Source organism: Jaculus jaculus, chromosome 6, assembly GCF_020740685.1.
Source record: "Jaculus jaculus isolate mJacJac1 chromosome 6, mJacJac1.mat.Y.cur, whole genome shotgun sequence".
NCBI classification, from domain to species: domain Eukaryota; kingdom Metazoa; phylum Chordata; class Mammalia; order Rodentia; family Dipodidae; genus Jaculus; species Jaculus jaculus.
The window spans coordinates 161,597,455-161,735,765 of NC_059107.1; the positions used below are offsets into that span (position 1 = coordinate 161,597,455).

The following is a 138,311-nucleotide window of genomic DNA, read 5'->3' on the forward strand; positions in this document are numbered from 1 at the left end:
CCAGGTGTCCTAGAAAGCCTGTTCTCCAACCAGAGGGCCACTGAGGAGGGCCAGCTGTGCCTGGGTTTCCAGTGTGTGTGTGGGTGATGGGGGGGCAGACGGACTCTGCTTGGGAACCTGAAAGCTGCCTCTGAGGACAGATTCCCGGCAGGCAGCTGCAGCCCTCCTCAACACCCCCCCCCCGCCCTTCTTGGAGGTGGCCCCAGCCCTCCCCACTAATTGCACCCTGGGTCTTAGGATGTGTGAGTTCAGGAAGCTGGCAGCCAGCAAAAGGCCTCAGCCCGGCCCCTTCACTGCCAAATTCTGGTCCCTGAGGCGGAGTGGGGCAGTTGCTAGCCAGAACTGTTCCCAGTGGGGAGGGATGAGTGACAGTCCCCGAGACCAGGGGCTCGGGAAGTAGATCTGGCCCACTCAGGATGACCCCGGGTCTTGCTCGGCTCATCCACCAGGGTTCCGGGACTGTGGCTGTGGAGCTAAGGAGAGGCCCTATGGGCAGACGGCCGACGGCAAGTGAAGACTGGTGAGGGCAGGCCAAAGGCTCTTAGGTGGAGGGCTTGGTGCTGTGGGGTGCCCATGCTCCCAGGAGCCCCAAGCCTGGGGGCTGCTCTTTGAGAAGGCAGCTCTGCCTCCAGCTCCCCACTTCCTGTCCACAGCATCCTATCACAGCATTCATCGGAGCAGGTGGTCCAGTGTGCCTGGGTTCTTTCCCCACCCCGCAATCTGAGCTCCCCTGGGCAGCTCTGACTCCCATTGCATCTGAGCCCCAGACTCTGCCTCACCACAGCCAGTCAGGCTGGGGTCAAAGCTCCTCCAATCACACCAAAACCACAGCCCCTGCGGCCAGTGACCTGTAATCCACACAGTCCTGAAGAAGCTGGGTTTCAGCCCGCGTACCAGCCGGAGCCGCTCAATCAATACGGAAGCGAGGACCAGCGCCTGGTGGGGGGCGGGAGCCGCTAGAAGCTGTCACCTCTCTTCCTGAACCCCCATGGCTCCAGCCAGCCTGGAAAGAACAGTCATTGCTTGTGCTGGGTCACTTCCCCCCTGCCAACTTGGCCCTGTCACTAGGGAACAGTAGCAGAAAGGGCACTGCTCAGCTGGCATTGCCACCAGCCACCAGCCCAAACCCAGGCTTTTGCGCCCCTTCTACTCTCGCCATCTCTGTCTGAGAGTCTGATGGAGAACGAGGCTGTCCAGGGGCTGAGCATAACCAAAGCCCTCCCTCGGGGCCCAGCAGTGACAATGAGAGAATGGGAGGTGATGGATGTCCCAATACCTGGTGGGGAGGGACGCACTGTGGACTTGGTGCAGAGTTGGGGACCTAGGGGAAGGTTTGAGGTCACGGCTCTGCTCTCTGGCAGAGTCTGATGGAGGTGGATGCCCATTTGCAGGACGCAGACAGCTCTGGTGGCCTATGGACCAACCTGTGCATCCAGAGCCAGGGTGAGGACTAGCAAAGTCCCTCCATTAGCCCAGCCAGGGGAAGGACACATTTCAAAGCTTGCTCAGTGTTGATGCCATTGTCTGGGTTCAGATAGGATCGTGGAAGGGCCTTGCTTTGTCCTTACCTGTCACGGTCCCAGAGTGGTCCTTTCTGGGGGCGGGGCTAGTTGACAACACAGATGGACAAGATGGCTGCTTGGAGGGGAGTCCCCAGAGCACAGATTGGTCACGATGGACTCATATGACCCTCCCGCAGCCCTGCAAATACTCCCAAGCCCACCACAGGTTTAGGTGAGAGGCTGTCTGAGGCATGGGCCAAGCTCTTCAAAGCTTCTCCGGTGCTGGAGCTCCTGGGGCTCAAAGCGAGGTGGGAGGTACAGGTAGGCCAGGTGGAACTTTCCAAGGAAAATGCCTCTTGGCACAAGCCTGTTCATTTGGCTGTACGCTAGGGTGGAACCTCCCCAGAGACACAGTCCAGAGCAGATCCCCACCCTGGCTACCCTAGGAACGATTTCAGCTCCCACAGCCGCCCTTGCTCCACTGGCCAACCTGGGCAGGGCACAGAGGTGTGCGTCACAGTCGTGATCCACAGGTGTGGGACACAGGCGATGCATCATAGAGATCTGCAGAGTGTGTCCATCACTCAGCAGGCATTCCCTACGCACTGTGGGAGAGGCCCTGTGTTATCCACAGAGAGGTGGCTGAAAAACAGGCTCTGCTTTTAAGAGCTTTTTTACTCCAGAGGGGGAGAGGCGGCAGGGAGCAGCACCCATTGGCAGCCACTCCTGCTTGCTCTGCTGACAATTAACTTGGGGCTGCTGTGTGACGGGCTGAGGAGGGACTTCCCCCCACCACTGTGGGCATAGCAATTTACACTGAACCAAACAGCTGAGACCAGAGGCTAAGTCTGCAGAAAAGCAGAGCGCAGAGGTGGAGAGCGGTGGAGAAGCCCGTCATCCTCCCTCACAAAGCCTTAAAACTCTTCCCTTCAGGTCAAGGCCTGCTACACAGTGTCTTCCCTTTCATCTCAGATCAGCTCTGCAAGCAACAGGAGGAGGCTCAGCAGCCGAGGAGTGCCAGCAGCGGGGCTGAGAACCGCATCCCTGTTTTGCTTGTCATCAGAGGGCGGCTTGCATCCTCCTCTTCCAGAAAATGCCAAGAGATGGCCCAGAGGCTGGAGGAGCCTGGCACCGGGAGGGACACCAGGAGGCACAGCGGGGCTTCCATGGTCTAGTTTTCCACTGGTGCTGGAACACTGGCAAAGTCAGATGGGCTTTCGCTGTTTCTGGTTCAGTTCTTCAGTGCGGATAACATTTTGATGACATTTAAACATCCCAGGGAAGGAAGGCCCCTGCAGAGCTCACGGGCGGGGAGCCCCAGCATGAGGCCACAGAGCAGGGATCCGGTGGGGCGTCACCCAGCTGTGCGGCAGAACAGCCGGCTTCCAGACCCAGCTGAAGCCCATGCCCCACGTCCCAGGTTCCTGGCTGTTCATACCGATGGCCACGCTTAGGGGCCCAGACTGGCACACATTCATCCTCCTGTGGGTCCGGAGGCTGCTGGCAGAGCTGCATTCCCTTAATGGCTCTAAGATGCCATCTTTCTTGCCTTTCTCAGCTGCTAGAGGCTCCTGTGGTCCTGGCCTTCTGACCCTCTCCCTCGTGGTCATCTTACGCCTACTCTCTTTTCCTAAGGGCCCTTCTGGTTGTCTCAGGCCCACAGGAATATTCCGGGCCTGGGGTTCCATCTCAGTGAGGCAGTTTAGGGGTGACAAGACCCTAAAATGAACAGCTTCCCCCCCCCCGACTAAATGCAGGAATTGTCCTTGGGCCTATAGGGGGAAATCTAGGTCATTACTCTTTACTACAGGTCAGAAATTTTAGAAGCACCTGGCCTTTCCTTACCTTTCCCCACTTAGGGAGTCCTTTCACTCCATTCTGAGAAGGCCTTTCCTAGAGAATTAAGATTTCTTAGAGGATTACCCCTTTCCAGAAACCCTGACCCCAGACACGTAACATCAGGACTAGCCTGCCTAAACTAGCTGTCCATCCATGACACTCATTAAAAACACCCATAAAATCTGGGAGCTGAAGAGATGGCTTAGCCGTTAAAGCCAAAGGACCTAGATTCGATTCTCCGGGACCCACGCAAGCCACACAAGGTGGCTCGTGAGTCTGGAGTTCATTTCCAGTGGCTAGAGGCCCTGGCCTGCCCATTCTCTGTCTCTCTCTCTCAAATAAATATAAATAAATAAATAAATAAATAAATAAATAAATAGCCAACCTGAGTCTTGAGGTGAACTTCTCAGACCCCTCATCCCTCCCAGGGCAAGAGCTCTGCCTTCTTTGCTTCTCTTAAGTTCTGGGCTTCTCAATGTCTTCCTTTCTCCCTCCTTCCCTCCCTCCCTCCCTGTCTTCTTCCTTCCTTCTTCCAACTCCTCTTTTCTTTTCTTTTTCTTTTTTTTGTTTGTTTTTCCTAGGTAGTGTCTCACTCTAGCCCAGGCTGACATGGAATTCACTGTATAGTCTCAGGGTGGCCTTGAACTCATGGTGATCCTCCTACCTCTGCCTCCTGAGTGCTGGGATTACAGGCGTGCGCCACCACGCCAGGCTTCCAACTCCTCTTTTCTTAAAGCTCTCCCTCTTAAAGCTCTGAGTTACAATAAAATCTTTCTGAACCTTATTGTCTGATCTGTGGATTTCATTCGTCAAATTCATAAGACAAGAATCCAGAGTCATCCCCAGACTATTGTATGTCGGTATATATTGCATTGGCAAAAGACAGCCCCAAATCCCTGTGTCATTAAAACCCTGTAAATGAGTACATGGCTTAAGGTCCCTCTTGCCACATGGAATATGTGGATTCCTAGGGGTTGAGCTGAGGAGGAGAGAATATTATTCTAGCTAGCACCCTGTGTAGCCCTAGAGAGTCATGGACACTGCTGGGCTAGTTGCCCTGACTGCATGCACAGAACCACCAGTCCGCAGCTCTCACCTACCCCACAGAGGCACCAAAGGCCCTGTGGTCAAGTGGGTGTTAGTAGACCTCCTGGGGGCGCTGGACCCCAGAGGCTGTAGAAGAAGTAGTGAGATTCAGTTTCCTACAGGAGATATGCAAAGTGCTTCTCCACAATGTAGGCAATAAGCAGACTTGTTATCTTCCTTTCTTAGTTTTTTTTTTTTTTTTGGCAGGGTCTCACTCTGGTGGAGACTGACCTGGAACTCAAACGAAATTTGCAAGAAACTGAAAACCTAACCAAAAGCCTGGAGCTGGGGAGGCCATAAGCCCTCAGGGAAAAACTACTAATATTGTCTAAATGGATATATTATGCCCACCAAACTGCCCTCTAAACGCTTATGTTTATACCCATATATTAATGCTACTCTCACTTTTGGTTAGAGAAGCTTCTCTTTTCAGATGGTAGTGACCACTAGGATGACTCAAAAATCACCAAGGTGCTGAAAAGAAGTGACAGGAGAGTGATCAGCGCTGAGACATCTCTATCACACCCTCCAAGGCTCATTGCCGAAGAGGTGGCAGAAAGAATGTAAGAGCCAAAGAAAAGAGAGGAAAGCTTATAATATTGTCTTCCAGACATAAAGTGGCCTTGATATTCATGACCTCGCAGTGGCTGATGCTACCTACACAAGATCTACATGATAAAAGGAAAAGAATGGCATCAAAGTAGAAGAAAAACTATAAAAAGGGATTCAATGCAGGGGAGATTTGGGAGGGGGGAAATGCCAGCGGTGGGAGGGGATTATCATGGCATATTGTCTGTAGGTATGCAAGTTATCAGTAAAATAATTTTTTAAAGGCGTGCACCACCATGCCCAGCCAGTTTTTGGTATCTTTTTAAAAGTTTATTTATTTGACAGAGGGAGAGAGATAGAGAGAGAATGGGCATGCCAGGGCCTCCAGCCTCTGCAAACGAACTCCAGATGCATGTGCCCCCTTGTGCATCTGGCTAACATGGGTCCTGGGGAATTGAACCTAGGTCCTTTGACTTTGCAGGCAAACGCCTTAACCACTAACCCATCCATCCAGCCCTAAAATAATAATTTTTTTTTCAAGGTAGGGTGTTATTCTAGCTCAGGCTGACCTGGAATTCACTATGTAGTCTCAGGGTGGCCTCGAACTCATGGTGATCCTCTTACCTCTGCCTCTCGAGTGCTGGGATTAAAGGCGTGCGCCACCACGTCCAGCTTCCTAAAATAACTTTTCATAGATGTGAGCCACCACATCTATTCTTTACTTTTTTACTTTTACTTCTTTGCTTTTCTACAATTCTATCCACCAATGACGAGACAAATAAGAAAAGACAAATTTGTCGAGTCAGCAGGTGCAATTGCTCCTATGGCAACAGAAAAGAACATGAGGGTCAGCGTGGATGGGCTCCTCAACCAGATTAAGAGCAAAGTGAGAAACCGGTGGCATAGGCTGGGATGTGTCTCAGATGGTAGAGTGCTTGTCTATCACGCACAAAGTCATAGCTTCCACCACGAGCACTGTATAAAGCAGAGTGTGGTGGCACTCAGCTTGTAATTCCAGAAGAATCAGGAATTGGAGGCCAAAACCAGGTGTGGTGGTACACGACTTTAATCTTAGCACTCAAGAGGCAGAGGTAGGATTGCTGTGAGTTCAAGGCCACCCTGAGACTACATAGTGAATCCCAGGTCAGTCTGGGCTAGAGTGAGACTCTATCTCAAAAAACTTAAACAAGAAAAAAGAAAAGAAATTGGAAGTCAGACTGCACTATATAGTTTGGCCCATCTCAGAAACAAGACTACATTGATGGATGGATGGATGGATGATAGAGAACAGATAGATGATTAGATAGATAGATAGATAGATAGATAGATAGATGTATGGATGGAATAAACATAGAGTTACAACATCAAATGCCATCAAGCATGCAAGGAAATGGAAGGCTCTCACATGGATGGGAGGTAGGACAACCTTTCTAGGATAGGAAACAGGATCTACCAAAAAAAAAAAAAAAAAAAACTAAACATGCAGCATACCATACGACCCAGCAATTACACTCCTGGGCATTTTTCCCGGACAAATGAAAACTTATGTTTGCACAAAATCCTATATGCAAATGTTTATAGCAGCTTTGATTTTTCACATTCCCCGAACTAGAAACAACCCAGATGTCCTTCAACAAGCAAATGGCTAAACAAACCGTGACACGCCCATGCTGTGGCTGAAACTGGCTCTGCAGTTAAGAGGAAAAAAACCAGCTACTGGCACCTGAAACCCAGGGGAATGATCTCCGGGAAGGATGCTGAGAGAAAGGGAGCAACTGCTAAGGCGGCCAGCCTGCCTCCCAGCATGGATGTGCGGGCTCTGAGACGACCAAGTCGTAGAGATAAAGAACCAACCAGTGAGTGCCAGGGAGGGCTGAGGGCATAAAACAATGGGGCAGCAGGCACGTCCTCGTGGTGATGAGTGTTCTTCATCCTGACGGTGTTTTTGTCTGGGCCCTGGTTGGGATATCAAATTATAGTTCTGCTAGATGTTACCACCAGGGAAGACAGTGTCCAGGACAGCTCTCTATATTATATCTTGTGAAACAGGGTCTCCTATATCTTAGGCTGGCCTTGAATTCAATGAGGCCAGGAATGACTTTGTAGTTCTGATCTTCCTGCTTCTTGCTACCACTCCCAGTCTGTGGGGTGCTTGGGATTAAATCCAGGGTTTGGTACATGCCAGGTAAGCACCCTACATCCCCAGCCCTCCTGTATCATTTATTATAACTGCACATGTATCTAAAGTTATCTCAAAATAAGGAAAGTTTAACTTAAAAAAAAAAAAAAAAGCATGGTGGCACCTACCTTTAATTCCAGCACTCGGGAAGCTGATGTAGGAGGATCTCAGTAAGTTCAAGGCTAGCCTGGGCTACTGAGTGAGTCTAGGCCAGCCTGGTCTAGAGTGACACTTGACTCAAAAAAAATTAAAGAAAAGCGCCAGGTGTGGTGGCGCACGCCTTTAATCCCAGCTCTCGGGAGGCAGAGGTAGGAGGATCGCCGAGAGTTTGAGGCCACCCTGAGACTCCATAGTGAATTCCAGGTCAGCCTGGGCTAGAGTGAGGCCCTACCTCGAAAAACAAACAAACAAACAAATTAAAGAAAGGAAGGAAAGAGGGTAGAGAGGGATGGAGGGAGGACATAAAAAAAAAGAGGAATCCTTGTGGCCACACACCTACAAGCCTGTTGGATGACCTCAAAGACCCCTAGGCTAGACTACTCCTCTCCTTGGGAGAGTTCCCATAATCCTGCAGCTCCCTAGGGACCTCAGCATTCCTCAAAGCAGTCTGCAGACCAGACACCTCCCAGACACTTCACCCCTGAGTTTGCCCTGGCAGGCCCTCGGGAGCCTTCCCCTCCTCCTGGGCCCTGCGAACACCTCAGCCCACTCTGTGTCTGGCCAGGTCACCCCTTCCTGTAGTATGGTCACCAGGAAGGCTGGCACCTCAGCTGTCACCTCAAATAAGCAAAGGAGGGGGAGAGGAAATAAGCTTTCAGCCCATCTCTACACACGAAGGCTTAATGACCTGTAACTATCGCCGCTGGCTGGCCTACATGGGCATTCAGGTCCCCAGAGCCACTTCCTGGCTCCCACCCAAATCCCCGCCAGTCAGGCCAGGAAATTCCTCGTGTGCAAGTCACCTCCTCACCTACATCACCAGGAGAAGGGGTCTCAAAGAATGAGGGGCTCACTTAAATGAAGAGTGGGGCGTAAAAACACGGATGTGGGTTCAGGGTGTGGGGTGTTAGTTAGCTATGTGATACAGGGTGATGGACGTGCGGTGTTGGGTGTTCCCAGAAGGACATTTCTTCTCAGACTGCACAGAACCTGGGAATGGCTCCGAGCCTCAAGCAACCTGGAACTGTGTGATGCTGTAGCCCCGGGGCGGCAGGAGAACCCCTAGAGGTAGATGGACCCCATCCTTCCTCCTCCACTGCTGGCCCCGCGACTCAGGACCGGGCTCGAGTCTGAGGTTTCTCCTCCCACCTCAGGCCGGGCTTGGGCAGAGGATGTCGGGGGCTTGAGGACCGCCGGGCGTCCCGGCCCCAGAGCCGATCCCGGTGGCCCGGTGATCCTGGATCGCCCTCTGCTGGACGCATTGCCCGCAGCTTGAGCAGTGCGCGGAGCGGGAGACCCGGGGGTCCGAGCTGCAGGCCGGCACGGTGGGCGGGTCCGCGTCCCGCCGCGGGCCTGTCGCGGTCCCGGTGCGCGCGCGCCGACTGCCGGGGACAGCGATGCTCCCGGCCCGCGCCGGCTGGAAACGGGGCCTCCGCGGGCGGGGCGGGGCCTACCGGTGGGCGGGGCCTGCGCGAGGGGCGGGGCCTGCGCGGGGCGGGGCCTCAGCGGCTCCTCCCCCCGCCACCCGGCGGCTCTGCGCGGTGGTGGCGGCGGCGGCGGCGGCGGCGGCTCGGGGACCGAGGTGAGCGGCGGCTGCGGGGTTCCCCCTCCCCCGAAGCCCGGCGGGAGGAAGAGTGCGGGTCTGGGGGGCGACACGCGCATCCCGTGGAAGGCGAGTCCCCGGGCGGCGCCTGCGGGTGGCGTGCGTGTGTGTGTGCGCGCGCGCGTGTGTGTCACGCCGTTCCGGGCCCTGGTGGGGTAGGGGTCGATGCGATCGGCTGGGCAGGGGCGACCCCCGGAGGGGATTTAGCCACCTCCCCACCACCAGCCTCCTGGGACCTTCCCAGCTTGTCTCTCCCAGGTCCCCGCCCCGCCCCGCCCCGCCTCCCTCTCGGATCTCGGAGTTTCTCTGTCTCTGTGGGTGGGTCTCCCTGCGGTCCGTAAAGCCCCCGGACCTGCAGCCTTGACATCCGTTGGTCCTCCCCAAGCCGCTTCCTCTCTACCGCAGCCTCTCCTCCTTTTCCATTGGCCCCCCCCTTCATAGAGCAAACAAAGATGGTCGAGGGAGGGAGACCCTGGTTTCAGATCCCAGCCTGGCTCAGACTGTGGCTCCCAGCCCCCTGGCCTCTGGCCTGGGCCTCCAGCCACCTCCTGGCAAGGGAGCTGGCCTTACACAGAGGATGGAGGAGGGAGCAGGCCCAAGGGTTGGAGCACTTAGTGGACTGTCTCCCTCTGTCCCCTGACAGGTGGGGATATCAGATCTGCTGGCCAGGGTCTGAGCTTCTGGACAAATGCCTGATTGCTACAGGCATTCCCATGAGCAGGCCTGACGCTTTCTTAGACGTTCCTCGCTGGAGTCAAGGCGAGGGAGAAGCACTGGCCCTGGGGAAGACCCCTAGTCTGCAGGCCACAGAACATGGATTTGGCCATGCCCCTGGGCCTCTTGCTCCCAAGGGCCTCTACTTCCCTGTTGTCTGGGTGAGAGTGGCAAGGTGGGCGCTGAGGACTGGGGAGCATGGCATCACTGTGGAGTGGCTAGAGATGAGCTTGGTGAGAATAGGGTTGTGCCTGCATCTCTGTCCAGAATCCCAAAAGCCAGAAGGGCGGGCATCTCCTTGCCAGGGGCCAGCCCAGAGAATTTCTCCCGAAGTAAGCTAGGAGTTGTCCAAGTTAGGTCCCCAGGCACCCTCTATCTTCAATAAAGATTTGATAAAATGCAGATCGCCAGGCGCATCCTGCACCTGCTACTGGGGGGGGGGGGGTCCCAGGAATCTGCATTTGCTTTGCAGTCTTCCACCTCTATCCTAGTGTGCATTCAAGTGTGACTTCCCCGGGGGCAAGGATCTCTACCTTTTGAGCTGGCAGGCAGTGGGCAGTCCCCAGGACAGGGCCTTGCCAGGCTCTGTTGTGTCTCTGAGCAGCCACTTTCCTCTGTGAGCACAAGTCCCCCATGAGTCAGAGCATATGACCTCCCAAGGGGTCATGCTGCCAATTCTGGAGTTCCCAGGCCTTTGTGGAACTGTGAGGTAGGGGCTGCTGCGGTGCTGGGTCTGTCTGAGTCAGCCCCAGGCCGGGCAGCTGGGTGGCCTTGGACAAGTCACTGTGTTTCTCTGGTCCTCAGTGCCCTCATCTGAAAACTACGGGTCAGTTGTTGTTCCCACATTGGCACAGCTGGGGGTAGGGGGTTCCAAGAGTGCAGAGCCTGGCGCGCTGCGAGGGCACGGGATGTGGCTGGAGAGTCACAAGATGGGCGCGCTGTGTGTGAGAGGCGACTGCTAATAGCTGGAGATGGGAGGGTTTCCTCCCAGCAGAGAGACTGTTTGTGTAGACGCTGGTTGGAAAATGGCTTTTGTTTCTAATGGATGGCTTGAGAGGCCCAGACTGGCTGGGCAAAACTGCCTGGGGAGGCAGAGCGGGGCAGCGCCGTGTGATGTCAGCTTCTACGAGCAAAGCAGGCCTGAGGGAGGACAACAGTGCCACCCAGACAACTCCTAACTCAGCTGGCCCCACCCGGCGCCCCATGTTCTGTGGCCGCGTGTTGTCCCAGAGCATTTGGAGGAGCGCAGAGCTCTCATGAGACCCCACGGAGAGACAGGGAAAGCCTTGATTCAGAGAAACTTCCCCAGGCCTGCAGTGGCCTGTGGGGAAGGAGTCAACCCTGGAGACAGAGCCCTTCCACAGGGAGCCAAGGACATGTGTCCTGGGATACAGACCTGGAGGATCAGGCAGTGGGGACAGTGGTGCCCCACGTTAAATGGCAGAGCTGGGCACCCTGTCCTTGGAGCCCAAGATGGCTGCAGGGCACTGGGTGGGAACAGCCACTTTCAATTCAGAGGCAGGAAATGGGCAGCAGAAGGTTGGGGCGTTAGGAAGACAGAGCCATGGGAACAAGGCCGTGACTTTCTGGTGATAGCAGAATGCTCTTTTTGTCTTTTAGCCACGTTCCTTATTTGTGTCTTCAAATTGGGTCTTATCCGGACTTTTCTTCTTAAGAGACAGAGACTCGCTCCGTTGCCTAGGCAGTGATTCGGCCTCAGCCCTCGAGTGCTGGACTACAAGTGTATGCCACTGTACTGGGCAGGAATGGGGGCCTGGCAGCCATAAGAGCTTGTTTCTTGGGGACCTTGGAAACCCTAAACCTCAGAGCCCAGATAGTGCTGGGGCTGCCCTCATGCCTCAGTTTCCATCCTTAAACCAAGAGAGAGACGGAACAAGTAGGAGGGGAGGCACCTGCCACAGTAGCTGGCCCCTTTGAGCCAAGGTTCTTTCCCTTGCAGAGCCAGGGTTGGAATGAATATAAATAAATAAATATATATATTTATATGTATGTGTATATATATATATATATATTTATATATGTATATATATATGTATGTATGTATGTGTGTGTGTGTGTGCATATATATATATGCCTTTGGGGACTGAGGCAGGGCACTTGGGGCTGGCTGCCTTGGTTGGGCCTGCCCACCCTTGCCAGCTGTGTGGCCTGGGCAAGCTCCCCGGCCTTTGGCTGCCTCCTGTTTTGTCTACAAAATGGAGAGGATTGCCGCCACTGCTTTAGGGTCATCGTGAGGATTAAAATTTTGTTTTAAATATTTTATTTTTGTTGATTTGAGAGAGAGAGAAAGAGATGGGTCTCCTCCAGCCTCTGCAAACAAACTCCAGATGCATGTGCTACCTTGTGCGTCTGGTTTATGTGGGTCCTAGAGACTGGAACCTGGGTCCTTTGGCTTTGCAGGTAAACACTTTGACCACTAAGCCATCTCTCCAGCCCAAGAATTTTTTTTTTTTATTGTGAGTCAAGTTCTCATGAAGCCCAGGCTAGCCTCAAACTCACTATGTAGCTGTAAATGGCCTTGAACATCTGATCCTCCTGCCTCCACCCTCCAGTGCGGAAAGTACAGGTGGGCACCACCATGCCCCGTGTCAGGCGGTACTGGGGGTTGGCCCAGGGCTGTGTGCATCTACACCCCCAGCCCATGGTGAGAATTAAAGGACGTTGTGTGATGGGGCACTGGGATAGCCCCAGACAAGGGCATCTCAGTTGGTGAGGCAGGGTGAGAACATGCTGTGGATGCGGCATCTTGGAATAGCATTGTGACGGTGAGAGCCTCTTCCATGACAGTGGTCTTGCAGAGCTGTGAACTCTCGGAAGGTCATCCTGGCCCCAAGCTGCGGCATCACCACGAATACTGACAACAGTGTTGTGGCGTTTGGGAGGACTCGGGTGAAGGCTGAGGAGGAGACAGATATGCCCGTTTGGTGCAGAGCACAGGGACCCACAGAGGCAGCCCATGCCATCTGTACCTGCCCCACAGGATGGGACAGAGGTGGGTTTGCTACTGTGCCTTGACGATCTCAGAGCTCGGGCACGTGGGGGGGTGGGGTCGGGGAAAGGTCCCTTTTGCCGCCTTTGTGCAGCAGCCGTGCACACCTCTCAGTAGACCTTCTACTTGGTTTTGATGTGAAGCTTGGTGAAGGAAGGAAGAAAGGGAGGGAGGGAGGGAGGGAGGGGTGTCATAGGTCCCGTGCACCAGCTCCATGCCAGGCTCCATGGAGGCTTGCCCAGGCTCCATCTACCCTCTGAACAGTCCAGGTGGTAACCAGAGTTGTGCCCAATGAGCAGGCAGGCAATTGAGGCCTAGGGATCCACTAGAGAAGGGGCCAAAACTCAGACCTGAGTTTCTCTGGCACACGTGTGCCAGCCAGCCACGCACTGTTTGAATGTAAAGACATGCCTCCAAGAATCTTCACCATCAAGAGCCATCATCTGGGCTCCTTAGACCCCTGTGTAAGTTATCATCTTCTGGAAGATTCTCAAAATTTGCTTGCTGGACTGGTTAGAGGTCATCATTAAATTGCAAAGGCAGTTTGTCTAGCAAAACGGATCAACCTGCTGTGGTGCCCAAAAGAGAAACCAGGCCAGAGACATGGGCAGGAGACAATGCCCAGCCTGGAGGATAGTCCCTCTTGGTTCTAGAAGATCCACGTTCTGGTCCCGGTTCCTCCATGGACACCCCTTTGAATTTGAGGGGTTACTCTCCACACCTTGGCTTTCTCATCAATAAAATGAGAATTTTGCTTTCTACCTGTTTGGCTCCTGGGTGGGGAAGGTAGGGCCATGTAGTGTCGATACTCAAACGCCACCACTGGGGTTGAAGAAGCCTGGAGAAGTCAGGTCACAGGCACACCCATCTGACCCCATTTCGTTCTCTGCGGGCCCTGTGAGGTCATTGCACTCTTGTGGCCCCTTGTCCAGATGAAGAAGGTGGGGCAGGGATCAGTGTCTTGTCCAAAGGCACTCAGACAATAAGATCCTGGGGTCTGGCTTAGGCGGACCAGAAGCCATCCATCCTGGCCACTGCTTGGTAGACAGACACATCTCCCCTGCTTGATTACTCAGAGCTGGGGAGCTCGCTGCCGTGGGGTGTGATTGGTAGTGCAGGACTCGGGTAGGTAGAGTTGTTGTCCCTTGTACACAGACTCAGTGTGGACCTGGAAAAGACCAGGGTGGGAGGGGCCAGGAGCCTGCTGCGAGGAGGGAAGGCCCCACTCACATCGCTGAGAGTTGCGTCCATCTTGTCCAAAGCTCCTAATCCCATGCCAGCAGCTGGGTGTGGCCACGCAGGCCTGTCAACCCAATCCTGCAGAGGGGAGAGAGACCAGGGAATTGCCTGGGCCTGGGCAAAAAAACAGCAAGCTCCTGTATTGCTAAGAGACTGGCAGCAGATGGGCTGGAGAGCGATCAGAACTCCACGTTTGACTCCTGCCATTGAAGGGCCGTACTCCCTGCGGCGGGCAAGGGCATGGGGCCCCAGAAGGGCATACAGTTGTGCATACACCACACACACATCACACTACACACACCACACTAAGCGCACACGCACGCACGCAAGCATGCAGAAGAAAGAAAAAGACGGCGAGCAGATAGTGAATGTTTGATAAACCCGCATGTGCACCAGCCTGTGTCAGTGCTGAAGCTGCCAGGGCCAGACTATAAAACCCAAAGAGACCGAAGCCTCGCCGGCGACCACACCTCCGAGCAGCATTGGTTTTGTTGAGTCAGACTGCCCCAGGCTTGGTTGGAGCTCTCTGTTGATCCTCCTGCCTCAGCCCTCTCAGTGCTAGGGTTATACACATCAGCCCCACACCCAGCTGCTTTCCTCTTGTTCTTGATGGTCCCGGGCCCACCGGACCTGATTCCGCATATCCAGTCTCCCAGCTAGAATGACTTCCAGGTGGGTGAGGTGCCACCATCACCTTACCTCTTTTTTTTTTCTTGAGGTAAGGTCTCACTCCAGCCCAGGCTGACCTGGAATTCACTATGGAGTCTCAGGGTGGCCCGGAACTCTCGGCGATCCTCCTACCTCTGCCTCCCGAGTGCTGGGATTAAAGGCGTGCGCTGCCACACCCAGCTCATCTTACATCTTGATGTCTCCATGAGTGAAGATCATGAGTTTCATTGTAGAGCCAGGTTCTGAGAGGGTGATGGGTGTGCCCCAGGGTCACAGAGCAGGAGGGCTTCCTGGAGGTGGTGGCACTGGGGTCAGCAGGATAAAGGGGCAGAGTCCAGCTGGCTTTCTAGGTGGAGTAAAAAAGGGTGGATTTGTGTAAGGGGCGCAGCCGAGTCTAGAACCCAGCAGGGCAGGGAAAAGTTTTGGGGGGGGCTACAGGGTTGTGTGTTAAGCTGAGCCAAGCTGCCTTGAGGTCACCTTGGGACAGGTATGAGAGGAGCTATCAATCTGCTGACCTGGCCCTGCACCAGCCCCCACACTCCTCCCCTCGCAGTCATCTCCTGCCTGGGCAGGAAGGGGTGTGCTGTGGACTCCGAGGCTACACGCACCTGGCCAGGGCCTGCTGTGAGCACCCGATAAAATATTTATCAGGAACCGGGCAGCTGGGCTTCCCTGCACGGGGCGCCGTAGGCAGCTCCCCCAGGCTGGCTGCATGCATCCTCTTGAGTTGCGCTGAGTCACAGCCTGGGGAAGCCCCCTGCCCTGCTTGCTGGGTCTCTGCCCTGTGGCCGCATGGATGGCTTTTAATATGTAAGCCATTGGCCCCCAAGGCCAGGGTGCCCTGCGTGGTGAGGGCTGAGTGGCCTTTAGCCCCTCCTGATGGTGCAGGCCTTGGCCAAGGTCACCGGCAGACAGGCCTTGGTTCCTCCTGCCCTCCTGCTTCTGAGTGCTCTGGGCTCCCGGCAAGGTAGGTCCTGTGTCCGTGTAGAGTGGGTGTGAGGGGTGAGGCTTCACGGAAGCTGCTGGCCATCGGGGCAGGCCCCCCAGTGGGGACTTGGCGCTTGTCTGCTGATGGAAACCCCTGTCCCCGAGAAGCCCGACTCGGAGCGCAGAGCCGGGGCCAGCCTGTCTGTCCACCCTGATGTGACACACCCCTGGGACTTCACGTTTGTGCTTTTGGTTTTCCAAGTCGCAGCGACAACAAAAACAGCGGCAGATGGCACCTTCCTTCTGCTGCGTGGAGAGTGAGAGCGCCCGGGCTGTTGAGTCTTCTGTTCACCCATTCATAAAACAATCTAGATTGTGCCATGGGGGGGGGGGGCAGTGCAAAGGAGAAGGGCATCGGGCCCCCAGGCCTGGGGGGGGGGGCTGTGCTGTGTGGCTTCGGCAGGCTGCTCCCTTTCGCTGAGCCTCATTCTTAGATCTCTGACTGGGGGTGAGCCGCCTTTCTGATCTCCCTCGTGTGTTCACCTCACTGAGGCTGGATGGGCCAAGATGGGCCTTTGGAAGGCCTCCCGCCTGGAGAAAAGCTCTGGCAGAGCCTGGAGTTGGCTTGCCAGGCAGCGGCCTGGAATCCTGGAGGATGGGCGGGTTGGGGCCAACAGAAGTGTTTCTGAGGTGCTTGAGTTCCCAAGCCTTGTTCTGGTCCCTGCGGCTTCTGCCATAGTGGCTGAGGGTGGGAGAGGGAGATGGCCACATGAGCCACTGGTGAGGACCCTGTGGGTGGCCAGGCCTTGCCAAGCCCCAGTTCTGGCTGGGCCATCTCGTCCTTGGCTGCCGGCTGTACCCTAAAGCCTTGTTCTGCCTGCCCAGCCTGGCCCTCCCTCCCCAGCCTCCGCTACTGCTCTGCTGGCTCTTCTGGTCCCCTTCCTGCCCCTCCCCCTGCTGGTTTCTCAAGCCCCAGCAGCAAGCTGCCTTCCAAGAAGCCTTCCTGACTACCCAGCAGGGACCAGGTACCTTCCAACCTGCCTGGGGTCCTGCCCTGGCTTTGAGAGACACTTGCTCTACCTTTCTGTACCTGGGCTGTAGTGTCCAGTGGGTGAAGGCAGAGGAGAGGGTGTCAGGCACCCAGGGGAGGATGAGACCCTGTCTGGCCAGGTCCCTGCAGATGGTCTCACTTGACTGACCTTCAAGGGCAGGAGGCTGATGGGAGCGAAGGACCTCTGGGCTCTCATCCAGCGGGCACGCTTGGAACAGGGCAGGTTGAGCTGGGCTGGTCCCTCGGTGGCTGACACACATGCACAGCCAGGCGTGAGTAAGAGTGACAGAAGATGCCCCAGTAGGCCCAGCAGCTTTCTCTAGTGGATCCTTTCTCTTCTATCTTCTGCATTTTTAGAATTTAATAGAGTTCCTTCAGTGACTTCGGATATGTGTTGAAAGTCTTGAGCTAAACCCTGAGGACGATGGCCATAGGAACACTCAGCCAGATGGCAGAGGCTAGGCAAACACAGCCTGATGGAGGATGCCAACCAGACAGTCTGATGGGGGAGGCCAGCCAGAAAGTGTGATGGGGAAGGCTGGCCAGACAATATGATGAGGGTGGCTAAACCAGTCAGTCTGATGGGAGAGACCAACCAGACAGTCTGATGGGGGAGACTGACTAATGCAGTTTAACAGGATACCTGGCCTTTCAGAGGTAGCCCTGTGGGTAGCTCCATCCACAAAGACCTCCTGTTCCTTTCCTGGACCCACCTGAGGAATGCGTCTGGTACTTCCAGGTTCTATTAGATGCCAGCTGCTCACCTGAGGGTCAGCAGGTTCTTGGGAACTCTGTGCTTGCCAGACACAGGCAGAGGAGATGTGGGAGCCCTCCATCCCTTCTACTTGGAGCGGCTAGTGGACTGGGCACATAGCTGGGGAGGTGTGAACCCCCATTTGGCTTGTCTGTCTCAGTGATAGGGCATCACTGTGTGGAAGAGCCTAGCCCTGGAACCCCAAGATTCCTGTGCTGCACAGCCAGCTAGATGTGGGACCCATGGAAGGGTGAAGACATGATCAGACTACCCTGCTCAGAGATGCCTGTGGTCATAGCAGGAGATCGGCCAGGAGGTGGCAGCCCAGTGCAGGGAGGGCAGTGTGAAAGGGACACTGTGGCCAGTGAGGGATGGGCCAGGGGTGAAGCCCAGAAAGCAGCACAGAGCAGACCTGTCACTTACTGTGGCTGCCAAGCAGCTTTGACCTGCCTCACTGCTGGCTAAGGTCCCTTTGAGGCCAACATGGGGCACTGATGACCAAAATCAAAATCTTTCCCACTGAAAGTGCAAGTGGAGCCAGGCAAGGTTTCCCATCACCTCGCTGGATCAGGAGGGCAGATTTCTCCTGGGCCTGCCATTCACTAGGAGCAGGCCCTGCTCCCCATTTCATACCACGTCTGCCTGCTCAGCGGCCCATCCCATGACGGCCAGTTTGGTTTTTGCCCCATGGTCTCTGCACTTCCTGTCCACCCCAGGGGCTGCTGCTCTTTCACTAAACACCCGGATTTCAGCGGGCATCAGTGCCCTGCTATTTAACCCTCTTGTTAGTCTGAGCACACTAGTGGAGGTTACTGCAAACGAACTCCAGATGCGTGCGCCCCCTTGTGCATCTGGCTAACGTGGGTCCTGGGGAATTCGAGCCTTGAACCAGGATCCTTAGGCTTCACAGGCAAGCGCTTAACTGCTAAGCCATCTCTCCAGCAATAACATCTTTTAAAAAATATTTTCACCCTTTTATTTGCAAGCAGAGAGATAAAGAAGAGAGAGAGAGAGAGGCATGCCATGGCCTCCAGCCACTGCAAATGAACTCCAGATGCACCTTGTGCACCTGGCTTTATGTGGGTACTAGGGAATCTCACCTGGGTTGTTAGGTGTTCCAGGCAAGTGCCTTAACCACCGAACCCTCTCCAGCCTTGTTATAGTCTTAATGCTGTGAGCATCTTGGTGCTGATATTAATCCTGTCTCTCTTGGTGATGGCAGTCGTACACATCCTGATGTTATTATAGTTTTTTGAGACAGGGTCACATGTAGCCCAGACTGGCCTCGGTCTCACTATGAAGCCAAGGATGACCTTGAACTCCTGATTCTCCAACCTCCACCTTCTCCGTGTTGGAATTACAGGTGTGTGCCACCACACCCGCCTGGCTTTCAGTGTCTTACTAATGACAGTTTTATCATACTGGCCTGGTGATGTGCCTTGCTTTCTTAAACTCATTTGTATGCTTAGGAGATGGTATGATTTTCTCCTTGTCACTTCTGGGACCTCACTGACAGTTTTCAGGCTCTCTGGTCCTGTGAATTGTTCATCCCTTATCTTCCTAAGGCCAGCACCACGCATCTAGGAGAGAGAGCCCTGCCCATGGCCACTTCTAACACACACTCTGTTTGGAGCCGACCCTCCAAACCGCAGGTTGCCTTTGGAGCGCTGGGAAGCCTGGATTCCTGTTCGTGGGCTTGGTGATTCATCCCTGTCTGTAGCAGTTCCTCCTGGAGTGTCTGACATGCTTGGGGTCCCTCCTTTGTCCCCTTGGATGGGGAGTAATATTGCATGGTCTGCCATTGGTGCCCTGGACAGAGCTTTTCAGACACTCAGGAGAGCGTCTGCAACAGGACATTTTACCCCAAGTGTGGGGTCAAGACGTCTAAACCACCTCCATGTGGGACTGAATGCCCCGCAGGCTAGATGGCACACTCTGGGTGAGCACATGGAGGTCGGCTGTGGCTTGGGCAGAAGCACGGTGAGGGCTGGGGACAGGAGCTTTGTCCCCGGAGGAGCAAGAGGAGGTGCTCTGGCCAGGGTGGTTGGGTGGAGCAGGGAAAGAGCACATGCCTCGGTGGGGATGAGGGAGAGGAAGCAGGGATGCCAGAGGGCTAGGCTAGCAGGAGAAGGAAGCCCCCTGGTGAATGAAAGGGTTCAGAAAAGAGGCAGCCCAGGCATGAAGTAGCCACTGGGTGTTTACCTCCCTCCACAGAAGCCAGAGTCCCAGTAGCACCCAGTCCAAGATCTAATCACTGCAGAGGGAGGGAGGAGGGGAGGGGAGGAAGGCTGAGCCGGTTCATGGGACACAGGGCTGCTGCCGGCTGGGGAGGCCCAAGGGGAGCCTGACAGCTGGGCAGGTTAGAGTCTGAGGCCACAGGGAGGAGTGGGCAGGTTAGCTGTGACAACAGTGAAGGAGGATGAAGGTTTGAAGATTGTAATCTGCCTTCCTTTGTGATTCTACAATCAGTAACACCTCATTCCATAAAATGGAAGAAAGTTCTGATGAGTCGAGGACAAGACTCACCCGTTCTAGCCCAGGATGGATCCTTTACCCCTCAGAATGGGGGGATTGTTGAGGAGGCCCCACCCCCACTGGGCAGCAAGGGGGTCCCTTTCCCAGGCTGAGCAGGTGGGACTGGAGAAAGGCCACAGCTCGGCTTCTTCATGGCTGGGGTAGAGAAGCCACAGGTAGGGTTAGAGATGCTAGGTGTGATGATCACACTCGTAATTTCAGCACTCAAGAGGATGAGGCAGGAGGATTGCTGAGAGTATAGAGCCAGCCAGTTTGGGCTACATATCCGTACAGAGTTCAGGCCAGCCTGGTCTATAATGTGAGACTGTGTCTCAAAAAGTACACACGGTGAAGTAGGCCTGGGTGATCCTTGTCTCGACTTGTCTCGGCTCCATTTCTGTCGGGTGGTCTGAGGTGCAGTTGTTTTCTCACACCTGGTTCCTCTAAACTGGATCATTCCTGTTCCAGGGAGCAGCCTGTCACCAGATTGTGACTCTCTTGTGGGGCATGGCCTGTCCCAAGGCTCTGAGGTTCACCATTGCTTGGGGCTAGTTTCATAAACATGTTTACCTATCAGACCTGCTGTTGCTGGACTCCAAGGCGACTGTAAATTTAAGACAAATGACTGGAGGCGCTGGGGCACCTTTTGTGGATCTGGAATAGGCCGTGGTAAAAGCCGACAGTAAAGTGCCTCAGTTACTCCTTATGCCTTGAGCCACGATGGGGTGGGGTGGCTTGGGACGGTCACGCCTATGTGCGGGGGGTAAGGAGGTGACCCAGAGCAAAGAGATAGACACAAAAGGAAGGAAGAAATGTTGGGTTTTCATCTCGCTTTTACTTGCTTTGTGAGCCCAAGTGAGGATAAATAAGTAAATACATTTAAAAAAACTGGCCAATGGGGGCAGGAGAGATGGCTTAGCAATGAAGGCACTTGCCTGTGAAGCCTAAGGACCCATATTTGACTCCCCAAATCCCACATTAGCCAGACACACAAGGTGGTGCATGCGTCTAGAGTTCAATAGCAGTGGCTGGAGACCCTGGTGCGCCAATTCTCTTCCCTCCCCCCCCCCATGATAAAAGAAATAGCCAATGGGAAGGGTAGCATGGAGCAGAGGGGGATTCTGGGCCAGGCTAGTGTCAACCACTGTTTTCCCTGGCGCACAGGGCCTGGTCTAGTCTGAAGACCTGTGCAGGTAGGCAGGGACTCACCTGGGTAGCCCAAGGATCCCAGCAGGTGGCAGAAAGGCCAGGTCACAACCCTGCGGAGGTGTCTTGAGCCCACAGGCTACTGGCCCAGGGTAGGCTGTGAAGGATAGCAGGGTGTCAGGGTCCCAGAACCCCAGCCCCGCCTGCCCAGGCTTCAGTGACAAAGGCCCAGCTGTCCCTAGGAGGATTCTAATCTCACTACCTGCGGTTGACAAATGGGACAGGACAGGGACCCCAGGGCCAATCCTGACCCTGCTTCTCACTCACTGGTGACCCTGCAGTGACCTCAGCATTTGGAACCGCAGCATCTGCCTCAGTGGCCTGGGCTGGCATGGCAGGTGCCAAGTAAGAGGCACTGTTTTCCCAGGCCTTGATGTCCAAGGCCCTGGGGGCCCTTCGTCCTCTTCCACCCTCCAGGCTGCCTGTGGCCATTCTCCTTCATGGGTGGGATGGAAGGAACCAAGCTTGGCCGGTGGGGTTTGTCTCCGTCTTTCTCCACAGTGTGTCAGCCCAGGGACACTTAATCTCTTCTTCCTCAGATAATGGCTTCTTAGTTGCTGAAGTTGAGTGTTGCTAGGGACACCCCCGCCCCTCAATGAGGGCCTGGTGGCATCCGGACAACCTGGTGGCCACCCTAGCTGGCTCTTTGAGCTTCATTTGGGTAGCCAAGGGTTGGTTCTGCTGGCTTCCTGCCCTCCAGGTTGGACCTAGCTTCCTGATGGCAAGCAGCCCTTGCTGCCCGGAAGGGTTAAGGGGAAGGTGGGGCACGAAGAGTAGAAAAGAACTCTCCAGACTGATCCCCGTCACGCCTGCGCACAGGTGTCTGAGCGCTGCCTGGGTGGCGGTAGCAGGAGCTGATTCGGTCTTTCCAAGGATTCTTCTAAGAAAAGGCTGCTGTCAAGGAAGCGCCATGCTAAGAGAACAGAGGGGGAGTGACGCTGGCGCCCTGCCTGGCCCTCCGCCTGTCTGCTGCCCCGCCTCGGTCCCCACGTAGGAGTGGAGGCGCAGGCCCGCCCTGGCTCGGCGTGAATCCATGGTCAAGGAGTCACGTGAAAAGGCCACGATGGCAGGCAGAGGCGCCGGCCCACTTCCCACGTCTTCTGTTGCTGGTGGAGAAAGAAGGGCTAGGGCATGAGGGGTCTGCAGCCAGCTGAGCTTTGATGCCCACAGCTCAGCCAGGACTTGGGCATGGGGGGCCCCTTTTAAGGACAGCAGTGTTATGTCCTAGGGCGCCCTAACAAAAGACCCTGGGCTGGAGGCCTGTAGCAGGAACTTGTTCTGCCAAGTTCCGGAAGCCTGAGAGTGAGGCGCTGGCAAAGCTGGGCTCTGCGTGCCTCCGCCGGTGTCTGGCCGCCTCGCGGTCCTTGACGTCTCTTGGCACAGAGCTGTGGCTCTCCAGTGTCTGTCTCCTTGGTCACATGGCCTTCCCCTGTGGGTGTCTGTGTCCCTGTATCTTTCTTACAAGGACATCAGTTACCTTACTCCAGTATGACCTTGTTTCAACCTGATGGCGTCAGGAAGTACCTATATCCCAATCAGGTTACACTCTTGGACACAGAGATAGAACCTCGTGTGTGTGTGTGTGTGTGTGTGTGTGTGTGTGTGTGTGTCCCAGGCTGCCCTGAACTCATGGCAGTCCTCTGCCTCAGCCTCCTGCGTGCTGGGATTACTAGTGAGCGGTCTGAATTCACCGGACTTAGCTGGCAGGCAGCCTGTTCTTTTGGATCCAAACTGGGTGCATGACAATGGATGGGCTGGTGGAACAGGAGGCTGCAAGGAATGAGATTATGGGGTGGCACAGGTGTGGGGCTGGCCCCGTTCTCCCTAAGCAGAGTTCTGCCAGTATCACCTGTGTTGTGATATTGGTTAAAGAAAGTAACGGTAGTATCCTGCAGGGCTGTTCTGGGCTGGGTCCTCAAAGGGGTGGGAGAGAGCTGAGCGCAGCCCACTTAGGTTTGGATCACAGCAGGCTGTGTCTCGCCGGGTGACCTTGGATAAGTCACTTAGCCCCAGCTGGCTCAGCAGTCAACAGTGTAGCAGCAGGTGCCACCTTGTGATCATTTAGAAGTTAAGGGGCTGCTCATGGCCAAGTGCTCCGCCGGCGCTGTGGGCACTGATTTTATCCCTCTATCCTCAGGATGAGGAAACTGAGGCCCAGGGAGGTGAGGGCCAGCCAGGAAGGTTCTCAGCAAGGCAAGTCAAGGCTTCCACTCTGCAGGGCCACGATCCAGCTCCAGTTCAACCTCTTTATTCCCGGGCACTTAATGACAGATCAGAATCAGGGTTCTAAAATGCTCACCTTAAAGAACCTTCAGAAGCTCTCTTCAGAAGTTCAAGCTCTCCTTCACAAGTGGGAAACTGAGGCTTGGAGGGACAGTCTCCTGGGCCACATTGATGAGATTAAGGTGTTGGAGATGAGCGATCTTTGCTATTCAGAACCCCTCAGATACCCGGAGTTGGGAGGGAAACAGTATTAAACATGGAGGATTGGGACCAGGCTGTGGAGGCTCAGAGAGGACAACAGGGAGCTGACAAGAGTCCTCTCCATTCACAGAACACCAGGACATGGCACACGCTGCTTCCCATGTGCCCAGCAGGTTCCTGCCCCGTTCTTAGATGCCAGGCAGCCATCTGGCTTCGGGATACAGGGAAAGGGGCCTCCCCACAATCCCAGCCTCACTTCACCCTGTGTTGACGTGAGCTAACTGAACATCAAACACCCTGGCTCAGGGTCCCTTCTCACTGTCGCAGTGCTGGTGGCTAACACCACTGGTGGGACCCTGTGAGCTCATGATTGTTGTGGCCCACCATGCCCCTGCTTGACCAGTTGTGACTTCGTCCCTGCCCACTCAGAGAAGGGATGAGTCTTACCCAAGGGGCATGAGATGGAGGGGCAGAGCCACAGCGCACCCCTCGCCACCTGCTGGCCCCACTCTGGGTGCCGGAACCTCACACACCCACTCTTAGTTCTGGCTGCTGGAAGGACGGCGCCAGCTTGGCTCAGAGGCAGCACTGAGCTTCGCCACCAGAGGGCAGAAGTGCCCCTCCGGAGCAGGGCGTTGCCTGTGGGGAGAACCCAGTGCTGGTGTGTTTGCTGAGGTCAGTGACCACGCAGAGGGGGGCTGTCCGTTTGCTGCTCATCTGGACGGGCTCCAGCTTCAGCCTTGCACTTGCCAACTCTGACTTTGGGAGGTACCTCAGCCTCCCCGAGCCTCGGTTTCTCTGCCTGTGAGATGTGAGCCCTCATCCAGGGTACTCTGCAGCCTTCCAAGGACCACATACGGCAGTGTATTGAAGTGCCACCTCTGTACCTTTCTATCCTCCCCATCCCGGGCAGGGACCCACCTCCACTGGCTCCTTCAGGGTAAGCCTTCCGCCCCTTTGATGGACACGGGAAAGGAACAGCTAGTACCACACTGGGAGCCCATGCCAGCGGACTAGATGTCAGGGGTCCGAGTTTGGGAGCACTGTGCCCAGATGAACCCCCTGGGCCAGCCCTTTAGTACTGTTCTTCCACGGGGATCAGAGGAATCCAAGCCACCATCCCCTGCCTGTGAGGAGCACGTGGTCCCTAAGCATTTCAGGTTCTCTCTCCCTTACCCCTTAAATTCACTCGTGGAGGAAGTACCCCAACCTTTGACCATGCCCATCTTCCAAACAGGTACATTGAGGCCCTAGAGGTCAGCTGGCCAGATGACAGGGCCATGAGGATCCCAGTGCTGACTGCCTATCCAGGGGCTCACTCCCATCAGAAGGACAAGCCCTGGGGCTCTTGGGGTCTCCCTTAGTGGCCAGAGTCCTACACCAGTTCCCTGTACCCTACTGGCCAGGTGGGGGTTGAAATGAAGTTTGGGTTCTTAGGGAGTGTATAGATAAGCCTCCGTGTCTGTCTCTTATGTCCTTAGCCAAGAGTCTCAGAGCCACGCAGCCCGGGCCAGCTCCTCCAGTACAAGCCCTCGATCTCCTGGCCCCTCCCAAGCCTTCACCCACGCGTGGAGGGTCCAGGGAGCACCTGGGGGCTTTGCATCTGCTTGAAAGAGCTGTCCTGGGACCCTGACCCCACGGGTGTGGCACTGATACCTCCAGAGAAGCCATATGCGGAGTCTGTCTCATCCTCTTTCCCGTCCGAGCTGGTTGCGTGCAGTTCAGGGCTGGAAGGTTCTCTCTCTCTGACACTGCTGGCCATAGGAACGCGTTTAGGGCCCAGGCTTGGCCCGCGACCCTCCGCTTGTGTCTGCTCTGAGGTTTGTGATGGTCTTGCCTCCTCCCAGCTTCTGCCTTGGATTTCCAGGCCTGGGGAGCTGCACCCCCGCTCTGCCTGCGCCCAGCCCCAGCATAGGGCGGCACCTTCACCCCCGCGTCTCCCCTGTATTCCTGGTACTGGCTGTGGGTGTTGACTGCAAATCGGTGCTGGGGCTGGGGTGTCGGGGGGGGGGACAGCTCACTCCTTCATACACTAGGGATTATTTCTTCTCTTCCTCCTCCTTTTCCTCTTCTTTTGGAAACAGGGACTTACACTGTAGCCTAGAGAGCCTGGATCTCACTATATAATAGCCCAAGGTGGCCTCAAACTCAAGACAATTCTCCTGCCTCCACCTGTGTAGTGCTGGATTATGAATGCACTTCATACTTTCGCCCTGGAGCTACCTGCTCTCCCACTTCCCGCCTCTGGCTGCACCCCAGCCTCCTTCCCACAGAGGGCGCAGCAGCCCTGCCTCGGCCATGGGCCTCTCATCTTCCTCCTGTAGCATCCCGAGCAGCTCCCTCCTGCCAGACAGGCCCTGCCCAAGGCCGCCCCAGATCTTGCCCTGCCTGCGTGCATGCCTGAACCAAGGACTTCACTGGACTCTCTCCCCTCTGTGCAATGTGGCCTCCCCCTGTGTGGTGTGAGATGAGGGTGGATCCAGCCATTCAGCCAGATATATATTGAGCACCTACTGTGTGCTAGGCTTGGGGAATGGAACCGTGATCCAATTACAGTCCCTCCTCTCCTGGCTTATGGTGGATGATGGAAAAATCATCACATGACAGGGTGGCTACCCTTGAGCCTAACCACGGGAGTTAGAGAAGGGGAGGATGACCTTCAGAAAGGACATTGTGGGGAATTGGGGGCCTGCAGTTCTGAAGGTACCACGAGGATTGGAGGCCCTGGACTTGCTCCTCAGGGCAGTGGGAGCTTGGTGGCGAGGGCTCATGTGTTGGGCCATCTCCAGCCACCACCAGGGAGACAACAGGAGAGACTTTTTGTTTGTTGTTTTTTTTTTGTTTGGGGTTTTTTTTGGGGGGGGGTTGAGGTAGGGTCTCACTGTAGCCCGGCTGACCTGGAATTCACTATGGAGTCTCAGGGTGGCCTCGAACTCACGGCAGTCCTCCTACCTCTGCCTCCCAAGTGCTGGGATTAAAGGCGTGCGCCACCATGCCTGGCAGTTGTTTTGTTTTTTTTTAAGGTAGGGTCTCCTTCCAGCCCAGGCTGACCTGGAATTCCCTCTGTTGTCTCAGGGTGGCCTTGAACTCACAGTGACCCTCCTACCTCTGCCTCCCGAGTGCTGAGATTAAACGTGTGCATTACCACTCTGGGCTGGGCGGGAGGAACTTTTGAGGCAGCTGATGTGCCCCAGATAGTGGTCAGGAGGGGTCTGTGGTCAAGGGCAGAGATGTCAGCAGGGCCAAAGCAGAGGGTCTGCAGAGGAACCCAAAGGCATTGGCCTGGGCACGGAGGAACAGGGAAGCTGATGCTGTCTTTGAAGTGCCCATGCCCCACATAGGGACTGAGCTCTGGAGAATTAACGTGCCTGAGGCCACAGCTTGTCCAGGGACTGGGGAGCACCCACCTAGGTCCCTCAAGGCCAGTGCTGGGTAACCACAGGCCCCCAAAGCCATGCCAACGGCCACAACCATGCCCTAGCTTGGGCTGCTATTTCCATCATCCCATTCTTTTCAGTGACAATTCAGTAATTGCTTTGGGACATTCATCTAAACTTTGTACAAGGTAAGAAAACCGTGTCTGGATATGGAATGTGGTTTGGGATGTAAAACACAGTGTGCAGTGTCCTGTACGTGTGGGTGTGGCTGGAAAGAGGCCAAGCAGGCTCCTTCCTGTTTGCCTGAGCCAGGCTCCCAGCTGACGTGCCCAGCGCAACACATCAGTCCAGGTGAACGCTCTCACCCCACTTTGCTACAGTGAGTTGAGGCCCTTCCCACGCCCCAACTCCACATGCCTCATCTTTCCAGTCATGGCTTCCTTGTCACCAGATGGGTCAAGCTCATGCCAGCCATTGTCACCTCCACCCAGCGCGGAGACCAGTGGGCACCTTCTTCACTGTTAGCCCCAGCCTGGTCCTCCATGGAATGTTCTGGGCAGCTGGGGACCATTGCCTGCTAGAGAGGAAGGGGAACCGGCTCTTTCAGGCTCTCATTTCACAGTGTCTCAGGCTGGTGGCGAGAGGCTTTGTGGGAATTCTTGGGGACACGGAGTTGTCTGTTGAGGACTCTGCCTCCTAGAATGAGGTAGGGTAATGTCTGGCACACATTGGGTGCCTGGGAGAAGCTGGTTGGTTGGAATTGAATCATGACGTTGCTCAAGGCTCTCCTGCATGTCATCAGAGGCCATGCTCGTCCCCTGCCCTGGGGGCAGCAGGAGAGCTTGGCTGAGGAAGCTGTGCCAGGGGATGTGCACTGTGCGCTTAGGAAGCCTGGGTTAGGCCCAGTGTGCCATGTTTAGATGGCAGAGCACTAGGTGGGTTATTTCACCCTGTGTGCCCAGTGCCTTCAATGAGAAGCATCTAAGGGTGCAGATGCCCCAAGGCTGTGCCTTTCCTTGCTAAGATCATTCCTCCCAGTCACAGGGACTTAGGAGACCCCCACTGGCTTCTGCCATAGGAGAGGGCACCTAGAATGGGGGAGTCACTGTCCTTCATTTCTTCAAGCCCCAATCCAGCAGTTCCTCCAGGCAGTCAAGCGAGGCCCCAGTCTTAGGGGACCCCAGCCTCTTTCCAGGCCCCTGAGGGGGCCGCCAAGAACAGCCAAGTGCGGGGGGGGGGAGGGGAGCCGGTTCACGTGAAGGGGTCTGGAGGCATGTCTGTGGGCACAGTCTTTTCCAAGGAGGAAGGGCTGAAGAGGGGTGACTTTGCAGGAAACAGTGCTGGGGACTTGGAGGTCACCGTGAATGGTGTGTGTGTGTGTGTGACCGCACTATTGCGTGTTGGGTGCTTGGGTGGACACTTAGGACTTAACTGCATGTCCCTTGTGTGATGGCTTCCTGTGGGTACGTGTGGCCCTTGGAGGGGCTAAGCGTGACCCCCAAGAGGGCTGACTGGCGCCCTGGCAGCTGCAGCCTCAGAGATGCCAGCCCCGCCCCCAGGCGAGGCCCCGCCCACGCCCGGAGGCCACGCCCACGCCCGGAGGCCCCGCCCCCTCGCCTTCGTTTGCGCCGGGCGCTCCACGCTGCCGCGCCGCCGCCGCGGGCAATGATTAACCGGGCCGGGCGGCGGGCGCGCGGCCTGGGGCGGAGGCGCGGGGCCGGGGCGGGACCCCGCCAGGCCTCCGGGCTTCCTGCCGTGGGCCGGCGTTCCGGGTAGAGGGCGCCGTGCCGGCGGGGCCGCGGCCGTGGCGCAGGGCGCGCGTGGGCCGGGCCGGGCCGCGCCGGCGTCGCGGGTCAGCATGAGGACTCTCCGCAGGTTGAAGTTCATGAGTTCGCCCAGCCTCAGTGACCTGGGCAAGAGAGAGCCGGCCGCCGCCGACGAGCGGGGCACGCAGCAGCGCCGGGCCTGCGCCAACGCCACCTGGAACAGGTGAGCCGCGCCCTCCTCCCCCTCCGCCCCCGCCCCCGCCCCCGCCCCGGCCGGCGTCCACGCGGCCCGGGACACCGGGACGCCGCGCTCGGCGCTCAGCTTGCCCCGGCCCCGCCGCCGGCGATGCGCGGGCGTGGAGGGAAGTTAGTGCGACGTGTTCCTCCGGCCGGGCCCGCGAACACGCGGGGACACGCGCGCCGCTCCCTGCCCCGGGCGGGGGCACCTCGGGCTCCGCGCCCCGGTGCCCGCACTGCCCCGAGCGCACGGGTCCGAGCAGGAAGTCGTCTTCCCGGGCGGCGGGCGGCGGGCGGGCTCCGGCGGGCGCGCTGACTTCCTGTGTCGGCGCTCCGCGGACCCCGGCCTCCCGGCCAGCTGTCGGCGGCCGCCGCCCGCATTCCTTCGGGACGCTCCCCGGGGATCTGCGGGGCGCGGGAAGCCCCTCCTCCGCCCTGTGGGAAGAGCCCGGCTGGGGTCCCCGCCCCCCGGGTCTGCTCCCGGCTCTTCCACCCAGAGGAAATGAAATGAGGGATCAGGGGGTGCGAGGCTCACTGTGCAGGGGGGTCTGTGCATGCGGGCCTCCCCTCCCCCAAACCTGGCAGTGACATTTTGCCAGGTGCTCCACCGGCTGTTGGCCTCAGCCACCGGGGACCTGGCTGTCACATGGACACATGTCTCTTCGGTTCCTCCGTGAACTTGAAGCCACCAGCTGGAAGCCCGTCTGCACACAGTCACTCATGTTTATGTGCTGTCCTCCGCTAAGTTGTAGACTGCTGGAGACTTAGGGCTGCCTGCCTCAGTTTCCCTCGATTGTGGGTCTTCACAGTTCTCACAGGGCTGGGTGAGGTCTTTGAAGGAAGGGCTCCTGCTACCCCAGAAGTGCCTGTTTTGTGGAACCTCACTCTCTAGCCTTGTTTCTGGTGGGGGTGCAGACCTTTAATTCAAATCCCAGCTCTGCCTCGTCTGCACTGTGTTGCCTTGAATGAGTCATTGAACATCACTAGCCCTCAGTTTCGTTATTTAAGCATGGGTTTACGGATGGTGCCCACCTCAGGAGGCTGTGTGGGGATTAAATATGAAAATGCACAATAAAGCCCTCAGCATGGTGCCTGGCACACAGTAGGTATCCCATGACTCAGAACTCAAGCCCATTAAGAGGACTCCTGTGTGCGGGAACGCTTGTGGGGTGGTGCCTGGGAAGCCCCTAGAGTGAGCCATCACTGACAGCAACTTAACGGTCTCCAGACAGGTGGGAGCCCTGGCTCAGCACCCTGCTCAGAGGGCTTAGACGTCTTCTCTCACACCTACAAGGCCCTGGACCCTTGCTTGCAGGGAAAGGTGACTCCAATCCCCAGGTTTTCCAAAAACCTCGGTGCCCTGATAGAAAGCCTGTGCCCCTCCCGCAGTATCTGCGGGCTCAAGGCTGCTCCTGCCTGGGCTGCTCCGGCCCTGCCAGGGCCCCACATCTGCACTGTGCCAGCCCCGTTCAAGGCCCCTGACTCACTGTGTCCCTGGTCCAGCAAGAGAGGTGCTACGCTTCCACCTGAGAGGTGCGGGGAAGCCCCGAGCACCCAGGTCCCACACCACACGTGATTCCCCAGCTTGAGGCCCGCTCTTCCCCGGGCAGGTGTACACCAAAGCCCTGAGGTGAAGGGACTTGAGACAGTGGGATTTGGGGTCCTTCCCAGTCCCTGCCTATCTGGCCTGCCCCGCTCCCTGACCACTTCCTGCTGAGGCCCCGAGACAGCTGTATCAGCTTGCTGGCCAAGCTGTGGACTCTTCATTCTGAGTCCAAGCACACCCCCTTTATATCTATCTGCCTGACCCCATCAATGTGCCAGGGCACCTGGATCCATGACCTACTGGGCGGGAAGCCACACGAAGGTGTGCGCTGCGTGGCCGTGCCAGCGCTAGGTAGGGTCCTGCTCTGCCTCGCCCTGCTGCCAGTGGCCTTAGGCTTACGGTGGCCTTGCTCCAGGCCTGCCTTGGTCTTGGTGAGTCCCTCTCTGTCCAAGTCTCCCTCACGGAACCAGCAGTCTTTAATGCGTTATGGCTACCAAGACCCTGTCTCCCAGTCAGGCTTCGGGGCGCGCACACGTTGTTCCACCCGCTGCAGTGGCCCTGAGCACATCCCCTGTGTTCCCCCCCCACCTCTGTCTCCTCTGGACTGGGATTAACAATACACTGCTTCCTCTGTCCTGAGAGAACCCACACACACAGTTTGTTCATTCATTTCCACTCACAGGACTGGCTGGGCCCGGCTGAGGCCTAGGCTCAAGCAGAGAGAGTCTGGAGCCTCCAGGTGGAAATAAACACAGACACTGTCAAAGGGGGAGATAATTGCAGGTGGCACTTAACTGGCAGGAAGCAGAGCTAGGGGTGGGGTGGGGAGAGGAGAGCTGAGCTGGGACAGTGGGCCAAGCCACCAGCCCCCCTCCCTACCTGGAGGGCCAATGCGAAGCCACGTGGGGTTTTGAGCTGAGACCCTGTTCCCAGCCATGCCTGGCCTGGAGCCCAAACAGCTGCTACAGGGCACTTTCGGGAGGTGGGTCACATTTGAGGACCCCAGTCTCTTCATGGGTCCCTAGAAGTTGGGTGCGCCTCCCTCCTCAAGGCCTGTCCCTGCCTCCCTCCCTCTTAACCTTCTCGGGGCCATGACCCTGCCTGGCCCTGTGTTCCCCTTGCCTCCCTGGTGGACTCCTCCCTAGGTCTCATCCCCATACCGGGGCCTCCAACTCCCTGAGGGGCCTCTGCTGTCCTAACAACCTCCCTGGTGAGAAAGAGGCAGGCCGGGGCTGAGCTCTGGCTGCTAGGACGGGAAGGCTGTGGGGGCCGGGTGTGTGACAACTGCCCGAGTGTGCCCCTGGATGGACTGTGGCCCCACCCCAACCTTGACCTGGCATCTGCCTCCTTGTGGGGTGGCCCCTCCTCTCCAATCTCCCCCTCCCAGGGGCTCCAGAGAGACTCCTGGAAGCTGCCCAGGATCCATAGTAGTCCCAAGATGCTGAGGGGACCTGTGGGCACATCCAAGCCTTCTGAGCTGACAGTTAGACCCCCAGCTCTTCCCACCATCTCCCCAGCATACGGGGGCCCTGGGCAAACAGTTGTAGGAGAGAGCATACCCCAGTTTCGTGGTACCAGGCAAGGTATACACCGTGTCTTTTCCCACTCCGCTTCCACGCAGGAAATGAGGGACTGATCAGAATCCCCCGCTGTCAGCGGCTGGGATCTAAAACAGTCCAGCCAGGAAGTCACTGTCCAGGGACATCCGTGTTCCTATCTCAGCTGGGGCAGAATGAGGTGGGTGTAGGTGTTATGCTTTGACTGTACTCTAAGGTTGGTGGCCCTGTCTTGGGTGGGAATAAGAGCAGGGGCCTCAAGGACCTTGTCTTTAGTGCCCTGGTCCTGATGGGAGCTGTCTGGGCCCATGAGTGCACCTGTGTACCCCAAAGTCACACATGTGGGCTGTACTGGACCCTGACTAAATTCAAGCCTGAGTGATTCCATCCCACAACCCTCAAGATGGAGCTCAACACAATAGCCCTGGTTTCTAGATATCAGATGGGTCAGAGAGGTAAGGTGACCACCCAGGCCCCCACAGTGTGCGGGGCCAGAGGCTGGCACTCTGCTCAGAGCCAACTCCCCAGTGTGCTTCCTCCTCCAGCTCTGGGGGCTTAAAGGGCCAGACGACAGGTCCAAAGTCTCCAGGCTGCAGTCTTGGGGTCATGTGAGGTCTCCCACCTCCCCGGACTGCTTGCTCGCTCTCTCCTGGGCTCTTCTCCTGTAATGTAGTCTGTGTGGTCAACAGTGACTCCCAAGTGTCCCCTCCCTGGTTCCTGGCCTGTGAATGTGGAGGTTTCATGTGGCAAAGAGACTCCTCGGATGTAAATTATAGTTCCTGAGCAGAGGAGATGACCCCGGCCTGTCTAGGTGGCTCTGTGGTCACAGGAATCTAAGAGGGACAAAGCACAGAAGGTGTGACCAGGGAGCTGAGACTGGCAGACCTGCACTGCTGGCCTTAGGAGCAAGGAAGACCCAGAGTGAAGGGACTAGATGCTTCTAGAAGCCAGGCAAGGCTAGCCATTTGCACCGAGCCTCCAGAGGAGCCTACGCTTTGGTGCTTGGCTTTAGCCCTCCGAGGCTGAGTGAGAACGAGAGGGGGAAGGGAGGTGCTTAGTCCAGTAGTATGGAAGCAGTTTGATTTAGCGCCACAGGACACCCACCTTGCAGGCTCCGTTCCCTTCCCACTTGGGCCTAGGGGCCACCCATCCCCCCTGGCTACTGCGAACTCGCCTGAGGGGGCAACATGGCCCCTGCCCTCCAGCCTGCAAGCACAGCAAGGAAGGCCTCTAGCAGACAACCATGCTCATCTCCTAATCCTCAGAGGCCCAGCCCAGAGCAGGGTCAGAACTGGGAAAGATGGGCCCCTTCCATACAGGGGCCTTAGCCTCAAAGGGTATCTGGCTGCGTCCACCCACTTGCTTTGCCCAGCTTTCTGTATGAGCAGGTGCCACTGTAGAGACCCGCCCCATACAGGCCCTAAGAGTCAAGGTGACCAGAGGCAGGTGTCTCGAGCCCCCATCACTGGTTGGGCCTCATGGACTCTCCTTCCTCTCCAATACCAGCCTGGGCCTGGGCTGCCTATCTCCACCATGGCATCAGGTCTGTGGCAGAGCTGCCGAGAGCCCTGTCTTCTCCCTCTGCCTGTGCCCACCCAATCAGGTGAGGCCACAGGCTGGGCCCTGGCCCGTCCTCCTGCAGTGGAGAACCTGTCCTTTCCATAGAGGCGGAAGCCAGAGGAGGGTGAGCGCTCCACACCCAGGGGTGTCGGGGCCTCACCCAGAAGTCCCCAGATCTCCTGTGGTTTCCACAGGGCCATCTGCGGGTGCCTCGACTGAGCCTGCCAGCTTGCTAGGCTGTGGCTGGTCAGTTGGAGTTTCACTTCTGTATTGGAGGGTGACAAGTCACATGGGGCTTTCTGACCTTCCCCACCCTTCCTTTCTCTCCATGTGGCTCACAAGATTTTGTTGTTTGAACTTTGAGCCTCACAGGGCTGGGAGAATTGGAAGGAGCAGGTCTAACCTGTGTATCTATCCCCAAGCGTGAAGACACAGGGAACTGTGGGCCAGAGTCCAGTTTCATTTCTGGCCATGCTGGGTAGCAAGCTATGTGACTCTGGGCAACTTCCTCGGCCTCTCTAAGCCTCAGTATTTTCTTCTGTAACCTATCACATCACATGAGAAGCTGGTAGTAACTCCTGACAGAGCTGGGGCTCCGGTGTGGCCCACCACGTCAGGCACAGGTAGACCATGGAAGCCAGACATGTTTCTACTCCACTTGGAGACTCCTTGGTTCACCTGGGACAAGAGCAATGCAGGACGAAGTTTCTAGCTGTATCCTCAGGCTGAGGACTCAATCTTTTAACGGACCTCAACAACCTCATCTGCAAAATGGGTATCAGAGGAAGGACGGAATCAGAGCACAGAGGGACGCTAAGAACTGGGTAGTGACGATCTGTTCCATGCTGCAAGTGGCAGCATGTGGTCAGCTGTTCCCTCCAGGCTGGGTGTGCAGCAGCTGGCCTGCATGGTCATCTTCCGAGCCACAGACGTGTCCTGGGCTGAAGGCAGCAGACCTCTCAGCTCTGTGCCCCATCTCACCCTGGAGTTGGCCAGTGGCAGGGACATCAGGGATAGGTAGGGGTCAGGAGAGTGCAGGTCTGCACGGGAAAGGGAGGGCTTCTCCGAGGCAGTGTCCTCTCAGTCAAGGCTCTGGGAGGATCAGACGCGTGTCTGGTTGCCAGAAGAAGGGCTTCCTGGCAGGGCACTGCGCACCACCGTCAGAGCTGCGGCATGATGGGCCCCATACTCCCTCTAGGCTTAGAGCTCAGGATGCCTGGGCCGGCCGGGGGGGGTGGGGGAGGAGGCTCTCGAGGAAGACCTAGGATGCCCCCTGCAGAGGCTGGGGCAGGGAAGGGACTGGGCGCAGAAGTCTGAGGACTGAGAAGGGAGGGCGAGCAGAGACTGGAAGTTAACTTTCAGGGTCGCTTTGCCTGGAGGAGGAGGGCCAGGCAAGCAGAACTCTGCCCCAAGCCATTGTTGGAACCAGAGACCTGGGCCCCAGTCAGTAATGGCCCAGGAGCCCTCGCTCTGCCGTTGGCACACAGCGGTGGTGACGAGGGAACCCAGCAGTCACGGGGGATGTGACATACGTAACCCCTGGAGGCGAGGCTGGGGTGACCTGTGCTGGAGGAAGGAACCGAGGAGACGAAGTGGAGAAGGTGCAGGGGAGAACAGACAAGGAAGACGTGTGTGACCGTCCTGTGGCTGGCAGCAGCTCCCCCAGTAGGTTTGGTTCAGAGACACCACGAAGGGCAGAAGCCCTTCAGTGCCCGGGGCTCCACAGACTGGGACTGGCCTATGGACCAAATTCAGCCTGCCACCCAACTGTATAAAGAAAGTTCTGTTGGATCACAGCACATGTGCCCACCTTTGTGAAGTCCCTGCAGGCGATCAAAGTGCCCTCCGACCCTGTGCAGAAAACCTTCACAGTGTCCTCCTGCCGGAGACAGTTCCAGCCAGCACAGGCCTGAGCAGTGTCAGCAGCACCTTTCATAATGTATAGTCCGTCAGCCTCAGGGTGGGGGCAACAGGGCTTGGGACCCCACTGACTTCCCTGTGGGGACAGTGGCAGGGTTGAATTAGAGTGGTGTGGAGGTGGGAACGGGGACCGAGACATGTAGAGGCAAAGACAGCAAGAAATGAACATGGGAGGAGCCGGGATGTGGAGGGTTCCAGCTTCTGGCCCAATTGGATGGGATCAAGAGTGCAGGAAGGGTGAGAATTTGCCCAGCTTGCATCACAGAATGTGTGGGTACCTGGCAGGCCCCAGTGACCCAGGCTTGGCTCTGGAGACCAAGCCCAGGGTTGCAGTGGGGTGTGGGCGACTGGGCTCTGAGGAGGGGCTCCACAGGAGGGAGGAGGGAGTCCAGGTGCCTCTGAGTGACTGTCTCCTCCCTCCCCGCCCTCCCTCCATCTGCAGCATACACAACGGGGTGATTGCTGTCTTCCAGCGCAAGGGCCTTCCCGACCAGGAGCTCTTCACCCTCAACGAGGGCGTCCGGTGAGTGCTGGCCCACCCTGCCTAGGACTGCCCGCCTGGCCTGCACTGCAGGGAGAGCCTGTCGTGGCTGAGGTGGGATGGGGCAGGCCCCTGGTACAGAGTCCAGAATGGACTGCCTGCTTGAGGCCAGGGCATGCATCTGCTGGACCGCACCATCAGTGCAGGCCTGGGAGGCTGTGCCCCACTCTCTGGTGCTCTTCCTGAGCCAGCAGGGAGGAGCTTGGACAGTGGTGTGAGTTAACACCCACATTCCCCACTTCATTGAGCACTCGCTGTCAAAGAGGAAGGACCCACCTGCTTAATGATCTGGTGTTATTCCGGAAACTCAGTCCCAGCCGCAAACGCCCCTCATTTCCTGTGACGGGCCGGGAAGCAGCTGAGAGGAGAGCTTCTGGCCACCACTGCAAACCGGGCAGCCGAGGCTTCCAGAGTCCGCAGTCACCATTTGTAGCAGACGGGGGCTCAGAGTGGCCAAGTTCCTCTGCCGAGGTTCCGCAGCCGGTCCAAGGAGATGGTTTGACTTGGCTATTTCCTTCCACCCCTGTCCCAGGCCAGGCCGTCCTGTCTCCAGGGCAAAGGTGTATTTGGAAAAGTCAGCAGTTAACCTTCCTTCTGTTGTTTAAAAAAAACTATAAGGGTCAGTGGGACAGGGGTTAGCCACCCCACACCCACCTGAAAGGGCCCTTACTTGGGTAAACTGAGGCCCAGAGCAGGAAAGGGGATGGCCCCACAGAACAGGAGCTCGGTGTCTTTTCCCAGCTGGTGCCTGTCGCCGCTTGGGAGCACTGCTGTTCTTGGCCCATCTGGCCTGCCCAGGGTGCCCCATTTACAAACCCTAGGAAACGAGTTTCTAACAGGCCTGAAGAATGTTGGCAGGGCTGGGCTGGTTCCGTGCGGGGCACTTGCTGAGCATGTGCAAGGCCCTAGGTGTTCCATCCCCAGCACCACATAAAAGGGATGGGGGAGGACTTTTACATTTGCCAAGCAGCTGGAGCCCAGTTCTGCATCCCCACCCTTAGTGTTGGGGTCTGCTGACCCTAGCCAGAGCTCCTCTCCACGGGGCGCTGAGCCCTTGGGGACAGCCTTCCTCCCTCACGTGGGCAGGGATGGAGGATAGAGAAAGCCCACCCTGGGGTCCTGGCTCCTGGCCCTGGAAAACAGGCAAAGTCGGGTGGTGGGCGACTTCAAGCTCCTGGGCAGTAATGTGATCTGGGGGCAGCTTCCAGTCAGACAGTTCAAAATGAAATGCCAGGAATACTTAAATAACTGCCACTGACCTTTCAGTCAAGGCCTGCTCTGTGCCGGCATGTGCCAGGAGCTCTTTGTGACTGGAATTCTTCCAGTGGGCCCCACAGCCTGACGAAGACACAGGTGGTTGAGTGACTGCTGCTGCCCACGACTAGTGAGTAGAGCCTAGAACTCAGACCCCCGACTTCAGGGTCCATGGCCAGTCAGAATCCCGTCCTGCCCTGCTCGGCTCTTCTCATGCAGCCTCATGAGGTTAAGTGGGGGCTGAGAATGTAGCTTAGTGGAAAGAGGGCTTGCCTCACATGCTTGAAGCCCCCGGTTCAGTCCCAGCAGCACATTAAGCCAGATGTGGACACACTCCTTTAAGCCTAGCCCTTGAGAGGTTGAGGTGGAGGCAATTCAAATTCATCCTAGGCTACAGAGTAAGTTTGACAGTAGCTTAGGCTATATGAGACCCTGTCTCCGAAGAAAAATCAACGGGGTCTAATTGCACCTCAAATCCATTATTGGTCCTTAGTTTTGACTCATGAGAGTCCATAGCTAGAGCCACTAATGGCAGTATCCAAGGGTCCCCAGCCATAGTAAGGGATAGTTAGTGACATAGATGGAGGTCCCTTGGCTCTGCCCAGGCCTGAGCAGGTGGACAGGGGCAGGGATGGTGAGTTGTGACTGAGAACTTGGCCATCTGGATCATTCCTTTCCCCTGTTACTTGTATGTGTGTCTACACATATGCATGTGTGCGCACACACACAGCCTGGTGTGGTTTGATGCCAAGAATACATCTTCTGAGGCATAGTGACACACACCTTTAATCCCAGCACTTGGAAGGCCAAGGTAGGAGGATCACCATGAGTTCAAGGCCATCCAAAGACTACATAGTGAATTCCAGGTCAGCCTGGGATAGAGTGAGACCCTACCTCAAAAACTAAAAAAAAATAAAAATAAAAAGGATATATTTTCTGGTCATCAGGCAGCATCACTGTTGTAAGATGATCTCCACACTAATCCAATCCCAGGTGGTACAGCTGTCTGGAGCCCCTAGCCTGCCCAGTGCTCCCTGGCACCACCCTGCAGTGTGGTACTGTACTGAACAGGAGGCCACAGTGACACAATGCTAAACATCAGGAAAGGGCTGTGGAGATGGCTTAGTGGTTAAGGCAGTTGTCTGTGCAACTTGAGAACCCAGGTTCTATTCCCCAGTACCCATGTATGCAAGATGTACAAGGTGGCGCATGTGTCTGGAGTTCATTTGCAATGACTAGAGACCCTGGCGTGCCCATTCTCATTCTCTCTCTCTCTCTCCCTCTTTCTTAAAGTATTTAAACATCAGGAAAGCACAGTAAAGGCTGTCAGTGACAAGAATCTCTAGCCCCATGACAATCTAGAGTGACTACTGTAGCTTACAGAGCAGCCTGCCCTTGGTGGACATGTTACTAGTTTCTCAGTGGTACATGACTATGTAAATGTTAACATAACAGTTCGTATGCCTTAAAATAAACCCACAAACTGGGCATGGTGGCTCACACCTATAATCCCAGCACCCAGGATTGCTTTGAGCTTGAGACCAGCCTAGGCTGCAGAATGAGTCCTAGGTCAGCCTGAGGTAGAGTGAGACCCCCCCTCCCAAAAAAAAAGAATGAAATGAGGGAGGTGGTTCGGTAGGTAAGAACGTTTGCCACACAAATGAGAGCCTGAGCTTGGCCCCAAGCACTCCTGTAAACCGCACGGCCACACCTGCCTTCAACCAGTGCTGTGGGGTCAGAGCATCTCGGTGGTGTGGTGGTCAGCCAGTCTGGCAGAAAGCAGCAGCTCCGGGTGCGGTGAGAAGACTGAAGGAAGCTGCATGTGAGTGACATGGCAGGACCCTTGGCATTCTCTGCTGCCCTCCACATGCTCCTCAGTACACACACACGCACGAAATTCACCTTAGAGTGCATTGATCACTGCTTCTGAGTTATGTGTCTGGCTGCACAGCTGCCACAGTACTTACTTCCAGAACATTCTCATCACTCCACGTCATGTCACTTCCCTTTATACAGCCCAGCCTGGCTGTACCTGTCCCTACTCGGAACTCGGATACAGATGGGGTGACTGAGCAGCCTCGTGTGTCGTGCCACTTTCTGTGACTCTTTCCTGGTCAGGCCGTGCTGGAGCATGCATTCAGGGGAGCTGGGAGTGTAGCTCTGTTGGTGGAGTGCTTGCCTAGCGTACATGACGCCCTGGGTTCCAGCCCCAGCACTGCATAAGTCAGATGTGGTGCATGCGTGTAACCCCAGCGCTTGGGAGGTAGAGGCAGGAGGATCGGAAGTTCAAGGCCAGCCTGGACGTTGTGCTCATCCACTTACGTTCACGTCTTGTGGCTGCAGTGAAGTCATGAATGGATATGAGCATCCACGCTGTGCAGTTTTGGTGTTTGGCGTTTCTTTTTCTTCTCTCTCTCGCCCCTTCTCTTAATCTAATAAAGTAGATAACATATCCGTAAACCTTACCCTCTCCTTGAATTCATAAGAATCCAGACATACCACAGAATTCCCATATATTGGTGCATTGGCAAGAAATACCAATTCCTGTATCAGTTGGGGCTGAAAGAGGGATCCGATTAGAGGATGCTCCTGGGGTTCATGGGGGTCCCTTGAAGGACTGTCGATTATCCATGCTTTTCTCAGATGGGATCTAAGGGTTAGAGAGGTGTACAGATGTGTGTAAAAACTGAGAAGGATAATTGTTAAGTGATTATAAAATGAATGCACCCAAGTGGCAGGCCTGGAAAAACCGTGGAGAGGACAGAAAAGAATGCACAAAGAAGTCCTGCCACGTGCAGGGCAGGAGGGGTAAAAAGCCCATGTGGAAAGTAGGGGTCAGGGCTTCACGAGGAAAGACTGGCCAGATGCCAGAGGTTCAGCAGAGGTCGGGCATCCCAGAGACAGTTTACTTTTTATGACAGGGTCTTTCTATAGCCTAGGCTGTCCTCAAACTCTCTCTTTTTTTTTTAATTATTTTTACTTATTTGAGAATGACAGAGAGAGAAAGGCAGATAGAGAGAATGGTTGTGCCAGGGCCTCCAGCTGCTGCAAACAAATTCCAGGCGTGTGCGCCCCCTTGTGCATCTGGCTAATGTGTGTCCTAGGGAACCAAGCCTCAAACTGGGGTCCTTAGGCTTCACAGGCAAGTGCTTAACCGCACCTGTCCTCAAACTGTTGATCCTCCTGCATGCTAGGATGCCAGGCATGCGCCACTGTGCCCAGCTTCTGTGTAGAGTGTGTGTGGACATGTGATTGCACTTCTAACATGTGATTGGATCTGCTAGCTCCTCTCCTGTTGCAGTCAGGTTCCCATTGCTGGTAGAAATCACCCAATCAAGAGCAGCTTCTGGGAAAAAGAGGTTTATTTTGGCTTACAGACTCGAGGGGAAGCTCTACAATGTCAGGGGAAAACGATGGCATGAGCAGAGGGTGGACATCACCCCCAGGCCCATATAAGGTGGACAATAGCAACAGGAGAGTGTGCCAAACACTGGCAAGAAGAAACTGGCTATGACATAGCACCCATAAGCCCGCCCCCAACAATACACTCCCTCCAGGAGGCGTTAATTCCCAAATCTCCATCAGCTGGGAACCTAGCATTCAGCACACCTAAGTTTATGGGGGACATCTGAAAACCACCACATTGCCCAAACTTGGGTTCAGGTTTGGGGAGTGTTGCAGTCAGGTTCGCATTGCTGGCAGAAAACTCCCGACCAAGAGCAGCTTGTGGAATTAAAAAAAAAAAAGGGTTTATTTTGGCTTATAGACTTGAGGGGAAGCTCCATGGTGGCAGGGGAAAATGATGGCTTGAGCAGAGGGTGGACATCACTCCCTGGCCAACATCAGATGAACACCAGCAACAGGAGAGTGTGCCAAACACTGGCAAGAGGAAGCTGGCTGTAACACCCGTACGCCCGCCCCCAGTAATACACGGCCTCCAGGAAGCTCCAATTCCCAAATCTCCATCAGCTGGGGACATAACATTCAGAACGCCTAAGTTTATGGGGGACACCTGAATCAAACCAGCCCAGGCACCAGCCCTTTTCCCACAGCAGGGGGAATGGCAGATGCAGGTCACCGCCCTCTTTCCACTTCTTATTTCTGCCCGGGCATTCTAACTGCTTGTGGCTGTGGTGGGTTGGCTCCTTGTAGCTTCAGTTGGCATCTCCAGACGACAATGGTGTCAGTGTGTGCTGGGGGCTTGCTGGCTGTCGGGGTCTCTTCTTCAGAGCAGCCTCGGCTCACGTCCCTGGCTGCTTTGTCACTGTTGTACACGTTGTTCCTGGTTTTGGTCTAGATCCTTATCAGATGTGACCTGCAGATGATCTCCACCCACGCCCGCCCCGCGGTGTCCTTTGAAGTACAAAGAGTTTTCATTTTGAGGAAGTCCAATGGTCTCATCTCTCATTGCTGGCAGCAATCCTCCTGCCTCTGGCTCCTGAGTGCTGGGATTACAGGTGTGCACCACCACACTCAGCTAGGTTATCTATTTTTAGGTTATCTGTCTTTTAATCCACAGACCTAGGGATCCAACTTTGGCTGCCCTGGCCTGACTCATTGTGAACCTTCCCAGAGCCTCAGTTTCCCTTCCTGAAGAATGAACACGGTTCCTACTTGGCAGCGTTCTACATGGCTGCATTGGTATATATGGCCTTCCTTCTCTTCCTGGAATTCAGTCGCCCAGGAGGAATCAGAGGGTTCTGTGAACAGCAGGGTGGAAATCCCCATGTGTTCACTAGTCAGGCTATGGTCATCACCTGCTGTGGAAGGGTCAGAGATGACAGGAGAGCCACTGGCCATGTACCTGCCTGAGGTGGTGTAGCCCAAACTGGTTCCTTGCCATCGACAATACAAACCTGAGACCTTGCCTGGCAGCCTTCTATCTTCCAGAGCCATGCCTGTACCCCTTGGCAGCTACGCAAGCCAGCAGATAGCGCTGAAATCCGGGTGCTCACCAGTGGTGGCCCTCTGCCCTTGCCTCAGTTCGTCAGGGTGAACTGCTGATGGTGGACAGGGAATGTGCGGAGGCTGGGCAGACGGTTTCCACAGAGGCTGGCTCCATCAGGAACAGACCTGGGAGGCCAGCGCAGAGAGGTAGAGGGCCCTGTCCTTCACACCCAGGCAACCCGTGTCACTGTTGGCAGCAGGGGACAGGAAGCAAAGCTTCACGAAGGGCACCTGCTCATGCTCAAGGTTCAGTCCTGGGCCTGTTGGCCCTCCCCTCTGCAGCCAGGCCTGCCTTGGGCCACTGGGAAGAACTGAGGCTCCAACAGAGTGGGGCCTGCTCAGCCTCCCAAGTTGTTCCTTGTGAGTTAAACTTGCCCTCTGATGTAGCCCTGATGTTCGCAGGGCTCCTCGAGCTCTCACAGCCTAGGGGAACAGCTCTGGTCTGGCTCCACTCCTCACCTTGCTCAGGTGGCTGTACAGGTGATGCATGTGGCAACCTTGAGACAAGCTCAGCCAGGACATGGGGGGGGGGGGGGCTCACTCCATGAGGTGAAGGTCATGGCTTGGTTCCCCAAGAGCCAAGTGGCTGCTCCCAGGGGACACAGGAGAAGGTGAGGACCTGCCGGGGGAGGGGGGTCCAGGGCTGACCAGGAAGGGTTCTTCGACTCTTACACAGGTTAGCATGCCCTTCTCATCTTTTAGTCTGTCTCATTCTACTTCTGCCGCTGGGCACAGGGCCAGGCCCCAGGTGGGCACCATCAGCAATTCTACCTCAGCTTGCTAATCCCAAAACGGACAGGGAAGGTACCTGACCCGGCCTGGTTTGGTGGTGCCCATCGAGCTCTTCAGGAGACAGCGCTGTCCTTCAAGCCCTGCGATAGCCTCCAGAGTGCCAAGCTGCTTGAGGCCAGGTGGCCAGGAGGTAGGAGCCACCTCCATCCAGTAGCTGAGGTGCTGGCCACCTGACTTAGCTTCACTCGGGTCCACTGTTCTCAAGTGGGCTAGTGGAAGCAGCTGGGCCCAAGCTGGGGTCTAGGGTACAGCTCCCTCAGGAAGATGTCCCAAAGGACCTTTGAGGCCCAGAGCATCCACTTCTTTCACGTAGAGGGAGCTAAGCTTATTGCTACCTGCCCTGTCCCCAAATACAAGGTTGAGGCAGCTGTTTGGAGACAGAGACAGTTGAATTTGTCACCCTCTGGCTCCAGAATGTCAGGGACAAAGCAAGCAGGAGTATAACTTCCACATGTTGCCTTTGCGAAATCCTGCCATCCTCGCTTAATTTTTTGCAAGCAGAGGGAGAGAGACAGAGAGAATGGACCTCCAGGGCCTCCTGCCAGTGCCCGGGATCCAGACACATGTACCGCTTTACGCATCCGGCTCTATGTGGGTGCTGGGGAATCAGACCTAGGCCATAGGGCTTGGCAATCACCTTTAACCACTGAGCCATCCCCCAGCCCCAATCCCTGCTTTTGTTCAACAGGACAAGACCCTAAAAATGACTACAGGTTGAAACCACACTGTTACTTTGGTAATTCAAGGGATAGTTACAATTCTTCTGTGATCTTAAAAAACTTTCATCAGGAAAACCCCCTGATGCTGTTGGTTATAAATAGATAGATAAGTGAACCTGATAATGTTTGTTTAGAACACTAATATAAAACATAAGGAACTCTGGAAGTGTTTCCTATTTCTTTGCAGAGTTAAAAAAAAAAACAACAACCCACCATCATTGCCATGGCCACCACAATAAGAACAAGAAACTTGTGTGATTAGAAATCATAAAATTTATTATTGTTTTTGTTTTTGTTTTTTGAGGTAGGGTCTCACTCTGGCTGAGACTGACCCTGAATTAACTATGTAGTCTCAGGGTGGATTCAAACTCACAATGAACTCTGCCTCCCAAGTGCTGGGGTTAAAGGCATGCACCACCACACCCAGCAATTACTTTATTTTATTAAAACCTCTGGTTTATATTGATTGTCAACTTGATTGACTGTCAACCATTTAGCCCCTGGGCATGCCCATGAGGGATTACCTAGTTTAGGCTAGCCTCTGGGTATGCCTATAGGGATCATCTTGATTGGGTTAATTAAGGTGGGCCGGCCTCAGTTAACCGTGTCAGGTGTCCTGGACGGCGTGAAAAGAAGAGAGCTGACTGAGCAGCGGCACTCCGCTTCCTCCCGGGCTGGAGGTGAGCTCGAGCTCGCCTTCGAGCTCCCGCGCCACGCCGGCCCTGTCCTGATGGACTGTACCTGGAGCTGTGAGCGGACATAGATCCTCCCTGATTGTTCTCAGGTATTTTGTCTTCGTAACAAGACACTGGCTAATGCAGCCTGACATGGTGTCACACACCTGTGGTAAGGGCAGGATTTGCCTGCTGAGGCCGTCGTTGCCCCTCACCTGCAGTGACTCGGTATGTGGATCCTTCACTTGACGGTGGCGTGTGGCACGTCCACACAACCGTTTCTTTTCACGTCAGTTCAGGACTCGGTGGTCTTAAGCCCTGGTGACTGATGCCGACACAGACTTCAGAACCACACAGGGTGAGGACAGCGTGTGATTCAGAGCTACTTACAGACAGGCTTGTGTGAGGTGGTTCAGAGCAAGAGTGCTGACCCAAGAGGGCGAGCTGTTCAGGGTGGGCCCGGCCGAGTTACACTACTCGGGAGGTGTAATGGGTGCTTTTGACTTGGAACATCTCCACTGCTGTGTGAGACGGTGCCCATCGCCAAGTCAAGGAGCTTCCAGGATTTTCTCCCTTTCACCCTTGTTGGCTTTCCAATCAGAGCTTTGTGCCTACAAACAAGTGCCTTGCCAGCGAACAGTGTCTCCAGCTCTGGTTTGTCCACTTTTACAAAGCCTCATGGGGGAGATGATATGGCATGGACTGAAGGACAGGCGATCTGGCCAATCACAGAGAGACTTTGAAAGAAGAGCTATGATTGGTCACTAGTGATGACACGTATTTGTTAACCTCTATTGTGATGGGTGGTCTGCTGGCAAGCAAGAGGGGCTTGTACTTTTAAACTGTTGCTTAGTTAATTCCATGGGAGCTGAAATTGGGAGTATGTTTTTGGGTACTGGTATTATTAAGCCCTGGTGACTGATGCTGACACAGATTTCAGAACCTCGCAGGGTGAGGGCGGTATGTGATTCAGGGCTAGTTGCAGCATTTCTCAAGTGGAAATAGCAACATAAAAATTTTAAGATTTCTGATCATGTTGGCCCAGCACATGAAGGCTTGGTGTGGAGGTCAGTGGCCATATGTTTGCAGCCTGTGGTGGCTTTGGAATTTGACAGCATCCTGCCTGTTCGGGAAGGGTGCAGTGGGCAACGCTACCAGCGAGTTCACAATGATGAAATTCCCATGCTAACGTGGCATGGGCCATGTGGCTCGGGTCTCCTGCCTCACTGTCTGGGGAACCCCAGTCTACCTGTTGCTGGTTCTGAAGACCAAAGGAATAAAGCAGGGAACTTGGGAAACCACCAGCTCTGGGATATGGGTAGGTGAAAGATGGGTGGAGTCTGCTGTGTGGGACCAGACCTGCTGCAGGTGTTTTATTTTTGATTTTCGAGGTAGGGTCTCACTCTGGCCCAGGCTGACCTGGAATTCACTATGTAGTGTAGTCTCAGGGTGGCGTCAAATTCATGGCAATCCTCCTGCCTCTACATCCTGAGTGCTGGGGTTAGGCATGCACCACCACACCTGCCCTTTTTTTGGTTTTTCAAGGTAGGGTCTCTGGCCCAGGCTGACCTGGAATTCACTATGTAGTCTCAGGCTGGCCTTGAACTCACAGTGATCCTCCTACCTCTGCCTCCTGAGAGACTCTCAGGGTTCTCTTCTGTGAGGCAGGTGGTAGTGGGGGCCGGGTACTTGGTGAGTAAGCTGCCCTGTTGACCTCAGAGGGAGAACACACAGGCCCACCCATCTGCGAACATTGGTCTCTGGCTGCTTGGATGGTCCTTGCCCCCTGACAGGTTGCCCTCACTGGGGTACTGCATAGCCTCAGCTCACTCGCATCTCCTCTCTCCCCTAGGCAGCTGCTGAAGACAGAGCTGGGATCCTTCTTCACAGAGTGCCTGCAGGTGAGTGGCTCTTGCTGGCCACAGAGGACATGTCACCACTGTGGGTGTGGAGCACCAGTTCCCCCCTTCGCCTCCTCCGTCTTTGTGGAGATTGTGAGGATACACCCCGTTGTGATGCAGTTTCCCACCCAGCTTCCACATGTGACTGTGAAGGTTAAGTGACAAGCTCCAGGCCAGTGTTTGTGCCTTGCCTGGCTCTAGAGGGGCCTTAACGATTCAGGGGAGAAAGTGTAGGATGCGTGCTGGGGCTGTGGCAAAGCCAGCCCTGAGGTTCTGTGCGGCCTCTGTTGAGGTGGAGCAGCACGTGTATTCGTGATCCCCGTCTGCCCAGCGGGCTTGCACAGTCTCAGCACTGGGGCCTGAAGGCTCAGAAAGGTGAAGTCACCTGTCTGGGATCACACAGGCAGGGCTCAGGACAGCACCTGGCCTGGGTCTCTTTGAGCTTCGTGGAGTAGTGTAGTTGTCCAACACCCTGTGCAGACAGGGGCATCTCTCACAGGCTTACAGCAGTGAACCCACCGTCTCCAGTGGGTGGGACATCTCAGGACTTTAAAGGTTCTTCAAGGGCTGGAGAGAGGGCTTAGCAGTTAAGGCACTTGCCTGTTGTTGCAGTCAGGTTTGCATTACTAGCAGAAAATACCTAACCAAAAGCAGCTTGTGGGGGGAAACAGAGTTTATTTTGGCTTACAGACTTGAGAGGATGCTTGATGATGGCAGGGGAAAATTACGGCACAAGCAGAGGGTGGACATCACCTCCTGGCCAACATCAGATGGACAGCAGCAATAGGAGGATGTTCCAGACACTGGCAAGAGGAAGCTGGCTATAACACCCATAAGCCTACCCCCCAACCAAACATCATTCCAGGAGGCTCCACTTCCAAGATTGCCATCAGCCGGGGACCTAGCATTCAGAACACCAAAGTTTATGGGGGACACCTGAATCAAACCACCACATTTTGTCCCTGGCTCCCATAAACTGATAACTATACATGATGTAAAAAATGTAATGCATTTATATAAGTTTAAAAGTTTCCATAATTTTTATCAATCTAATGATGATCAAACATCCTCATAGTCCAGGGTCTTTTTAACTGAGCCATAATATTAAAAAAAATACATAATGACGCAGAATAAACACTCATACTGCAAAAGATGGTACTGCATATAGCAAAGAAATGACTAATAGATTTAAGACAACCAGAGCAAACGTTAGACTCTGTAGCTCCAAGTCCAACAACTCTAGTCTGTGACAAGTCTCCTGAGTCTGATAAATCTAACCAGTGACAAGTCTCTGGAGTTCCAGTTCTACCCCTCCAGCTAGGCTACTCACACAGTCCCAGAAAACTTCATCTGGTGCCAGCAGCTCTCCTTGGCAGCAATGCCATAGACCTGGCATATCCACTGGGTCCCCCTCTTGGTTCCATTGGGCTTCACACTCCCATGGCCATTTCCAAACACAAGACCACATTGCAAATTTAGCAACCCCCTCTTTTCTGCATTTGTTATATTTCATAATTCCAGGTACATACCAACTTGTCAATCCAGGGGGGAATGAAGCAGACTTTTTTTTTCAAGGTAGGGTCTCTGGTTCAGGCTGACCTTGAATTCATTATGTAGTCTCAGGGTGGCCTCTCAGAGATCCTCCTACCTCTGCCTCCTGAGTGCTGGGATTAAAGGCGTGCGCCACCACGCCCAGCTAAAGCCGACTTTTAAGAACACAATACCCCGTCAGCATTCAGGCCCCTTCAAAAGACTCTTGTGTTCTTCCTGCTGTCCTAGTGCAGGTCAGCTGACCTAAGCTCAAAGGTTGTAATATGTCACACAATTGCAGCTGAACAGGCAGTAGTTTCGGCCCAAAGATTTTTTTTTTTTTGTGCCATATCCATCTGCTCAGACCACTCCATTTCTGGGCAGTGCAACCCTGCACAGGTTTTCAGGACATGGTCATAATAGCATGCCGCTCATACAAACTGCTTCTAGCCCAGTCCAGGTTCACCCTCATAAACCAAACCTCACAGTCTATAGTTCTTACTGTATTCAGATCTTCCAACTCTGACCAGAATAGTCCATCAAGCTGTACTTAGAGCACTGCAAAGCATCTCTTAGGCCAGCGTTTCAAATTTGTCCACATTCCTCCTGCAAAGCAGTTTCAAAAGGCCAAAAGCCACACAAGTTTCTAGCAGCAATGACACCACTTCTTGGTACTAACTTTATGGTTGAAGTCAGGATTGCATTGCTGACAGAAAACACCCAACCAGGGCTGGAGAGATGGCTTAGAGGTTAAGCGCTTGCCTGTGAAGCCTAAGGACCCCGGTTCAAGGCTCGATTCCCCAGGTCCCACGTTAGCCAGATGCACAAGGGGGCGCACGTGTCTGGAGTTCGTTTGCAGAGGCTGGAAGCCCTGGCACGCCCATTCTCTCTCTCTCCCTCTATCTGTCTTTCTGTCTGTGTCTGTCGCTCTCAAATAAATAAATAAATTAAAAAAAAAAAAAAGAAAAAACACCCAACCAAGAGCAGCTTTGTGGGTAGGGGGAGGAGAATTGTTTATTTTTGGCTTACAGACTCAAAGAGAAGCTCCCTGATGGCAGGGGGAAATGATGGCATGAACAGAGGGTGGACATCACCTCCTGGCCAACATCAGATGAATAGCAGCAACAGGAGAGTATGCCAAACACTGGCAAGAGGAAGCTGGTTATAACACCCACAAGCCTGCCCCCAACAATACACTGCCTCCAGGAGGCTTTAATTCTCAAATTGCCGTCAGCTGGTGACCTAGCATTCAGAACGTCTTAAGTTTATGGGGGACACCTGAATTAAACCACTGCATCTACGAAGCCTGAGGACTCATGTTCTACTCTCCAGATCCCATGTAAGCCAGGTGCACAATGTGCTGCAAGGTGGCACGTGCACGCAAAGTTGCACAGGTATCTGGAGTTTGACTGCAGGGGCTGGAAGCTCTGGTGCACCACATAGAAAAAGGCCAGTGTGATGGGCTTGCCCCCCCCCCAAATAAAGGTCATTCACATGATTACTGTTGAGCTGGAGAGACAGCTTGGTAGTTAAGGTGCTTGCTTGTGAAGGCTAAAGACCCATGTTGGATTTCCCAGTACCCATATAAAGCTGGAGGCATGAAGTGATGACATTACTACTGTTACAATTACCGAGGGCTTCTTTCTGTTCAGGGTCTTGCTTTATAAAAGCCCAGGCCATCCTCAAACTCACAGTCCTCGTGCCTCAGCCATCAGAGTGTGGGATGATGGCTGTGCCCCCCCCCCCCAATCTCAGAGCCCTTTTCGCCCTGTGGGTGTGTGCAGCAGCCCATGGGCGCTGGGCTTGGCCTCTGTCTCAGCTTACCTGTCTGTGTAGACCCGAGCAGGGCCCGAGCTTGCCTGCAGGGTGCCCCAGGTTTGGGCTGTGCAGCAGATCTCTCGGCTTGTTGCTGTCCCTCTCTGGGCTGTGGCTGCTTGTTCATGGCAGGCCAGTGATGTTGCCTCCATTTACTTTCAGAACCAGCTGCTGACGAAAGGCATGGTGATCCTTCGAGACAAGATCCGCTTCTATGAGGGTGAGTTGCCCCTGTGGCTGGTCCACATCAGAGTTGAGCCTGGGCTGAGCATCGTGCTGAGTGGAAGGGGTACTCTGGTCTGAAGGGTTTAGCAGGACAAAAACAGACGTAGATAGCAAGGGATACCCAAGAAGGGATTTGGGAGGGAGTCTGTCACTCACAATCAGGAGATCAGGGAGGTGCCCGATTTCAGCACGAGGCCTCTGCTTTACGTCACTGCCTGAGGACTGTCAGTCAGCTTTTCCTCCCTGTGACGATATATCTGACAGAGGACAGTGACAGCTTAAAAGGCAAAAGGGTTACTTTGGCTTGTGGTGTCAGTGCTTGGTCAGTTGACCCAAGGTGAGGCTGAACATCGTGACACAGAAGCTGTGGTAGGAAAGCTCTCTCCTCACGGTGGCAGGGAGGAGAGAGGTGAGCACAGGGACCAGGGTCAAGGTGTGTGTTCAAAGGCCCACCTCCCGAAGCCTGTTTAGCTCACATGCGCTCAGTGGGTCAGTCTGCAGTGAAAGCAGCTCCACCACGCAGGCACCTCAGAGGGGCCACCTGCTTCAAAGCGAGCCTTTTACTTTATTCTCACACCGAAGCACACCTGCCTTAGAATTGGGACCCTCCCTGGTAGGATCTTTGTGGATCCCCAGATGACCAGAACCAGCTCAGGCAAAGGTCACGGGACCTCCAAGTCATCGTTGTTCCTACACGGGGGCCATCCCGCAGCGCAGGGGAGAAGGCGGGATTTAAGCCTGCGTCTGCGATGTTGGGACACACATCCTCGGTCCTTCCTGAGGCCCCGTCATCCCAGCCAACCTCCCTGTGTGGCCCAGCGCCTATCACACAGCAGATGGCCTTGACCTCCTGCAGGTGGTGGCACTTCAAGCCCGAGGTGTCTGAAGGCCTTGGCAGCAGCCCAGATGTGCTTCCTTTGGGAGGGCCTCAGCACTGTGGCAAGGAAGCACTGTGCCAGGAGGACAGGCATGCCGAGTCTGCTGTGCAGATCCCTACTGCGCACCCGGCCCTGAGGTGCCTTCACCCGGGAGTGTTTGTCTGTGGGCCTGACGCTGGCGCATGCTTGCCCTGCTGGCCCGTGTCCTGACCGGTTGGGTGCTCCGGCAGCCCTCTAAAGGAGGCCCGAGTCCTCGGTCCTGCCCAGGCCTTGCTGAGTACTGCAGGTTGAGGGGGAGGCCGAGGCCAGGATTCCAGGCTCACTCTGGGGGTCCTGACGCTAATGTTCCGTTCTCCATCACCCCCTCCCCAATGTGTGCCAGGAGGGCTGTAAGGGCAGGGGATTTCACACCTGGATGGGGCACAGACAGACAGGCTAGGCAGCGCCCTGGAGGAGCCAGCATCTAGCCAGCAGGTGAGCGTTTGGCACCTGAGAGAGAAGCTTCCTTGAAGCCGCCTGATGCAGCACATTCCCGAGGTGCCTGCGCCTCCCACAAGCACAGCCGGGGAGCCAGCCGGGTCCTTAGAAAAGGACAGCTTTGTGTGGCCTGTTGGAGCTGTGTCCACAGCCCCAGGACTCCAGGCCTCCCAGGGAAGGGGGGACAGGACAGCTTTGTGAAGCCTTGTCTGCGCCTGCAGACCTCGGGCCAGGCAGCGAGCTGAGCTCCCTGTGAGAGTGGCGGGCCCCAAGCCCGCCTGCACTTCCCACCACAGACACACCGTCTCACCGCTGTGCTAATGGACACACTCACTCCCTAGGGCCCCCCCCCGGGGGGGGCTCTGCAGGCCTGGAGGTGGAGGAGGCGGGACTCACGCCTGGGCACATGTGTGCACCGGCAGTGACCGGCAGTGTACTGAATGTCAAGGTGAAGGGAAGCCCTGGGGAAGGAAGGGTTAGCGCCGCGTGGGCAGCCAGGGAGCGCTGTGTGAGGGTGAGGGCCCTTGGGCTGGACCTCCAGGTGAGGTCTGTTCAGAAGCCCATCTGCCTCACAGCCCTGTGTGTTAGGAATAACAGCTGGCTACCCTCTAGGCCAGCCTCAAGAGCTGCCCCTCCTGGGGCTCTGCAGCCTTCAGCAAGGTGATTCTTGGAATGGGCAGGCTGCAGGTCTCCCTGCAGGGCCGTGGCCTGGTACCTGACAAGAATTGATCAGCGGGCCCAGTGCCTGCAGTGCCAGCGGGACGACCAGCCCCTGTGTCCGTGCAGGCTGTGGCATGCGCCCGCGGTCCCAGCACTCGGGAGGATTCCCCCAGGCAAGGTAGCTGGCTGGACTGGCCCAATCAGTGGGTTCCGGGCAAACGAGGTGGAGCATGATGGAGGGAGTGGCTGAGTGCTAACCTCTGGCCTCCACACGTAGGTGGAACACGCACTCGTGTGCATGCCACACTCACAGGCCACCACACAGCTGCTCCACTGCAGCTTGACACCCCAGGGGCCACTAAGGTCCACTGTCACCAGGGCCGGGGTCCACCCTTCTCACCTTCCCAGAGCCCGGCCCAGCGCAGCTCACACATGCACACTGCCCATCAGTAGCCTGGGCACACTTGCCCCCCCGCCTGCCAGCGCTGCTCTCCTGCCCCGTCCTACACCCTCGGCTCTCGCTGCGCTGGAGTCACCCCGTGTGCCTGTGGGCTGGAGGTGGGCCCGGCAGGCTCATGCCTGTCACCCTGCAGTCCACTTTTTGCCACTTCTTTACTCAGCCTGAGCCAGTGTGGAGCCTCGGCCTGGCCTTCCTGGGCCAGTGCCCTTCGCCCTAGTTTGCTGTTTAGTCTCTAGCTGGGGCCCTGGCACTCCCCATTGCTGGGCGCTTTGGTGCCAGCTGTTGGCCCATGTCAGTTCCTGGGAATTTATCTTGCCCATTTTAGAGAGTGCTTTCTAGACTGGCTGGATGAATTCTCAGATCCCACAGCAGCCACAGCTCAAGGGTACAGGCCCTGTGTCTGACTGTAGCCCAGCCCACAGCCCCCTGGTGAGAGCTGGCTGTCCTTCCTGGTCTTGGTCAGCATGTGGCTCCAGCCAGGTCCTGGATTGTGTTTTACAACATCTGCTTTCCGCAGCGTGCCTGCCCTGTGGGCTGGAGGACAGCCTGCGCTGGGTGGCATGCTGCCCTGGCTGGCGCCCAGGCCTGCCCCACTGCCAGCTGGGACTGAGCAGCCTTTCTTCCTGTGGGGCGGCAGGAACTGAAGGGGCTTTGTGTGAGGACAGGGCCCTGAGCATCCGCCTGTCCCGGGCATTCCTGTGGCCTCCTCACCCCTGGAGCCAGGTGTGGGCCACCCTGGAGGGCTGGCACTAACTGCCAAGCAGGGAGCCCCAAGAACCAAAGCAGGCCAGCCCTAGAGGTCCCTCATGCCCTCCTCGCTGCCCAGACTGGAGCTTCCTTTGAGCTAGGCGAGTGCGGGGATGCTAGGGGAAGGTCCTTGGGAGGCCTCCTCAGCCCCAGCAACCCAGTTGGCCAAGCCCTCAAAGACCCTCCCTCTCTGCTCAGCAGCCTTACTCTCTGCCTTCGCCGGCAGAAAGTACCTGGGTCTTCAAGCCACATCTCTCACAGAAAGCAGGGCCAGCTTGTGGACCTCAGCTGTCCCATTCCCAAGAGCTTCCCACCCCAGCAGGCAAGGCCACTCTGCTGGGGCCTAGAGGAGTGCCAGATTATTTAAATGGCTGTTTCCCACATTGCTACTTTGTCGGGTACCATGTGCCATCTGGGAAGCTTCCTCAGCACCTCCTCCAGGAAGCCTTCCTGCTGACCATCTGCCTTCTGTCCTGCCTGAGCCCTGAGCTGCTGTTGCCAGCCTGGGCCTTCCCCTGGCAGGCTGGAGTGGAGTGGTCTGGGCCTTGAAGGAAGAAGCCAGAAACTGCGGCCTGGGCCACTCGCCCAAGCGGTCACTTCTCACCTTTCGTTCTCCCCATTGCCGGGCTGGGTCCCCAGTGCCCAGCCTCCAGCCCAGCCCAAAAAGAGGCTCTGAAGATGTTCGCCAGACCTGCGGGCAGGTGGAGGAGCAGGTGGATGAATTCCTCACGTGGTTGGTGGGGCTGTCAGGAGGGCCTGGCGAGAGGCAGAGGGAGCGGGGAGCTAGCTTCGGTGTTTCCCACTCAGTCTCATTAGTCCATCAACCCTGGTGGGCAGGCTGTCACCTCTCCGCTTCACAGATGGGGAAGCTGAGGCACGGGAGGCTGGGCACTGAGCAGAGAGGGGCCCAGTGTGGGAGGCGGGTGCAAACTCGGGACTCGTGGACAGTCTGCCCATGCTTAGCTCCTGTCCCGGGTAGGTGGGAGGGCTGCCCGCTCGCTCAGGACCATGTTGACGGCTCCTCCTGCCCACAGGGCAGAAGCTGCTGGACTCTCTCGCAGAGACCTGGGACTTCTTCTTCGGTGACGTGCTGCCCACCCTGCAGGCCATCTTCTACCCCGTGCAGGTGTGCGTCTGGGTGCCCATGGGGATGCCCAAGTCACACTGTGACTCCCACGGACCGCTCTGGGAAGGCGGCTTCAGACCTGCGGTGCACAGCGCCTTTTTGTCTCGTTCTGCCTTTGTAGTGACAGGGCTCGCATTAGGGCACGTGTGTGCTGGGCAAGCGCTACCACGGAGCGGCGCTTCCAGCCCCTTCCCCTCCCACCCCCCCACCCCCCGCCTTTGCTAAGCCCGCCCTGCCCCCACTGCAGAACCTGGCTCCACCCCTGCAGAGCTACACATAAGGCCATTGAAACAAGCTGTGGACTCCCCCTCCGCAGGGCCCCAGGGTCTGGAGCGGTGAGGCCCAGGCAGAGGAGAGGAGGTGTGTGGCGGGGCCTTGCTTGCTGGGGTGGGCTGCAGGCGGCCCTCTCTGCTGGTCGTGCAGGAGGGAGGGCAGCGCAGGGGCCCAGCGTCAGTGGCTCACTGCTGCGTCCCAGCCCAGAAGCTGGGGTAGAGCGAGGCTGAGTGCGTGACGGCAGTGGGGTCAGTGGGCCGTGTCCTGCGTCCACAGGGCAAGGAGCCATCGGTGCGCCAGCTGGCCCTGCTGCACTTCCGGAACACCATCACCCTCAGTGTGAAGCTGGAGGATGCGCTGGCCCGCGCCCACGCCCGCGTGCCCCCCGCCATTGCTCAGATGCTGCTGGTGCTGCAGGTGGGACGGGCTTGGGGTGGATGGGGAGACCAGGCAGAAGACAGGGCAGTGTGCTCAGGACCGGAGTTGTCCCTCATGCCGGGGCTGGGCCTGACTGTCCTGTCAGTTGGTCACCAGGCCTGGGGACTTGCTCCCCCTCCACACACCTGCTGGTTCCTGACACTCCCAGCTCTGAGCAAAGGACAGCTTATGGGTGGACGGTAGCTGGAGTGAAGGTTCCTCCCCAGAAAGAGAGACCCGTGGACCACCACCAGCATCTGCTGCCCCGCGGTGGGCACGGCACAGACTAGGTCTGGCCTGGCCGGGTAGAATCTGGGGGCTTCAGACCTGCTTTCTGTAGGAGAGCAGACCTCTTACCTGGCAGGTGGCTTTGGAGGTGATGAGACTTGGAAGATAAAGTCCCTGAGGCTCTGGGGACTAGGGTCTGTGTGACCACCTAGGAAAGTGGCCAAGGCCTGAGTAGTGCTGCCCCCTACTGGCTGCTTTGCACACCTTTAATCTTAGGCCTCAGGAGGCAGAGTTAGGAGGGTCACCATGAATTAGAGGCCCAGTTTGAGACTACATGGTGAATTCCAGGTCAGCCTGGGCTAGAGTGAGACCCTACCTCAATAAACCAAAAAAAAAAAAAAAATCAAAGGCTAGGAGTGTAACTCAATAAAATGCTTGCCTATCATGCACAATCCCCAGCACTACAAACATACAAGTTCTAGAACTTTCCCTGGGACAGCGTGAAGTTCTTGAGCTCCTGGTGCTGCTGTGAGCAAGGCATGGGGAAGATGTGGGGGGTCGGAGCAGAGTGGCCCTGTCAAGAATGGCCCAACTCTTCCCCCGTCCGCGGGTGGGCCTGACCCCATGGGCACCCTGTCTTGCCTGCTTCACCTCAGTCGACACGCTGGGTGAAGTCAGCTGTCTTCCAAAGGACCAGCCACACACACACACACACACACACACACACACACACACACACACACAGGTCCAGACCACCAGGGCTTAAGGGAGAGCAGGAGCAGGCTGCCTAGGTGGGGCAAGTGGTTTCTGCTCTCGTGCAGGGTGTGCATGAGTCCAGGGGAGTGACTGAAGACTATCTGCGCCTGGAGACGCTGGTCCAGAAGGTGGTGTCACCGTACCTGGGCACCTACGGCCTCTGCTCCAGTGAGGGCTCCTTCACCCACTCCTGCATCCTTGGTAAGCCTTGCCTGAGGATGGGGCGCTCTGTGACATCATCGGGATCGCAGTGGAGATCAGCCGCAGTCACACAGTGAACATGTTTGAGCCCCTGCCTGGCCCTGCAGTGTGCTGACCTGGATCCACAGGGATCGGGGGGAGGGTGGTGGGGGGGGGACAGCAGGCAGCCCCCATGTGCCGAGCCTCCTGAGTCTCCAGGATGCCCCATCCCTGCTCAGTGTTGAGAAAACCTTGCTCACTTGGAGAGGATGAAGCAGAGGAAGGTCTTGCACACCTGGTGTGTCCAGAACCAGCCACGTTGCTGCCTTTACGCTGTAAATTCAACGTCATTTGGGTGCTGTGTGCCAGCTCAGAGGCCCTGCTGTCATGGACTCCGTTCCTCAGGGAAGATGGGCCAGTGAGTCCTCATGGTGACCACTGGGCTGCAGGCCAGGGGCCTTCTGAGGACAGTACAGACACAAGGGCACTTGGAATGCCCCCCCCCTTTAGACTGTGGGTATAAAACTTGAGCATTGTGCACGTCTGGGCTGGGGAAGGGTGCTGGCAGCTGGAGAGCTATGCACCTTTCAGGCCTCATTTGGCCCAGGACAGTGGAAGGAGACCTTGGGTTCCCCAGCTTCTCACACTAAGCTCTGCCACCATGTGGTCACTGGTGGGAACTGCAGGGTGTTGTATAAACAAGGATGCTACCTCCCCACTTGGAGACCCTCCAGTATCAAACAGATTAAGTAGAACCTGGGAGAGCTTATTAAAGTGGAAATTGATATTTGCTTGTATTTTGTTTTCTCCTTAGGCAAAGCATGGGTGCTTATTGTCAAAAACATCCCACCATTCAGAGGTGGACAACTAGTTATAAGCCCACAAGGCCAAAGGGCCAGCCTAGTGGGGGTGGGAAGGACACAGAACCCTGGCCTTCACCTGCCCTGGCTTGGCCTTCATCACGCTCCCCCATTGTAGCACCTGCATCTAATCTGCAGGCTCGTCCTCTAGACGCCAGCTCCACGAGGACAGAAACCCCCCAGGCTGGGACCTAAGGCGTAGGGGTACAGGTGGAGAAATGGCGTAGAGAAGTTGCGTACCTGACACAGACCGCACTCGGGTCACTGGCAGGGCAGCCAAGTTAGGGTTTCACTGCCTGTCCAGCTGAGGCTGGGAGCACTAGTGTCAGACTGGGCTAGAAGCCCTGTATTCATCCTCGCAGGCAGGGGCTAGCAAGGCTGGGCCAGCGATCCTGCCCCGGGTGACCTGCCCGTGTGTTGGGTGCTCAGTAGGCAGCCTCTGCCCAGATGTGGGGTTGGGGATGCACAGGCCCCCGGATGTGCTGGAGCAAGGAAGCATGGGACCCGTGGCCACCAGCTGGGTGTGTGACCTTGTCTCTCCCCGCAGAAAAGCGCCTCCTGCGCCGCTCTCGCTCTGGGGACGTCCTGGCCAAGAACCCAGTGGTGCGCTCCAAAAGCTACAACACGCCCCTGCTCAACCCTGTGGCCGAGCACGAGGCAGAGGGCTCAGCAGCCGGTGGCGCGAGCATCCGCAGGCACTCCGTCTCCGAGATGACGTCCTGCCCCGATCCCCAGGGCTTCACAGACACACCTGGCCAGGGCCCTGCGGGAGCCTTCAGGTCCTCCCCAACACCGCACTCGGGGCCCTGCCCTGGCAGACTGTATCCCCCTGCCCAGTCCCCGGAACAGGGCCCAGCTCATGGTTCCCCACCCACCTCCAGCCCCGAGACGCTGGTGGACCAGATCCTAGAGTCTGTGGACTCCGACTCCGAAGGCCTCTTCATTGACTTTGGCAGGGGTGGCCGCTCTGGTGTGTCCGATTTTGAGGAGACTGGGGGCCGGCAGAGCGTTGTGTGAGGGCTTGAAGTCAGCCTCATGTTTTTACTGACCCTTCTCCCTCTCCTGTGTGTGTGTGTGTGTGCGTGCGTGTGTGCGTGTGTGACTTTTTTACTCTGTCTTGTCCTTGCCATTCCCTTTGTCACTGCCTTGGTCACTTTACATCACCTAGCCTGGTGGAAGATCCACACCCACCTCCTCAGCCCAGCCCAGGTCTGCCTGAGGGCCCTGCTGGTGCCACCCAAGTATGAAGTCAGCCTCTGAGAGTGGGGAGTGCCATCCCCCTCATGCCTGCCTGGCTCTCAGCGGCCACACCCACCCAGGAATATGTGAAACTGGTGCGTTCTGCCCACACCAGCCCAGCTCGGCGTCCAGTGACATAACTCAAGCCACGGCTAGACCTGGAAGGCCGCCCCTCCTCCCTCCTCCTGGGGGTGGAAAGACAGCAGGAAGGCACAGAATAAAGCTAAGGCTTCCAGGCCGTGTCCGGCCCCTGGTGTCCTTCCTGGGTCCTGAGCCTCAGAGACCCTACCTCATGCGACCTCCCCTCTGGCAGGGGTTTGTACTTCCGGGCTGTGTTCAGACCCCAGGGGATGGGGCCTAGGCGCTGCCTGGGCCAGGGGCTAGGAGGAACCCACTGCCAACTGGGAGGAATAGAGACCTGTAGGACCTGCTGATCCTCCTGAGCTGGGTGTGGGGGCGCTGAAGCCCTGTGACATGGGAGTAGAAACTAGCTGTCCCAAGCGCCTTTGCCTCCCAGCGGGCTTTCCCTGAATCTGTGGGTTACCAGGGCCTCCCAACAGTAGCTGGAAGGTTCTGCTTCCTACCCCCAGTGAGTGCATGACTGAAATCTCCAGAGAGGCGGCAGGGTTGCTTGTGGGCCTGGGCAGCTCAGCAGCCTGGTCTAGCAGAAGCCATGCCCGGGGTAGGAGTCCAGCACCCACTTTCAGAGAGCCAGGAGGTGATGCGGTCTCTGGGGTGGGGGTAGTCTGGCTAGGTAGGAGGTCCTCTGCACCTAGCTCATGTGCTGACCCTGTGCCCCAGCATCCGTGAAAGCACGCTCTCCTTTGAGTGATTTTCGCGGAGTAATCTGAAACATGACAGGCCCAGGTCAGGGTGACCAGAACAAGAGGTGGACGCCTGAGTCACTGGATGTGGCCAGTGGGGGGGGGGGGGGGTCGTTAAGAATCCGAAGGTCTGTCAGGATGGAGGAGTCTTTCCTCCCAGGCTGGAAGATAGTGACTAAGTCCTGTTCTGGCCAAGGCCGGCCTACTTGAGCCTCAAGGGTGCCATCTGTAACGGGCACATGCAAACCTCACGGGGCTCTGGAAAATGTTCAGGCCATCAGAGCTCAGCCAGGCACCTGGGCAAACAAGGCTGCCCCAGCCTCAGAGGACAGATGGGGTGCCAGATGTGAGAAAGCTCAGCCACAGCACTGAAGCCCCCTGGCCCACTGCTCCCCGTGGAACCCGCTTTTCCTAGGACTCAGCCAGGCCCTGCTACCTTGCTGCCCCTAGTCCTAGGAGAGCCTTGTCTTTGCACCCTCACACCCACTTTTATCAAAGTTCCTTTGGGAAGAGCAAATGGAACAGTGGGCAGAGGCGCCTACCACGTGGGAGGTTCCAGTGCACGCCCAAATTGCTTTTCGCCGGGTATACAGAACCTCCGATTTCCCAAGATGTTGCTAGGGTGGGGGATGGTGAAGCCCTCTGACTTGGGAGGGACACACCAGCTGTCCCAAGACACCTGCTTCTGGGAAGGGGTGGGAAGGGTCTCAGGTTCCTACCGCATGAGCACATGGGTCCCTACTGTGGCACAGATATGGTTCGCCTGCCGCCCCAGATGCTGCTGTGTTCTGTCCGTCTCCCACTGAGCCCCCAGCACCTACCCCTGCCTTATGCCCTCCTGACCAGCTACTTCGCCAATGATGGGCCTGCATCTGCGTCAGGGGTCCCAGGGGCAGCCGCAGTGGATGTTGGTCACCCCGGCTTCTGAAGAACCCCAGCCTCTCCGGTGTGGTTTTCGACCCGCTCCCACCTGCAGACCTACTGTGTGCCTCTGTGCTGGCAGACACACGAGGCTACCACTCACCCACTGAGGGCTGCCTCCAGTTTGGGGCCTAGGTGGTACTCCAAAAGGTATCACAAGGGCTGGGAAGATGGGTCCGTGGCTAAAGGCACTTGCTTGCAAATCTTGCCGGCCTGGGTTCAATTCCCAGGCCGCACACATAAGCTAGATGCAAAAAGCGGCACGAGTGTCTGGTGTTCATTTGTTGCAGCAAGAGGCCTGACACACAGACACACACAACTAAGTAAATTTATCCTTTTTTTTTTTTTTTTTTTTTTTTTCCGACCCAGGCTGATCTGGAATTCACTCTAGTCTCGGGCTGGCCTCCAACTCAGAAATCCTCCTACCTCTGCTTCCTGAATGCTGGGATTAAAGGTGTGCCACCACGCCCAACCCACAAATAAGTAAATTTTTAAAAAGTATTATAGGGCTGGAGAGACGGCTTTGTAGTTAAAGGCACTTGCTTGCAAAGCCTGATGGCCTGCGTTCCACTCCCCAGCACCCACATAAAGCCGGCTGCACCAGGTGGAGCATGTGTCTGCAGTGGCAGGAGGCCCTGTCGTGTCCATGCTTGCTCTGCCCGCCTCTTTCTGTTTCTCTCAAGTAATTAAATAACATTTTTTAAAAAGGGATTGCAATGACAAGGCCTACCCAGTGATGAAAGGCTCCAGTACCCAGGGTCAGCAGGCCCACCAACTGCTATCTGACTTCAGGGTGGCCGGGACACTGCCTCGGCCACTATCAAAGAGAAGCTGTGAGCCCAGTTTGCTCTCGTCGGGTGGGAAAAACATTCACAATGAAAGAAACATTCGCTTGGGGAGACCACTGGTGGTCTTGACCCATCCTGTCCATGCCCTCCTCAGCTGTTCCTGACCGCTGCTGTCCAGCCTTCCAGATTCTGTGAGCCACACTGCGTGAAGATGGCCTTGGGCAACATACCCGGGGTGTCCAGTCTGCTGCCTGCAGATTACAAGGACATTAATTTACTTCATGTGATCAGTTGACATAGCAACACAACATCTACAAACGTCACAAACCCTGTACAGTTACAAAAAAACATTTCAGGTGTTGACGGTTGTGTGTTGTACAGTTCGCAGAGCTATTCTGGGCGGCAGGTTGGAGTCCCTTGGTCCTACAGGAAACCTGCCTGTGGCTATAACACAGAGGGAATGTGCTCATCTCCACTAGCCTATTGGTGGCAGGTAATATAAGACATCACCAAGCACTGGGGACACAAGTCCGGTTTCATTCCCAGCAACCCAAGCTGCTGGCTCTGCTTGGGTGGTTGTTTTGCCAGAGCATACAGGGCTACCACCAGGGGGTGGTGCGGAGCTCAATTGGTGGTCCTTGCCTGGCATGCACAAAACCTGGGTTTTGCCCCCAAGACTGAACAGGTCCCCCTGTGGCCAGGGCCACATCCCCCTGTTAACCTCCAGGTGCCTCTGGGCCTTTGTAAACTGGAACCGTGGCAGCCCCACTTGCTCCCTGAAGCCCGGGAGCTCTCGCCAGCCTTGTTGCTGGAAACCACAGCCGTGATCCCTCACATACATTCACGTGCTCGAACCGAATCCGTAGTCATATGCACACATGCACGGTCCTCTCGTTTACCCACTCATGGTACACGTTTGCGCGCGCACAGCCCTGGAAGAGGACCCTCCCGCCCTCCAAGGACAGTGACCCACCCATTAAGAGGCACCCCCGTCTCAGCACAGCCTGGCTACAGACGCAGAACGTACTGCTCGTTGTGTGGCTCATGTGCCACAGCCCAGGGCCTTGGGCAGCTCAGCAGCTGTGACAAGGGACACGCTGGGTGACCAGATCAGGCCGTCGTTCATTCCCACAGGCCTCAGGCAGCTGGTGCACGATGTAGGGCTGAACGCGGTACCAGCATGGCAAGGTTGGCGCCTTAGTGAGCGCCACGTGGTACGGAGAATTGTGTACCACAGGAGGCTCCCACGAGCAGGTGGCCCCTGCCCATAGAATTGTGCCCCACAGAAATCAGCTCCAGTGGGCGCCAGCGCAAATGCATGGCAGCCAGAGCAGCAAGCCGCGTCGTCCCGGGCCCTCAGTTGCGGTGTGCCCCGACCTCCCACGCTGCGCACAGCCGCCCTGCGGAGCATTAGGTGCCCCAGGGCAGCTGCGTCTCGGGTGCACCTCGCTGTGGCGAAGGTGGCTGAATAAGCTGGATGTCTGACCACCTCTTTGAGGCAACGAGGTGTATCAGATGGTCTGTTAGTGACTTTCCAGGTTGCTGGAACAAAATATCTGGCAAGAAGCAACCGGCTGTCCAGGAGAAGAACAGGTCCTGGGGCTGCGTCGTCCTGGCCAGCAGAGGGGTGGGCGGGGCTGGAAGGCTGGCCGGGTCCTTTTTGGCTCAGTCTGGATGTCGCACTGTCCATCGTGGACACAGAAATGCTGGCTTGGGTGGCTTTTAAAAGGCTCAAAGCGATGGTTTAGCGGTTAAGCGCTTGCCTGTGAAGCCTAAGGACCCGGTTCGAGGCTCGATTCTCCAGGACCCACGTTAGCCAGATGCAAAAGGGGGCGCATGCGTCTGGAATTCGTCTGCAGTGGCTGGAGGTCCTGGCGCGCCCATTCTTTCTCTCTCTCCCTCTCTGTCTCTTTCTCTGTCTGTCGCTCTCAAATAAATAAATAAAAATAAACCAAAAAAAAATTTTTAAAGGCTCAAAGCCAGCCGAGGGGTGGCTTTGGCAGTGGCGAGATGAGCTATAGGGAGCCCAGGGTGTGGGTAGACTTTGGGTCTTTCTCCGTCTCAAGTGCTTCATGCCAGCATGCTTATTAGCGTGGTGGAATTTGATGCTTGGTAGAGAACCAACTCTGGCTTCGTAAACATTTGTAAGAGCTTTTTTGTTTGTTTGTTTTTTGCTTTATCAAGGTAGGGTCTCACTCTAGTCCAGGCTGACCTGGAATTCACTATGGAGTCTCAGGGTGGCCTTGAACTCACCGCGATCCTCCTACCTCTGCCTCCTGAGTGCTGGGATTAAAGGCGTGCGCCACCACACCCAGCTTGTAAGAGCAAATTTAATAAAATAACCCTTCCACTGTAGTTCCTTCATTTCATGTTATTTCTGTTCTATTGCAGTGTCTGAAGGGCAAGGCGTTATTGCTGAAGCAACAAAAGGAAGGTGGAAGAAAGAGGGGCAGCCCACGTTTCCACTTGCTTGGTGGGGCGTTTGCTCCTTTGTCATTCACAGCCACCCATCTACGTTCTTGGCCACACTCAGCTGGGTTATTGGTTTACTGTGTGCATTTGAATCTCATGAGGCTATGACTGGAATTTGTATGAGATGCACACAAAACATTCAAGGAGGAGCGCCCCCTCTTCCAGACACACGCCCCACTTTGTGCATCTGGCTTTATGTGGGTCCTAGGGAATCGAACCTAGGCCATCCGCAAGTGCCTTTAGTCACTGACCCATCCCTCCAGCTCTCCTTGTCATGTTTTGAGAGGCGTGGCTTGCCCTAGGACAGGCCCATTCCTGATCTAAGCCAGAAGCTCAGACTGGCTTGGGCGTTAAGAATCCCATGACACCTGGGTTCTCTGCTTCCTTACCACTTCACGTTTCCCACCTCACTGGAGCATCCAGGATGCTCAGAAATGCATGGGCTAGCAGCTGTGTGTGGGTGCCAGGGAATGCAGCCGAGGTCACCCTGCCCGCCTACTCAGCAGACACTGTCCACTAAGTGTGGACACCATGAGCCAACAACCTCACAGTGGCCTGCTAGGGAATGGCAATGTAATGGGGTGTTCAGAGTTCAGGAAAGTCCTTGAACCTTAAACCCTAGGTTTGTTCTTAATTAATTTTTAAAAAACATTTTATATATCTATTTTATTTATTTATTTGAGACAGAAAGAGAGTGAGAATGGGCACGCCAGGGCCTCCAGCCACTGCAAACAAACTCCAGACGCATGCACCACTATGTGCATCTGGCTTACATGGGAGCTGGAGAATTGAACCTGAGTGCTTAGGTTTTGCTGGCATATACCTTAAGAGCTAAGCCATCTCTCCAGCCCTAAAAAATTTATTTAGCCAGGTATGGTGTCGCACACCTTTAATCCCAGCATTCAGGAGGCAGAGGTAGGAGGATCGCCATGAGTTTGAGGCCACCCTGAGACTACATAGTGAATTCCAGGTCAGCCTGGGCTAGAGTGAGACCCTACCAGGGAAAAAAAAAAAAAAATTCAAGGTAGGGTGTCACTGTATCCCAGGCTGACCTGGAATTCACTATGTTGTCTCAGGGTGGCCTCAAACTCCCAGCGATCCTCCTATCTCTGCTGCCCAAGTAAAATTATTTATATTTTGAGAGAGAGAGACAGAATGGGTGCACCAGGGCCTTTAGTCACTGCAAACGAACTCCAGATGCATGTGCCCTCTTGTGCATTTGGCTTACGTGGGTCCTGGGAAATCAAACCTGGGTCCTTTGGCTTTGCAGGAAAGTGCCTTAACTGCTAAGCCATCTCTCCAGCCCATGTTTCTAATTTTAATCAAGGAATTGAATTTAAAAAAGACTGAGAAAGATTATTATTAAGTTGTTGTGTTTATTGAGGGAAGTACAGAGCCAAGGAAAGGCGCCCATGTGGCTACAGATCTCACGTGGAGGGCCTGAGAAAGCCATGAAGGAAAAAGAAGGGAAAGAAAGTTCAAAGAGCTCCTGCCCTGTGGGAGATGACAGAGGGTAAGGAGCCCATGTGGAGAGTAAGGGCCAGCAAGGGGGGCGGTCTTCCCTGGCTCAGCCTGGAAAATGTACTTATAACTTTATGGTGGGGGGCCCTGCCTTTTGGCTCAGATGAACCAGAGGAACAGCTGATTGGTTAGGGCTAGGCGTTGTCTCAAGAAGAGGCTAGCCCTGTTCTGGGGTCTAAGCTTGACCCACCACACTGTCAGGATTAGATTTAAATCCTAGGAGACCTCCCTCCCAAGAGGGGCCCAGGTTGTCAGTGAAAAAGCAGGCCCAGGGAACTAGGCAAGAGACAGGAAGTCAGATCGTCTTCGATTTCTAGCAAATTCAGACTTTCCTATCTTTTCACTTTTAGGGGCTCAGTCTCTCTAACTGCACTTGCTCTCAGTAACACCAAATGTTTAGTTCCAGGCTAGTTCACACTAAGGCTAACTCACTTGTTTCACAGTTAACTTGAGCAAACCCACCAGAGCCAAGGGTCTTAGCTTTGGGAGAGGAAGCGTTGGCGAGTGTGACCCTTCAGCCTCTCTCCACACTCACCACTCACCAGATGTCTCAGGCCCAGCCAATCAGAGGCCTTTCCTGGAATTTTTTTTTTTTTTTTTTTTTTTGGTCTTATGAAAAGGTTTAATAGTCAGGCTAGAGAGATGGCTTAGCAGTTAAGGTGCTTGCCTGTGAAGCCTAAGAACACAGGTTTGAATCTCCAGGTCCCATATAAGTCAGACGCAGCAGTGACGCAGGCATGCAATGTCACACACAAGCGCATGGGGCACACACATCTGGAGTTCGTTCACAGCAGCTGAAAGGCCCTGGCGCACCTATTCTCTCTCTTTCTCTGCCTCTTTCTGTCTTTCTCTCAAAAATAAAATAATAAAAAAGGTTCAATAGTTTATCAGGATGTTTTGAATCCTGAAGAACAGAAAACAAGCTATGTTAAACATTGGGAGTTTGGGCACAAATGGCCAAGGTAGGAGTGGCATCAGGACAGGTTTGACCCAGGGAGTCTGCAGTATCACCCCGGGCCCAGGTCCTTGCCCTCTCTGCCTCAGCATGGCTGTCCAGTGATGGGCTTCAGGGCGCTACTCCGCAAACATGGCCTGTTAGTAAAGAAGCAGTAAGGAGGGGGCGCTCTTATTGTTCCCGTCTCCCCTGACAAGTCACAGAATCTCATGTGACAGGTGCCTCTCTGCACCCCGAGCAAGAGAATGCGCTTGTGAACACGGGTCTTGCTAAGTCCCCTGCCCACTTATTCCCATGAAGTCACAGCATTTGCCCTGCAGTCATATTTCTCTGTGATAGCCGCCCTCCAGCAAACCTGAGCATAAAAACACCACACCCCTGCTATGCGCCTACTTTGCTTGCTTCTTTCTCTCCTTAGGAAGGTTCCCATGTCACATAAACCGTACACAAAGAGGGAATGCTTCCTCTTATTCTTGTCGAATTATTCTTTGTATGTTTTGATTTTTTGAGGCTGGGTCTCATGTAGCCCAGGTTGGCTTTGAACTCATTATGGAGTGGAGGCTGGCCTTGAACCTCTGATTCTCCTGCCTCCGTCTCCCAAGGGCTGGGATTGCAGGCATGTGCCACTACATCCAGCACCCTCTCGTTAATCTGTCTGCTGTTCCAGGAGCCTTAGCCATGAGTGAAGCAAAGGAGAGGAAAGATATTTCAGCCTCCTCCTCCAACTAGCAGAGCAGTGTGCCTTGAGGGCAGGCTGGACTATGGACATGCCCCTCCAGCAAGATGAGAACAGCAAGGAGATGCCAAATGAGAGTCTTCAGGTAGGGCCCAGGCATCCCGTGTACCGGAACAGATGGGTGCAGGGAGGGCAGAAGACTGGAAAGCACCTCGCCGACGCAGCAGGGTCATGGCAGCCTGGACCACAGGGGCCCATAGGTGTGGAAGCAGCAGAGGCCTGGTAAAGAAGCCAGCTGGGTTTAGGATGGAGCAGAGGGAGTGTGAGGACCTGAGGACCCCAAAGGTTCGGATGAGGCCATGAACAAGATGGGAGGGGAGGGGAATCTGTGAACATGTCTCCCCACAGCCCAATGTCCCAAGAACAGATTGAAGCCAAGTCTGGGGTTGGGGTGTCAGAGGCAGGTCTTCAAGGTGCAGGACTGCGCCCAGCAGGAGGGCGGATGAGAGGGAAGAGAGGCTACCTGGTGTGTGGAGGAGGAGGAGGAAGAGGAGGAGGAAGAGGAGGGAGAGGAGGAGGCAGATGGACAGGCCCATCATCAAGCCACCTTAGGATCTCCGCCTCCGAGCAGCTAGGACAGAAGGGCTCCCTTCACCTAGGGACAAGTCACCTCGGAGAAAGTTTCCGCCTGAACTACCGGACTAGACGATGACAATTTTGAGCAGGCGCAGCATTCGTCCCTCAGACAGGGACAGGGACACGCCCACGGACAGAGGCACCACTGGGCAGCCAGGAAACAGAGCCCCCCTCCCCGACCCATGCCCGCAGCCTAGGTCGGGGAGGCCTCTCGGACTGCCTGCCAGCCCGGGTCGCAGTTGGGTTCCGAGCGCCCCAACGTCGCGTGGTCCCGGAATGTCAGCTCCTGGCCCAGAGGGTGCTTGGAGATGTTGGTCAGGTTTCCCCGGGGTTGCGCGCAAATCTCGACGTTGCCGGCCTCACTGGGCGCATCCCGACGCTGGGAAACGCGCGGGCTAGCGGGGTGCGACCTGCCAGGCTGTGGCCCGACACCCCGGAACTGGGTCCTGGGGGCTCCCAGCTCGTGCGCTCCGGCCCCAGCCGCGGCCCCCGGGGAGCACGCGGGAGGGGGAGGGGGCGGGGCCGGGAGGGGGCGGGGCCCGGGCTGGAGACCTGTGGACCCGGCCCGGTCCGGGCGGGGCCAGGTGAGCGGCGGGTCGCGTCGTAGCCAGGTGAGGCGCGCGGTGGCCGGTGAGCCCCTCGGGAGGCCTGGCTCGGGTGGAGACGTCGGGGAGCACGGAGCGCCCCGCGAGGCGGTGGGGAGACCCAGGGCTCTCGGCCTCTGGTTCCCCAGGATCGGCCTCTGGGGTCCCTCCCCTCCTGCGCCCCCTTGCCCTACTCCCTTCCCTCCCTCTGGGGTTCGAGCTGGGCTGCGTCCAGCCGAGCTTTCGCGGCCCCCTTTTCCCTCCCGTCGCGGGGTCTCGGATCGCACGGGTTAGCATCTCGGATGGGCCCCTCGAATCCTTCGCCCCAAACCTGGGGGGCGAGTGACTTTGTTCCCGCTTCGTTTGATGGGAACCCCGAGGCCAGAGCGGTGGTCGCGCTGATGCAGACTCGAGCCCGGGGCTTGGTCTGGATGAAGCCCCCAGGTTAGAGCCGAATCCACCCGCCCAGGAAGTCGCCGCCCGGGCAGAGCTACTTTTGCTTTCCGAGAACCTGGCAGGGGCCTCCGGGGAATTCGAGAAGTCCGGAGGCCGCTGGGCGGGGGAGGGGTGGCATTCCTGCGTCCAGTGTGGCCCCGGTGGGGACAGGGCCTGGGCTGGATGGTGGCTGCAGACTGGCTCTGGCCTGGGTGTGTAGATTCCCGGGCGACCCCGGCGGGGTGCAGGGCGGGTGTGGCCCGGGTGAGAACTCAGCAGTTTGGGAAGCAGACGTCCCCGCACCGGCCTCCGCGGCGTTTGGGGATGTCTGTGAGTGCCCCGTGCAATGTGTTGACAGATTCTCCTGCGGCCAGAGCTATGGTGTCGGGGGAGGTGGGCATGGGGCGTGGGGTCTCTGCTTCTGTCCCCCACTCTCGGGGCCCTTGATAGAGTGGACTCTGATGGAAACCGGGGGACAGCGGGAGACCAGCGAGGGCTTTCCTGGAAGTGTCTGTTGATGGGTGGCAGGTAGCAGAGACAGAGCGTCGCCCTAAGGTGGCTGCACGGAAGTCCCCTGGCAGTGTGCCCTGGTGGATAAGGAGGTAGACTCACTGTGGCTTCAGTGAGCCGTGTCAGGCCTGGGGGCTCTCTCAACTCCCTGGGACGCTTGAGCATCTGCGGGTGCAGGGAGTGGGCACAGGGTCGATGGGGGCATGGAGGTGGTTTCAGTTAAGGAGAACCCTGAGCGATCTCTTTGATGACACTAGACATTCAGCCCAATTCCTCATCTCATTGATGGGGAAACCGAGGCACCAGCGGCACCAGGGTGAGAAAGCTGCCGGAGGAGTCAGAAGAGCTCCACACTTTGTTTCTTTGTTTGGCAACACGTCTCCAAAGTCAAGGCAGTCCTCCTGCCTCAGCCTCCTGAGTGCTGATACAGGCGTGCACCTCCGCGCCCCTGCTCAGAAGTGGGTGTCCTTCTGGGGAAGGGCGTCTGGAGGTCAGAGGCTGTTCTTCCCTGGGGTGCTCTCCTCTGCTTGCCCGTCCTTGATTCCATGCTCACACCAGCCTCCCGAGAAAGGGGCCTTCCCTGCCCACTTTTACAAATGAAGAAACAAAGGCAGGAGATGGTAGGCTCCCTGGCCAGTGAGTGGGCAGCCAGGCTCTGCAGCTGCCCATGCCCTCCTTTCCCCTGGTGGGAGCTGGCCTGTGTAAATTGGAGACTTTGGAAGCTGGTTAGCAACCTCCTTTCAAGATATTAGCACAGGGATGGAAAAGTGATGTTTCCCATTTCTTGATAGATACAGTCTTCTGTTTGCTTTTTGTTTGTTTGTTTGTTTGTTTGTTTTTTTCGTGGTAGAGTCTCACTCTAGCCCAGGCTGGCTTGGAATTCACTACGTAGTCTCAGAGTGGCCTCGAACTCACGGCAATCCCTCCTGGAATTAAAGGTGTGCGCCACCATGCCCAGCTGATACATTCTTTAACTTAACTCTCCCCTCAATGCTTTGCTTAAACCTGATGATTAAGGAAGATGTACCTTGCCTGGGGGAGTAGAGACAGAGAAGCTTCTGAAAGGACAAGGTACATCTTCCTTTCAGAAGCTTCTCGGTCTCTACTCCCCCAGGCGCTGGGGGAGGGGACAGCCTTCACTAAGCTGCTCTGAGCTGGGAACCCATGAGCCCTGAGGTGCTGTGGGTCCGGCCCCAGCATCTCTCTCTATGTGGCCTGTCCTCCAAGCTTCTTTCCAGATTTCTGATTCTCTTGAAGGAGGACGGGGTGAGTGGCTCTCTCCAAGTCATTCTCAGCCCGTCTTCTGACCCCTGTTAGGCACCGCAGGGCAGCAGCTCTGGGGATTCTCAGTGCTCAGCAGAAGGCTGCGCTGTGTTGAGGAGCCACAACTGGCCCTGCCCACCTCCCGCCCCAGCCCCGCTCCCACCACTGGCTGTGAGACCTTGAGGCAGTGCTAGCCACCCTGTCCCTTGTTTTCCTCACCTGCTATCACCTGCTGCAGGGTTACCTGGAGGACAAGGAGAGTTGATTTGTGGGGAGCACCTAAAACAGGTCATACCACTTTGCAAGAGATGGAATTTATTGGCACTCATTTTACTGACTTAGAGAGCAAGTCCTGGGGGCCAGGCGAAGAATGATTTTGTGTATGCCTGTTCCTTCCACACTCAGGACCGAGCAGTTCCGACTTGGGAACCAGAAGTCAGCTTTCAGCTGGAGGGGACAGCGGCCCCTCAGAACTGGTTGGGTGGGTCAGGGTTCCAGAACCTCCTGGGAGCTGGCTGGTCCTGCCCTTTCCCCACCTAGCCATAAAGTGAAACCTCGCAGGGCAAACGCTGTCGGGAGGGCCCTGGGGGCCAGGGCTTTGGGTTTGTTGGGTTTGTGATCTGCAAAGTGTGGGACCCCTGGGGTCTTTGCATGCACTTCCCCAGGCGCCTTCAGTCTCTGTCTGGCTTTGTGCTCTGCAGGGTCTCTCTGAGGTCCCTGCAGCCCGGCCTCCAGTGGGCACCCTGCTCTAATACCTTGTTTTTAAAAAACTAGCTGGCTAGCTTATTCATGCTTTTTAATCTTTAGAGAAGTCTCAAAGGAAAGCAGGATGCTTCATAAAGCACTGTCTGGGCTCACTCCCATGCCCCTCTTGCCCCAGACCACCCAACTCCCCACCACTTACACTCCTTCCGACTCCTACATCCTTTTAAAACAGTTTCCCAATCCCAGACTACATAAATGAGTGCTGAGAGTCCCTTTTGAAAAGGGTTTCTCCAGCTTTTTAAAGGCATAACCGGCAAGTAGAACTCCGTTCGTTCGCAGTGCGCAGTGGGTACTTTGATGAATGTTACGGTCTGCGGAAGTGGCTCAGTCGGGGACTCGAATCCCTTGATTCAGATACGACCACAGGGGTGTTAGCCTGCCTCAAACAAGGAGCGCTGAGGAGATGGCTCAGTCAATAAAGGGCTTCACAAGCATGTGGGGCTGAGTTCAATGCCCGGTACCCACGTCAGTGCCAGGCGTGATGGTGTACAGCTGCAATCCCAGCCCTGGGGAGATGGAGACGGGCAGATCCGTGGGGCTCACTGGCAGCCAGTGTAGCCCAGTTGGTGAGCTCCGGGCCAGTGAGAGACCGCGTCTCAAAGAAAGTGGATGGCATTCCTGAAGAATGACACCTGATCTTGCCCTCTGGTCCGTGCACGCATGTAAATATGCACACTTACAGATATACCACACATACATTAAAAAAATAACCTATGACAGTGCTCAGGCAGAATCCAGTACCCAGATGTCGTGAGTATTACTTATTTCAGATTTTGTTCAGTGGATTAGTCTCTTTTCCTCTTGCTTTTCCTCCATATGTGAGTAGCTTTGTCTCTCTATACATGGTACTTTTTAATTTTATTTTACTTTTGGTTTTAAGAGGTAGGGTCTCACTCTCTAGCCCAGACTGACCTGGAACTCACTATGTAGTCTCAAGGTTGGCCTCGAACTCACAGCAATCCACCTACCCCTGCCTCCTGAGCGCTGGGATTAAAGGCATGCGCCACCACACCCAGCTCTCTATATAGGATTTTAAAATAAATATTATTTATTTATTTATTTGCAAGGAGAAAGAAAATAAATGGTCACGCCAGAGCCTCTTGTGGCTGCAAATGAACGTCTGATGCATGTGCTACTTTGTGCATCTGGCTTTACGTGAGTACTGGGGAACTGAACCTAGGCCAGCAGGCTTGCAAGCAAGTGCCCTTAATCTCAGAGCCATCTCCCAGCCTTTTATATAGGGATTTATTTTTTACTTAATTATTTTGTTTGTTTTTTCGAGGTAGGGTCTCACTTTAGCTCAGGCTGATGTGGAACTCACTCTGTAGCCCCAGGCTGGCCTCAAAGTCACAGCAATTCTCCCAAGTGCTGGGATTAAAGACATATGCCACCACACCAGGCTATTTAGGTTTTTTGAGACAGTGTTTTTTGAGATAACCAAGAATGGCCTTGAACATCACTTCCTCCTGCCTCCACCTCTTGAATGCTGGGATTATAGTGTATGCCACCACCTCTTAAACCCCTCCCAAGCCAGCACGGTCCCCTCAGGAAACGCAGGAGTGCTTTCAACTTAGTGTTCACACCCACTTAACAGTGACCGTGTCGATACCTGTGTCTGGAGTGTGCCGACTCCAGTGTAACGTTTCCCAGTCCTGTGCTCAGTCCCTGTCACGGCCTCTGACCCCTGGGAGGTGCACATGCTGGGGGGACTGTGCCATAGCCCACCTCAGCTAGACTGTACCTCAGAATGGTCCCAGGAGCCCAGGTAGCCTTGGGGGACCTGCTGCTGCATTTTTCTGTCTATAGCTGGCCTAGTTGTAACCAGATCTTCCTGAAAAGTGTCTGAATGTTGCAACAGTGGCATGGCTGTTATGGAGGTAACCAACTGCTTTCTGATTAGATGTGAGGCCTGCTCCAGGAAAGGGAATTCAGACGTGGTACTGAAAGCTTAGTAAAAAACCTGTGGCTGGAGAGGTCCTAGATCCCAGGTGGGAGGCTACTAAAAATCTTTTTAAAAATCAATAATAAGGTGCTTGAAGGTCAAGATGGGTTTATGAGGTTCCTGAGAGTCCCACTTGAGTGTCCAAGGGGGTCAGTGAGGAGGTGGACTTGAATTCAGACTGCATCTGAGTTGGACTTCAGCCAGTGATAGTTGACGGCTGTTGTGCATCACTTACCTTGTCCGAGCTGTTTGTGCCGGGGAGGAGCCCGCGCATGAAAGGCCACAGGGTGGATGCTTGAGTGTCAGGTCCATGCGGCTAGAGCAGGGGGTGGGGTGGAGGTGGCATGACTCGGCAGCATAGTCAGGCCCGAGCTTAGGTGGGCAGAATTATACTCCAAAAGCTACAGGAAGTTCTTGGTGCACAGAGGGTCGTCCCGGGAGCCACTGTGCTGACATCAGCTGGGCCAGTCTGCAGCTGGGGGAGGTCTGGACTTTGGGGGAGACCTGGCTGTGAGAGTGGGTAGCCTGAGTTTCAGTGTCCCTTGGTGAGGAGTGCAGCAGAGGCCCCCAGGCAGCACGGGTGGTGAGGAAGGCAGGAGGACCGGGGGCCGTGGGGTGGGGACAGGCCAGCTGGGACCTTGAACCCGGGCTCTGTGCTGTGCCTTCTTCCCGTCCTTATTCAGCACACAGACCAAGGCTCTGCTCATATGCCTGATCTTGCCTGGCAAAGAGGCACCATAGTCATGAAGCCAGGAGCGTAGTTAAGACATAGGCATTATGCACAGGGACCCTGGCATCCCAGCCCAGCCTGACCTGGGTCTGAACACACCTGCTCCACATCTGGGCTCTAGCCTACAAATCACCTTGGCCATCTGAGACAGATGTGACCAGTGCAAGTCCTTTGTCCGTGGACCTTGGAGGTGGCATCAGCCTCCTGCCCTCCTGTCCCCGAGTGCCCAGTTCTGAGAGAACCAGGGACGTCCACACCTCACATGCTCTTCTCCTTAGTGCTGCTCATGGCCACACACTCAAGGTGAATTCCAGGCTCACTTACTCATTCTTTGTAGCTACAGCACTAAGGCAATTGCTGTGAGGGTTGATTTATGTAAAGTGCAAATACGTTTTTACCGCCACAAACCGTTTTGCTATGAATCATAAATAGAACAGTTGGGTGATTGGGACTCTGTTTTACATAACGTGTGGGGTCTGGTCTGTCACTATAGCCCGCCTTGTTTCTCTGGGCCCAAGTGTCCACCTGGCAGAGTCCTGGGACCGCTGAGCTGGGTGTTGGCAGAAGTAAAGGTGGTGTGGACAGAGGGCGAAGCAGGTTGGGGAACAGGGCTGGGGCTCAAAGTCCACTGTGCAGGGGAAAAGGTCCGTTTGCAATACCTGTTCATTTTCACTTTGGCATTTGTGGGAACCCCTCGTGTGCCACGCCCTGTGCAGGGTGCTGGAGTTCTTTGAGCGAGTCTTGCCATGAGCTCTGTCCCAGTGAAGCTTTGTCGGGAGGAACAGAATTTAGACATTCTCCCTGGTGGGGGGCTGTGAGCGGTGCCTTGCAAAGACCGTGCGCCACTCCTGAGGGGAGAGAATTCTAGAGCGGACAGAGGACAGGCTGGACCTGTAGGGAGTGCTGTGATACAGTTTTTTTTTTTAATTTTTATTTGAGAGCCACAGACAGAGAGAGAAAGAGGCAGATAAATATAGAGAGAGAATAGGCGCGCCAGGGCCTCCAGCCACACTGCAAATGAACTCCAGATGCGTGCGTCCCCTTGTGCATCTGGCTAATGTGGGTCCTGGGGAATCGAGCCTTGAACCGGGGTCTTTAGGCTTCACAGGCAAGCACTTAACCACTAAGCCATTTCTCCAGCCCAAATTTTTTAATGTGTATTTGGGGACTGTGGGGGTGACTTTGTGGCCGAACCCTTGCCTAGCATGTGTATGGCCCTGGGTTCCGTCCCAGCAAAATATATCTATAATTTGCGATGCATCATGAGCCCTTCACACCCAGGTTTGTAGTAATGAGGTGACTCCAAGTGAACCCAAGTTAGCTTCAGGCTGGGGGTTATTCCATAGAAGCCAGCCTGCCCTTGGAGGGTTTGGACACCCTTCAGGCCCTCACTGATTGGACAGGACCTGTTAGTTTCTCCCACAAATACTTCAACACGGAGACTAGTGTTTGACTAAATACCTGGACCCTGGTGGCCCAGCCAGGTGACACGTGAAAGGAAATGTCACCCTTACTTCAAGGTCCACTCCCCAGAGCCCTCTGCCAGTCTGTGGCACCTGGACTCCTGGGCCTAAAGAAAACCAGCCGCGGTAGGGACGGCGTGGTGTGGATTTCTGGGTTGGCCACTGTCCATGCTCTGTGTGATGAGTCCCACTGCCAGGCACACCGGGGGCCAGGGCGGGCTGACAGCAAGCACTCTGTAGCCCACACGAAGTAATGCCAGGAGCCCCTGGCCGCGGGCCTCACAGAATGACTGCCGGAGAAAAGGGCTCGTGGGGCTGCTTGTAAACCTCAAGACGAAGAATTGTCTGTCTGTGGTTTGCTTTGTTTATTTTTATTTATTTGAGAGTGACAGACAGAGAAAGAGGCAGAGAGACAGACAGAACGGGCATACCAGGACCTCCAGCCACTGCAAAGGAACTCCAGATGCATGTGCTACCTTGTGCATCTGGCTTACGTGGGTCCTGGGGAGTCAAGCCTCGAACCAGGGTCCATAGGCTTCACAAGCAAGCGCTTAATCGCTAAGCCATCTCCCCAGCCCTGTCTGTACTTTTTAAGGTAGGCAATTGGGATATCTTTTTTTTAAAAATAGTTTTTTAGCCGGGCGTGGTGGCGCACGCCTTTAATCCCAGCACTTGGGAGGCAGAGGTAGGAGGATCGCTGTGAGTTCAAGGCCACCCTGAGACTCCATAGTGAATTCCAGGTCAGCCTGGGCTAGAGTGAGACCCTACCTCGAAAAACCAAAAAAAAAAAAAAAAAAAAAAAAGTTTTTTATTTATTTGCAAGCAGAGAGAGATAGAAGAGAGACAGACAGAGAGAAAATGGGTGTGCAGGGCCTCTAGCTGCTGGAAACAACTCCAGATGCAGGTATCCCTGTGCATCTGGCTTTATGTGGGTACTGGGGAGTCGAACCCAGGTTCATTAGGCTTTGCACGCCTTAACCACTGAGCAGTCTCTCCAGCCTAGGATATAGGTTTTGAACATGTGAGTGTGAGGGAAAAGGAGTCACATTTCCTTTTTTTTTTTTGGCTTTTCCGAGGTAAGGTTTTGCTCTGGAATTCACTATGTAGTCTCAGTGTCCTCAAATTCAGTGCCCTCCTCCCACCTCTGCTGGGATTAAAGGTGTGCGACACCACGCCTGGCTCACACTTCCTTTTTAAAGCCGAGGTTGGAGGTTCTGCAGATCCTGGCTGTGAGGCTAGGGTGCAGCTCAGCATGGGGCGGGGGGAGGGGCATCAGCCGCCCAGGCAACACCATGGCCTCTTTTGGAGCCTTGAGCATTGGCCACCAGGGTACAGGTATTTAGTCAAACATTAGTCTCTGTGTTGAAGTATTTGTGGGAGAAATTAACAGGTCCTGTCCAATCAGTGAGGGCCTGAAGGGTGTCCAAACCCTCCAGTGGCAGGCTGGCTTCTATGGAATAACCCCCAGCCTGCAAAACACTGCTCTGGGTATGGTGCTGGTCAGGAGCAGGGAGGACTTTTCAAGACGGAGGAGGAAGGAAGCCGGTCCACTGTGGCTGTTCACTCTGGAGGTCAGGATCTGCACTGGCGTCTGCACCAAGAATGTTCCTGGTGCATTCCCCTCTTCTGGGAAGGGATGCTGCACTGGGGGCGGGTGAGGTAGGAACAGGTTCAGGGGAGCCTGGTACTCCCAGAATTTACTTTCTCAGTGTCTGGCTTATGGCAGGTTTTTCACTAAAACACATCCCTGGCAAAACTTAGCTTTCCAGGTTATTCCACAAAAGCCTTCCAAGGGGTTGGAGGATGAGGGAGCTCCTGATGGGCTGGGAGTGGCTATAGGCAGAGTCTCCTGCTTGGAGTATTCTTTCCACCATCAAATAGCTGAGAGTAGATTGGATGGCTTAGTGGTTAAGGCCAACACCTAAGGACCCAGGTTCAATTCCCCAGCACCCATGTAAAGCCAGACGCACAAGGTGGTGCATGTGTCTGGAGTTAAATAAATAAATAAATAAATAAAATATTTAAAATAAATATCTGAGAGTACCTCCTTCCGGCTGTGACATTTAAGGAGATTGACTGGGATACAGTCACCACAGGCTTGGTTACTCCCAAGGACAGGCAAAACATTCACACACACACGCACACGCACACACACACAGCCGGGACCCGGATCCAGGACTTGTGCGTGTGTCCGCGAAGGCATAAGAAGGGTATGCCTACATCGTGAGAGAGCCCCCTGCTTCCCCAGGGTGTCGTACCACCAACTCTGTCCCGGGGCCTCTGCCCCTCTCTGCTCCTCCCCACCCTGGACACCTTCCTGGTCCTCTGCCCAGGATCTCCGGCCAGCGGTGCCCTGGGGACTTGGCAGGAAGTCACTGAGCAGCAGCAGGGTCATCGCTTGTCTCACAGCTCAGACGGGGTGAAGCTCTGGGCCAGGGTCACGCAGCAGTCTGGCAGCAGAGCCCTGCCAGGGGGAACAGATGGCTCGGGGGCATCGGGGAATATGTGTGGTGGGGGCACAGCACAGGGAGGAGGGCTGGAAACTGGACAGGGAGTCCGGGAGTGGTCACTGTTGGCATGGTAGGGGTGTATTCATCCCCCACCATGGCCCGGTCATCCTCTGACCCTTGCAGGGAAGCAGATGTCAAGAGAACCTCACAGGAAATGAGCCGTCCTCAAACCCCAGCTCGGTGAACTGAGCCGAAGCTCAACCAGAAAGTCTAAGCTTCCCACACAGACCTGGGCGGGCGGGGCTGCCTGGCATGGCCTTGAGAATCAGGGCACATAGTGGGTGCTTCCCACACAGACCTGGGTGGGCGGGGACTGCCTGGCGTGGCCTTGAGCATCGGGGCGCATAGTGGGTTTATCACAGAGGTGGGAACACAGTGGGCTTGAAGCAGGGGCAGTCTCATAGTGTGCTTACAACAGGGACGAGCACATAGTGGGCTTACAGTAGGGGACGACACAGTGGATTTTGCAGCAGGGCCATGGCATGCACAGTGTGGGCTGACAGCCAAGATGAACACATAGTGAGAATACAGTAGATGTGTGCACATAGTGGGTGTGCATCCGTGTTACAGGTCCATGGCAATCTTAGGGAAGGGCCCCAAAGAGGAGCCCTCAGTCAGAGGGTTGGGCTCCAAATTTTCTCTCTCTGACCAGAAATTGTGGGTAGGTGAGCAGCTCTTCTAGTCCTGGCAGTCCTGGGATGCTGAGTACCCAGGACCTACAGGCTCAGCTGGCAGACACAGAGGCATGCAGCTCCAGGTCCTGAGAGCTTCAGGCTTTAAAGCCCACAGACTTCTGGCTCTAGGCACTCAAGTTAAAGGCTTATTGCACTGGGCTTTCACTACCCAGTGGTCCCAGCACCCAGCAGCTATTATAAAACTTGGCTTCTAACAACATTGAGTGGCAGCAGGTGGTGTCTTCCAGGGTTAGAGCTCTTGTGAGGCCCTGGGACCCTCAATCCTCCAGCAGTAGGGATTACAGCTCTGGGCCTGGGTATCTGAGGCCCTGGGACCCTCAATCCTCCAGCAGTAGGGATTACAGCTCTGGGCCTGGGTATCTGAGGCCCTGGGACCCTCAACCCTCCAGCAGTAGGGATTACAGCTCTGGGCCTGGGTATCTGAGGCCCTGGGACCCTCAATCCTCCAGCAGTAGGGATTACAGCTCTGGGCCTGGGTATCTGAGGCCCTGGGACCCTCAATCCTCCAGCAGTAGGGATTACAGCTCTGGGCCTGGGTATCTGAGGCCCTGGGACCCTCAATCCCACAGCAGTAGGGATTACAGCTCTGGGCCTGGGTATCTGACACCTGGGCCCTTTGGCTCTAGAATTCTCTTTCTTCAGCTCTTCCCAGCTCTGTGGTCTCCATCACCTCTCCCCATCGTTCCTGCCCCGCCCACTTTCTGGAAGGCTGTAGCTGTCCTCTTACTGCTCTGCCTTGCTTCCTGTTTCCAGCTCAGCCTGCTCTACTAGTGAGGAAGATCTGATGTGGGCAAAAAAAGCACTGGAGAAGTCTTTTGGGGGTCTTAAGTTGCAGCACCCATGGGCAGCACAGGAGAGTGTCTCCCCACTGACTCACAAAGTGAGCCACACAGCCTGCTGATGTGGCCAGAAAGGATGTCTGTACCAATCATGATGATCCTTCAGCCAAATGAAGGACTGTTTTTGTTCGTCTGGTTTTTCCAGGTAGGGTCTCACTCTGGCTCAGGCTGACCTGGAATTCATTATGTTTTCTCAGGGTGGCCTCGAATTCTCAGTGATCCTCCTGCCTCTGCCTCAGGACCAGGCAGGCGCAGTCCCTCCTGTGCTTTCGCACTGACACACCAGTGGGCTCCGGGGAAGGGCTCCCGCTCTGCTCGGGCTGGGAGGAGCTGCAGTCACGTCGAGGTGTTCACTGAGCGGAGAAGTTGAAATGGCTGTGGCGGGGACCGCGCCTTCTGCAGCCGGAGCGGTGGCGTGGCAGCAAGCAGCGGTGGCGCCATGGCGCTTCCTCAAGGCAGGGGTCCTTGAGTGCTAAGTGCAGCCATGGCATGAGGGAAGTCTCGCTGGCTGCTTGGCTCATAGTTGGTGAGGCACCAGGGAAGGGTCTCACAGCTGTCAATTAAGGAGTCAAATTGTCTCTGGCCCCCGACATCTTAGCTTAAAGGAGAAACGTACCTTTAGGGCTGGAGGGATGGCTTAGCGGTTAAGGCGCTTGCCTGCAAAGCCAAAGTACCCAAGATCGACTCCCCAGGACCCATGTAAGCCAGATGCACAAGGTGGTGCATGTATCTGGAGTTAGTTTGCAGCGGCTAGAGGCCCTGGCACACCCATACCCCCCTCTCAAATAAATTAATTCATTTAATTAAATACAAATATTTTTAAAAAAGAAATGCACCTTAAAAGGGGTGTTTACAATAAGGGCTTATCATTAGGAGTGTTAACAGAATTGAACAGTTCCTTACAATGCTTAAATCCTGTCCCAGCACCCCAGGGAGTAGTGAATGCCTATAATTGATCCTTTCTCTCCTTGCCCATGACTACAACTGACTTTCTCTACTCCCTGTGTCCCCACAGAGGCACCAAGTACACTGAGAGCCACAGAAAGGCCCTCGGGAGCATCCATGGCAGGCCAGGACCCCACACTGAGCACAGATCACCCATTCTACGATGTGGCCCGGCATGGCATCCTGCAGGTGGCAGGTAAGTCCGCATCAGGGTGGTGCCCAGACTGGGCAGTACCATCTTCCTCTGTGCCCTGTAGGACGGTGGGGTCTTTCCAGCTGGGCTGTGACCAGGATAAAAGCTGCCTCGGGCACAGGGGACTTGCTAGTCTTCCGAGAAAGCAGTCACAGTGACGTGTGTCCAGGAACTGCCTGAGCACTCTAACTAGGCCCAAGGATCAGAGCCTCTGGGCACACACTTCTCATGTGGACAGTGACCTTGACCTTCTCCTCTTAAGTCCCCAGAACCCAGCTGTCACCATTAGCTCTCACCTCCAAGGACGTGGAATCCTCTGGAGGTGATGGGCAAGGAACTTAGCATGTAACTAACCCATGTCCCTTGCTCACCTGAAAAGAATGCATGGTTTACACTATCAGGTAGAATGTTCTGGACTTTCGTTGGATTAAGTTCAAATCTGCTACATTTGCACTTTAAAAATATTTTTTAAATTTATTTACAAGGAGAGAGAGAGGAGAGAGACATGCAGAGAGAATGGACATGCCAGGGCCTCCAGCCATTGCAAATGAACTCCAAACGCATGTGCCACTCTGTGTATCTGGCTTTACATGGGTACTGGGGAATCAAACCCGGGTCCTTAGGCTTTGCAGGCAGGTGCCTTAACTGCTGAGCTATCTCCCCAGCCCTGCATTTATGCTTTTGTCTGCTTCTTTCAAGTTCCAACAGAAGACTGGTAAATTTCTCCGTTTGGTTCAGTCCAGCCTTGCTTGCTTCACTTTGAGACAGGGTCTCCCTCTGTAGTCAGGCTGGCCTCAAACTGAAGATGTTCCTTCCTCCGCCTCCAAGGGCTGGGTTTCCGGCATGTACCACCACACCTGGCTCGTTCCATGTGTCTTCGTAGTGTATATGCCTGGGATTGCCACATCTGCCTGATGTAACCACCTCACTCTTAGGGAGTGTCCTTTTTTCATCTTCTAGTACTTCTTTAGTCTTTTAGAGACATGGCCTAGACTGGTCTCGAACACGCTGTGTAGCAGAGGATGACCTTGAACTTCTGATCTTCCTGCCTCTACTTCCCAGGTGCTTGGATTACAGACATTCACCACCACTTCCAAGTACTTATTCTGAAGTCTGGTTTTTCTGACGGTCGTCTCAGACTGCTTGTCCTTGGAGCTGGTAGATATCCTTCACTCTTCTCCTTCAACCCGATCTCCACAGATGAAGAGCATCTCTTATAAACAGCTCATGGGTTCTTTAACACTTGCAGAGAGGGGGCCACAGGAGCGGCAACGGATTCTCAAAGCCTTAATGAGTCTGTGCTTGGCCATGATGGCTCTGGGGCACTTTAACCAGAGGCCATACCTGGCACTGACTTACTCTTGCATTCTCTCTGGGGTGGAGAATGCTGATGACAGCTAGCGGGTCAGGGGAGCTGGTAGCAAGAGTGGAGGTTCGTGTTAATGCTACGGCTGGAGGACCGAGCGCACGGCGCGCGTTTGAACAGTTTATTAGAATGTCAGCCTTGGGACTGGAGTCTCGCTCGGCAGTTATTTGTCCTTTCTTCGCAAGTGTGAGGGCCTGAGACTGCCCGTGTTTATTTTTTATTTATTTATTATTTATTTTGAGAGGCACAGAGAGAGAATAAAGGGGGGGCACGCCAGGGCCTTCAGCTGCTGCACAGGAACTCTAGACACATGTGCCCCCTTGTACGCATGTGAGACATTGCGTGCTTGAGTCACTGTGCATCTGGCTTACGTGGGACCTAGAGATTCAAACATGAATCCTTAGGCTTCGCAGACAAGCGCCTTAACCGCTAAGCCAGCTCTCCAGAAATCTCCAGATGGGTGTGGCCATGCACTTCTGAAACCCTGAGGGAACAGAGACTGGAGAATCACTGGGCTCATTAATCAGTTCTGAGACTTCACTGCACGAAAAGAACGGGCGGGTATGTGACAGGAAGGGACACTTAACATCCCCACAGGGGCTGCAAGTGAGTGGGCAGGGTGCCGCACAGCATCTACGCATGTGCGTATACCACACATGTCACACCACCCTGACTATGTCGGGCACTGCTAAACATGGGCTGAGACTGAGAGAAAGCTGGCCTGGGCTGTTGGGCATGGCCGGGACCTTGGGCTGTGGGGGTGGCAGCCGGTCTTCTCGTCGGGAACCCACTCCGGCGCCGGAGCTGGCCCTCCCTTCTCACGAGGTCATAGTGTGCCTCATCTTTGCCCAGAGGAAAGGGGTCCGGTGGGCCCTTCCCCTATCCAAAAGCACCTGAACATTCCATAGTCTAACGTTCTGCCCCCCCCCACAGTTCCTGACCTTGTGGTCAGCTGCCCAAGACCCTTCTGTGGTAGTAACCAGTCTCCCTGCTTTAGCCATCTAATATGTGAATGAAGTCACGTAGCTTTTCTCCCTGCTTCTGTTATCTCCCTCACAACTTCAACTTCTGCCTTCCAACACCAGCCAGTAAGATAGCAACCCAACCCTATGTATCCAATCACCTTATGGACTGTGTGCCTTCTCAACCTTTCCCCAGTGTTTATAAACCCACTCCCTTTTTGAATTAATGAGACAATGCACTACCCATCAGAATGTCTCCTGGGTGGTTCATTACCCGTCACATTCACCCTGCTCCCTCAAGTTCTCCTGCACCCAGGACGTCGGGTCAGTGGCCAACGACCCCCGGGGATAGTGAGGACCCTCAATACTACATGTACGCAAAAAAGAAATTAACTTGGAGGCTTAACTGAGCCCCCAGGTTGGGGAAAGGGCTCTGTGGCATGGGTTGCGTGTTCCGGGGACTAGATGGAAACCTTTCAGAGGAGTAACATGGTGGTGACATGGTGGAGAGGTGGAAATGGGACGTCCCTGGGCCTCACAGGCCTGCCAGTCTAGCATAATTAACGAGCTCTAGGCCAGTGAGAAACCCTGTCTCAAAAAAGGAGGATGGAGCTGGGCGTGGTGGCCCACACCTTTAATCCCAGCACTTGGGAGGCAGAGGTAGGAGGATTGCCATGAGTTCAAGGCCACCCTAAGATGACAGAGTTAATTCCAGGTCAGCCTGGACCAGAGTGAGACCCTACCTCAAAAAAAAAAAGGAGGATGGCACTTCTGAGTTTGACACCCAAAGCTGTCCTTTGACCTCCACATGTGCACGTGTACACAGACACGTACACTGAAAAGTGAGAAGTGACTTAGTTTTATTGGCCACTTTCCACCTGCTCTGCTGGTGGGCACCCCAGGGTCCAGGGCAGTGTTTGTTCCTGGTGTGGCACCAAGTGTGTCCCTACGGCTTGTTGTGGGCCCGTCAGTGCCATGAAGGTGCCAAGAGCTATCTTGGGATCATAGGTCAGGTTCCTTCCAGAGACACTGGTTGTCACTGGGGCCATGTCCTCACTGCTGCACCTACAGACACAGCTCTTCACACAGCAGACAGTCAGCCTGAGCTAGAGTGAGACCCTACCTCAAAAAACCAAACAAACAAAAAAAATCTACTCAAGAGAAGTCAGGATTCTTGTTATTAGTATTATTATTTTTGGCAGACCTGGGGATTGAACCCAAGACCTTGTGCATGCTAGACAAACACTCTACCCCTGAGCTATTCTCCCAGCGTAGGAGTCTTGATTTCACCACAGAATTTCAGGATGAGCCACTCACTATGAAGCAGAGTTGGAATTTGTCAAGAAGCAAGTTTAATATAGATTTCAGCACAGGGATTAATAGAAAGAGAGGCACACAGGGACAGAGTCAGACACACCCCAGCCTGGATGCAGGCTTCTCAAAGTAGAGCCGGGATTAAATGTTTTAGCAGTAGCCACATACATGATTTTGTGGCTCTCAAGTTACATCTCAAAGAGCTGCTAAGAAATGTTTTCTCTTTTCTTTCTTTTTCAATAAATGAAATTATAGGGCATCGTCACAGGTGCCTTGGATGGGATTAGCTATCTCATAAGATAAAATCTTGGGCCACAAGGGTTACACAAGGGAGTTAAGATGTGTTTTATGGTAAATGAGGTTTCTTAGGAGATTCCTAGAAAATTGCAGGTTTGGGCTAGAGAGGGAGCTCCATCTGTAATGCTTCCCTTGAAAACATGAGGACCTGAGTTGAATCCCAAGAACTCTGGGTGTGTTGGCATGAGTTTGTAACCCCAGCACTGGGGCCTCACAGACAGGAGGATCCTTGGGGCTCACTGGCTAGCCAGGCTAATCGATTTGAAACCCTGTCTCAAAATAAATAAATAAATAAGAAGCCATGCCCAAAGAACAATGCCCCAGGTTGCCCTGTAGCCTCCACATGTGGGTACACTTACGTGCACTTGCGCACCCACGGCACATGTGGCTCCTGGGGCTGGGTACAGATGCCCCTACCACGCTCTGACACACGCGGAGGTGGAGTCTGGCGCTGGCTAAGTGACCGCCCTTGAGTCAGGTGCATTTACACTCTCCCCAAGACCTTTGTGCCTAATCTGATTCCATAGAAGCCCCTCAGCTTTCTGACCTTGCCTTGCAAATCTAACTTGCAGCCCTAGAGTTATCTAATTCCTCTCATGTCAGCAGCCATGCTGTGACTCAGAACTCGGACGTGAAGTTGTTCTTTTCCCCTTGACCTCTGGATGCTGCAGTTGGCCACGAAACCTAGTGGCCAGGGCTGGAAAAGCTCATCTAGATAACTAGCTGCTATCCTGCAGCCAGCAAAGGCAGGCAGGGAACCCCTGCTGGGCACCGGAAGCAGAAGACCGTGGGTTCGGGTGCAACCTGTGGGGCAGGAGCTGGAGTGAGAGCGGCATGACCAGAGTTCTTACCACGCCTGGAAATGAACAAACAACATATTTGCAAACCAAGACTGCTTTAGAAGGCTAATAACCATCAGTGTGGCTTCTGGGCTCCCTGGGGAGCCAGACTCATACCTGTCCTGCTGTAAATAACAGACTGCTCTCCCCAGCAGACAGGGTGGGGCGCCAGCATCTCAGGCGCGCGCATACACCCCGCTGGGCATGCGTGTGCTCCTGCAGGTGGGTCACCCTGGCTCATTGTCTCTGCGCTGCAGGCTTGAGAACTCCGCGGTCCCCTCTCCTCATGTGAGGGAACACCCTGAGAACGGGTATAAATACTTCTTGACAACAGATGTGACTTCGAAGTAGATCTCTTTCTAGTAGGGGTCCTGATAAGCGTCTCATAGTCCTTCAGCCAGGCAGCCAGCGGTTATTGGAAACATAGGGAAAGAAATGTGCAGGGGTCCACAAAGGGCTGGATAAGACTTGTTGGGGTGAGCAAGGACTGTGGTGGGAAAACAGCTGACTGAGTAACTATTAACATCCTCCAGACCCAGGAGGACCTTCTTGGTGAGGGAGTCAAGCACGGGGGTGGGGAGAGGAATGGAAGGAATGAGGCTGATGACAGAGAGAGGATGTGTGAGGTGCTTGGGACACCCCAGGCAGGGGGATGCAGGCTGCAGGGGAGGTAAGAAGGGTGGGGCTCCATGTACAAGGCAAGTAGCAGAGAACAGTGGGAGTCGGAGCTGGGAATGGTGGCATTTCTGTGGAACCCAGGCCCTGTGTCTGGGGGCACTTGTTGGCCGATATCTGTCAGGCAGCAAGGAGCCTTTGTCCATGTGTCCTGGTTCCCTGGTGAGAGGATGGACTGGAGCCCTGTGGGGACAGGGGAAATATTCCAAGTGCTACAGAGACACCCCTGCATGCTCCATGCTGAGAGCAGAAGCGAAGCAACCTGAGGTCCGGTAGCCTCCCCCAGGAAAGGGCCTGTGGAACTGTCCCGTGGCTGCATCTGCATAGCTTCTGGCCGCCACTCTGGTGGTTTTCTATACATTGGAAGACTGCCATGGACAGGGGAGAAAAACTGGGTCCTTTTTCTCCCAGTCTGGGCAAGCTGTTAATAAGTGCATTTTCCTGCACCAATTTCTGTGTCCTAAATTCTTCTGGAATGCAGGGAGACTGAGTAACTAATCTTAACGCCAGGGCTACTGGGACAGAGTGCCCCAGACTGAGGGGATTCAAGCAGCATGCACCCTCAAAATTATGGGGGTCAAAAGTGAATTCCAAGGCACAGGTACCTGGATTCTTTTGGAGGCACCGTGAGAGTCTGGCTGCCTCGCCCAGCTCCTGCAGTCCTCAGCGTCCCTCGGCCTGTGGCGTGTCACTGCGATGACCACCTCCATGCCCTGTAGCTAGCCGCACTCTCTCCTGACTCAATATCTCAAATGTCCTCCTGCCTCTTCTGAGGACTTTGGACTTTGGACTTGGAGTTCACCCCAAATCCAGGATATGTCTTCTTGACTCTTAACTGATTAGGTCTGCCATGACCTTATTTCCAAATAAGGTCATATTTGGAGGCTCCAGGTAGACATGACCTTTTTTTTTTTTTTTTGTTAATAGAGAACTTTCATATATAAACATAATGCAATTTGGTCATAGTCTCATGTGGTTTTATGTTCCCTCCTGCCACCCCCATTTCACTGAGATCCTCTTCTGTAATCACAGTAGGGTCATGAATGCACCAGTCAGTCTTTGTTGGGGGCACAATGCCTCAGAGTACACCTTCCCACTGGGTGACTCTTATATTCTTCCTGTTCCCTCTGCAATGTCTCCTGAGCCTTGGAGGGTGTGTTACAAGTTTACTTTAGTGTTGAGCTCTCTGCAGATTCTGATTTTATGCTCTGATGAGTTTGAATCTCCTCAGTGTCTACTGCTGTTTCCCTGGGGAGGTTCTCAGGCGATCAGTGAGAGCAGCCTCATGTTTAATCCACCCCTTCCTCTTTAGTGATGAGCTGGCACAGTCTTCAGCTCATTGCCCAAGGTGGAAGCAGGTAGCGCTGCCTGCAGCTCTTTGCCTTGAGGTTCACCCCCTCATATCCACCCAGGATGGAAACACATGACACAGCTGTACACATGGCAGAAATGCTGTGTCTACATTGCCTAGGATGGTCACTTCTCCCCGTGAGTCAGTCACCATTAAGCCTGAAGTAGCTCATCTCCTGATTTCATGCAGACTGAGAGCCATGAATGGTGTGTTGTTCTAGGCCTAGAGAACCAGGGGTCTCACCACTTGTGCGGGAAAAGGAAGAGGGGCTGAGAGCTGGTGAAGTCCCTGGAGACCAGAACACTATGGTGTGGTGGTTTGATTCAGATCTCCTATAAATTTCTGTGTTCTGAATGCTTAGGTTACCAGCTGGTGGTAATTTGGGAATTGGAGCCTCCTGGAGCCAATGTGTTGTTGGGGGAAGGCTTATGGGTGTTATAGCCAGCTTCCCCTTGACAGTGTTTTGCACACTCTTCCTGTTCCTGTTACCTGATGTTGGCCAGGAGGTGATGTCCACCCTCTGGTTATGCCATCATTTCCCCTGCCATCATGCCATCATGGAGCCTTGAATCTGTTCCTCTTGAGTCTGTAAGCCAAAACACTTTTCTCCCACAAACAGTTCTTGGTCAGGTGTTTTCTGCCAGCAATGTGAAGCTGATTGCCACAATAAAATTGGTACCAGAAGTGGGGTTATTGCTGCTAGAAACCTGATTGTAGCTTTTGGCCTTTTGGGACTGATTTGTGAGAAGAATGTGGAAGGATTTAAAACTTTGGTCTAAGAGATGCCTTGCAGTGCTGTAAGTAGAGCTTGATGGACTATTCTTGTCAGGGTTTGAAAGATCTGAATGCAGTAAGAACTACTGACCCTGAGGTTTGGCTTATGAGGGTGGGAAAGAACTTTGTTGGGACTGGTCTAGAAGAAATTTGTGTCAGAGGCTTTCTGTGTTCTGCCTGCCTGGGTCCTGAGAACCTGTACAGGGTTGCATTGCATAGAAATAGACTGGTGTGAGCAGATGGATATGGCACAGGAAAAAAAAAAAAAAGAAATCTTTGGGCCAAAAGGTTTGAGAGATTACAGCCATTGAGATTAGGCCAGCTGATCTGCATTGGAACAGCAGGAGGAATGCAGATTCTTTTGAAGTAAGGGGTCTTAATGCTGAAGGCATGTCCTGTTCTTCAAAGTCTACTTTATTTCCCTCTGGATTAACAAGTTGGTAGTCCACCTGCTACCATAGAGAATAACATATGCAGGAAAGAGAGGGTCATTGAATTTGCAGTGTGGTTTTATATTTTGGAAATGGCCATGGGTGGTGTGAAGCAGGATTGTTGGATTCCCTGTGTGGAGGACCCATTGGAGCCATGAGGATGAACCATGTGTTGCAGCAGAGATCCAATGGAGATTTCAGGACTATGGGATGACTGCCAAGGAGAGTTTCTGGCACCAGGCAAAGTTTTCCAGGACTGTGAGTAGCCTAGCTGGAGGGGCGAAATTTGAACTCTAGAGACATGTCACTGGTTATAATTTTGGGACTTGAAGACTTGTCACTGACTAGAGTTGTCAGACTTGTAGCTACAGAGTTTGATGTTTTCCCTGTTTGTTTTAAATTTTGCATTGGTTGAATATTTCTTTGCTATGCCCAATGCCATCTCTTGTAATGTGAATGCTTAGCCATTATTACTATTATTTTTGGTATTACAGCTGTTAAAAGACCTTGGACTGTGGGGATATTTGAACATCATTGGGATTGATTAAAAACTGTGGGGACAATTTGGGACTACTCAGAAGGCATCATAGTGCTGGAAAGAAGTGACTGGAGTACTAAGTAACATCTCGATCATACCTTCCAAGGCTCAGGGTCTAATGTGGAGGAGGTGGTGGAAAGAATGTAAGAGCCAAAGGAAGGGTAGGACTCCTTACAACGTGCTCCCTCCAGACATAAAATGGCCTGGATATCCATGACCTCATAGTGCCTGACACTACCTACACAAGACCATCATAAGAGGAGGAAAAGATCATGACATAAAAACAAAAGAAAGACTGATTGAGAGGGGGAAGGGATATAATGGAGAATGGAATTTCAAAGGGGAAAGTGGGGGGGAGAGAGGGTATTACCATGGGATATTTTTTATAATAATGGAAGATGTTAATAAAAATTGAGAGAGAAAAAAAAAGACTATGGGGACGAGCCAGGCATGGTGGCACATACCTTTAATCCCAGTGCTTGGAAGGCAGAGGTAGAAGGATCACCATGAGTTCGAGGCCACTCTGAGACTACATAGTGAATTCCAGATCAGCTTGGGCTAGAGTGAGACCTTACCTCGAAAAAAAAAAAAAAAACAACTATGGGATTTTATAAAGTTGAATGAATGTGTTCTGTTTTACATCACGAATAGTTGTCAGTTTATGGGGCCAGGGGCAGAATGTGGTGGTTTGATTCAGGTGTCTCCCATAAACTTATGTGTTCTGAATGCTAGGTCCCCAGCTGGTGGCAATTTGGGAATTGGAGCTCCCTGCAGCCCATGTATTGGTGGGGGCGGGCGTATGGGTGTTATAATCAGCTTCCCCTTGCCAGTGCTTGGCACACTCTCCTGCTGCTGTTGCTCACCTGATGTTGGCCAGAAAGTGATGTCTACTCTCTGGTCATGCCATCATTCTCCCCTGCCATCATGGCACTTCCCCTTGAGTCTATTAATCAAAATAAGCCTTTTTTCCCCACAAGCTGCTCTTGGCCGGGTGTTTTCTGGCAGCAACAGGAAGCTGACTGCAACACAAGGCAAACAGGATCGCAGCCCCCTGCACACGGCGCGCCCCTCAACACTGGCCAAGCAACTTAGACGCGTGCCGTGCATGTGCCTGCTTGCAGGGAAGGTGCTGTGTCCACAGATGGGGAAGGTGCCACATCCCTGGTGCCCTGTGGGACAGCAGCATGGCACAGAGGTGGTATTGAAGGAGAGCTGAAGTTCAGCAGGCAGGGAAGATCAGGAGGTAGGGCATTCGAGGCTGGCGTAGGCAGGTCCTTCTAAGAAATGAAAGCTGGGCGTGGCGGTGAATGTCCATCATCCCAGCACTCGGAGATGGAAGCAGGAGTGCCAGGGACTCCTCAACATGGCCACAGCAGCCTGAGGAAGGTTCTTCCTTCTTCTGTGAGGCTGCACTCAAGTCAAGCCAGATCCTTGGCAGGACAAGCCAGGGCGAATGCAAGTGAGCGAATTTATTAGGTATTTGACAGAGAGACCACAGGAAGAAGGCTGTGCACACTCACTGTGAGTGTGGGCTTCTGGAGTCCTGCGTAGGCGTCTTTGCAATGCTGGGCAGTTACGGTGGCGTTTGAAGCTGCTTTGTTTGAAGGATGTGATTTATGATAAGGTTAAAAGATTAAGCAAAGTTTTTAAAAATTCAGTAAAAAATTTGAAATTTAGTAACATATATATATACATGTATATATGTATGTATATATATATATATATACATGTATATATGTATGTATATACATACATACACACACACAAGCTGATTTACTTATTTCTCTGAAAGAATTTCCTTTCGTAAATAGAATTGAAATGTGGGCAGAATGGTTCAGATTTAGGGGCGAGAGAGGAATGCTGACCACAGTTCAAATCGAGACCACAAAAATTCTGGCCCTAAGAAAGCCCCGCTCAGCTGTTGGCTGGTGGCGTCCTTGTTGGGGCCGTCTCTAGGAGAGTGTGTCATTGTGTTCTCTCTGCGGGCGATCTTGGACCGTCCGCTGTGTTGAAGATGGCTGGCTTAGCTAATGGAAACACGAGTTAGGTGTCTGGGCGAGGGGCCTCTTTCTCTTTTCATATCTGCTACGAACTGTCTTCTTTTTCTATCCTGCTGCTGGAGGATCTTGAGTTCCAGACCAGCCTGGGCTGCGTAGCAAGGTCCTGTCTCAAAAAACAAACAGAGGGGCTAGAGAGATGGCTCAACAGTTAAAGGCCCTTGATTGCAAAGCCTGATGGTACGGGTTCAATTCCCCAGTACCCACGTGAAGCCAGATGTACAAAGTGATGCATGCATCCGGAGTTCATTGGCAGTGGCAAGAGGCCCTGGCAGGCCCATTCTCTCCCCCGCCCCACCGCAAATAACTGAATTTAAAATACAAGAGCTGGAGAGATGGCTTAGTGGTTAAGGCACTTGCCTGGAAAGCCAAAGGACCCAGGTTCGATTCCCCAGGACCCTCATAAGCCGCATGCACGTGGTGGCGCATGCTTCTGGAATTGGTTTGTGCACCCATTCTCTCTCACACTCTTTCTCTTCCTCTATCTCTCAAATAAATAAATAAATAAAATATTTTACAAAAGAAAAGTATGATTAAACATGAGAGAGGGAAGGAGGAGAAAAATGAAGTCCCCTGCTGCCAGGTTCCTTTGGCTTTTGGGGCCATGTGGATCTGGCCTCTTTCCCATGCTGTGGGTCCTCAGCAAATGTGCAGATCGCTCTGACCTCTGTGCGGGTGTAGGGTGATAAAGTGTGAGGGCTGGAACCAGCTCAGTCTGTCGTTCCCCCCCCCCCCCCCGGTGACCCTGGAATACTCCCTGTGGCTGTACACTGTGGGGTGGACAAAGGTGTGTCAAGAGATGATCACAGTGCAGGGTCACTTGGCTGTGGCAGAGGGCAGGACCGAGCATGGACTTCTGAGGGTGCTCCTGTACTGGACATGGGGTCCTTCCCTGTCCAGGGACAACCCACCCCTGGCCTCCTGGCTTCCTCCAAGCTGTAGGAAAACCCTGAAGGACCTTTAACTCTGTGAGAAGGGTGGCCAAGATCTCTAGGCTGAAAGTCAGATGTGTCCAGATTTAAACCCTGGAGCCATCAGCCAATGGTGTAGCATGGCACTGGTAAGGTAATCCAGTGGCCTCCATTTTCCTACTGTAAAATGGGAGAGGGGCCCAGTTAGGAAGATTTGCTGACATAACCTGTACGTCACCTCAGCTCTGAACCACCTAGCTCCTAGCGCAGGCTGGGATGCTCTGGGAACTACTGGTGACTTGTACCTGGGAGGTCCCAGCACTGTGGCTGGAGGCTTCACTCCTACGTCTGCTCCTGCAGGGGCTGACCAACTGGGGAGACTCATTGTCACGTTCAGCTGCTGCCGGATGCCACCTTCACACCAGCTCAACCACCAGCGGCTGCTAGAGTAAGTCCTCCCCCCACCCCCGCACCACTCCTCCGTCACAGGTTCCTGTGTGGACTCAGCTTCTGCTCTCCTGAGTCCACTCAAGGCCCATTTTGGAAGGCTCCCATCACTACAGCCACTGGGACTGTCCCCAGCTTCAGTGATATGGTGGAGGGTGGGCTGGCTTGGTTCCCTGCCAGCTAGCTAAGCTGTGATCACTGACCCTTTGAAGCTGAGGAGAGTCCCCTGTCCTGGGCACATGGAGGCTGGCCTCTAGATCTCATGTCTATGGGCCCCGGCTCACACCATGCTACACCCCAAGACCTCACTGGCGTCTTTGGGCTCTTTAAGTGTCCTGTGGCCACCATATCTAAGAGCCACAGAATAAAGCAACAGAAATATCTTCTCACAGCTCTGGAGATCAGCAGTCCAAAAGCCAGTTTGGGGCACTCTGAGGCAGGAGCCTTCCAGCTTCTTCTGGCTCCCGCTGGCCCTGTGCATCTGATGCGCCCACCTCTGCCCCAACTTCGTAAGTCCACTCTGACCACATAGGACCTCAGCTTTTGTCTGTCACATTATGTCTCTAAAGACTCAGTTTCCAAAAGAGCCTCTATGCTGAGATTCTGGGCGGAGAGCCAAGGCCAGTGCCAGTCCTGTCAATCACCTCTCAAGATGTCTAAGGCAGTTGGGTTGGGGGAGTGAGGGGACCCACTCCATAGTTTGGGGTGGGAGCTATGGCTGGAACACAGTGTGAGATCCTGGGTGACCTGCTGCTGCCTGCGGTACCCTCTCCTCCGCACCAACCTGTCGCTCTCACCTACCTTGATGCTCCCGTCTCTGCCTCAGCCATGGGCTGCCCCAGGACCTTTGTTCCTGCTCCTCCTCTGGCCTGGCTGCTTTCATTTGCTCCAGGTCTCTCTTGGAATGCCACCCAGCCCCACAGGCCTCCCAACTACTTTCTATAAAGGACCCTCCCACCACGGTCCCAGCCCATCTCTCTTTAGCCCTCTTGACTACTTGCGCTCAGTGTGAAGGGCCAGGATGCATTTGCCCCATTTACTACCTGGGGCTTCAGTAAGCACTGGAGGGGCAGAATAGGGTCTGGATCTGAGAAAGCCTTGAGTATTCAGGAAGGGGTCCCAGGCAGGTTCCTCCAACTCAGCCTTGAAGCTACGGCTCCTCTGCCTTATTATGAACAGTGGTCACCAGCAGACTGTTTGCAGAGATGACCCTGTGACCCTCACAGCCACCCGAGGCTGACTGCTAGGGACCTCTTAGGTTCAATGTGTCCCTTCCTTGGCCTGTGACCCTCCACCTGACCCTGTTGCAGCACCCCTACCCAACTTCCTACCCCTGGGTGGTGCTTCCCAGTGCCCATGCCCAGTTCCCCACAGGCTCCTGGGCCTGTTCCCATCCTGCTCACCCTTTCTTCCCCAAGTGCACATCTCTTTCTGTGCACACACACCTAAGGACCACTCCTGCTTCCCCTTGAACACACCTTGTCTGTGCTCAGCAAACAGTGGGCATTTGGGGGTCTAAAGCTACATGTAGGTAGAAATGTGTCCCTGGCTGGATGTCATAGGACCCTCCCCCTACCTCCCAGGACTGAGCCTATGCAGCCCAGGGGCCCTGGTAGGCAAGCGCTTTCTCTTCTACACACTTCTGCCTTCATGGTGCTGCCCCCAGCAATGGAGCCGACTGCCATGCATCGAGCCCCCGAGACTGTGCAAAACAAACCTTTTTTTTTGGTTTGAGGTAGGGTCTTACTCTAACCCAGGCTGACCTGGAACCCACTATATAGTCTCAGAGTGGCCTCAAACTCATGGTGATTCTCCTCCATCTGTCTCCTGGGTGCTGGGATTAAAGGCATGCACCACCATGCCCAGCTAAAATTTTATTTACTTATTTGCGAACAGAGAGATAGAGAAGAGACAGAGAGAATGGGCATGCCAGGGCCTCTAGTCACTGTAAACGAACTCCAGACATGTGCACCCCTCCTCCACCTGGCTTACGAGGGTCCCGGGGAATCGAGCCTCAGTCCTTCGGCTTCTCAGACAAACGTTTTAACCGCTAAGCCATCGCCCCAGCCCCAGTCCTTCCTCTTTGAAGTTGCTCAAATCTCTACCTGCCGTGGTGGTGACGCAAGTCTAAGGCAGCACTCCAACGTGCGAGACGGAGGCTCACCAGCGACTGTCATCTGTCTGCTGACAGCTTCCTACCTTGACTGGTCCCTGGCATCTCTGTGAGGACCAAGGCTGACTCCCTGTCCAGCTTGGGAGGTAATGGCGTGGGGGCTGTGCCTGCCGCCCCCTTTGTGCCCATATCCAGCTGGTAAAGCAGGCCGATGTCCACCAGCAGCATGGCAGATCACGGGTCTTGGCCAAGAGCCTCCAACTGCAGATGAGCAGTTCGGTCACAGAAGCATTAGGTGACTTGGGCTTCAGGTGGATCTCCTGTGAAGTAGCGACAGAGGTTGGGTGAAGGTCTTTGAGCAGCTCCCGGATTCCCGTGGGGGGTATCACCCAGCACTGTGTTCATCTTGAGAGGTCTGTGGGGCTGTCCATGAAGCCAGCTGGGGACCCTGGACACGTCTCCCAGGTGATGAGGCCATTCACTCCCTCCCCCCGCCCCCAAGCTCAGATGATGGAATGAGGCCTCCAGACCGCCCTTGGTGTTTATGGGGCACGTGGGGAGAGGAAAGACATGAGGAGGGTGGAGGGGTAATGGATGCTTGGCACACGGATTTCTTTTGGGGTGGTGACTGTCTCGAGCTGGGTGGTTACAAACGTTCCATGTGCTTCTGAATGTCCCACGTTAGCGTGGTGACTTGACTATGAGAATGTCACCTCGACTGAAGATAAAGTCCCTCTGACAGCAGCCAGTTGGTACACTGTGCCCTTTTATTTCACCATCCAAGGTGCCACCACTATCCCATGGAAGGGGCATCTTTTGTTTTGTTTTGCTTTTTTGTTTTTCGAGGTAGTCATCTCACTCTAGCTCAAGCTGACCTGGCATTCACTCTGTAGTCTCGGGCTGCCCTCAAACTCACGGCGACCCTCCTACCTCTGCCTCCCCAGTGCTGGGATTAAAGCATGCTCCACCATGCCTGGCTTCTTTTTAAATATTTACTTATTTGTAAGTAGAGAGATACAGACACACACATACACAGAGAAAGAGAGAGACAGAGAATGGGCATGTCAGGGCCTCTTGCCGCTGCAAATGAACTCCAGATGCACACACCCCATTCATGCATCTGGCTTTATGTGGGTAGTGGGGAATTGAACCAGGGTCCTTAGGCTTTACAGGCAAGTGTCTCTGTAGGCCAGGGCACCATTTTCTAATTTGCAGTTACCTGTGTGCTTAGCACTGACAGGGAGCACTCCGAGGCTTATTTACCCTCCTTCGAACTTTGCTTTTTTAAAAAAATATTTTTATTTATTTATTTTCAAGAAGAGAGAGAGGTATGGGCATGTCAGGGCCTCTTGCCACTGCAAATGAACTCCAGATGCACACACCCCAAACTCTAGACACATGCACCATTTTGTGCATCTGGCTTTAGGTGGGTACTGGGGAATTGAACCCAGGCTGTCAGGTTTTGCAAGCAACCATCTTTCACCACTGAGCCATCTCTCCGGGCCCGTCCTTCGAACTTTTAGCACACCCACACCAGCTTCCCTCTTGCTCTAAATGCATGGTTTTCTGGGGTTAGATGTGAGCTCCCATTTTTGGTATCAGTAAAAAAAAAAAAAAAAGTATCTTTGAAACACAGCTGGCAATTAAGTTAATGCTTCCTGTGCGGGGCAGGCTGGCAGATGTGCCCGACCTGGGAGCACCACGCTGAGACTCTTGAGCAGAAAGGGGGCAGAAGTCGAGGCTATTCTTCTTCGCAGATGATGAGTAAACTGTATTTCCTAGTTCTTGTTTTTTTGTTTTTTTTCTTTTTTGGTTTTTCGAGGTAAAGCCTCACTCTAGCCCAGGCTAACCTGGAATTCCCTATGTAGTCTCAGGGTGGCCTCGAACTCATGGCAATCCTTCTACCTCTGCCTCCCGAGTGCTGGGCTTAAAGGCGTGTGCCACCACGCCCAGGTTTGTGGCTCCTTCTTGAAAGAGGTATTTGACAAATGCCCAAGACATCATCCTTGGGAGCTATTGAGCATCGACAGCAGCCCAGGCTCTTCCCTCAGAGGACTTGGTGGTCCACTGCTTACGGCCCCTGAGTTGGGCTCTTGGTGAATCTTGTCTGAGACCTCAAATGGCACCGATGGCTTAGACCAGAAGACACCGAACATGTCTCTAGAAAACGTCCAGCACGGACATTGCTTTCACCTCCGATGGGCTAAAAGCACGGATCATGTGACCTCAGGCTAGCGTTTTATGCAGCGGAGACAATGGGGTGGGCTCAGGCAGATAGCAACAGGCAGCTCTCGGGGCAGGCGCCAGGCCCTGCAGTTCATGCCTAGAGAAGGGGGACAACAGCCAAGCCTCAGGGAACCTTTGTCAACTGACAAATGTTTTGGGGTCTGCTTTTGAGAGGGGCTCTCTGATGCTACTGGGGAGTCAAAAGAGCCTAGAGGAGCTGATGTAGGAGGTAACATTCTCACCAGGGGCCTCCAGGGACCTGGTGGAGCCCCTGTAGACGGGCATCCAGGCTGACTTGGAACTCACTCTGAAGCCCAGGATGGCCTTGAACTCTCCTCGAACACTGAACCCTCCTACCTCAGCCTCTCAGGGCTGGGGTTAAAGGCATTCACCACCATACCTGGTAGCTGCTAGGGTACTTGTCTTGGGGCAGCTCAGAGAGGCCTCTCCCTATGGGTGCCCTGCCCATGGTCTTCAGAAGCCAAACTGCCTTCCTGGAGCCACCTGGGAGGTCACCTAGTGACCACGGCATATCCCTGGGATGGCATTCAGGGAAGCACAGCCCTGTCGGTACGCAGCAGGTGGTTTCCCTAATGGCATCATGTGTCTTGTGCCTAGGTATCTGAAATACACGCTGGACCACTACGTGGAAAACGACTACACCATTGTCTATTTTCACTACGGCCTCAACAGCCAGAACAAGCCGTCCCTGGGCTGGCTCCAGAGTGCCTACAAGGAGTTTGACAGGAAGTACGTGCTTTGGGGCCATAGTAGCGGGGGAGGGCTATGTGGTGGAGGGGTCAGTTGTGAGAGTGGACAGTTGTGGCTAGCCTCCATCTGGGAGAAAGCTGTAAGATCCCCCAACTCTCCTGCCCTGGGGCTGGTCGCATAGACTATCTGAGGAGCTGACATCTGGGTCAGGGGCAGCAGCTTGGGAGTAGTGACATAGGAAAAGGCCACGTTCCTGGGTAGATATTGGAGGCTACCCATGGCCAATGTGGGGCTGCCTGTGCCCACGGTGCAGAGCTCTGAGGAGCAGGGCTGTCCAGCCCGCAGCGTGTCCTTCACTTCTGGCTCAGGCTGCTCCCGGCTCCTCTTCGGTCTTTCTTGCCCCAGTTTTGGAGTCTGCTTCCTTCCAGGGGACCCGATGTCTAGAGGCCAAGACAATAGTGTGCTCGTTGTTTTGGGCCCTGGGTGCTTTCACGAGGAGAGTTAAGTTAGACTTAAGTCAATAGCATGTTACTGACATCTGCCCACACACTGGAGTGATGGGCTCACCTGAGTCCTGCACCTTCTCCCACATTCCCCCTCCCCTAGGACGCCCTTTTAGCCCCCTCAGTACCAGTTACTTGCTCGTTGATGTGAACAAAGTACCCGACCAGAAGCAACTTAAGGGGTATTTGTGGCTTACAGCTTGGAGGGGGAAGTGACATGGCAGGAGGGCATGGTGGCAGGAGCGGGAGCTGGCTTGTCTCACTGGCAGGCAGGAAGCAGAGGAAGGAGCAGCAAGTGGCTGAGCCAGACCACCCTAAGGCCCATCACATGACCCACTTAATCCACTTCCTCCAGCAAAGGGTGTGTCTGAGCCCAGGGTCTGAAGGCACCTCACGGTTCCCTCCTCAGGTACAAGAAGAACCTTAAGGCGCTGTATGTAGTGCACCCCACCAGTCTCATCAAGGTGCTGTGGAGTATATTCAGGCCACTCATCAGGTAAGCGCGTTCCCAGGAGACCCTGCACTGCCATCTCGTGGGATGCTGTTCCAGGAGGTTCCATTGCGGAGCTGCCTGTGGGCCTTTCCAGAGTCGCACAATCTAGCCCATGCACTTGGCCCTCAGAGGGCCATAGACAGGAATGCTGGCCATGATGCTATGAGGTTACAACTGGTGTTTTAAATCCCCTTATGGGTTGAAGAGATGGCTTAGCCAATAAGGCTCTTGCCTGCAAAGCCATCGGACCCAGGACCCACATAAGCCTTATGCACAAGTGTCTGAAGTTCATTTACAGCAACGGAAGGCCCTAGTGGCACCCTCTCTTTTTCTCTATCTGCCTCTTTCTCTCCCTCAGATAAATAAATAAATAAATAATTTTTAAAGAGAATACAGATGGAGAGGTAGCTTAGCAGTTAACGTACTTGCCTGTGAAGCCTAAAGACCCAGGCTCCATTTTCTAGTACCCATGTAAGCCCGATGCACAAGGTGATGCATGTGTCTGGAGTTCATTGGCAACAACTGAAGGCCCTGTCACTCCAAGTCTCTCTTTATGCCACCCCCTATCTAATAAGTGAAATAAATTAAAAAAAAAATTAAATCCCCTTGTGACCTGAGTGCCACGTGATGCAGCTGTATGGAGATGCCCAAGTCACTCTCAAGTTCTCAGAGCGCAAGAAGCAGTTTTCCTGTGGGCGTGTTCACCTAGGGGATGAGCAGCAGCTCACATGGCAGGAATGGAGGCACAGGGGGCTCCCACCCTGTCCTAGGGGCTTTGGAGCAACCTGTCCCCCAATAGCATGAGGAGTTCAGCCAGGCTCTATGCCCAGGTGATTTCTTGGGACTGATCCCGTAGGCATGGAACACCCCGTGGCGGACGTCAGTGACCCGGTCTCTATCCCTCTGGACGCAGACTGCCTCAGACCAGACCTCAGTCACACTGCTCGTGTAAACCACGTGGTGTGGCCTTCAGTCCCAGCTGTACAGCTGGAATGTTCCAGGCTTCCTCCCCAGAGCAGGTCACGGGCCAGATGTTTCTGTGGAAGGTCAGTGTTTAGCTGGCCCAAGCCCAACCACACTCAAGCAAACAGCCCTGAACCCTGGAGGCTTGGGTCAGCTCCCTCCATGTATGGACTTAGGATTTCCCTCTGGAAAGTGATTTGTGACTCATTCTGGGGAACTTTAGGGATCAGAGAAGCCTCAGATCTCTGCCAGGACCCCATGGGCATTGTGTCTTTCCCTTCATTTGGACACAGGCTCCCAGCACAAACTGTGCCCAGCCACATGATGGGTGTGGGGAGGCAAAGATCCTGAGACCCACAGTTGGGGTTCCTGCCCAGCACTTCTGTCTTGCTTCTTGTGGGCTCTAAGAGGGCCCAGGTGTGCACAGGGGAAATGAGAGCCTTCGGGTGAGCAGTGGCATCTCAGAAAGAGAAGGGCGATGTCCTTCGAAGGCCAGGGTAACTGTGGAGGGCTTCCAGGAAGCGTGTTGGAGTGTGAGGCGGGTGCATGCCCGAGGATCAGTCACCCCACCCTGGACATGCCACAAGTGGACCCTGCAGCCTCCTGGTGCCCCATCGCCCACTGTGTCTCCCTCACTGCCGCAGCCAGCTTCATGTTGCTGGGAGAACGTGTAACTCTGACAGACGTTAGGGGAGGAAGGGATTTATTTGAAGCCTACAGATCCAGGGGATATTCCACTGATGGTGGAAGAAAGTGGCCCCCTTTCACAGATCCAAGCAGAGAGACGTGACCACACAGCCAGTACCACAAGCCAGCGAGACGGCAGAGGACTAGCAAGCCCCAGGGACCCGGGCAGAACTCACCAAACACACCTCTCCCAGCCAGGCAGCTGGAAATTCAAGTTTTGATAAAGCACCTGAGTCTATCGGGGGATGTAGCATCCAAACTGCCGCACTCACTCTCTGCCATCTGTGGGCACCCACCGGCAATGGCCAGAGCTCTGGTACTTGCACGCGTCACTCCCTCAAGCCCACAGCCACCAGCAGGGTGGTGCCAATGATCTGTGTAAAGGTGAGAAACCAGGACAGCACTGGGGTGTGCCTAGCATGGCATCTACACTCCCATGGCCAGTTTGCCTTCTAACTGCTTTTCTATAAATTAATTTTATTTATTTGCAAGGAGAGAGAGAGAAGAGAGGAAAAGAGAGAGAGAGAGTGGGTGTACCAGGCCTCTAGCCACTGCAAACGAGCTCCAGATACATGTGCCACTTTGCACATCTGGCTTTACATAGGTACTGGGGGATTGAACCCATGTCATTAGGCTTTGTAGGCAAGTGCTTTAACCACTGAGCAATCTCTCCAGCCCTGCGTTCTAACTCCTGGGAGGCCATCAGCCCACTGTCAGTGTGGAGAGCTGCGGTTCTCCCTGCCTGCATCCCCCACCTGCCAGCTGCCTTCCCATGGCTGAGATGCGCGTCTTGCCCTGCTGTGTCCCTGAGTCTTGTTCTGTAGGCACACGCAGCCCTTGGGAGTGAAGATCCTTCTTCACTGGTGAGGTGGCTGGCCAATGAAAGGTTCTAGAGACATCCACACCCTGATCCCTTGTAAATATGTCAGTTCCCGTAGCATGGGGGCTTTTCAGATAAGAATAAGTTAAGAAGCTTAAGATGGAAGATGACCTGAAATGTCCCACTGGACCCAAGGTGATCATTAGGGTTCTCAGAACAGATAACTGTTCCCACCAAAGTCAGGAGGAGAGGCACAGACACTCCGAGTGGCTGGTTGTAAGATGGAGGTAGGAGCCACATGCCAAGGGATGTGGGCACCTCTAGAAACTGGAAGATGCAAGGCATGGGGCTCCACCTGGAGCTCTTCAGTAAAGCAACCCTGCCTACCTCCAGATTGGCCCACTGAGGCTTTGACCCCAGGGTGTGGGAGACTACTGGTACTGTTGTAAACCATGTTTGTCCCAGGACCCTGACCACTTGTTCTGTGGAACACCCCCTCATTCACATTCTGGTGCCTCAGTGCCCCACCAGTGTGCGCCCCTGCATGCCTATTCATGTGGGCACAGGTGTGTCCACACCCTGCATCTCCACTCCCGTTCATTCATCTGCATCCCTTCACGTGACACGCCCACTCACACAAGCACACATACACACCACCAGTGGCTCATGGTAGTGGGCAGCCCCACTCCGCCTCAAGCTTCACCCCGCGCTTCTAGCCCCAGCTCTGCCCACCTTCCCCATGGCCCTCGCGTTCCGTACAACGTGCCCCAGTCATCCTGGCACGCAGGTATCTCGGTGCCTATGCCTACCTGGCTCTGAGCAGGGCCAGAGACCGGATCCAGGGAGAGACCTTCACAGACCTCAGAGGACCTCTGGTATCTTTGGAGCTGAAGTACCGTCCCTGGGTCTCGTGGAATCTCAAGGGGTAGGTGGCCAAGACACTCCCACACCATCCTCCCCAGCCCTTCCTCTGGACTCAGAGTCTGGCCTCCTATGCAACAACCTCCTTGCAGACTGGGAAAGCCAGGTGCCTGGGGTCTGGGCACCCAGGTCTGCTCCACTGTCATCCGCTAGGGGGAGGCAGTGCACGAGCTCAGGCTGGAGTGACCACTGGCTGAGAGTAGGATCTAGGTCCAGTTCTCCCAGGGGTCCTCCTGTCATGACGTGCATGGTAAGATGGACAATTTTAACTTCATGATGTATACAGCGTGGAGAACATGGTAACGCTTACTTCATCGCGTAGACTGTTACCATCTGATTGGCTTTGAAGGATGTGTGTGTGATTCTCCTTTTCTGGTCACTGCAGCTCTTGGTCTACGTTCATAGCTGCACATCTTTAGTATACACAAAAGGAAATGACAGAGTTCTAATTTAAAAAAATAGTTTACATATTTATTTGAGAAAGAGAGGAATATGTATATGGAGATAGAGAGAATGGGCACCAAGTCTTCCAGCCACTGCAAATGAACGCCACGCGCATACACCACCTTGTGCATCTCACTGGCTCCTTTAGCTTTGCCGGCAAGCACCTTGATCATTAAGCCATTGCTCCAGACCGTAAGAATTTTTTAAAGTAAATTTGTTATTTACTTGTGTGTATGTGCATGCATATGGGCATGTGCATGCCGTGGCATACGCGTGGCAGTCAGAGGACAGCTTCGAGGTGTCCATCCTCTCTCTCCACCTTCTTTGAGACAGGGTCTCTTTCATGGTTGTGTTTTGCCACTGTGCGCCAGACTAGCTGGATCACAAGCCTCCAGATTCTCCTATTTCCACCTCCTGTTGCCATGGGTGCATTGGAATCACAGACTCACATGGCACTTAGCATTTGCCTTTATGTGGGAACTGGGGAGGGCCAGATTCACATCGGCAAGGTTAGCACACAAATGCCTTTAACTTCTGAGCCATCTCTCCAGCTCCTAGTGACTATTTTAAATGATTTATATTTTTAAAAAATATTTTAAGACTTTTAAAATATATTATTTATTTATTTATTTGAGAGAGAAAGAGGTGAGAGAGAATGGGCACGCCAGGGCCTCCAGCCACTGCAAATGAACTCCAGATGCATGCACCTCCTTGTGCATCTGGCTTACGTGGGTCCTTGAGAATTGAACCTAGGTCTTTTGGTTTTGCCTTGGCACCTTAACCGCTAAGCCATCTTCTCCAGCCCTTAAACATTTTATTTTTATTTATTTATTTATTTGAGCGCTACAGACAGAGAGAGAGAGAATGGACGCACCAGGGCTTCCAGGCACTGCAAATGAACTCCAGACACGTGCGCCCCCTTGTGCATCTGGCTAACGTGAGTCCTGGGGAATCGAGCCTCGAACCAGAGTCCTTAGGCTTCACAGGCAAGCACTCAACCACTAAGCCATCTCTCCAGCACCCCTTAAAGTTTTTAATTTTGTTTGAGTGCTAAGAATCCAACTGTGGTCCTCCTGCTTGCACAGAAGGGCTCTTAGCGGCTGGGCCGTGCCCTCGGTCCTACTAAACATCCGCAAGGAGATTCCGCCCTCGAGGAAACCGGGCCTCGGTAACCGCCGCAGGCAGAGTGCCAGGGTCATGATGTGCTGGTTAATGGTTTACGCAGATAGTGTCACCTGATCTAACTACCTAGGAGGGAGAACCCACCTTACCAAGGGTCCCAGGCCCTGGAAGGTTGAGTAACTTGTCCTCTGTTTGAGAGAGACGGTGGAGTTAATGGTGGCGACAGTGCTGGCTCCAGGGTCTTTACTGACACTGCCTGGGACCACAGGTAGGTGTCACTGGATGGGTAGGGCTGATCTGGTCAGGCTCTGAGTGTGGTGCCCCCCGCCCACATCCCAGAATGCCTTCCCTGGCACTGCCACGCTTCTCCTCATCTGTGGATTACAATTGGAGACAGGTCTTCATTCGTCACAGATGGCTTTGCCTCACAGCTCGTCTCCCGGAAGAGCGGCCCCGGTGGTGCATGGCTTTCTACGTGGGCACGCCTCCCGCCGCCTGGCCTCCCTGCCCCACCTGATGGCGTTACTCTGCTTTCTACTTCCTCAGTCACAAGTTCGGGAACAAAGTTACCTACTGCCGCCAGCTGCGCGAGCTCCGAGAGCGCCTGCCCTGCGAGCAGCTCCTCGTGCCCCTGGAGGTGGCGCGGTGAGTCCCCAGGCCTCCCAGGGCTGCAGCTCGGTGACCCCTGCCAGCTCCCCCCACCACGAGGGAGGCTCAACCCCCCCCCCCACCCGTCTGGCAAGATTGTGCCCAGACATGCCCAGCCCCCACAGACATGCGTGAGAATGCTGCGAACCACTGAGATGGGCCCGGGAGGGAGGCGCCGCTCACCTGGCAGCGCTAAGCGATGAGCTGAAACCCGCGCTGGCGGCTGCGGGCTCCGAGCGGGAATGAGCAGAACGTTTCGGGTGTGCAGGTGACACCGTGTGTGGAACGCCACGTTCTCGGGGCCACTGCAGGGAACGTGGGAAACAGCCACCTGGGCGAGTGTCGGCTGCCCTGGGTGTGGCGGGCTCATGCCCACCGTGGTCCTGAGCCTGTGGGGGTGGGCAGTCCTGTGTCCACACTGGTTCCTGGGCCTGGATCCTGTTGCACTTCTCTCCAAGGGAGCAGGGCTCTGTCCCCCCACGTTGCCTCAGAGAGTTGAGGTCTTGCAGGGTACAGAGAGGCCGAGCCTCCTCTGGGTCATGTGTGGGATAGAGAGAAGTGGAGTGTGACCCCTACCCTTAGGACACCTCCAGGCTAGTGGGGACCAGGAGTCAGCGATGAGAGAGGCTGGAAGAGGCACTAAAACATTGGAGGTGGTGTCATCTGGGAAGGTTTCTGGAAGGAAGTGACTCTTGAAGCAGTTTCAGAGAGATAGCTAGGGACTGGAGAGATGCTCAGTGGGTAGGGTGCTTGCTGAGTGCGTATGATGGCCTGAGTTCGGATCACCAGCCCCCACATGTACAAGCTGGACGTGGTGGTGCACGCCTCTAATCCCAGTGCTGAGGAGGCAGAGACGGGAGGATTCTCAGGGCATGCTGGTGAGGTTAGCCAAAATGGTGACCTCTGGTGACTGAGAGACTCTGTCTTTATAAATAAAGTGGAGAGGGGGCTGGAGAGATGGCTTAGCGGTTAAGCGCTCGCCTGTGAAGCCTAAGGACCCTGGTTCGAGGCTCGGTTCCCCAGGTCCCACGTTAGCCAGATGCACAAGGGGGCGCACGTGTCTGGAGTTCGTTTGCAGAGGCTGGAAGCCCTGGCGCGCCCATTTTCTCTCTCTCTCCCTCTATCTGCCTTTCTCTCTGTGTCTGTCGCTCTCAAATAAATAAATAAAAAAAATTAAAAAAAAATAAGGTGGAGAGGGATTGAGAAAGTAGCCAATATTGACCTCTGCTTCTGTACGCATGCACATGCATGTGCACACATGTGTACCCACACACATAGGAACACACATACACATACGTATGCCAGAAAAGGGGGGGACAGTTGTCTGAAGACAGGCTTCCAGCAGAAGGAAACGTTTGAGGCCCTTGTGCAGACCTGTGGGTTGAACTACTGGAGTGTGTCTGTTGGCACGACGGGTCCCGCACACCCAGCAGGGGTTCGGGGCACGGAACTGGGGCTTATCGTGGGCAGAGGAGGAGTGGGGCCTTGAAAAAGTGTGGACTAGGCCCTGAAGATGGCAGTGGACTCTGAGGTCATCTGTGGCTCAGGGAAGTCCCGCCCCAGGCTGGGATGGACCTGGTGAGGGCTCAGGAAACATTCATGGTGGTCACATGGTGAGAATAGTTTGATCTCATGACAAGGGGAGATAATGAGCAAGACCAAGCAGGTGGAGTGTTGGCACCCAAGGCAGCCGGCTCCAGCTTGCCAGCCACCACCAGCTGCAGTTTGGAGTCAGCATGAACGTGCTGCTGGCTGGTGATACCTGGGCTCTGGATCCTGTGAGTCCACAGGGAAGAGGTTCAGGAGAAAGAGGCTTCCTCACCAGGAGCTGCCTAGTTGACCCAGGGGCCTGTGCACAGCCTGAGGCCACTGGCAGGACAGGCCCCGTAGTCTAGATCCAGATTGTGCCCATCTCAAGGACACGTTACCACCTCACTACGTGTCCGTTTCCCGGTCTGTGAAGTGGATGTAATCAACCCTTGCCGTAAGGGACAAAGGTGTCACAAGTAATGACTGACAACAGCTTAATCTTTTTTTTTTTTTTTAATTTTGAGGGTGAGAGAGAGAGATAGGCAGACAATGGGCATGCCAGGGTCTTCAGCCACTGAGAACAACCTCCAGATGTATGCGCCCCCTTGTGGCACGTGTGCAACATTGCACACTTGCATCACCATGTGTCTGGCTACCTGGGACCTGGAGATTCAAACATGAGTTCTTAGGCTTCACAGGCAAGCGCCCTAACCGCTAAGCCATCTCTCTGGCCCGCCAATAGCTTGCTTTTGCACTACCACAGGACCTCTACTGAGCCTCTTTCTCCACAGGCTTTCCTTGGCCTCCAGTCGGCCCTGCCTGACTGTTGTCAGTTCCTACATGAGGCATTCTTTTTTTTTTTTTTAATTTTTTATTTATTAATTTGAGAGCGATAGACACAGAGAGAAAGACAGGTAGAGGGAGAGAGAGAGAATGGGCGCGCCAGGGCTTCCAGCCTCTGCAAACGAACTCCAGACACGTGCGCCCCCTTGTGCATCTGGCTAACGTGGGACCTGGGGAACCGAGCCTCGAACCGGGGTCCTTAGGCTTCACAGGCAAGCGCTTAACCGATAAGCCATCTCTCCAGCCCGAGGCATTCTTGTAGTACGTCCTTGCTTGTGGCCCATATGTGAGCTGGTGACTATGGCCATTGTGTGTCCTGTTTTCCAGCTGGGTCACTGCCAAACCCACTGTGCCCAGCACATAGGTCCTCCATGAACCTTTGCCTGTCTGCAAAAGGGAGGGAGGAAAGGAGAAAGGGAAGGAAGAATGGTGGGAAGAAGGAAGGAAAGGAGGGAGGGGAGAGGAGGATTGAAAGAAGGAAGGGAGTGTGGAAGGAAGGAGGGAAGAAAGTAAGGGGAATAGAAAAGGAAGGGAGGAAGGAAAGAGCGAGCAGATGCTGGGCTCCGAGTGTCTGGGAAGCTGAGGTGCTGCCGGGAGGCCTTTCCACTCGGAGAGGAGTTCTCGGCCTCTCTCCCAGCTTCCATGCTGCTCATCTCCTGCACCCTTTCGCTCATTCTGCCTACGTTTCCGCAGAGTTTCTGCAGTGCTGAGAGGCCTGCTCTAGACGCTGGGAACATGGTGGCAAGCAGAGGGAATAAGGTCCCTTCAGCATCATGAACTGTGAACCAACTCCTGTGTTAAATTCAGAGGCCAGATGGTGGCTGTGCCCACCCCAGAGCTGACCTCATCACAAGGAGAGCTCTTGGCTGGTCATGGCAGAACCACCCTTGTTGGGGGATGGCAGGAGAACTGAACATTTGCTTCAGATTGGACTACCTTCCTGTCTTCTGTGAGATGGTGGAAGGACTGCGGGGTGTGCACACGCGTGTGTGCATGCGTGCGTGTGAGAGAATGAGAGGGAGAGGGAGCACATGGGCCCAGAGGGCCGGGAGACTTGGGTTTTCCACTGATGTCCATAGGCCTGCTATGGCCAAGGGCTGTCCCCAGTGAGGTGACCTCTCCTGTCGTCCGCAGGTACGACGAGAAGCTGCAGAGAGGCCAGCTTCCCCCTCCCACCAAGACACCTCCGCCACGGCCACCTCTGCCCACCCAGCAGTTTGGTGTCAGTCTGCAATAGTAAGTGTGTGTGGCAGCAGGGCCCAGGCTCGCCCTGTTCCCTGGAGCTCTGGCACCTTTCTGTGTCCAGGGAGATTGTTCCCCAGACTTCTGCCTCCGGCGTTGAGCTTAACCCTGCAGGAGGGATGAGGGACCAGGTTCCAGAACGCTGAGGCTGAGTGCTTGCTGTTTCGTGCGCCCCAGCTCACCCCACAGTTCTGTGGCTGGGCACCCCTGTGGTCACCTCCCAAGAGAAACATGTTCATGGGACTTGCTTTGGCCAACAGTAGACATCGGGCATGCCTCGTCAGGAGGCAATGTTGAGCCACTGTGCCACCTTCCGCCTCTGCAGGTGGCACCTGGTTACTCGGTGACAGCCACCCTGCAGGGTGTGGGAGGAGCCTGCGTAACCCCTCCCAAGGGGCCATTAGCAAGGGTGATGACAGGAAAGCTGCTTCACGGGGGGTCCTGTGCAGCTTGCAGACAGATCCACTGGAGTCTCCCCTCCCCCAGCTGTGTAAGCTTATATATTATTATACCTCTGCAGTTCCGTAAGCTTGTATACATAACCTCTGCAGTTCCGAAAGCTTGTATACATAACCTCTGCAGTTCCGTAAGCTTGTATATATAACCTCTGCAGTTCCGTAAGCTTGTATATTATTATACCTCTGCAGTTCCGTAAGCTTGTATATATAACCTCTGCAGTTCTGAAAGCTTGTATATATAACCTCTGCAGTTCCGTCAGCTTGTATATATAACCTCTGCAGTTCCGTAAGCTTGTATATATAACCTCTGCAGTTCCGAAAGCTTGTATATATAACCTCTGCAGTTCTGAAAGCTTGTATACATAACCTCTGCAGTTCCGTCAGCTTGTATATATAACCTCTGCAGTTCCGTAAGCTTGTATATATAACCTCTGCAGTTCCGTAAGCTTGTATATATAACCTCTGCAGTTCCGTAAGCTTGTATACATAACCTCTGCAGTTCTGAAAGCTTGTATACATAACCTCTGCAGTTCCGTAAGCTTGTATATATAACCTCTGCAGTTCCGTAAGCTTGTATATATAACCTCTGCAGTTCCGTAAGCTTGTATACATAACCTCTGCAGTTCCGAAAGCTTGTATACATAACCTCTGCAGTTCCGTAAGCTTGTATACATAACCTCTGCAGTTCCGTAAGCTTGTATACATAACCTCTGCAGTTCCGTAAGCTTGTATACATAACCTCTGCAGTTCCGTAAGCTTGTATACATAACCTCTGCAGTTCCGTAAGCTTGTATACATAACCTCTGCAGTTCCGTAAGCTTGTATACATAACCTCTGCAGTTCCGTAAGCTTGTATACATAACCTCTGCAGTTCCGTAAGCTTGTATACATAACCTCTGCAGTTCCGTAAGCTTGTATATATAACCTCTGCAGTTCCGTAAGCTTGTATACATAACCTCTGCAGTTCCGTAAGCTTGTATATATAACCTCTGCAGTTCCGAAAGCTTGTATACATAACCTCTGCAGTTCTGAAAGCTTGTATACATAACCTCTGCAGTTCCGTAAGCTTGTATATATAACCTCTGCAGTTCCGTAAGCTTGTATATATAACCTCTGCAGTTCCGTAAGCTTGTATACATAACCTCTGCAGTTCCGAAAGCTTGTATACATAACCTCTGCAGTTCCGTAAGCTTGTATACATAACCTCTGCAGTTCCGTAAGCTTGTATACATAACCTCTGCAGCTCCGTAAGCTTGTATACATAACCTCTGCAGCTCCGTAAGCTTGTATACATAACCTCTGCAGTTCCGTAAGCTTGTATACATAACCTCTGCAGTTCCGTAAGCTTGTATACATAACCTCTGCAGTTCCGTAAGCTTGTATACATAACCTCTGCAGTTCCGTAAGCTTGTATACATAACCTCTGCAGTTCCGTAAGCTTGTATACATAACCTCTGCAGTTCCGTAAGCTTGTATATATAACCTCTGCAGTTCCGAAAGCTTGTATACATAACCTCTGCAGTTCCGTAAGCTTGTATACATAACCTCTGCAGTTCCGTAAGCTTGTATATATAACCTCTGCAGTTCCGTAAGCTTGTATACATAACCTCTGCAGTTCCGAAAGCTTGTATACATAACCTCTGCAGTTCCGTAAGCTTGTATACATAACCTCTGCAGTTCCGTAAGCTTGTATACATAACCTCTGCAGTTCCGAAAGCTTGTATACATAACCTCTGCAGTTCCGTAAGCTTGTATACATAACCTCTGCAGTTCCGTAAGCTTGTATACATAACCTCTGCAGTTCCGTAAGCTTGTATACATAACCTCTGCAGTTCCGTAAGCTTGTATACATAACCTCTGCAGTTCCGTAAGCTTGTATACATAACCTCTGCAGTTCCGTAAGCTTGTATACATAACCTCTGCAGTTCCGTAAGCTTGTATACATAACCTCTGCAGTTCCGTAAGCTTGTATACATAACCTCTGCAGTTCCGTAAGCTTGTATACATAACCTCTGCAGTTCCGTAAGCTTGTATACATAACCTCTGCAGTTCCGAAAGCTTGTATACATAACCTCTGCAGTTCCGTAAGCTTGTATACATAACCTCTGCAGTTCCGAAAGCTTGTATATATAACCTCTGCAGTTCCGTAAGCTTGTATATATAACCTCTGCAGTTCCGTCAGCTTGTATACATAACCTCTGCAGTTCCGAAAGCTTGTATATATAACCTCTGCAGTTCCGTAAGCTTGTATATATAACCTCTGCAGTTCCGTCAGCTTGTATATATAACCTCTGCAGTTCCGTCAGCTTGTATATATAACCTCTGCAGTTCCGTCAGCTTGTATATATAACCTCTGCAGTTCCGTAAGCTTGTATACATAACCTCTGCAGTTCCGAAAGCTTGTATATATAACCTCTGCAGTTCCGTAAGCTTGTATATATAACCTCTGCAGTTCCGTCAGCTTGTATATATAACCTCTGCAGTTCCGTCAGCTTGTATATATAACCTCTGCAGTTCCGTCAGCTTGTATATATAACCTCTGCAGTTCCGTCAGCTTGTATATATAACCTCTGCAGTTCCGAAAGCTTGTATATATAACCTCTGCAGTTCCGTAAGCTTGTATATATAACCTCTGCAGTTCCGTCAGCTTGTATATATAACCTCTGCAGTTCCGAAAGCTTGTATATATAACCTCTGCAGTTCTGTCAGCTTGTATATATAACCTCTGCAGTTCCGAAAGCTTGTATATATAACCTCTGCAGTTCCGAAAGCTTGTATATATAACCTCTGCAGTTCTGAAAGCTTGTATATATAACCTCTGCAGTTCCGTAAGCTTTTATATATAACCTCTGGAGTTCTGTCAGCTTGTATATATAACCTCTGCAGTTCTGAAAGCTTATATACATAACCTCTGGAGTTCTGCAAGCTGATATACATAACCTCTGGAGTTCTGTAATCTTCTTGAGCTTTCAGAGCCTCTTTCCGGGGCGGGGTGAGGTTTCAGTCTGTGAGACAATGCTACCTGCGCGCTTTCAGGATGTGTCGATGCCGAGTTGTCACTGGACAGCACGCTGCTGTTGACTGTCCCTTTGCTGGGGTCCAGTTCTAATCAGGGCCGGTTGTAGCTCTTAAGAATCAGCCCATTAAAGAAATAAAGCCAGGCTGTAGCTCAGTTAGTAGAGCACTTACCTAGCATGCACGAGGTCCCAGGTTCCAACCTAGCACCACAAGAAAACAAACAGAGAAAGAGTTCATTATCTCGAGGGCTCTGTGAGCCACAGCCGACAGCCTTTAAACCACACTCTGTGCACACCACTTTGAGAGATAATCCAAGCGATTGCCTCTTCAAATTAATATTTTATGCAGTTTTCATTGCCAATGACTATAATAAAATGGCAATAAATGTATTAAATAAAGTACCAGATATGTAATTTGTTTGGACTGTGAATGAACGAAAGTCATTAAAATTCATAGCCAAGCTTCATTCACAAATGTTAAATTTGCTGATTTAAGTTCAGAAGCGTATTGCGTGCCACAGATCACTTAGAACAAACGCACTGCTTGCGCTCATGCGGGTAACCTGAGTCAAGATTTCTGCTGGGGACTCTGCCAGCTCTCCAGCCCCAGACACGAGCTTCTTATAAGGTGTGTTTGCACATATTTTCTTCCACCTGTGAGCTGTCACACTTCGTAGTGATGTCCCTCCCTGCCTCCATGGGTTGCGAGGCAGTGGGGGAGTGGGCGCACTTAGGCTCTGGTTCTAAGCTGCGTGTGTCGCCTTGACATGCTCCAAGCCCAGTCTGTGGTCTAGGAACCGTCCCCAAAGTCTGTATGTTGGAATAGCCATTCCTAGCGGCGTGGTGTTGGAGGTATGACCTAGTGGGAGACAGGTAGGTCACAAGACTCCACTCTCATGCGTGGATTTGGGCTGCTATCTCTGGTTAGTTCCTCAGTACGGAGCCCAGTGGAGCATGGGACGTGAGAGACAGCCACTCACGTGTTTTCTCTTCCTCTCATGTCAGTGTCTCCTCTGCAGAGTCCTGACCAGGAGCCAAGTGGATGCTGGCACCCTGTGCTTAGACTGGCCACCTCCAGAACTATAAAAAAGAAATTTATTTTCTTTATAAATGGCACCACCTCAGACTTTCTATTAGGCCAACAGAGAATGGGCTGAGTTTCCCATGCTAGCTGTCCCCCGAACAGGCTTCGTGAACACAATGAAGCCATCTTGTATTTCCCACCCTAAAAGAGGAGTGGCTGCTGCACAGATGCGGACCCCAGCCCTCCCAAGCCCTGCTGCCCCTTCATCTCCTAGCACCCCACCTCCTGCAGACTCCCCGCTCAAAATCCAAGTTGTGGTAGTTACCTTTTGAACCCGGGCACAAGGAAGATTTTAGAGTCAGATCTGGTGGTTTGAACCCTGGGTACAGCTCACCTGAGGCTGTGTGATTCAGACAGTCGGCCTCTCTGAGCCTTGGTCTTCTGTGCAGACAGGGTCACAATAACGTGTCTGATGGGCTCCACAGCACATGTGACACACAGTTGACCCTTGGTCACTGCGCAGCTCCCACGGCACCCAGGACCTCCCTGGCTGACCCTATGGACAAGAGCCCTGTTTGTCAGCGATGGGAGCCGCAACCATCCCCACTGTCTTAGGAATTGGAGGCACATGCATTCAGAAGTCAAATGACGATGCTGGAGACTGGAAAAACTGGGTGCCTTGAGCGGGCCTGCTCCACGCTCCCCACAACCAGAACCATCACAATCTTGGTTACCTCCCCCTCCGGGAACCCAGTGTTAGAGAGCCGCTCTGTCCTTATGCATTCCTCTCATGCAGAAGCTGGAGAACACGTGCTGAATGACTCCTCCCCAGCGGAGAGGTCCAAGCAAGAATTATGTGGCACGAATCCCCAGTGCCTTCCTGGGGGACAGACAGCTGTCCCTGCGCCAGGCAGGAGCTATTTACCAGGCACGCTCTGGACAAATGAATTGTTCTTTGTCTCCAGACTGTTTTTGCTGGTGCCACTTGGAACCTTAGCTCAGGGGGTGGTTGAAATAGGCTCTGAGCAGCCTTAGAAACCTCACCCTGGCCTGTGCCATTAAGGTGCATGGAAGGGAGATGGTGTGGTGACATTCACCGCTGTCCCGGGCATCCCTGCTGCCTGGACAGGAGGCAAGCCCAGCACATCTGCCCTCCTGCCCGGGTAATTGTTATTCTCTGCACCGACTCTGCCAGTCTTTCGTGTGGCAAGTAGGGGCTAGAGGGGAGGAGAGCCTGCATTGCGGGTTGCTCTGTGGAGAACAGTGATTTCATGCCTGTCTCCCCCAAACCCTCCTGTCCTCCCCCTCCCCCCACCAGCTGCCATGACCTGCGGCAGGCGCTGACTGAGTGCTTCTCCTTAAGTGCACGGGCCTTAGGACTCCAGAGAAGCCTCTCCCCTTGGGGAACCCCAGTTTTTTTCTGCCAGAGGAGGTGAGGCTGAATGGCCCTGCTTAAAAGTCTGCTTTTAAAACAGGGAGGCCAAGAATGCCTCAAGCTTGTCTCACCTGTTCAGAGACCCCAGGAATGATGACCAGCTCAGGCTGTGGAGTCTACAGACCCAGGCTCTTCAGCTGTGTGACTTGGCAGGTCTCTGCGGCATGTTAGGTCCACATGGTCACCTGGGCAGTGGCCACTCACATGCTTTCTTTGCCTCCCGGGTGCTGGGATTAAAGGCGTGTGCCACCATGCCCAGCGGCCTTGTGTTTTTGTCACACATTTTTTAAATTGAATGAGCACTCAGTGCGGGTTTCCAGGATCTGCCCTCACAGCCAGACCTCCTCATGCCTCTGCGTGCCCCTTGCCTGGAGTGCCCTTCCTTCTCTCGCCCTCTGGCCAGCTCCTACGCACCCCTCAAAGCCCGGCTCTGAAGCTGTCCCTGGGAGAGCATCAGTGCCCGGTCTTCCCTGCACTGTTTAGGGGTGATATTCTGGCACGATGCTGTCATGCCTGTTGTTTTGGACACTCCTGGCTGTTTTCCCTGCATGCACCATGGTGCTGTGTGATCTCAGGCCTGGGGAAGCCCAGAGCCCTATGTTGGTCTCTTCACCCAGGAATAAGCAGACTCTTCTCTTCTCTATCCTCAGCCTCAGAGACAAAAACCAGGGTGAACTCATACCGCCTGTGCTGAGGGCCACAGTGACATACCTGAAAGAGAAAGGTAAGTGAAACCAGCCCTGGCCAGGGCACTCGAGGGTGCGTGGGTGCCCCCGCAACTTTTCTTTCAGATCCCAGCCCCTCACAGTCAGGGGACTGGTGGAGCTGGAACCCATCCAGGGAGATGACCAGGGGGAGAGGGCGCGGGCACACAGCTCCCACACGTGACAGCTGTGGGACCTCGAGGCAGTTGTCCACCATCTCTGGGCCTCCATTCCCCAGTCTGTCCACTGTGGTAATCAAGCCTGCCTCTCAGGGTTGTGGTGAGGTCTAATAAAATGATGCATGATGTGCATGCTGTGTGACAGATGAGGCAGCTAAAACTTGGGTTGAGGGTGTCCTGCAGAGTCACACAGCTGGTAGGAAGCAGAGGGGACTGAAGCCCAGGTCTGTCTCTTCCCACATTTCCTTCCATCATGGATATTGGAAACCAACGGATGACAGCAACGTGGAAAAGATGGAAGAGAAGGGACTAAGAGTGGGTGAGGGGTTGTAGTCAGAGAACTAGACTCTAGCTGAAGAACAGGGGCAGTCATAGAACCTTCCAGAAACCCAAGTGTGCTAGGACCTGTGAGATGCCCAAGGCTCTTTTCCCTGCAGGGCTGCGCACTGAGGGTCTGTTCCGGAAGTCAGCCAGCGCCCAGACCATCCGCCAGGTGCAGAGGCTGTTCAATCAAGGTGATGCCCCAGACTCTACCCACCACACCACACAGCCCTCCAGCTCCAGACTCCGCCCACAGCCCCGTTACCACCCCACAGCCATCTGCCTTACCAGAGGCAGCATAGCCTCCCACCCCACCCAGCCCCAGAAGAAACTGACAGGGCCACGGCCCAGGAAGTCACCACTCCCACCCACTCCACTGAAGTGCAGACCCCAACCTACTGAGCAAGGCACTGCCTGAGCCCTCATTGCCCTTAAGACTTCTCTCCTCACACCAGGTGGACACATGATTTCACTTAACACTTCTGAAAAGTGAAGGGGAAATCATGTTGTGCAGCTCAGGCCCTGCAAACAAAAAGAAATGGCATCTGAGCTAAGGGCGCCCCAGTCCATCCCTCCACATTCCCCACATTCCTCCACATTCCCACTGTCACGCATTCACTCATCAAACTTCAGGCTGTGCCGTGCAAAATCCAGCACTTGTCGACCAGCCCAGCCCCCTGTTCACACTCATGACCCTGACCCCAGAGTTCACACCCAGTCCTGGCAAAACCTCCTCTCCGGAAACTGTTAGCCTGCTACAGCCTCCATGAGCCCCCTGCAGGAGGGAAGTCGATGGGGTAGCTGCCGGGCGAGACACCCCATTTCCAGGCCCAGATAGAATTGTCCCCAGAGCATGTGGCCCTGAGCCCTTGGGCCACTTTATTGCAGCATCCTCGGGCTGAGTAAGGAGCTTGGCTGTGCCGTGTCCCCATGCAGGGAAGCCCGTGAACTTTGATGACTATGGGGACATACACATCCCTGCTGTGATCCTGAAGACCTTCCTGCGAGAGCTGCCCGAGCCACTGCTGACCTTCCGGGCCTACGAGCAGATTCTCGGCATCACCAGTATGTATGCAGGGGGCCTTGGTCCTCAAGATGTCCCTGGTGCTGGCCCAGGGTCAGACCGCGTAGGGACAGAGGTGGCGTCTGCCCAGCCACGTTCTGCTGTCACCTGGCCCTGCAGCTCAGCAGAGGGGACCTTTGTGGCTGCCTCTCTGCAGGGAGGTTCTGGGCCACTGCCTGGCATCTCAGTAAGCAGAGGTCATTTCTAGATTTGGGACATACCATCTGGGTCCTAGTGCTTTCTCTGTCTGTCCTGGGCTGCTGTGAGGTGGTCCCCACCTGCTCTGTCGTTAGAGAGGGGGCCTTCTCGTATTTCTCCCCAAGTCGCTGTAGCACACTGATCCTTGTGATTGCAGCTGTGTTGTGTTAGGGTTCTCGGGAAAGGGCGGTACTGGGGATGGAACTCGGGGCCTTACGCATGCCAGGCAAGCTTTTACCACCGAGCTTTGCTCTCCGTCCTTTTAAGAAGATATTTCTGGAGGCTGGGGAGATATCTCTGGGGTTAAAGGCACTTGCTTGCAAAGCTGCCAGCTTGGGCTCCATTCCCCACCCACCCACTTAAAGTCATACAAGCATTCATTTGCAGCAAGAAACCCTAATGTGTTTGCACACTCATGCACGTATGCATGCACGCATGCACACACATGCTCATGCATGCAAACACAATAAAACATTTATTTTACTTTTTACTTGAGATAGAGAAAGAGGCAGAAAGAGAGAGAGTGTGTGTGTGAAAGAGAGAACAGGTGCACCAGGGCCTCTAGCCACTGCAAACCAACTCCAGATGCATGTACCACCATATGTATATGGCTTACATGGGTACTGGGGAATTGAACTTGGGTCTTTAGGCTTCATAGGCAAGCACCTTAACTGATAAGCCATCTCTCCAGCCCACACAATTTTCTTAAAAAGATTATTTTATACAGGACCTCACTATGTAGCTCAGTCTCAACTCAAGACTTACTTTGTAACCCAGGTTGGCTTTGAACTCTTTTTGGGAAAGGGGCAAAGGGGTTAAATGATTTTATTTATTTGCAAGCAGAGAGACAGAGAGAATGGAAGTGCCAGGGCCTCAAGCCATTGCAGACTCTAGAGGCATGTGCCACTTTGTGCATCTGGCTCTATGTGGGTACTGGGGAATTGACTTCTGGTCGTTAGGCTGTGCTGGCAAGTGCCTTAACCACCAAGCCATCTCTCCAGCCTTTCTTTGTTTGTTTCTCTTAAAAAAAAAATAATAAAATAAAAAAGATTTTTAGCCGGGCGTGGTGGCGTACGCCTTTAATCCCAGCACTCAGGAGGCAGAGGTAGGAGGATTGCCATGAGTTCAAGGCCACCACGAGACTCATAGTTAATTCTAGGTCAGCCTGGGCTAGAGTGAGACCCTACCTTGAAAAAAAAAAGATTTTTATTTATTTATGTGTGTGAGAGAGAAAGAAAAAGGGTGCACAGGGCCTCTAGCCACTGCAGACAAACTCCAATGCGTGAACCATTGTGTGCATCTAGCTTATGTGGGTCCTGGAGAATCAAACCTGAGTCCTTAGGCTTCCCAAGCAAATGCCTTAACGGCTAAGCCATCTCTCCTGTCCCCTTGTTTCTTTTTTGAAGCAGGGTCTCACCCTCGCGTGGGCTAGCCTGGAATTCATTTTGCAGCCCAGGTTGGCCTTGAACTCACGCCGCTCCTCGTACCTCAGCCTCCCGAGTGCTGGAATTAAAGGTGTGCGCCACCGCTCCAGCCAGCTTTGACTCCGTGACCCCTTTGCCTCCGCCTCGCGTTCGGGTATATAGGCTGGTACTACCATGCCTGGCTTTTTGTTGGTGAGTTTTGACTCGCAGGTGACAAAGGTGAAGTGGAAGGTAACCACGAGAGGGTTTCTGTGTGCCCGCCTGGGTTGGCACCACGTTGCCACAGCCCCAAGGCGGCTCAGGCAGCGGCCGCGGTGTTGCAGGTGTCGAGAGCAGCCTGCGCGTGACCCGCTGCCGCCAGATCCTGCAGGAGCTCCCGGAGCCCAACCACGCCGTCCTCCGGTACGTCGCGGACTTCCTGCATGCGGTGAGTGGCCCGGGCTCCCGGGGAAGGGAGGCCCTGAGGTCTGGGCCTGGCCGCGGCAGTAGGTTCTATGCAGATCCCCCCCTATGCTTGCCCTGGGGCTGAGGTCACACCCCGGAGCACCCCTCTCTGGCCACACAGGGCCACTCTGAGAAGCAAACCTGCCTGCCTGGCACAGTGAGCTACGTCCTGATCTGCTCCCCATGCTGGCCTGGAGGGCCTTGTCCTTCGGGCACTATCAGTGACCTTGCAAGCTCTTCTGTCCCTGTGTCCCCAGATTGGGCCAAGACACTGGAGGTGGGGCCTGACACACAGTAGGTCCTGTGAACAGAGCAGGTGGTCCCATGGGAGGGGCTGCCCGCCTCGCCAAGCTCCTGGTGGCTGTCGCCTAATGTGTCTCCTTCCCCTGTGTCCGCGTCCTTCTGTTCTCTGCTGACTTTCTCTCCCAAGGGCCTGTCATTGGCTTGAGGACTAGTTTTGTTTTTGTGTGGGCAGGTGTATGTGTGTATGTGTGGGGCGGTGTGCACACACGTGTGTGTGGATGCATGTGGAGGCCAGAGGACAGCCTCAGGTGGTGGTCCTCAAGAACACATCCACTTTTTTTTTTTTAATTTTTATTTACTTTTATTCATTTGAGAGTGACAGACAGAGAGAGAAAGAGGCAGAGAGAGAGAGAATGGGCACACCAGGGCCTTCAGCCACTGCAAACAAACTCCAGATACATGCGCCACTTTGTGCATCTGGCTTATGTGGGTACTGGGGGATTGAGCCTTGAACGGGGGTCCTTAGGCTTCACAAGCAAGTGCTTAACCGCTAAGCCATCTCTTCAGCCCCCTACCATTTTTATTACGTATTTTTTTCAAGATAGGATCTCACTGTAGCCCAGACTGGCCTGGCACTCTTTGTAGGTCCAGGCTGGTCTTGAACTTACAATGATCCTCCCACCTTTGCCTTTTGAGGGCTGGGATTAAAGGTGTGTGCCACCACACCTGGCAACATCCACCTTTTTTGAGGCAGGGTCTCCCAGTGGCCTGGATGCACCAAGCTAGGCAGTGAGCCCCAGGGGTCTACCTGTCTCTGTCGCCCCGTATGCCATACCTGCTTTTGCTATTGTTGTTGGTTTGGTTTTTCGAGGTAGGGTCTCGCTCTAGCTCAGGCTGACCTGGAATTCAATATGTAGTCTCAGGGTGGCCTCGAACTCATGGCAATCCTTCTACCTCTGCTTCCCAAATACTGGGATTAAAGGCGTGCACCACCACGCCCGGCTTTTGCCTTTTTAAAAAAAATATTCTTAATTTATTAGTTGTTTGTGAGAGAGGGAGAAAGAGATGGGTCCATCAGAGCCCATTGCTGCTGCAAACTCCAGACACATGGGCCAGTTTTTGGGTCTGGCTTTTATAAGGGCACTGGGGAATTGAACCCAGGCTAGCAGGCTTTACAAGCAAGTGTGTTTAGCTGCTGAGCACTTGCCCCAGCCCTTCCCCTTTTAACACAGGTCCTGGAGCCTGAGCTCAGACTCTCATACCTGCAAAGCCCCCAGGTTTTCAGATAAAGCTTCTGGTTAGATGTCTTTGCCTTGGCCATCATTTGGCCCATCACACTAAGATAAGCAACTGTACAATGACCTTTCCTGGCTCTGGGCCTGGGGCAGGGCAGCTTTGGAGCTGAGGCCAGGTTGATAGGGACCTCAGCAAAGCATTCATGCTGTGCCACACCTCTATCATGTCACTGCTCCTGGCTCTCCTCCCTGGTGTGTGAGGCTGGATGTGGATGTGCATGCTGGGCCGGCTTTGGGACACAGACCCCTGGCATCTGCAGGGGAGGCACATTGTGTTAGTACAGGCACTTTTGGGGAACACACTATACAGGTACCATGCCCTATGGCAAGAGAGGCCTGGGGATGCAATGCGCAGAGATGAGAGGGAGAAAGGTAGTCCAATAGTCAGAGGTAAGAGTCTATCAGAAAATGCTGGCTGGCCTCAGTTATGCCCAGCTCACCAACTATAATGTGGCAGTCAGAGGGCATCTCACTTGGCTCTGTGGGCATCTGCTGACGTGGAAGGGGAATGGAGGGAGCCCCAGAAGACAGATCATGGAAGGTCATAGCTGGAGGGTCCCCAGAACATCGAAGCCAGTCTCTTTTCTAGACAGGAAAACAGAGGCTCCCTTTGGGGAGCTGGCTGCGTAAGGTCTCCACACTGGCTGGGGCCCCACTTCAGCTGTTTTAGCACGATGCCAGTTCCTCTTGGGGATCGACATGGAATGTGGGCCAGGGCCTTCACCCCCAGTCCTGGCTGTGGCTTCTTCCAGGTGTCCCAGGAGAGCATCTTCAACAAGATGAATAGTTCCAACTTGGCCTGCGTCTTCGGGCTGAACCTGATCTGGCCGTCCCAGGGGGTGGCCTCGCCGAGTGCCCTGGTGCCGCTGAACCTCTTCACCGAGCTGCTCATCGAGTACTACGAGAAGGTCTTCAGTGCCCGGGAGGCAGGCAGATAGACAGGCCCTGGTCCCAGAGGGTGTGCAGGGACAGACCTGCCCCAGGCCTCTCCATACTTGTCCCACCTCCAGGTCCCCTGACCACAGCCAGAGACACTTCTCATGTTGGGAATGTCCCCTTGAAATCCAAGCACATAGGCTTTGTAAACTTGCTATGTGTAAGAATGGCCAGACTTGGAGGCTGGGGAATTGGCTCAGGCGGTAAAGTGCTTGCTATGCAAGCATAACGACCTGAGTTCAGTCCCCAATGCTCATGTTAAAAAAGGGGGCGGGGGGCTGGAGAGATGGCTTAGCAGTTAAGGCGTTTGCCTGCAAAGCCAAAGGACCCACGTTCTATTTCCCAGGACCCACGTAAGCCAGATGCACAAGGTGGTACATGTGTTTGGAGTTCATTTGCAGTGGCTTAAGGCCCTGGTGTGCCCATTCTCTCTCTATCTACCTCTTTCTCTCTCTCAAAATAAAAACAAATAAATAAAGGAATCTTAAAAAAAAGATAGAGAGCGGCACATGCCTGTAATCCCAGCACTGTGGAGCTGGAGGATCCCTGGGGCATACTAGCTGGTCAGTCTACTGAACTGGTGAGCTGTGGTTTCAGTGAGAGGTCCTGTCTCAAAAAGAAGTTGGAAAGCTGGGCGTGGTGGGGCACGCTTTGAACCCCAGCACTCGGGAGGCAGAGGTAGGAGGACTGCTGTGAGTTCGAGGCCACCCTGAGACTACAGAGTGAATTCCAGGTCAGCCTGGGGCTAGAGTGAGACCCTACCTCAAAAAAAAAAAAAAAAAAAGAAAGAAAATTAAAAGAAGTTGGGAAGTGATTGAGGAAGCCTCCTTATGTTGACCTCCCCCACATGCACGCGTGCACACACACACACACACACACACGTGCACATTCACCACCCACTCACAAAACTACGAGGTGTTAAGTGAACTGAGAATCTTCTAGTGAAGGTTAAGCCGCTGGTTCCCAGGCCTTCGTCACTGACCCAAGGCGGTCACTGGAATAAAATGACGTCCTGCAGTCAGGGCCTCACTGCTGGCAGAAAGCACCCGACCAAGAGCGGCTTGTGAGAAAAAAAGAGGCTTATTTTAGCTGGCATACTTGAGGGGAAGCTCCATGATGGCAGGGGAAAACAATGGCATGAGCAGAGGGTGGACATCACCCCCTGGCCAATATCAGGTGGACAATAGCAGCAGGAGAGTGTGCCAAAGACTGTCAAGGGGACAGTGGCTATAACACCCATAAGCCCACCTCCAGCAATACACTGCCTCCAGGAGGCGTTAATTCCCTGATCTCCATCAGCTGGGAACCTAGCATTCAGAACACCTGAGTTTATGGGCAACACCTGAATCAAACCACCACACTCCGCCCCTGGCCCCCATAAACTGATAAGCATCCATGACGTAAAATGCAATGCATTCAGTTCACCATCTTTAAAGATTCCATTCCCCCTTTTTTCGTTTTTGTTTTTTTGAGATAGGGTCTCATTCTACCTCAGGCTGACCTGGAATTCATTCTGTAGTCTCAAGGTGGCCTTGAACTCCTGGCGATCCTCCTACCTCTTCCTCTTGAATGCTGGGATTAAAGGTGTGCACCACCACGCCTAGCAGGTCCCATATTTTATATCAATCTTAATGATGTTCAAACATCCCCATAATCCAAGGTCTTTTAACTGAGCCGTAATACCAAAAAATTCCCCAAAACCCCATAGTAGCACAGAATAAACATTCATACTGCAAAAGATAGCACTGGGGATAGCAAAGAAATATTCAACAAATACAAGATTTAAACAGGGCAAACATCAAACTCTGTAACTCCAACTCTAGTCAATGACAAATCTCCAAATCCAATAATCCTAACCAGCAACAACTCTCTGGAGTTCCAATTCCGCCCTCCAGCTAGGCTACTCATAGTCCTGGAAAACTTCATCAGGGCCCGCAGCTTTCCTTGACAGCCATCTTGTGATCCCAGCATCTCCACTGCAATCCACGGTTCATCCTCATGGCTCCATGGGGTCTCCATGTGGGCATCCAGAAAACCTGCTTCACACTGCCTATGGCCATTTCCAAAACACAAGACCATGTTGCAAACTCAATGGCCCTCTCATTTCCTGCATTTCTTACACTCCACAATACCAGGTAGGGTGCCAATTTGTTAATCCAGGGGGAATAAAGCAGACTTTGAAGAACAGGACACTCCTTGAGCATTTGGGCCCCTTCTAGAGTCTACATTTTTTCTGTTTCCCCAGGGCAGGTCAGCTCGCCCAATCTCAAAGGTTGTACTCTCTCAATTTCAGCTAAACGGGCAGAAGTTTTGGCACAAAGATATCATTATTTTTCTGTGTCATATCCCTCTGCTCACACCAGTCCATTTCTACGCAAAGCAACCCTGCACAAGTTCTCAGGACACGGGCATAACAGCAAGTCTCTCACACAAACTGCTAGCCCAATCCAAGCAAAGCTCTTTCTCACCCTCATAAGACAAACCTCACAGTCCATAGTTCTTACTGCATTCAGGTCTTGTAGCTCAGACCAGAAGAGTCCATCAAGCTGTACTTACAGCACTGCAAGGCATCTCTAAGGCCAAGATTTCAAATCCTTCCACATTCCTCTTGAAAATCAGCTCCAAAAGGCCAAAGCCACACAGTCAGGTGTCTAGCAGCAACCTCACTCCTTGGTACCACTTTACTGTTGCAGTCAGGTTCACATTGTTGGTAGAAATCACCCAACCAAGAGCAGCTTGTGGGAAAAAAAAGTGATTTACTTTAGCTCACAGGCTCAAGGGGGAAGCTCCATGATGGCAAGGAAAACCTCATCCCCTGGCCAACATAAGGTGGGCAATAGCAACAGGAGAGTTTGCCAAGCACTGGCAAAGGGAAACTGGCTACAATACCCATAAGCCCGCCCCCAAGAATACACTGCCTCCAAGAGGCATTAATTCCCAGATCTCCATTAGCTGGGAATCTAGCATTCAGAACACCTGAGTTGATGGGAGACACCTGAATCAAACCACCACAAGATGTATGTGTGAGGACCATCATTGTAATTTATGTGAAAATGCAAGTTTATGGAAAAGAGACCTGTAGTGGTCACAGCTGCTATAGTGCTCTGTAACGAGCCATCCCCCCCCCCACACCCAGCAACTCCAGATGGCTGCCCAATGTTCCCACAAATCAGTGGGTCAGCTGATAGTTCCTTATTTTTTTAGGGGGCCTCCCTCACATGTCTAGGCTCTGCTGGCTATCAGCTAGGGACACTTAGCTGTCCCAGCATCTCCATCTTGCAGGTATCATGGAACGCAGCATATTCTGTAGGTAGAGGCATGGCCCCTACAGCTGGTGCAAGCAAATTTTGAGCTCTGGCCAGAATCTCAAATGCTCAAGTTGCAGTGGCAGAAGCAAGGCCATGGCCAAGCCCAGAGCCACAACATGGCAAGTGTTTGGACAAGGGGTGGGTGTGGGGAGATACAGTGTTGAGCCTCAGATCGCAAGCCTAGCAGAGGGTTACACGTCTGTACTCTCAGAATGTCCCATCAGGGATGCAGAATGGGTCCAGTGTCTCCAATAACAGTGCAGAAGAAAGAGACTTCTGCAAAAAGTTTTCAAAGTCATCCTGATTGGACAAACTTAGGTCACATGCCCAGCCTAGACCAGTCACTGGGGTTAAGGGATGAACTGATTGGCTAAGCTTGTATCACATGTCCCGCCTCCCACACATAAATGGGGCACGGTGGTGCACACTTGTAATTCCAGCACTCAGGAGGTAGGTTCAGGAGCCCAAAGTCACTGTCAGCTGCATAGTGAATTCAAGGTCAACCTGGGCTACATGAGACCCTGTCTCAAAAGAGAAAAAACTAAAATAAATGAAAAATAGAAGGGCCGGGCGTGGTGGCACACACCTTTAATCCCAGCACTTAAGATGCAGAGGTAGGAGGATTTGCCGAGAGTTTGGGGCCACTCTGAGACTACATAGTGAATTCCAGCTCACCCTCAGCTAGCGAGACCCTACCTCAAAAAAAAAAAACAGAAACAAAAGATAATAAAAATAAAAATGAGGGCTGGAGAGATGGCTTAGCAGTTAAACGCTTGCATGTGAAAACCTAAGGACCCCGGTTCAAGGCTTGATTCCCCAGGACCCACGTTAGCCAGATGCACAAGGGGACACATGCATCTGGAGTTCGTTTGCGGTGGCTGGAAGGCCTGGCGCACCCATTCTCTCTCTCTCTGTCACCCATAAATAAATAAATCAATAAATATGAGGGCAAAGTAAGCAAGGTAGAGGTGGAACTAACAAAGATAGGAGTGCGGAGGGAGGGAACAAGCGGCCAGAACCTCCACTTCCACAGTGGAGCCTTAGGAGTGACCCCAAGGTCCAGACCCAGAGCTCAGAGTAGAGCTGGGGTCACACCCAGCGCGGCCGGAAGGACCGGAGCAGGCATCCACGTGGCCTTTGCTCCTACCTTCCCAGCGCCTGTCCCTCCCTGCAGCGGGCCCTGAGGGCAGCACATAGCCAATGGCTGCTTCTCCGCAATGATGCCAGTACTGGGGAATGCACGTCAGACCGAGGGGCCTGGCCATTTGTAGTAAGGGCACTGCGATGCTAGCAGTTTCTTGAAGCTGTTTCCGGACTGGAGGAGGCAGGGCTGAGTCAACAGGACTCTGGGCATGTTAGCCTGGCCCTGGTGGACACTGCTCCCTGATCCATCTTTCCAGGAGAGGACTGCTCACTGCCCCCCAGCCTCCATAGAACACCCCAATGCAGGGCTTCCAGCTGCCGAGGAGAGAGACTCCACTACCATGGGCCCCTGCTGTGGCCTGGCAAGGTCCACAGTGTCCTTTGTGCCCACCTTTTAAGTACCACAGCAGCCCCGCTGGGATGGTGATCTCTCCGGGGCAGCACCTCTCTCCCTGCTGAACTCAGGAGGGTTGAGAGGCGTATACTCAGGAGTCCCTCACTCCAAGACCAAATGGTAACTGAAAGTGATAGCTTCCGGTTGTCTCAGTGATTACAAGGCCAAAACAAGGACACTTTATTTTCTTTTTTAAGGGACTTTATGTATTTATTTGACAGAGAGAGAGAGACGCAGATAAAGGGAGAGAGAATAGGCACACCAGGGCCTTCAGCTGCTGCAAACGAACTCCAGACGCATGCGCCACCTTGTGTATCTGGCTTACGTGAGTCCTGGGGCATCGAACCAGGGTCCTTTGACTTTGCAGGCAAGCAGCTTAATTGCTAAGCCATCTCTCCAGCCCCCAAACAAGGACACTTTTAAGAGTGACAAAGATCCATTCCCTGCAGCAGGTTAGGAGAACTCAGTAACTTTCCCAAAGAAATGCATCCTCCAACAAAGGAAGCATGAAGATTTTACTTGGGGAGCCTCTGCATATTTATGTAGAAAAGTAAATTGGTGGCAGGTGCATTCCTGAGCATGCTCACTTTAAGGTCAGTTCAAGAAGGAATGGTGGGTGCACTTTTCAGCCTGGTTAGCTCAAGGTCACAGAGCACATTTTGAAGGGTAAAGATGGCAGACAGAACACTTTGGGGCATACTCAGCTCGAACCATAAAGATGGCAGACAGGATGCTTCTGGGCATGCTCAGTTTTCTCCAATCAACTTTAATAAAAATGAAAGGACACAGAAGTGTGTGTTTCTGGTTTGTTTGTTTTTTCTTTCTGGTTTTTCAAGGTGGGGTCTCATTCTGGCCCAGGCTGGCCTGGAATTAACTATGGAGTTTCAGGGTGGCCTCAAACTCATGGTGATCCTCCTACATCTGTCTCTGGAGTACTGGAATTAAAGGCGTGCACCACCACACCCGGCTTTGAAGTGTGTTAATATAGGAGGTGGTTACTTGTGCTAGTGACTTTTCATTGTTGCTGTGATGAAAATATTTGGCTAAAGCAATTAAGGAAGGATTTATTTGGGCTGACAAGTTTAAGGGGACGCATCCATCATGGCAGGGAAGGCCACTGGCTCCCTCTGTCCCTCTTTCCTCTACCCCTCCTCCCTCTCTCCCTCTTTCCTCTCCCCCTCCTCCCTCTCCTGCTCCTCCCTGGCCTCTGACCTTTAGTCCTATGGCAAAGCACCCCTCTCCATGGCGGTTTCAGTTCCACCCGGACTTTTCTCATTGCCTCTCTGCTCTCTGTACCTCTGTCACTTCCGGCACTGGAGACCACCTGGATTCAGTTGCCACTTAAAATCTGATTATTGTTTCATTCCTTCTTGTCTTCCTAGAAAGCCTCTTTTTAAAATTTCCTTCTCTTGTTTCTTCGTTTTTCTTCCATTCTTTGCTTCCTTTCCTTCCTTTCCCTTCCCTCTTTCCTTCATTCCTGCCTTGCTCTTCCCTCCCTTCCTCCTTCATTTCTTCCTTTTTTTTCTTTTTCTCCTTCTCTTCCTTTACTCTCTCCATTCTTCTCAACTCTTTCCCTTCCCCTTCCTTTCTTTTTTCTTCTCCCTCCCTGCCTCCACTCTTCCCTCCCTCCTTTTCTTTCCCTTCCCCTCCCTTTCCATTCCTTCCTTCTTCCCAGGGTAGCCCTGCAGCGCTGAACCAGCGTAGCCCCACCTGGGTTGGCTTCCCCAGAGTGGCTTGGTGTGGAGCCTGAAGCAATTGCCCCATGTCCCTTAACACAGCCTTTGGGAAAGCTGTCTGGCATCTGCCCCCGCCCCAAGAGTCTGCTCACAGTTCAGAACAACCTCAAAATGCTTCAGAGTCCTGCTGCCAGAAGGAAAAAAAGAAAGAAAGAAAGAAAAATGATGGCTCCCTCAAGAGCCCACCATTGTGAGCCCAGAATTAACATGGCATTAAATCAAATCTCATGCATTATACAGGCAGTGTACAGGGAAGTACACGTCTGTGAAATATATGTTACAGATTTTCCAGCTCTGAGAGGTGGCCCAAGATGTTCTCCTGTGGCTCCTTTGATAACAGTTTCTCTTCAACAAACAGTAATTGTGGAATCCCAGCCCGGCGCTGCGTGGCCTCCTCACCCTCCCCTTGGATCACAGCACAATTTCCCGATCATTCCATGGCAAAAGAAAGCGCTTACAGCGATAATGTGTTGGAGGCACATTGGCACATTTCAGCTTAAAACAATGAAAAGCAGCGCCGCCTCGAGGACTCCAGGGTGTCGCTGTTGACAGGACGCACAGGCTAACTTGTCCAAACATTCACTTGTGCAGCAATGATGGAGCTCAGAGGCAACTCCAGATGCTCGGCAGGCTGCCCAGAACTCGTGGCTGACGTCCACGATGAATTGCTGACACCTGTCCAGGCCCGTGTGAGAAGCCAGTCAAGTAGAGGGTCTGCCCTGGCGGAAAATGTCAGTGACAGAAAACGGAAAATAAAAATTGCTCACATGCCGCCTCCCATAGCCAGCCATTGTTCGTGCTTTGGGGAATGGGCCCTCAAGTGCTGCTGGTAGCGTGCAAATTGGCACGGCCATTCGGGAGAGCAATTTGGCAGGCAGGCAGAGTCAAGGCGCCACACGTCTAGGCAAATAACCTGGAAGTGGGGACAAGAGCAGGGCTGTCAGAGGCAGCCTGACCATCAACAGGAAACCAGTAACTGAGTTAGGGGAGCATCCATGACTGAAGACCACCCTGCAATTAGCACAAACCTGCATGTGCACCTCAAGACTGACAGCTGTTATGTTAGAAAGGGACACTGCAGAAAATACAGCCCCAGGCAGTGGCACCTGCCAGAGTGTGTGTGTGTGTGTGTGTGTGTGTGTGTGCAGAGTAGCTGTGGTGTGGTGTATGCATGGACATGTACAGACTCACACCCTGTGCACAGAGACCAAAGGACAATGTCTGGTGGTCTCTTCTATCACTCATCCTTGAGACAGTTTCTCCTTTAACCGGGAGCTGCTATTGCAAAAGTGGTTTTTAAGGGCTCGAGAGATGAGTTAGTGGTTAAGGAGCTTGCCTGCGAAGCCTAAGGACCCATGTTCAACTCTCCAGATCCCACATAAGCCAGACACACAAAGGTGAGGCAAGCACAAGGTTGCACACGCCCACTAGGTGGTGCAAGCATCTGGAGTTTGATTACAGTGGCTGAGGCCCTGGCACACCAATTTTCTCCCTCTCTGTCTCTGTCTTTCTCTCTCTAAAAATTAAAACTAAATTTTAAAAAAGTAGTTTTTAAAAATGGAATAATGGCCAGGCATGATAGTGCACACCTGTAATCCCAGCACAAGGGAGGCAGAGGTAAGAGCATTACAGTGAGTTTGAGGCCAACCTGGGTCTACACAGTGAATTCCATGTCAGCCTGGACTAGAGCGAGACCCTACCTCTAAAAAAAGAAAACAAAACTAAAACACCCTAAATGATGGGGACTGGGGAGATGATTCCATGGTTAAAGGCGCTTGCTTATACAGACCGCCAGCCCAGTTTCATTTCCCAAGTGCCCATGTAAAGCCAAATACAAATCGGTGCATGTATCTGTAGTTTGTTGTTGTGACCCTGGTGTGCCCACTCTCTCTCAAATAAATATATTTTAACAACCTGAATGATGAGTACAGGGATGTGTCTCAGTGTAGAACTAGCTTTTGTCTAGCATGCATGAGGCCCTGGTTGCACCATGATAGAGGTGAGAGAGAGACTGAATGGGAAGGTGAGAATTAAAAGGTCTGAGACCACTTCTGTAATGTTAGATGTGTGACTGAATGCCTTCTGCCAGACTTGACCACTCCACAGAGGACATTATTGAACTCTGGACAAAATATAAAACAGGAGTCACCAGCGCCTCAAGGCCATGAAGGACACTGAGGAGTAGCCTCTGAAGGGAAGTCCCCAAGTGGACAAAGTGAGGACCAGAGGAGGCTTCATCATATGGCTTTAACCTGAGCCCGGCCAAGGCAGGCACCTGGACTTGAGCAGACATCTCTCCATGAAGAGGCACCATCTTAGAGAGTAAGATACCCCAGATGGGCCTAAAGATGGATTGCAGGCATGAGTTGCCACATCCAACTACAGAAACTACAGAGGATCTTTTTTGTCTTGTTTTGTTTTTGAGGTAGGGTGTCACTATAGCTCAGGCTGACCTGGAATTCACTATGTATTCTAAGGGTGGCCTCAAACTCATGGCGATCCTCCTACCTCTGCCTCCCGAGTGCTGGGATTAAAGGTGTGCCCCACCACGCCTGGCTTCTTTTATAATTTTATTTATTTATTCATTTTTTTTGTTTTTCGAGGTAGTGTCTCACTCTAGCCCAGGCTGACCTGGAATTTACTATGGAGTCTCAGGGTGGCCTTGAACTCATGGTGATCCTCCTATCTCTGCCTCCCGAGTGCTGGGATTAAAGGCGTGCGCTACATGCCCAGTTTACAAAGGATCTTTTTGTAGTGACAAAAAGAGATTCATTAAGAGCATGTGTTATAAATGCATACATAACTAATAATAGAACTTCACACACAAGAAGAAAAAATACAACAAAAAGGGAGATTAGATTTTTTTTCTACACTCCTAGCTGGAGCACAGGCCATCCTTTCTCTCAGAAATTGAAAGATCAGCCAGGGCTCACAGACCATGTGTGAGGCCCCTGGATCCCATCCACAGTGAGAGAGAGGGAGAGGATGAATGAATCTAAACATCACGAACAACCACTTTAACCTAATCGTGACTAGAATGTTACACTAAACAGAAGAAAATATACATTATTTCAAGTGCGCATGATATGACCACTAACACAAACCATAATCTGGTTAAAAAAACAAAGCTCTTGCATGGATCCACTGTGCTGGTGAATTCAAAAGTCTGAGCTTAAGCCCAAAATAAAGCTCTTTGCCTTTGCAAAAAAAAAAAAGCTTCAGTCAATTTAAAGGAATGAAAATTAAGCAAAGACCATAGTGGAATAAAACTGGCACCAAAAGAAAGTCAATGAAGCCGGGCGTGGTGGCGCACGCCTTTAATCCCAGCACTCGGGAGGCAGAGGTAGGAGGATCGCCGAGAGTTCGAGGCCACCCTGAGACTACATAGTGAATTCCAGGTCAGCCTGAGCCAGAGTGAGACCCTAACTCGAAAAACCAAAAAAAAAAAAAAAAAAAGAAAGTCAATGATATGTAGGGGGAAAAAAAGTATATGAAAATATTAAAAAAGAAAAATATAAATCTATGTGCCAAAGAAGATCACACAATGGAAGTGAGAAAACAATTTGAATTCAAATTCAAAACACCCTGAATATATGCAAATGTTGTCAGCATTTGTGAGCAGGATTAAAGCAGGATAAGTAAATCAGAAACATGACAGAGAAATTAGCAAAGCCACAGATTAGTTCTTTAAATAAAATTTATGAACCCCCCCAGTGGACAGATCAAGATAAAAGAAAATGCAAATTAAGCATGAAAAGGCACTTATCACTTTAGAGTTTGCAGGTAGCAGAATGTTAATAAAAATATTGTAACAATTTCACACCAAAATCCAATGCATGTGACAATTTCCTTGAATAATTCAGCTTATTGAAGCTGACACAGAAATGGAATATCTGATCATCCCTGCATATTAAACATATTGAGACTTTAAATGAAAAAAATAGTCCCATAAATAAATTTCAGACCCCATATGGCCTCAGTGCATTCCAACAAAGCTCCTATAGCATTTTTCTTGTTGCTGGGACCAAACACCTGACCAGAAGCAGCTCATGGGAGGAAAGGGTTTGTCTCCACCTTATCGTTTCAAGGGCAACTTTCATCATGTTGGGAAAAGCAAGGCAAGAGCAGGCAGGAGGAAATCATATCTTCTCGCTTCAGCAGGGCGGAGGAAGCAGCAAGAGTGAGCTATCGAGCACCCTGTGGGTCTGGTCTCATAAACCGCAAGTCCTGCCCCCAGCAAAGCTCCTCCAGTCGGGGATTAAGTATGAGGCTTTAATCACAAATACATGAGGCCACGCAGGGCATTTCACATTCAAACCGTCACAGATCATTTTCCAGAAAACAAATAAAACACTTCAATTTGTTTAATATCATAGCGTGATAAAGACATTGTAAAGAAAAGCAATCTGTAGGTCAATATTCCACATAACTATGCATGCAAAGCCTTCAGTTGTAACAAAGCAAACGAAGCAGTATCAAAAGGATACTATATCACAAGTAAGTAGAGCTTGAGCTTGGTTAAATATTTGAAAAGTAATATAAATCATATTTACAGAATAAAGGAGAGAGCTACATTGTTTTAAAGCTGGGTGTGGTGGTTTGATTCAGGTGTCCCCCATAAACTCAGGTGTTCTGAATACTAGGTCCTCAGCTGATGGAGATTTGGGAATTAACACCTCCTGGAGGCAGTGTATTGTTGGGGGCGGGCTTATGGGTGTTATAGTCAGTTTCCCCATGCCAGTGGGGCACACTCTCTTGTTGCTATTGTCCACCTGATGTTGGCCAGGAGGTGATGTCCACCCTCTGCTCATGCCATCATTTTCCCTGCCATCATGGAGCTTCCCCCTTGAGTCTATAAACCAAAATAAACCTCTTTTTCCCACAAGCCACTCTTGGTGGGTGATCTCTACCAGCAATGTGAACCTGACTGCAACAGTAAAGTGGTACCGAGAGTGGGATTGCTGCTAGACACCTGACTGTGTGGCTTTGGCCTTTTAGGGCTGATTTTCAAGAGGAATGTGGGAGGATTTGAAACCTTGGCCTAAGACATTCCCTGCAGGGCTGTAAGTATAGCTTGATGGAATATTCTGGTCAGAGTTGAAAAACCTGAATGCAGTAAGAACTATGGACTGTGAGGTTTGGCTTATTAGGGTGAGAAACAGCTTTGCTTGGACTGGGCTAGAGGCAAGTTGTGTGAAAGGTTTGCTGTAATGACCATGTCCTGTGAAGTTGTGCAGGATTGCTTTGTGTAGAAATGAACTGGGGTGAGCAGAGGGATATGGCACAGAAAAAAATTTGGGGGGTGGACTGCTGCTTGTTCAGCTACAATTGAGAGATTACAATCTTTGAGATTGGGCCAGCTAACCTGCACTGGGGCAACAGGAAGAATGTAGATTCTTTTGAAGGGGCCTGAGTGCTCAAGGAGTGTTCTGTTCTTCAAAATCTGCTTTAGTCCCTCCTGGATTAACAAATTGGCACCCTACCTGGTATTGTGGAGCATAAGAAATGCAGGAAAGAGAAGGTCATTGAGTTTCCAACACGGTATTGTGTTTTGGAAACGGCCCTGGGCAGTGTGAAGCAGGTTTGCTGGATGCCTGCATGGAGACCTCATAGAGCCATGAGGATGAACTGTGGATTGCAGTGGAGACCCAGTGGAGATGCTGGGACCACGAGATGGCTGTCAAGGAGAACTGCCAGCCCGGGATGAAGTTTTCCAGGACTATGAGGAGCCTAGCTGGAGGGGCAGAATTGGAACGCCAGAGACTTGTTGCTGGTTAGAATTATCAGACTCAGAGACTTGTCACTGACTTGTTGGACTTGGAGTTACATAGTTTGATGTTTGTCCTGTTTGAATCTTGTGTTTGTTGAATATTTCTATGCTATGCTCAATGCCATCTTTTGCAGTATGAATGTTTATTTTGTGCCATTATGGGTTTTGGGGGGATTTTTTGGTATTATGGCTCAGTTAAAAGATCTTAGACTATGGGAATGTTTAAACATCATTAAGAGTGATAAAAAAATTTAATCCGGCAGAGGTAGGAGGATCTCCGAGAGTTCGAGGCCACCCTGAGACTACATAGTGAATTCCAGGTCAGCCTGAGCCAGAGTGAGACCCTACCTCGAAAAACCAAAAAAAAAAAAAAAAAAAAAAAAGAAGTGGGGTCTTTTACAGTTGGACTGAATGCATTGCATTTTACATCATGTATGGTTATCAGTTTATGGGGGCCAGGGGCAGAATGTAGTAGTTTGATTCAGGTGTTCCCCATAAACTTAGGTGTTCTGAATGTCAGGTCACCAACTGATAGAGATTTGGAAATTAAAGCCTCCTGGAGGCAGTATATCGTTGGGGGTGGGCTTATGGGTGTTATAGCCAGTTTCCCCATGCCAGTGTTTGGCACAGTCTCCTGTTCCTGTTGTCCACCTTATGTTGGCCAGGGGGTGATGTCCACCCTCTGCTCATGATGTCATTTCCTCTGCCATCATGGAGCTTCTCCTCAAGCCTATAGCCAAAATAAACCTCTTTTTCCCCACAAACCACTCTTGGTTGGGTGATTTCTATCAGCAGTACAGACCTGAGTGCAGCACCTATTTGTACTTCTTTTTCTTCAAAACACAAACAAGATGCCCGCAGGTGCTCCAGGCCTGCGCGGGCCCCTCCCCGGCTGGTGCTCCTTTCCAGCAGGCTTCAGCGTGATTCCTCGAGCGGCCTCGTGCCCGGGTCAGCTGGCGCAACCCTGATGGATACAGTTAGCTGGGGTGTGGCTTGCCCTGTTTGCACAGTCACACACCAACCACTCACGTTTACGGGTGAACACGGGCAGTTATCCTTCGGTACTGGTTAAGAGGGGCTGGGGCTCGGGAGTGGTGATGCGTTTAATCCCAGTACTCAGGAGGCAGAGGTATACTGGAGGATTGTCGTGAGTTCAAGGCCACCCTGAGACTACGTAGTGGATTCCAGGTCAGCCTGGGCTAGAGTGAAACTCTACCTCGAAAAACCAAGAAAACAGAAAGGAGGTGCCAGGGTGGTGTCATTCCTCAGTATAGCCCAACGGGACTGGAATGTGACCCTACAGATCAAATGAAGATCTGGGCGGGAAGACGGCCCCGTGGGGAGAAGCATGCGCTGTGCAAGCACAGTGGCTGAGGTTGGTCCTCAGAGCTCCCATAAAGCAGGACGGCGCCCTGCGGGCCTGTGACTCCTGCCCGCCCACAACAAGGCAGGAGGCAGAAGAAGAGAACCCTGGAGGTTCACGGGCGAGCCAGCCGGCGACCACAGCAGGAAACGTCAGAGATCCCGTTTCAAACAAGGTGGTCGTCCTCTGTCCTCCACACGCACACCAGGGCATGTGAGCCCATGAGCGAACACACGCACATGCATGCACGCACACATGTGCAAGGAAGAGTTAAGAAGACCCTCCCTCACCAGTATGGGTGGGTGGGCAATGGCCAATCCATTGAAACAGGAAGAACAAAAGGTGGGGATAGGACAGTGTGGGCCAGCGGGAGGCCGCTCGTCCCCTTGGCCCAGCTTCCGTCCCCTGTCTCCTCTGTAATATGGGAACAGGGTCCTGGTGCCAGGGGATAGTTATGGCACCAGGACTGCTGTGTCTCCAGATCCATCTTGAAAGGGAACCCCAGTGCATCAGCAATAAGGGGGCCCTCTTGCATGTCACTTAGACCTCAGGGCTTCTCCTCCCTCTTGGAGGGCACTGGTGCCCAGACAACTGGCCTAGAAAAGGAGCTTGTGTTCAGGTATGTCCAACTTTTGGACCATGGGCCACATGTAGCCAAGAATAGCTATGAATGAAGCCCAACACAGAATCCTAAATATACTCATAACATCATGAGATCTTTCTATGTAACTTGATTGCGTGGTTCTCCAGCACGAACTCGGCAGATGACAATATCCTGCTGCAATGTCCAAAGGCGGGGCACGAGGCTGGAGAGATGGCTCAGCCGTTAAGGCATTTGCCTGTGAAGCATAAGGACCCAGGTTCAATTCTCCAGATCCCACATAAGCCAGATGCACATGGTGGCACAGGTGTCTGGACTTTGCAGTGGCTAGAGTCTCTGGAGCACCCATCATACTCTCTCTCTCTCTCTCTCTCTCTCTCTCTCTCTCTCTCTCTCACTCTGTCTCTATCTCAAATAAATAAATAAAAATAAAATTTAAATTTTAAAAGGTGGGGCATGGGTCTGGAGAGATGGCTTAGCCGTTAAGGCGTTTGCCTGCAATGCCCAATGACCTGGGTTTGATTGCCCAGTACCCACGCAAAGCCAGATGCTGGTGGCGGCCAGATGGCAGCATTAGTCAGCTCTGGAGGGCAACACTGACGGAACGCTGCTCAGCAGGGCTGCGGCATCCGAGACGGTCTCCGGCAGGGCCAAGAAGTCTGCCAGCGACCTCCTGGGCTGCCTGTGGCCTGGCAGTTTGCGCTATTGCTTTCTTTTCCTTGGAATTTTTAGAATTATTATAAGCGTATTGCTGCTTATTTTTGCTTTCATCTTCCCCTTCTGAGTAGTAACAGGGGAATCCAATTCAGATGTTTGTATATAGTCACCAGTGATTAAACAGAAATTTCTGAGGCTGTAATGTTTAAACAGATTATGGATCCCGAAACTACGACTAGTTTGAATGAGCAAAGTTTCTTTTTCTTTTCTTTCTTTTTTTTTTTTCAGGGTAGGTTCTCACTCTAGCTCAGGCTGACCTAGAATTCACTATGTAGTTTCAGGGTGGCCTTGAACTCTCGGCGATCCTCCTACCTCTGCCTCCCGAGTGCTGGGATTAAAGGCGTGAGCCACCACCCCAGTTTAGAACAAAGTTTCTTAACACCACAAATGTGTATCTCACCTATGAGACGTGTTCCTCGCAGTGCTATGTCACATGCCTTACCAACTGTTCCCAAGAAACACTACTTACAAGAAAATTCTTTTGTCAAGGCGATTACAGGAATTAATGGGCACATTTCCTGAACCTACAGATGGCTTACTAGAAAAGGAGCCTGAACTGCTAGGGAGCAAAAGTAAACATCTTTCAAATAATCGGGTTGGCCCCCACAAGGAAATAAAACAGAATATGTAACTTTCAGAATGAACAAGAGAGTTTGGTGGGCTCCTAAAGGAAAGACATCAATGCAAAACACTGGTTGGACAGATCAACCTTTACCATATTCAGGGGCCCACATGAATGGAGTAAGGATGGTTTGGAAAGATGGGAAAAGAGTTAAATATCAATATCTTCCTTTTATGGAGAGACTTGCAAAGTCAGGACAAAACTGCAAAATGGAGCAACAAAGAAAGGTCATAGAGAGACAATTAAATCAGTATTGCATTAGAAATAGAGAAACGTACTATTATTCAGGCTGCAAGATAATATTATGTAGAGAGTGGCTAATGCAGCCCTTTCTAAGGTAAAAAATGTCTATCACCTTGTAACCACAAGAGCTGCCTGCCAGGGATCTTGGCTAGTTTCCATGAGCCTGGGTAAGACTTTAACCAGCCTGCAATGCTTGACTTTCTTGTTTTAGATGTTCTCAGAATGTCTATGGGGCAAGAGGTTCATGAGTTAAGCAGAAGCAGGGGAAACCAAGGGAAAAGAGCAATATTGTGCACGACTTCTTAGAAGTTAGAAACCACACGAATAAGTTACTGTCTTGCTTGCAAAATATATAATGTCTGGTAGAAGTATGAATAAAGAAGCAGAGCTTTGCTCTGCGTCCAGCGTGCTTCGCCTGAACCACTGCTCCACATCGTTTCCTCACAATGCCAACCACACACGTCCCTTTGAGTTCTACAGCCCCCCTGAGGCTGGACCTTGGCAAGATACTCAAAATGGCACACGCATCTGGAGTTCATTTGTAGTAGCCAGAGGCCCTGGCACACCCATTCTGTCTCTCTCCTTGCAAATAATTTTTTTTAAAGGTAGGCCATGCCTTCTAGCCCATGGCACACCAGAAAGCAGTAACAAGGAGCCATGTAGGAACGGCCCTCGCCATCCACCCTGCTGGCACCTTGCCTTCGGACTTCAACCTCCAGCACTGTGCATTATATATATATTTGCTATTTGTGGATTGAATTACCCAATCTATGTTGTTTTATTTTCAAAGTCTGAACATGCCAAGACATGCAGTGTGTGGTTAGTAGAGTTTATACCTCAGGGACCCTTATCTGTCTTCTCCTACCCAGTCCTTAATACAACCTGACTGTGGGGGCAGCTGGGCCAAGATCTGGGTCAGCCAGCCTCAGCTGGACCTGACAGAAAGAATGGGTAAATCTTTTCATTATTTTTTTAAGTTTTATTTATTTGAGAGAGAGAATGGGTGTGCCAGGGCCTTCAGCCACTGCAAACTCCAGATGCATGCGCCACCTTGTGCATCTGGCTAACATGGGTGCTGGCGAATCAAACCAAGGTCCTTTGGCTTTGCAGGCAAACGCCTTAACTGCTGAGCCATCCCTCCAGGCGCAGGGTCAAGCCTTGAAGCAAGCTGAGGAGGCAGCAGGTGTGCGGAGCAGAAGGCACAGCGTGTGCAGAGAAGCCTGGGGCAGGAGCGTGTCTCGTGAACTGAGGCAGCACAGAGAGCAGGAGGGGAAGCCCAGGGGAGGAGGGTGCAGCCCTGGGGCCACAAGGAAGGTATGTAAGCTAGCACGTTGGCTTTCGCTGAGTAGATGGGGAACAGTAGCCCATTAGCAGTCACCCCCACTCTTGGTGCTGGTTGGATCTTAGGGAAAGGTGGTGTCCGTGATTCGATAAGAGGAGGCTGAGGTTCAGGTGATGTTGGAGCAGACAGGGAGATGTACCCCATCACTCGTATCTTGTTGGCAAAGCTGGTGGGTTTGTCAGTAATGTGTGACAAACCCACCAGCTTTGCCAGTAATGTGTGAGGGGCAAGGAGTCAAGGGTCACTGTTGTGGTAATGGTCTTATGGTGGTTTGAATCTGATGCCCCCCATAAACTCATGTGTTCTGAATGCTTGGTCCCCATCTGGTGGCAACCTGGGAGGTGGAGCCTGTCTGGAGGAGGTGGGCTGCTGGGAGCCAGCTCTGGGGTTTTGTAGGTCAGCTTGCCCCGCCCCCTGCCAGAGCTCCCTGTCCATTGCTTGCTGTCAGCTATGGTAGCAAGATTGTGACGTCCCAGCCTCCGCCTGCCGTCCTCCTGCCGTCGTAAAGCTTCCCCTCCAACGGAGACAAAATAAGCCCTTCCTCCCATCAGCTGCTTTGGCAGGTGCTTTGGCCCAACAATGAGAAGGTGACTATAGCAGCCCACCGTCCAGGAAGGGGCCGGCCTGGCGGTGTCTGTGCCGAATCTGTGGAGCCTGCACCCTCTGGCAGGGCAGTCCCTGAGCGGATGGGTACCGAGGCAGAGACAGAAAGCAAGATGGGATTCTGGAGAGATGGCCCAGCACCCATATAAAGCCGATGCACAAGGTGGCGCGTGCATCTGGAGTTTGCAGTGGCTGGAGGCCCTGGCATGCCCATACTCTGTGCCTCTCTATCACCTAAATAAATAAATGAAATATCTTTAAAAGAAAGCAAGATGAAGGTCATCCAAGGAACTTGGGAAGGGAGCGGAGGATGGCACCAGTGGTAGTTCCCGTTTAGGGATCAGGCAAAAGGGAAGAAAGCCTGGCACAGTTGGGACAGCCAGCCTGGGAGTGGGTGGCACAGGAGCTGCTTCAGTAATGCAGTGTCACCAGTGAGGCACACAGCCGGGGAGTCCAGAGCAGCCGCTGGACTTTCACAGAAGTCAGGCAGTTCTGGGAGGGCACGGAGCGGGGACAAAGGTCCAAGAGAGCTGGAGGGAATGGGGAGGAAAACGTAGAGACAGCTAAGGAGGCAGGCGCATGCTGCTGGACCGTGCAGAACTGAACTCTGGGCCCCTTTGAGCTGGGCACTGGAGCAACTGTGGCAGGCTGTGACAACGGTGGACCCTCCTGGATAGGCTGTCTGCCCGCCTGGCCCTCCTGCTCTTCGGGTATCTCTGTTCTCAGCTGCTGTGGTGTTTTTTTTTA

The 138,311-nt window shown here is 53.5% G+C and overlaps 2 protein-coding genes across 13 annotated transcripts; both read left to right on the forward strand.

Moving 5' to 3' along the window:
- Nucleotides 1-8,880: 8,880 nt before the first annotated feature.
- Prr5 (proline rich 5) lies at nt 8,881-58,326 on the forward strand. 6 transcript variants are annotated; one of them, XM_045151533.1, is made up of 9 exons: nt 8,881-8,896; nt 28,678-28,791; nt 35,830-35,910; nt 46,167-46,215; nt 49,723-49,780; nt 54,042-54,133; nt 54,683-54,823; nt 55,873-56,008; nt 57,395-58,326. In XM_045151533.1, the coding sequence occupies exons 2-9, from the start codon at nt 28,688-28,690 to the stop codon at nt 57,862-57,864; spliced, it is 1,131 nt and encodes a 376-aa protein (XP_045007468.1). In that variant the 5' UTR covers nt 8,881-8,896; nt 28,678-28,687; the 3' UTR covers nt 57,865-58,326. The 6 variants fall into 6 exon arrangements, with proteins under 6 accessions (XP_045007468.1, XP_045007466.1, XP_045007470.1 ...); XM_045151531.1 differs by lacking the exon at nt 8,881-8,896 and adding an exon at nt 15,412-15,516; XM_045151534.1 differs by lacking the exon at nt 8,881-8,896 and adding an exon at nt 31,973-32,088 and having other exon boundaries at nt 28,685-28,791.
- A 9,094-nt stretch (nt 58,327-67,420) lies between these two features.
- On the forward strand, nt 67,421-120,048 carry Arhgap8 (Rho GTPase activating protein 8). 7 transcript variants are annotated; one of them, XM_045151524.1, is made up of 12 exons: nt 67,421-67,490; nt 79,631-79,756; nt 91,629-91,716; nt 96,673-96,804; nt 97,678-97,764; nt 103,265-103,363; nt 106,874-106,975; nt 113,566-113,639; nt 114,236-114,313; nt 115,056-115,184; nt 117,128-117,231; nt 119,539-120,048. In XM_045151524.1, the coding sequence occupies exons 2-12, from the start codon at nt 79,678-79,680 to the stop codon at nt 119,722-119,724; spliced, it is 1,158 nt and encodes a 385-aa protein (XP_045007459.1). In that variant the 5' UTR covers nt 67,421-67,490; nt 79,631-79,677; the 3' UTR covers nt 119,725-120,048. The 7 variants fall into 7 exon arrangements, with proteins under 7 accessions (XP_045007459.1, XP_045007460.1, XP_045007462.1 ...); XM_045151525.1 differs by lacking the exon at nt 67,421-67,490 and adding an exon at nt 68,122-68,228; XM_045151527.1 differs by lacking the exon at nt 67,421-67,490 and adding an exon at nt 78,832-79,141 and having other exon boundaries at nt 119,502-119,712.
- The last annotated feature ends 18,263 nt before the right edge of the window (nt 120,049-138,311 follow it).

Bases quoted from the DNA above. Each gene is read 5' to 3' on its own strand.
- Prr5 (XM_045151530.1), top strand. From the start codon at position 28,661: ATGAGGACTCTCCGCAGGTTGAAGTTCATGAGTTCGCCCAGCCTCAGT. The intron at 46,216-49,722 runs GTGAGTGGCTCT...ATTTACTTTCAG, and splicing joins TCTTCACAGAGTGCCTGCAG to AACCAGCTGCTGACGAAAGG. The intron at 54,824-55,872 runs GTGGGACGGGCT...GCTCTCGTGCAG, and splicing joins AGATGCTGCTGGTGCTGCAG to GGTGTGCATGAGTCCAGGGG.
- Arhgap8 (XM_045151523.1), top strand. From the start codon at position 79,105: ATGAGGGAAGTCTCGCTGGCTGCTTGGCTCATAGTTG. The intron at 97,765-103,264 runs GTAAGCGCGTTC...CTACTTCCTCAG, and splicing joins ATATTCAGGCCACTCATCAG to TCACAAGTTCGGGAACAAAG. The intron at 106,976-113,565 runs GTAAGTGTGTGT...CTCTATCCTCAG, and splicing joins TTTGGTGTCAGTCTGCAATA to CCTCAGAGACAAAAACCAGG.